Source organism: Microtus pennsylvanicus, chromosome 1 (assembly GCF_037038515.1).
Source record: "Microtus pennsylvanicus isolate mMicPen1 chromosome 1, mMicPen1.hap1, whole genome shotgun sequence".
NCBI classification, from domain to species: Eukaryota; Metazoa; Chordata; class Mammalia; order Rodentia; family Cricetidae; genus Microtus; species Microtus pennsylvanicus.
In genome coordinates this window covers 215212427-215356605 of record NC_134579.1, presented here as the reverse complement: position 1 = coordinate 215356605, position 144179 = coordinate 215212427, and the positions used below count along the sequence as shown (strand labels likewise).

The 144179-nt window shown below is 38.8% G+C and overlaps 1 protein-coding gene across 7 annotated transcripts; it reads right to left on the bottom strand.

Annotated features, from left to right (window-relative positions):
- Positions 1-27137: 27137 nt before the first annotated feature.
- On the bottom strand, positions 27138-134859 carry Qki (QKI, KH domain containing RNA binding). Of its 7 annotated transcripts, none has more exons than XM_075950896.1 (8): positions 134349-134859; positions 104621-104763; positions 88901-89017; positions 60392-60535; positions 38370-38457; positions 36718-37017; positions 33937-34011; positions 27138-30222 (listed from the first exon to the last, which is right to left on the bottom strand). In XM_075950896.1, exons 1-8 carry the CDS (start codon positions 134488-134490, stop codon positions 30206-30208), a joined length of 1026 nt encoding a protein of 341 aa, XP_075807011.1. In that variant the 5' UTR covers positions 134491-134859; the 3' UTR covers positions 27138-30205. The 7 variants fall into 7 exon arrangements, with proteins under 7 accessions (XP_075807011.1, XP_075806982.1, XP_075807020.1 ...); XM_075950867.1 differs by having other exon boundaries at positions 36718-36993; positions 134349-134638; XM_075950923.1 differs by lacking the exons at positions 27138-30222; positions 33937-34011 and adding exons at positions 34375-34773; positions 34833-34836 and having other exon boundaries at positions 36723-37017; positions 134349-134638.
- Positions 134860-144179: the final 9320 nt, after the last annotated feature.

Here is a 144179-nt window from a genome sequence, read left to right as displayed (position 1 = left end):
CAAACACGGGATGCCGCAGCAATAATGTAACCAATGACCTAATGAGCTGAATTAAATCCAAGCCGTATTTCCATTCATCTAAAAGCTGTCCCTTAAAAGTCTGTAAAACTAATTTATTGAAAAAAAATTTCAGCATAGCGCTCCTTGAGAATCTCCTCTGAATAATGATGCCATGGAATTGCAGCTTTTATCCCCATGTGTCTCACCCCTTCTTCATGCAGAAGCGCTGCCAAAGATGAGGCCATTAGCCTCAACACAAGAGGCCTTAGACCTTGACGGTCCGTGGGGATTTCTGAAGAAAAGCATCCCAGGCAGGCCACACAACACGCAGGACGCTGCCCGAGGATAGGTGACATGCCTCTCCTGCTGCGGCTGGAGCCAATGTGAGTACGGGGAGGGGGGGCACTGCCTGGAGTGCAGTCGGTGCGTGTGTGGGGGAGCCACGTGACAGAGCCCTGTTTGTTTATGTGTTGAGGATGCTGTGTCTCAGCCTGCGGTGCTCTAATGTTCAATGGGTACCAACAATAGCTCTGGATTCTGCACACCAGAAATCCAAAGTCGAAACGCTAGCACGCCACACACCCTTTTAAGGCTGCGTTCCCCTTGCAGGGAAGACCCTTCTTTGCATCCTCCAGCACCTGAGGCCACATGGCTCCAGCCTCTGCCTCCACAGTCATGTGACCTTCTGAATGCTTGTGCCAGCTCTCCTGTTTTCCATAAAGACGCTTGTCACTGGACTCAAAGACTGTCTGAATAACCTAGAATACCTTCATCCCAAGAGAGTTAACTAGTAACATCCCTTTCATAGAATCTGAGGGTTAGGGCATGGATGTATCTTCTTGAAGGTCATCAGGGAGAGGCAAATGGCACTTCTGATGGACAAGTTGAGCTGCACATAACAGGATTCAGTTTGAGTTAGATTTAATGACAAAGGAGCTAAAGCGACCCTACGCTAGAGGCTCAGCTGGAAAGGCACGTAGCATGTTGGTTTCATCCTCCCAAGGCAGCAGAGCTACAGTGGCCTTTGAAGCAACAAATATTATTGTGCATGGCTAGGAAGACTAGCAAGAGCGACCCTCTCCCCAAACCACAGGTAAAGCACTTATTGCACTGGGTTAGGCCCCTGAAATGGTAACAGTTCCCAGGATCTATTTACAGTCTCACTTATAGGCCAACATCCTCTCCCCTGGATCTCCAGGTGGGCCGGCTTCCTCCAAACTGGAAGTTTTATGAAGATGGAAAACATCTGCAAATCATTATGAAACAGAAGGAAGGAGGTCGAAAGTGAGTAGACAGACTCTAGGATTGAAGAACAGTGGTCATTACAAGAAGCTGGTCATCAGCTGGAGACCTCTGCTGCAAGCTGGACATACTTGAACCTGTCAGTCTTTCCTAAGAAAATCACCCAAGCAATTGGAGCAAAAATCAAAGAGAAAGAGAAGCCACAGTGATGTCACTTACAGGGAAGAAAGATTGGAAGCTGAGCATTCAAGCAAGAACCTGTCAATAAATCCAACCATCAGAATGGCATGTTTCTCTCCTGCTATGGTGTTTAAAATGGACTAGTCAAGAGTCTGGACAATCAGGCGACAGTACCTGAGCTAACTGAGTTCTATGGGTCCCCAGAAGCCACATAAAAACCCAGGCATGATGGTACTTATCAGTACCTTGGGGCAGGACACATGGCTCCTGGGGTTCATTGGCCAGCCAGCCGAATCAATCAATGAATTCTGTGGTCAATGAGAGATTCTGTCTCCAAAAATGGAGAGCTATAGAGGAAGCCTGTTATTAACCTCTGATATCCACATGAACCTGCACACACACACACACACACACACACACACACACACACACACACACACACACACAAATAGAATGCACCTCTTCAGTTCCAGCAAAGAGTCCTCCCATAATCCTACTGTTAAAACAAGCAAAAAAACACATGAGTTTTCTTCTGGACTCATGTCAACTTTCCTGTCACAAATCTGAAGTGTGTTACCATATTGTCACTAGTCTCTAGGGCACACTCAGCATGAGGAAACTGAGAACCTAGTTTAGCTTTCAACGCTTGAGGCCAACAGCTGGCCTACAGTAGCCTCCCTAAACCCCCGGGCCCGTGCTTCTCACTGTGACACACTCTGTAAGGATCTGCCCCTTGGGCAGCTCATGGGCTGTGTGTGTCATTTGCAGCATTTGGTGTCATGTGACCTTTCTTGGGGAGTTATGAAGAAACATGATGGACCTCAGAAAGATAAGGCAATGACAAACCAGAGAAGAGACTCTGTCCAAGTTCAGCTTGGTGAATAAATTCATTTATTTGGGATTACAGGAGCGTGGGAGATTTACAGGAGACTACACAGCCTAGATCAGGTTCCCGAGATGATTCAGACAGCTACACCAAGAAGTCCTGCCCCAGTTCACCTGTTTACACCTTGTCTAAGCCTGGGGCTGGGAAGAGCCTCATGAGGCTGTGATAACCACCTTTGAATGGGCCTCATGCATCGCCTCACTCCCTCCACCAGGAAGGATCTCTGGTGAATCCCACAAGGTCGTGCCCAGCTCAGAGGAGACAGCTCCACTGTACCTGTCACCAGATGCTGCTTCAGTTCCACACTGTCTGGGAAATAACAAGTCACTCCGTCCTCTTCCTGGGAGCTTCCTCAGCTATGACACAGAGGTAAGGGCTGCTGGCCTATAGAACTGTCACAGGGCTTTGATTGACCACTGGTTTCATGTGTAGTTATCAACTGAGTAACACTACAGGACCTGGGAATTGGTTGAATTGAAAAGCCTATGGCCCCCGATCTAACATTCCAGGCTGAGGATATTTTTCCTGGTGACCAGGGTGGGTCAGCTTTGTGACATGTCAGTGAAGCAATGAGGTGACATGTGGGCACCCAGGTTTGGACAGTGTCTGACATTACTTACCCATCTGTTACTAATGGTCATTATTCTGTTTGTTGTTATCACAGATATAGCTACTATTGATCTCATATTAGCATTCCAGTCTGAAGCCAGCAAAGCTCAGAACATATTTATTCAGTTCCACCTGCCAAATTCACACCCCTCCAGCCCCACAGCTACCTACAAAGGCCTGAAGGGATGGCTGGTTATGTGTGGTGGTTTGGACAAGAATGACCCCCACAGGCTCATATATTTGAATGCTTAGTCACCAAGGAGTGGCACTATTTGAAAGGATTAGGAGGATTAGGAGGTGTGGCCCTGTCAGAGGAAGCTTGTCAATAGAGGCGGGGCCCATGACAGGCCAAGCCTCTCTTCTCTTGGCCCGCAGACCCAGAGGGAGCTCTGAGCTGCTGCTGCAGCAGTACCATGCCCATCACTATGCTCCCTGCCATAACGACAATAGACTAAATCTTCTCTTTAAGAGTTGCCTTGGCCATGGCATCTCTTCACAGCAAAAGACTGGTGACTGGGATGGTATGCATGGCAGAGGAAGGACTATGACAGGCTCGGGCCATCCATAACTTGTAAAGAGGGGGCTGGTAACCTGCGCTGAGCCAAAGGGGCCAACAGTATCAGCAACAGCAGCAGCCTGAGAGCCTGAAGCCAGTCATGGAGGGAGGCTTGGTTATGTTCTTGTTCTTGTGCTGTGTTTAGTTTATTAAAGACCATAAGGGCACGGCGTGTGAAACAGCAGGAAGCTATAGTCCTGCCTGGCCACTTTCCTCTGGGGCAGCACTCTGGCCTTAGATATGGCGTCCACCTGCACCTTGGGTCTAGCACGTCCATGGTCCACATGCATCATGGCTGTCATCTCTTCCCAGACATAAGGAGCTAAGGGTTACATGCTTTAAGGTGCTGACCAAATTGTTGAGAAGTTCACCTTTTCTCAATGTAGACATGATTTGACACCCAGAAACAGACTAAGATTGGAGAGAAAGATTCAGAAAGTTGGGCCTCCCTTTCATCTGCATCCCAGAGAAGGTGCATGGCAACGCATGCTGGGAAGTGGTTGCTTTGGAGTCCAATTTCTCTTTGGTATCGTTGACCTCATCAGTGGTGGCAATAGCCACATCCTCAGAGGGTGCAGAGGAGCCTGTGGGAGGAAGCTGAGCCCTCAGCATGGTTTAAATGGAGGTTATAGGAACCATAGGGTAGCAGTGTGAAGTCCTGAGGTGGCATACACCAAAATCATAACGCTGTAGTGTTTCACAGGGCCATGTCACAGGGAGGATCTGGCCTAAGTAAGTCCCTTGAGCACCTTCCTTCCAACACTCATCCTTCCTGGACTTAAGAAAGAGCCAAATGAGTAGAAGGAAATGGTGCCAAGTTGGCAAGAAATAAGACATAGTCCTTTTGAGGTCGGACATAAAGGCAGTATCATCTACGTGCTTTTAATCAAGTGTGTTTTGTGCAAAGGGCGTGGCTGGCCCCAAGTGGGAATGACTACAAGGCTACTCCCCCAAGAGGCTGTGATCAAGTTAGATGCACTCACTCAGCCTCCTGCCTCATCGTCACTAAATCGTGGAAGCATTTATATGAGCAAAGCAATAAAAAAACGGGAAAGAGATGGAAGAGAAGAGAAACCTATAAAGATGATTAAGCTTGTTAAAATAAGGGCCTTTAATGGAATAAATGACATTAGCACTAAGTGCGAACTGACAACATCTTTCTCAGGTTGAGATGGTTGCTGGAATGGTAATTCCATTATTGATTATATTTAATTATTAACATTTTCCCCCAAATGAAATGCAAACTAGTTTTCTGGATGACAGACTGTTATTAACTAATGCAGCTAAATAATCTTAATGACTATCATGCATGAAAATAGAAAAATTATTTGGCTTTTTATATTAAAACAATACCATTGAGGGGGAAAGCATGGTTTATTGGAACACATTAAAATGTAAGGTTAAAACTTCAGAGAGCAAACTCTACAATTTGAGTGAGAAAACAACCTTGTGTGCAAGGCTGGCGGACTCGCCGTCAAGGCACAAGGTCCACAGGGTGCCCATTTCTGCATCGTTTCTCCCTCAGCTCCACCTTGAGCTCCTGCTGCAGGGAGGGAAAGAATCTGGATTCACAGGAAGAGCAGAGCGGTTAAGAGCTAACAAGCAACCAGCGCCAGGGGAATTTGCATTTTAAGGAACATCTGGAGCCAGAAAGGCACTGGGCACTGACAGAGTGGAGGAGGAGGTAGAGAAAGAGTTTCTCTGCTTCATACAGCAGGCCCTGTACCACTGGGACCTAGGAACAGGAGCCAGTCAGCATCTCTGCCTGTTCAGGCTCAATCTACAAAGTCGTTGCACACATTGACGTTAACTCATTCCACTGCAAAAATGACCCCGATCTCCACAAAGAGCAGACTCAAGGCCAGAACTGAAGAGCAGCTAAATGAAGTCCTATGGTTTCCTTATTCTTTGCCAGACCAAAAACATGTTTTAAAGCTTAAACAGAACATATTTTGAGCTGAGAGACAATCTTGGACCAATCACAAACTATCCAGAGCCTATGTCAAGGGTTAGAGAAACAGCTCAGCATTAAGAGCAGTGGCTAGTATTCCATAGGCCCTGGGTTCAATTCCCAGCAACCCATGTGGTGGCTCCTAGCGGTCTGTAACTCCACTTCCAATAAATCCAATGCCCGGGCACTCTGTGAGCACTATGCACGTGTGCTGCAGAGACATACACGCAGGCAGACAAGTATATACAACAACTTTCTAAAACAAAATAAATAAAAAGGATGCCATGACTTCTAAATAATCAAGGGGAGCTGTGTCATTCATTTTCTTCAGATAGATGTGATAGTGACTCCTGCCAGACCCAGTGACAGCTGCAACCTCTGAGACCATGGCTGGTTTTCTGTTTGACTCAATTTGTTGACTCTAACCTGGCCCTACAGCTGCAGCACGGACGGACAAAATGAGAGCAAGCACCTGATGTCAGTTGCTACAGCCTACCTTGCCTGGCATTTATGCATCAGTTCCTCCCAGCGGGTCACTAGTAACTCTGTGGGGAGTGCTGGGAGCCCAGGTCACCCTCATGATGGGCTAAGACCCTGCAAGGAGAACAAACTGTCGAACTGTCGGTGGGGTCCAGAGGAAAGAGCAGAAGCTGTGTTCTGGCGCCTGTGGAAATGCTAACCCAGTCATGGAGCGGCTAGAACATGGTCCACAAGCCTCAAAGGCCAGGAAGGTCACTGCAGACCATGCCTGTGCGCCTGCGCAGATTCTTCCCAGTCTAAAATGCATCTCTCTCTGGGCTACAAACTGGGCTAGGCCTGACTGCAGCGAGGGAAGAGAACCGTGACGAGTCACAAAGTGCTTTCCTGAGATCAGAAGGACACCGTGCCCTCTGGCACTACAGAGCTTAGACGGCAGTGGGCAGGAGAATCCTAATTTCTCCTTCTCTGTAGGTCTCACGGCTCATGAGAGGGTCAAAGAGGCTCCTTCTTCAGGCAGCCTCATTCAAGGTTCTTGTGTATGTGTGCCCTTTGGAAAGAGTGGTGCAGGTCACATCTAAGACAGCACCGACCCGTCGACTGTGGGGAGATAGGGCTGCACACGCTAGCTGGGGAATCTATGTGGGGTTCTGACTAGGCCCAACCATCCAGCATTCATGAGGAGTTGTGAGCAGAACCACTGGCATCAGGTATGACACACCTAGAGCCATGGCCACCGACACACAGAGGCTGCAGGCAGAGCCAGACACACAAGGGCCAAGATGGCACATAGCTCCTCAGACCCTAAGCTGAGCAGCCCTCTCTCTTGCCCCCAGAACTCGCTCCTCGCCGTTGCATTCCCTCTGGGCAGCAGAGCTCCGCAGAGACCGCCTGCCTACCTCCGCACCAGTGGGTTGGACGACGAACTGACATTTTCTAAGCAGCCTCTGCTCCACCCTTGATTAGAAACTATCTTTAATTAAAACGCCCCATCAGAATTCGGAGCCAATTTCATCCTGGCTCTCCTAAGTGCTCTGCACAAAACATTAACTCTGGAATCTCATTACACACGTTCAAGCCCTATGACAAACATAAATGATAATTCAGTTCTAATGCCTTCTTGAACAAGCCAGATTTTCAGAGGCTCGTGGATAATGGGAACATACCGGGAGAAGCGCACACGTGAATGTTGGATCTTTCTCCTTACTTTCTGAACGAGTTACAGTCGTCTCATCACCGAGGACATGTCTTGCTGGTCCCAGGTGATGCTCTCCTGGCAGCTAGTGAAGTTCCTCACAAGTTTGAATCCTTGGGTGCCAAAAGAATGTTGGTAGGAGACTATCAGTTAGGTCGGTGAAGGAGACTAAGAGATGCTCAACTTTCTTTGCCCAGAGGCACGTCCTCCATTATGCTACTGGAGGCTAGGAAGAGATCCCAACTTTTTGGCCTGCAGACTCGATTAATGGGTCTTAATAGGTCTATGGCTGGGCCTCGCGGTGGTGGCGCACGCCTTTAATCCCAGCACTCAGGAGGCAAAGGCAGGCAGGTCTCTGAGTCCGAGGCCAGCCTGGTCTACAAAGTGAGTTCCAGGACAGGCTCTGAAGCTACACAGAGAAACCCTTTCTCAAAAAAAAAATGCACAGAATGGCTCTAAGGTTGATATCATCATTGAATTCGCGGATCATACTCTAGCTGTTATGTGCTGGGTGTCACTGGTCACACCTGTGACCCATCCTTGTTGATCAGAAAGCTTGTTTCATATGACTTGATCCCATTCTCTCCAGTGTACACTGACTGGAGCAACGTTGAGCCCTTGATTCCACCAGGGGCGTCTCATTCTTGATTCCTTTATAGCCTGGAATCAGATGATGAACTTACACAGGGACCCTCTGTGTTAACCATGCCGAACTAGACAGAAAGTGAGGGGGCTGTAGGCTAAATAATGGGCCAAGGTGAAACCAAACTTGCTGGTGAGGAAGCTCTGAGGAGAGCAAAGGAGGCTGGGGCCCTGCGGAAAGCTGGTATTGTGAGAAACCAACCACACTCCATGTGGGCTACCAAGAAGTAACACAGATTCTTCAGATCCTGACAACCGCTCCTCCAGGTTCAGAAGGCCGGAGCCATTGGGAGATTTTTATCAGATTTCAACATTCTTAGTTCAACTATAGCTTCATCATTCATTCCCTAACTATAGCAAATACACAGGCCTTCCTGGACCTGGCCACAGGAGAAAACTATAGTATTCCAGAACGCTGACCAGTGAGAATATAATTTAATAAAAGTCAAATAGCTATTGGTCTCCACCACACAGCCATTGCTTCATTCTCAGCTCTGTAATATCGTCTCCCGCACGGCTAGAACCATTTCTGAAAACAATCTTAGTGTCCCAGAGCTTCTCATCTCTCCTCTTCACAGCCGGTGCCGGAGGGTCTGGGGCTGAAACTCACGATCTAGCATGAGGATTCCAGGCTATCCAACCTCCAGGCTTTAGCTTCTGCCTATGAGATTAGAAAGAAACGGACTCTCGCCATTTTCGTTCGTGTTGTCTGTGATGCTGTCCTAATTAGCTTCAGCTTTCATCTTGACGCAGCCCAGACTCATTTGACGTCTGAGAAAGCCTCAGTCGATCAGGTGGGTCAGTGGGCAGGGCTGTGAGAGACGGTCTTGATTGATGGTTGGTGTGGGAGGGCTTAGTTTACAGTATGTGGTGATTGGTGGTTGATGTGGGAGGGCTCAGTCACAGCGGGTGGTGATTGGTGGTTGATGTGGGAGGGCTCAGTCCACAGTGGGTGGTGATTGGTGGTTGATGTGGGAGGGCTCAGTTCAGTGGGTGGTGATTGGTGGTTGATGTGGGAGGGCTCAGTTCAGTGGGTGGTGATTGATGGTTGATGTGGGAGGGCTCAGTCCACAATGGGTGGTGATTGGTGGTTGATGTGGGAGGGCTCAGTTCATGGTGGTGTCTTTTCCATATAGGTGGACCTGGAGTGAGCAGAGGACAAACTAGGAAGCGACATTCCTCCACGGTTTTTGCTTCTGACTTTGCAAGCTGAAAATGTAAGCCAAACAAACCCTTTAATCCTTGTGGTGGTTTGACTGAGAATGCTCCTCATACAATTATGTTTGAATACTTGATCTCCAGTTAGTGGAACTGTTTGGGAAGGATTACCAGGTGTGGCCTTCTTGGAGGAGGTGTGTCACTGGGGGGCAGGCGCTAAAATTTTGCAAGACTCATGGGATTGCCAGTCAGCTCTCCTTGCTTTGTGGTTGTGGATCAAGATGTGAGCTATCACATGTTCCTTCACTCTGCCATAATGGATTCTAATTCTCTGGAACCATAAGTCAAATTAAACGATGTCCTTTATAAGTTACTTTGGTCATCATGTTTTATCACAGCAATAGGAAAGTAAGATACTCGGGTTGCTTTTGGTCAGAGTGTTAGTTCAGAGCAACTAGAACAAAGGTCAAATAGGAATATCATTTTTTAAGAACTAGAAAGAGCTACAAAGTGTGATAGATTTCTAAATCTCTGTGGTCTCTGTTGATACCCACAACAAAAACAAAATTTCTAGCCGGGCGATGGTGGCGCACACCTTTAATCCCAGCACTCGGGAGGCAGAGGCAGGCGGATCTCTGTGAGTTCGAGTCCAGCCTGGTCTACGAGAGCTAGTTCCAGGACAGGCTTCAAAGCCACAGAGAAACCCTGTCTCGAAAAACCAAAAAAAAAAAAATTTCTAGTATTATAGAAGGACTGGTACCAACAAGATAGCCTCCAGTAAGTAAATAGCCTGCCTTTCCAGGAATGAAACACAGACCCTTTCCAAAGGAAGACCCCCATCTGCCTGGCATCTGGACCACACTTGTGACACAGCCTTCCCCATGTAAGTGATTGCATCTCCCATACAAACCCTTCTTCTCCACAGTGTTCGCTAGGTATCTGGTCGTGAGGACTTGGAAGCTGCTAATAAAATGTCTTAAGAGCTCATTTTGATCAGACTAAACCAATTCAACTGGTCAGTACCAGATACAATAAAAGGCAGCATGCCTGAACAAGAGTTACAACAGCTCTTTCCTTTTATAAAGTGTGGCTTTATCTGAATGAAGATGGGGTGGCAGCTGTGAGGACTAGGAAGAGGCTGAGCTTTGGAGGTAGACCATCTTCCATATCACCGGAAGCCAAATCCAGTGCTCTAGGCAAGAGACAGCAATGAGACTGTGCCAAGCTGTCCTGTATTAAGGGAACACATTCTCCAGGGCAGGGAGTTGGGGTGCCAGGCCCTGTCAAAGGACTCATGACCTTACTGTAGAACACACCCCTACAGAAAGAACTGCTTCCTTTTCAAACAATCATTGTCTCTCTGATTGGCTCAGGATGAGGGTTTTCCTCTCATTCCAAGGGAAATTGGGACAAAGACAGTATAGTGATATTTCATAAAGTGTGACTGCAGTCTGCATGCCTTTGGGAGTGACCTAACTGGGGTGACATAATGGGAACGAAGAAATGACAGACTAGGATACAGAAAAACTGGGACTAGATGGGCCAAGCCCTCTGATGGAGAGGCACCAACAGTCTGGAAACTAAGCCCGACTATTACGTACAGATGAACGAAGAGGCAGGTTTGCTAATCTTAGTGGGGTCTCTGTAGGGGAGTGGTCTCAGACTGCAGTCATCCTGGAGGAGAAAATCTGAAGTTCATACTTCCTGCACACAGTCAACATCCATACTCAGACCAGAAGGCCTTACTATCCCTTGAGTCTGAGTTGGAGAAAGCCTGCAAGTTCTCATGAATCTGAGACATTGGGGGTCCTTACTTGTTTATGCTCATGTCAAGAATATGACTCATGACTTCATCTGCTCTCCACGAATACCATTTAAAGGCTGAAGCTGGGTCTTTTAAGTCTTTTAAGACTTCTCCTTTATGTTATAGAATTCCCATGTTCTAAGACAGAAGGATTCTCCAAACAGAACAAACGCTAAACTTAGGGAAACAATGGCTGTCCGTTGGAAGAGGTAGGAACCCAAAAACCCCAGGCAACCCTCCATCCTGCGGTGAATTCCAGGGGCCCCTCCCTCATCTTCCAGTTCTTAGCGCCTAACTTATTGGTATGACTCTTGTTTCTTCTGTTGCATGTAGGGTATGTGTGTCCTTCTGTCCTTCCAGTGACAGACAGACAGACAAGGTACGAACCATCTGACCCCACACTTGGTAAGTAGGACAGCAAAAGCACATCTCCCTCTACAACATGGTGCACACCGAATGTTTGGCAAGAACATGAGCAATCCAGCTACTAATAATTTCTTTTTCCCCTTCTGCACATATGCTATGTGTATAACTTACGAAATATTTTCCAGGAAAAGCAAAATTCCTCTTCTGCTCTTTCTTGCTGAAAAAGTTTAGCTCCTCAGCATGCTGTATCTTTCAGATAAAAACATTGTTCTGTAGCAATTTCTTACCTTTAAACATGGGGGGTGTGCATGATTCAACCTAGCTTAAGTCCCCCAGTGATGTCTGGTTTAGTAATTTCTTTCCTTCCTTTATTAAGGCTCCTCTTAGCCTTTTACACATTCCATTTTCCTAATTTACTCATTTTAAAAATAAAGTAATACTAACTTTTTTACTCCCTCCCAATTTTTAAAAACACCAACGAAAAGAACATGGCAGGAGTGGCGGGGGGTGGGGAGGTGGGTGGGTGGGTAGGTGGGGGGGTGGGTAGACAACCCGAGCTTGGTTCCTGGCACCCATGTCAGGCAGCTCTAGCACCAGGGGACCTAGTGTTCTCTACTGGATTCCTAGGGCACCTACATGCATGTGCACAAACCCACACATAGAGATACACGCAATGCACATGTTAAAAAATAAAAAAATCTAAAAGAATACTTGGAAGTGGATCTGAACTTCAAGTTCAGATTCAGTCTGGTTAGCAACATCATGGATTCTTATGTACGAGAGTCATCTGTGTATGTGGGGATTGAACCTTATCCTTGGGCATGCTAGACAAGCTCCCTACCACTGGCCTAAATCCCTGACCACCACCACCATTACCTTCTCCCTTTAACTTTTAACTTTAAAATACATTTACTGTTTCCCAGGCTGCCCTCAAACTCACTCTAGAGGCCAGACTGGCCTTGAGTTTGTAATCCTCCTGTCTCAGCCTTTGAGTGGCTGGGATCCCAGGCCTGTGCTATGAGGCCTGGCTTACATGGTCTTCTCTACTAGGATTGTACAAAGAAAAGAATAAAAATCTGGGTGTGTGCACTCTGTTTGCTCTTCAAAGCCACTCTTAAATAGACGCAGGGCAGGCTTATTGCTAAACAGTGCATTTTCGTAGTGTAAGACCTTATGTCCACAGCCACCAGATCACCTCCTCTCTGTGAAATCCTTGATTCATTCACAGCCCCGGGTCTCTCCTCAATTCCATATATATTTCTGCAACTGAAAACTTTATTTTTCTAAAAACATTCCTTAATTTTGATCCATCCCTTTTCCATGTGTTTCCCAAGAACAGGCTATTCTGGTAGTCTGAAGTCCATCAGTTGTACCACTCCAGGGGTAACTTTGGTATTGTGATAGTCTTATAACAAAAATTACATGAAAGCTGGGGATATTTTTTTGGTTGGGGATATTTTTATTAAGTATTTGCAATGGAACAAAAATGGAGAAGTGGATGTGGATATATTCCTCATGCATTTAGGGACTATGAGTGTGTAGTACATTCCTCGTGCATGTACACACACTTAGGGATTATGGGTATGTATCATATTCCATACACACACACTTAAGGACCATGGGTGTGTAGTATATTCTTCATGCATGCACACACGCTTAGGGACTATGGGTGTATAGTACATTCCTTGTGCATCACAAACACTTAGAGACTGTGGGTGTGGATTATATTCCTTGTGCATGCACACACACTTAGGGACCATGGGTGTGTAGTATATTCTCATGCACACACACTTATGGACTATGGGTGTGGATTATATTCCTGTGCGTTCACACACACTTAGGGACCATGGGTGTGTAGTATATTCTCATGCACACACACTTATGGACTATGGGTGTGGATTATATTCCTTGTGCATGCACACACACTTAGGGACCATGGGTGTGTAGTATATTCTCATGCACACACACTTATGGACTATGGGTGTGGATTATATTCCTTGTGCATGCACACACACTTAGGGACCATGGGTGTGTAGTATATTCTCATGCACACACACTTATGGACTATGGGTGTGGATTATATTCCTGTGCGTTCACACACACTTAGGGACCATGGGTGTGTAGTATATTCTCATGCACACACACTTATGGACTATGGGTGTGGATTATATTCCTTGTGCATACACACACACTTAGGGACCATGGATGTAGATTATATTCCTCGTGTATGCACACACATTTAGGGACTATGGGTGTGTAGTATATTCTCATGCACACACACTTAGGGGCTGTGGGTGTGTAGCATGTTCCTCATACATGCACACACTTAGGGACTATTCAGCTCTCGGAAGGATGAGACAAGCTAGGAAGAGATTCAGACATCGAGTTCATCAAAGATCCAAGGCCACTATAAGGAAATCAAGAGACAGCTTTCAGGAAACCATAAAGAAAATTTGATATATAATTAGGAAGAGAAAATGAATGTGTGGATGAAGATGCTTGCCTTGTGTCACTGGCCAGCACTAGGAAGAAGGGTGGAGATGTGGGCTGTACATGTTCTATTTCCTGCTCTGTGCTTGCAAAGGGGATGAGAGTTGGGCTGGCAGAGAGCCCTGTTTTTCACAGCAGGAGAACCTGCACCTGCTCTGCTTCATTCTGCACACACTCAGCAGAGCAGGCTGTTCCCGAGGCTCCCTGGGAATTCTGACCTAAACCTTTGCTCAGCCCATCAAAATGAGCCGTGTGAATGAGATGGAAAGAGGTTGAAAGAAACTCCGGCCGCTGTCGGTTCCACCAGGCTGACAATTACAGCCTTTGAACCCACGTGGACTGGACATTTGCTTGTTTGCACATCTGTACACACACACATACCTACAATTGCTGACCTCTGAGCAATACCTGGAGCCTTAACCTAAGCAAGCAACAGGACAACTTCCCGAAGACAATTGAGTTTTAGCACTATTGATGGCTGGGACACCATGGAGGCACCGGGCACGGTGGGAGGAGCGTCCTGGAGGCATCTGGGAGGATGTGACTCTAGGGTATCCTATGGTGGCACTCACACGCTGGGATCTACTCAGCAGAGGCCTCCATGAGAACACTTTCCTCAAGCATGAGACGCAAGAACATGTGTCATTCTTAAAACTTCCCCTGTGTTACGAGATGACACTCCAGCTTACAGTCTTCCTCGGACATAGGTTTTTCCACGTTTCCTCTCCACCTATCGCTTTATTTAAAGTTTCTCTTGTTGAGGAAATTATTTTCAGGTGTGTGACTTTTGTTTATGCTGCATTTGTTTAACTCTGTGAAGCTGTGATTCTTTGCCTGTCTAAAACACCTGATGGTTCTAATAAAGAGTTGAGTGGCCAATAGTGAGGCAGGAGCAAGGACAGGCAGGGCTGGCAGGCAGAGAGGATAAATAGAAGGAGACACAAGGAAGAAGAGGAGTAAGAGAGAATAAGGAGAGGAGGACATCAGTGGCCAGCCAGCCAGTCAGCCATGGGGTGGGAGGGAAAGTAAGATACACAGAAGAAAAGGGAAAGCCCAGAGGGAAAAGGTAGTTAGGAAAGCTGGCAAGAAACAAGTCAAGCTAAGGCCAGACATTCATAACTAAGAATAAGCCTCTGTGTGTGATTTATTTGGGAGGTAGTTGGTGGGCCCCCAAAAGACCAAAAAGTCAAAAGAGCCAAAACAACCTGTAGCATGAATAATAAAAACTCAGAGGCAGAAATTGGGGTTCAATCTGAAGGTCAGAAAAGCAAAACAGCCAGCCACTGGCTCTTATCTCTACCTCAGTCTGAAATGGCAATCCTGCCTCCAAGAATCTCAAAATGAGACTGTGTCTGAGAGCTGTCTCTTCCATTGTATAATCCTCCCCAGGGCTGGGATCAAAGATGTGCATCGCCCAGTTTCTACGGCAACTAGTGTGGTGTCTGGGATTAGAGGTGTGTGTCACCACTGCCTGCTCTATAAGGCTAACCAGTGAGGCTGTTTTACTCTCTGATCTTCAGACAAGCTTTATTTATTAAAATACAAATGACATACTACTACAACAACATTCTCTTTTAGAATGGCCTTTGTGTACACACACGTTGTTTTACACAATGTACAAACACTAACCTCCTTCTCCCCTTTTCCTTCCTCTCTTTGTCTCACTAGAAGAGACAGAATAATGTCACCACTCAGAAATGCCCACACCCTGACCCGGGGACTCCTGACTGCCACCTTAGAGGACCAAACAGACTTTACAGATGGGTTACTTTAGGACCTTTGAGCTGCAAGATTATCCAACAACACCCAAAGGACTCAAGGTCATAACCAGGGTCTTAAAAAAGGGAAGCAGGGGCGTCAGAATCTTGTCCTCTTCACAGCCCTTAAAGGATCTCAGCCCTACAGATGCCTTGGCTTCTTATCTCTAGAACAAAAGATTTAAAAAGTCAATTAACTCTAAGCCACTGGATTGATTCATGATTGTTTGTGAAAACAGCCATAAGAAAGGAATGCACGGACTCAAAGATCTGCCCACTCCCCAGTAAACTGTGTCTCCCAGTCAGCTTTAACTGTCCACTGGATGTGGCCCAGAGTCCTCTGAGAAGAGTCTTAATTGAAGAATTGCTCAAACAAATTAGCCTGTGCGTAGGCCTGCTGGGGTTATCTTGATTCGCTAACTAACTGTGGAGGGACTAGCCCAACCGTTGGTGGCGTCATTCCTTGGGCTGGTGGCCCTGGGCTGTATGAGGAAGTCAGCTAAGCCTGAGACTGTGTGGATGTTTGCAAGCCACATTCCTCCTTGATTTCTGTTTCCGGATCCTGCTTAAGTTCCTGTCCTGACTTCTTTCCATGGTGGACTAGAACCAGCAAGCTGAAGTAAATGATCCTTTCCTTCCCGAAGTTGTGTTTGCAGTATTAGCCTTAATTACAGCATGGAACGAGAACACTATGCAAGTGTCTGGGCTACTACTAGCCACTTTACCAAACGCAGCAGCCTAGAGTCTAGGGAGATAGATCAGTCCTGCCTAGCAAGAATGAGCATCTGTGTTTGGATTCCTAGCGTCAAGTCAAATAACCAGGTGTGACTGCACCTGTAATTCCGATGCTCAGGAGTTGGAGACAGGAGCATCCTAGGGTCCAAATCAATGAGCTGGTCTAGGTTCAGTGAGAGACTCATCTCATAAATGAAGGTGGAAAACAGCGAGGAAGGTACTTAATGCCATGTTCCTTTCTGTCTTTACACATAGGCACGTGTATTTGTGCACACACACACATACACACACAAAATAAAACACACCAGCTTGAACATCTCAGTGCAGAGTTGCAGGCAGGCAGGTAGCTATTCTCCTGGTGGAAATTCAGGGTCTCAGGGGCATAGGCTCTGTGATCTGTGGTTTTTAAGTTCTCCACATCTCCATTTGAGCAGGGAAAGGGGGTGGGAATAGAAACCCACAGTCTACTGAGAGCCCACTCCTATAGATGCACTTAAGGCTAAGGCAGGGGCTGTGAAATGCCACCACCCGATTTCCACATCTGCCTTCCAAATGGAGCCAGCCCAAAGCCTCGCTGAAGCACACTGCATGCAGCTTGGCACCTGATGCACATGGATGAGGTAGCCTTCTCGGGTTCAGGTGTCCATCCATCCTCTGGTTCTGGTGACATGTGACTAAGATCATTGTCCCAGTTTGCCTCCTACAGCTGCGGCAAAACACTCTCCAAAAACAACTTAGGGAGGTGTTTATTTTATCTTACGTTTTCACGTCACAGTCTGTCACTGAGTGGCATCAGCGTAGAAACTCGGGCAGGAATCTGGAGACAGGCCCTGAAGCAAAAGCCATGAAGGAACACTGTCTACTGGCTTGCTCCTCTGTGGCTTGCTCAGACTTCTTCCATACATTATCCAGGACCACCTACCCAGGGATGGCACCTCCCACAGTGAGCTGGGTCCTCCCCCATCAATCATTAATCAAGAAGATGCCCCCACAGACTTGCTTGCAGGGCAATGTAATTTTCTCATTTGAGGTTCCTTCTTCCTAAATAACCCTGGCTTCTGTCAAATTGACAACAAAATAAAACAAACAAACAAACAACAATAATACCAATAACAAAACAAACAAAACAAAACCAAAACCCCCTATCTTCTTTTTCCTGGGCATTCCCAGGGACCTTTCTTCTGTATGGATATTAGACTAACTTGACTTCTCTTGGGAAGTTTCTTGCACTGGTTTTAAGGTCTGTCTTAGTCATTATTTCTCCAGGACTAAAACCTGCTCAAACGCGTCTTTGCCTGATTTCATCTGTCCTTTCTCTTTATCCTCTTTTGCCAGTACTTACACTATCCCTTCTTCACAATCCCTAGACTTTCCTCCGTCCTATCTTCTCCTTTAGGATTTTTACTCTTCCTATGTGTCCTATCTTCTCCATTAGGATTCTTACGTTCCCTATCTGTTTCTTTTGTGCACCTTGCAACATGAAATAATTTCATGTTTTTCCTTCAAACTTTTTTTTGAAAATCTGTTTCTATTAACAATTGTAGTTTAGCATATAATTTTTGCATCTCATCTCCAATTATAAATTTGTCCCTTTAATTGACTGTACTTAAAAAAACTTTTCTGTGATGTTTTTTTCAGGGTGGCAATTTCTGTTATTCTGCAGTTTCAGTTTTGAATGCTGTCTGTAACTAATTTGCTCTGTAAATTCTTTGATTTTCTGGGTTTTTTTTGTCATGTGACATTTCACGTTTCTTCTTATATTTCTTTGGATGCAGTTTTGCTGTTAATATTCATATGGTGGAAGACTTTATTACACTGGTTCTAACTAGAATTCAGTGAGGCTAACAGACTTCTGCTGGCCTGTCAGTTAAAACACTTTCATCTGGTGGCTGGAAGCAATTTCTTTAACCTCTCAATCCCTTTTTCATTCTCAGCCTGGCCACAGAATATCCATTCCATTTGGAACATTTGCCTGGTTGAGGTTCCGGGGTGGCTTCAGGATCGAGTTCAATCCATCTGTTCCTGAGTCTTATGGCATGACCAGGATCAGGACTCTATATTTATATGTGAGAATGAGTTTATGTTAAGAGTAAATACTGTTAACCTATGAGTCATCTCTCTACCCCTCCCATATTTTAATTTTGTTTTTGTTTGTGTGTATGTAAGTGATGGCACTCAGAAGATGTCAGATCTCTTGGAGCTGTAGTTATAGGCAGTTGTGAGCCACCTAACTTAGGCACTAGGAACTAAATGTGGATCATTTGTAAGAGCAGAAGGCAGTCTTAACCACTGAGACAGTTCATATATATATATGGTTTTGTTGACACAGGGTTTTCCTGTGTAGCTCTGGTTGTCCTGGAACTCACTTTGTTCTAGGAGGCTGGCCTTGAACTCAGAGATCTACCTGCCTCTGCCTTCTGAGTGCTAGGATTAAAGGTGTGCACCACCACCACCTGGTCCCTTCGGTATTTTTTTTATGTTTCTTTGTGTTTTTTTTGTTTTTTTGATTTTCGAAACAGGGTTTCTCCGTAGCTTTTTGGTTCCTGTCCTGGAGCTAGCTCTTCTAGACCAGGCTGGCCTCGAACTCATAGAGATCCGCCTGCCTCTGCCTCTCGAGTGTTGGGATTAAAGGCGTGCACCACCACCTCCCGTCCCTTCGGTATTTTTTAATCATGTCATTGCAAACAAATTTCTCCACGATCCTGAATATAAGATGAGATCCCAGTTTGACTACACAGCTGACTTTTTATATCATCATCATTATTTAGCCTAGGTTGTCTTTATCTATCGTTGGCTATTAAAATGATAGAGTTCAGCCTCAGCAATTCACCATTTGGACCATTTCTACTGCAGCCTACTGTCTGTATGTTTGTCTTCCACTTATTTAGATTCAGACAGAGGCCAGAAGCTTTCTACAATACACTGCAAGACTCATGGTTTCTGGTGAACTTTCCTAATCTATTCAAAGAAATACACACTTCTAACACTTGTCTAACTGCAAGTATACTATGTGCAATTCGGGAATGTAAGAATTGCTAAGTAGAATTCTCAACACCAGAAGCTTCACATCCTGTTCCCCCTCCTCCAGTGGCCCAGCTAGGAGATTCACTGTATCTACTCATCTTTCAGTCTTTGCCTCCCCTGGGCCCCAACCTCAGCACGGATCTTCTAGTCTCCCTACTACATGATTTTCTGAAATCTTCAAAAGCCTATTCAGTGTTCCAGAGAGTGTTTCTCTTTTTCTGTAGAGTTGTTCAAAGGAGCTAGTCTCCTTGCCAAGCAAAACTGCTCACACAGGCAACACCACAGATCCATCAGAGGTTCTTGCCTGCTTTGTGTATGACTGCCCCGAAACAGGCATATGGCGCTTTCAAAGACTCAGAACTTTTAAGGTCTGCATCCTGGTCTAATACCCATGGAAACACCGAAGCAAGTATTTTCACACAATGAAGTAAAGAGCCACAGGGGAGGAGAGTGCAGATGGGACTGTTTATCCGCTGTTCAAAGCGACAGGAGGACTAACCCAACACTTCACTGTTTCGTACATCTCAGGAGAGGGTCGCCTCTGGGATGCATGCAAAGCTGACTGCAGAAAGTCACAGCCATCATTCTTGACAAATCAAGAATGTGTTCTTATGGGCAAAAAGACAATGAGGTCTTTCTTTGTAGGTAGCCTTCTCTGGATTCAGGGAACATGCTATGAAGATCAGAGACTCCTTCTCTGTCTTCATCTGTTCATTTTATTTTAACCTGGGTTTCTTTAATGTTGGCATTTACAACTTCCAGTTGCCACTGAAGAAGCGTGTTAGGAACCGTGGTGATGGTTTGGAGGCCGTGCCCACAGTCCTCAGCAAGCAAGCAGAGGACTAGCTATGGACGTGGTTCTTCCTTTTGAGATGCACTTCTACAAATGTCCTTGGCTGTTGGCGGGAGGCCAAAGGCAGTAGGCTGCCATTTAGAGTGTAACTACTGGGGGTGATGTCTATCTACGTCTTACTTCGTTTTCATGTTATTTCATGAACAAATGAGAAGATGTAAATATGCTAAATAATCACACTAATTTCTAAGGCAATCACTTTTATATGTGGGAGTTCTGCTAGATTTTACTTGAAAGCTTCAGCTTAGTTGCAGTATGTATCAATGAATTACACACAAAACATGTCATACATTGTTACTTAACCTGTGGGATATGGCTCAGAGCCCCTCTGAATGCTTGCATGTCTTAGGAAGGCATGTTTATTCACAAGTGAAGTGAATGTGGGACATGATCTCCGTCCCCTACAGTGACTCTACTTTAAATGCATGTCTTCAAGACAGCACTAGGAAATAGCAGAACCAAACAGCAAGGGCATATGCTCACAATCAGACCTCGGTGCTGGGCATATCAATGATCTCATGTAATCTACTCTTAGGAGCCCTATAAGGCAGGAATTGCACCTATTTTACAGATGAGACATTTAAGGTTTTTTCCCCATGTACAAATGTGGTGTCTACCCCAATGTGTACACATGCCTCCTGAATGTGAACATGCATACACGCGTATTTTGTGTACATACATGTAGTCGTCTGAGGTTGACATGAGCTGCCTTTGATCTCTACCTTACATGTTGAAGCAGGGTCTCTCATTTGAAACTAGAGCTCACTGATTTGGGTATTCTAGCTAGTCAGCTTGTTCCAGAGACCCATCTCTGCCTCCCAGATGCTAGGGTTGCAGGTCTCACCCACCTGGCATTTACACACTTGGGGGTTAGGGATTTGCATTCTGGTCCCACACTTGTGTGGCAATCACTATACTTACTGAGCTGTCTTCCCCAGCCTTTGTGAAGCTTGAAGTTGTGGTTACATGTCCAGAATCACCAGTTAACAGACTAGTACTTCTAAGTACAGACAAATTAGGACTCTGAAAGTATTCCGAGGGATACCAGTGAACATTGTAAGTATGTACAGTTCGAGCTGCAAATTCTAAGTGACTGACAAGTTTGGAGCTGTAGCTGTGAGCTCTACCAGCACACTCAAGGCCCTAGGTTCTATGTCCGACACTGCAAACAATAAATACATGAACTTGAAAATTACTATCTTGGCTTGGCAGACTCATGACCTCAGTCCTCCAAATAGAAGGGACAATAGCTGTTATTGGACAAGAACCACCTCTTCTTTCTATAGCTCCATGTTTGTCTCTAGACAGAACTGTTGTGAAGCGTAGAATGGGGTAAACAGTGGGGTGTGGTGGCTGTCAACTCGATGGGCTCTGAATCACCCTTGTGGCAAACCTCTGAACATGTGAGGGACTTTCTAGATCAGGTTAACTGAGAAGGACCACTCTTGAGTGCTGGCAGCACCATTACAAGAGCTGGAGTCCTAGACTGATTTAAAAAGAAAGGGTCAGACAGCATCATTCATTCCTGTTTCAGAATGGGGCCTGAATCTAACACTGTGACCAGCTGCTTCACGGTCCTGCTGCAATTCCCAGCCATGCTGGACTGGACCTGAAGCAGAAGCAACAGCAAACAGCAAACCTTTCCTTCTCCAGGTTGCGTTTGCCAGAGTTCTGGAGGCTGCTGTCAGCTCCTGGTTAACCTAAACTCGGACAGTCATCATACAAATCCCTTGTTCATTTAAACCATAGGGGTGAGTGGGTGTTGAGCTAATCCTTAAAACAATACTCACATTACCAAAAAGTGCCAAGTGGAATATATACATGGACAAAGTCCTAAAGGTGGCACTCACTTGTCTTTCTTTAGGTCCAAAGGAGAACAGCAAGCCTCAGACAGGGAAGGTGACAGGGACACACAGACCACAATATTAAGGGTGAGGCAGTCCTTCTGTAAGGCCCAACTCTTCCCGTTTCCTAGTGGACTAGGATTCCTGAGAGCAGCTCAGCAATGCCCCCTCCATGGTCCTTGCATCTGCCCTTTGGGCACCTCATGCTGAGAATACACTTCCAGTCATGCTGTTCATGTCTAGTCATTTGAATACTCTTGTCTAGATTTCCTAATGGCTTCTAATAGAAAGTACGCCGGAATCAAATGATTCTAGTTATTGCAAAAACAGCACAGGACTCTCACTTGGCAACAAAGACATCAGAAAACACACATTTACTATTGAACTTCTGGGCATAGGTTTACCACTCCAAGTCAGCTACTAATGTGTTTTAGGGGATGAGGCATGACTGCCCTAGCCATCATTCGTATAAATGACTTCTGAGCTACCTAAGCCAGGTTTAGGCTGGGACTCCATCTGACTGGGGTGTCAAGTTTCAACAGTAACGTCAGTTCTGTGGAAACTGGACTATTCCGTTTGGAGAAAGTTTGGACAGAAGAGCTTTGTGAGTATGGAAGTTGGTCTGATATACACTGAGGCTTCAACATATAAAGAAATGGCTCTCAAATCAGCTGTCAATGTACATAACACTACCTGATTAGTGGAACTGTGCCCACTGAGTGTGCCACTGAGAAGGCATAAAAGGCATGCCTCTTTGGAGAACAGAATGCAAAACTTAAAAGCAAAAACCTCATTTTCCTCCCCCCCCCCCATACAATGCTGCTTGAATTAGAAACCAAGAACAATGTGGGAGTAATATCTTAAACTACTAAATCTTACTGATGGCAGGGCACTTCTAGATATACTACATTTTATTTTTATTCTTTTTAAAATTGTTCTGATAGTAACAAAAACCTAAAGGCTGACTACTAATTCAGTGAAACTCAGGCTGTTCAACTCACTGATCTAGTTGTTTTTTTTTTTTTCTGAGATACTGGTTCATTTGTGTGTGTGCATGCCACAGCATGCGTGCAGAAATCAAAGGACAGCTTTGGGGGAGTCAAGTACTCTCCTTCTACCATCAGGGGTTACGCCTGGGTGCTGAATGCCTTCCCCTGCTGAGTTATGTATCCGCCAGGGAGACCAGTTTAAATTTCAGCTTCCTATCTTTCATGTTACACTTCACCCACTAATTTCGGGCTCTACCTTTCCCACCTGAAATCCTCAAACTTATTTTAAAATTTGGACATCTGCTTAAAATATGTTCTAATCAACTCTTTCCACTAACCTGTTTTCAGTTTTATAGGCTGCATTACTTAGAATTCTACAGCACAAGAATATCTTGCCAAACGCTTCAAGTATACCCAAAGTTGCTGCATTCATTACCAACATCCACACAAGTTTGAAATGATCCTGAAAACTTTAGGATTAACTCAGTCCTGCAAGAAAACTTAACCTGTGAAAGTTTTCCTCATTTTGTTCCCATTCAGCTCACCTATCGTTTTAATCAGTATCCAATGAAGTAAGCAATATGTAAGCAGGGCATAAATTAGGAAAACATTCTCACCCCAAGAGAACTGATCCACTTAGATGAAATCAGTCTATCCATCCAGTTTCCTAACCAGACTAGTTATTTTAAAACCAGTAATTACAGAAATCCCTAGAGGCCACCCAGCTCCTAGTATACTCTTCACTGTAAGAAATAAAAATTTTATGAACAACAGTGGTTTTTAAAATACTTTATTGTGTGAGCTTTGCATACCATGGCAGACATGCTGAGGTTAGAAGACAGCTTTTGGTTCTCTCAAATCCAGGTTGTAAGGACTGCAGGCCAAGCATTTTACCTGCTGAGTCACCTCCCAGTGGGTAGAGTTTCAACCAATTCACAGATCACATTCATCTGATTTTTCTCTCAGGAGGAAGGCATTAAGATCTGTATAGCATGACCCCCTTTTGGAGAAGGCAGGGTAGTGTCTAAAGATACAAATCTTATTTCTGTACCTGGGCAGACAGTCCGTGTGTCTCTAGGGGCCCTAAGAAGTGGTGGTGGGGTTAACAAAAGATGTGTTTTTGAGATAAGGAAAACAAGGAATATATTTTTAGCTTACCACTACTGTGAAAATATGAACTTTGAAGAGAAGAACTGGTGAAAATCTAATCTTTCGATTTTAATGCCTGCTAAGTCATCAAACCAGCAGGGCTGCCAGTCTATATACCTGGTGCCAAGGCTGCTGACGTCTGAAAAGGATACCATCTCAATGACTGAGCAGATAGAAGGCAAAAGAACTTAAAGGTGTAACAAGAAAAATTGGTTACCTTAAAGTACGGAGACATGCAAAAAGTAGATGTCAAAAGAAAACTTTTAATGGTTTCAAGCTACTGGGAGAAATCTTAGCAATTCTTCCACTTTGTTCAAGATACCTATGATATTAATCCTTTATACACAATAATAGATGACACCAGGATTTGGTAAACAATGCTTTCTTTATGGTGCTAAGCATGCATTTAAGCTGGCAACTTAGATCTACAAACTGAGCTAAGTCCTCAGCCCTCTTCCAAAAAATCCTTACATGTAGAAAACGACCTAGAAACTGTATTAATGTTTACTAAGGACTACCATGGTGTTTTGGAAGCATAGGACCAGCCAAGGAGCACAGAGTAGTTTATAGATTTCCTTCTTTTAAAAAGTGATCTATTAAGAACCTGAACTATGATGTGAGATTCTTGAATTTTCTAAGCACCATTTAAAGGATCAATAAAAACATAAATGTGCTCCCTACGTTGGTATTTCTCTGTGTGGGGGGCGGGAGGAGGAAGGGGATCTGCCACATTTTCAGCTCACCTTTTTTTTTTTTGGCTTGACAAGATGCAACAATGCACGCTGTCCAGTTTTTATTGAACCTCTTGTACAGTTTGCAGTTTCCCATTTAAGTGTGACTTGGGAACGTCTATTCATATATACACACACACAGAGTATGTCTATTAACATATATCTATAGACACATACAATTACAATTTCCAACATAATATACCTCGCAAAAGTTATATTTGACTCAAAACTTTGTAATAATAGAACCTTTAAAGAGATATAAAGTAATGTTTACCCTAAGGGCCTTTCAAGTGTCTCTTCAAGGGGCAGCAAACTTCAAGGAATGTGAACTGCACATTATCCAGTCACTATTCACAGGAACCATTGCCCACAACTATCAACCATGGATTAGCTACTGCTCTCCCAATCCCTGGCAATTAATGCAACAGACACAAAGAAAGGAGTGTATGGTGTTTCAGATCAACCAGTTTGATTCAGCATTGAGCATCAGCTATAGATACTTTTTTCAAGTCCCTTCAAAATAAAGACAACTCAATTTAGGTAATTTTATGGAGAAGAAACCAATCATTAAATATATGTGGTTAAATGATACTATCTATAAAATGGATTAAGCTATTATTCCCACTTTAAATGTATTAAATGCTTTGTAACAAGATATAATATTATCCTATACACTTAAAATGTGGGAGGACCAACAAGTTTTCAGAGAATAAATTTATCTTAATGCATAATTTGGTAACATGTTCCATTCTGACAGGAAAAAAAAAATCAGAGGCCAAGAATGCTGTACCAGTTAGCTGTCATCAAGGATTAGACAGGCATCCCCTTCCAGTCACACAAACAACCCCTCCCTGCAAAACAAACAAACACACACGCACCCTTTCACCAAACACCTCTATTGTGTGCATACAAACATCATTTTTTAGGGGCTTTAACAACTCCCTCACATGGGCACTGCCATACGTGAAGATGGTACACTACAATGATGTGAATGTAATTTTTATGTTTTCCTAGATATTTTACCCAATGAAAAAGAAAAATGCTTTACTAAGAACATTAATATCAACAGCCTTTTGAAAACACATATGTAATAATTTCATCAAATAGCATCAAACAATAAAGTGACTCTAAAAGTTCCCCCACCCCAGCAATACGGCTGTTTAATACTATGCAATAATATAAAAATGTGACTTGCAATGCTATCTGCATCATGTGAGACTGTCTCTGAACAACATTTTCAGTAGGAAAGTGGTAATAAGACACAGCCATACATGAAGTATCCTCACTGCATACTGAGGCTTCAGAGAATATTAACAGCACAGAAGTTCCTCATCGACTGTTGTGCCAAATACCATGAAAATTTGGGCAGCAGCCTGACAGCATATTCAAAATTTCATACAGCACTACACACGTGGTTATGGCAATGCAACCTGCATATCCAATGATACTACAAAGCCTCCTCCTCTAATTAGAGATTATTCCACATGTGGACAGGGTCAAAAGTGATCAATGGTTTTATTAAACTAGTCTTGCTATTCTAAGCTTCACATATGCACAAATATTTTAACAGTATGCTTTCACAAAGTTATCCTATAATTCAGCTCCTAATTTTAAGGCTCTAAAATATAATTTCAAAATGTAAAGCATAATTTATAAAACCCAAACTCATTCTAAGAGTGATTTTTTTTAATGTTAAAGGATTTTTTTCATGCAGGAAATTATAAATCTGTGAACAACATACAGACTGAAATGTTAAAAGAAGTTATACTCAGAGGTCCTTCTACACAGAACAAACCCACGTGGAGCATGGGATAGGGAAATAATCCTAAATGTATGTCTATGCTAGAAATGAACAACACACGTCAGATTACAGTGTTCGCTTCTACTGCACCTCTTGTGTAACTGTCTAGGCTGTTCTAAGAGGAAAGCCGCCTGAGAGAGATCCACAGCACTCAAGGTGGGGGTGGAGGGATGGACAAGACCGGCAGCATTGCCCAGAGAGACAGACTAGCTTTAATAACAGCAGCTGGCTAAACAACACAGGGAAAATACTAAATTATGAAGGGACTGAAAATGACCTGTTCGTAGAAATGGTTCAACAAGGAATCAGACTGGTTTCTCAAGGTGATCATCAAGGTAAACCTTTGTTTACTCTTTGTGTTGTCAGCAGACAGGGATTATTGTGGAGCAGGAAAAATAAAAGTGTGCAATTAGTAATGTAGATGCAGAAAGGCCAGTGCCATAATGAGAATGACTCAAACAGATACCACTTTGTTCCCATCTCCACTGCACCTACCATCCGAGGTAAAAGGCCAGAACACCCAAAAGCTTTTAGCAGTAGTGTGCACAACTGTCAGCTGACAGACAACACAGAAAACAAGTCACCCTATGTTATCTGTGGTCATGTTCTTCAACGTTAGTCCAGGAACTTGAGACTTTATTTATCTGTTTTTTTTTTCATTAAACATGTAAAGGTTAATAAACAGACATAGTCCAGAGTTAGTAGGTTGATATTATAACATTTATTAAAATAATGCTATGGGTTAATAGAAACAGCAAAGAACAAAAGAATTAAAATGCAAGCTATGTAAAATCCCAACTAAAACCCAGAAGTGTCTAATGTATTCATTCATCAGCTAACTAAAAGCCCAAGAAAGACAAGACACCCAATATAATAAAGTACTGCAAAACAATTGGCAATTTTCAGTTATCAAAATTGTGGATTTTGCATTTTGTATCCTTTTCTCAATCAAGAAAAAAATTCTTCTGAATGTTATATAACATACATATAAAACAAGATAGAAAAATACATTATAAACTTGTAACAATGGCTGTAAATACATTATCTTACATGTTTCTCATAGGCAATAGGTTGGTTATGGTACATACATAGCATGAAACTACTAAGATAATAAAGAATAGACAAAAAATACATGTCAGCTGTATGGTAACATACCAGCGACACTCCCATCTACCCACGCTAAAAAATTACATAATACTGTCAGGAAAAAAGTCTTAAAAACTACATATTTTAATAAGAAAAAAATTCAATAGAGTGATAATACTGAGAACCAAGGCATTCAGAGATTCCAAAAGTCATGCTTTTATCAGTTGACACAAAACATTGTCAACTAAGTTTTCAGAAGTTTGTTCAGAGCCAGCGTTACTCATAAACGTCACACGTCTACTGTTTACAGATTTACTTTCTTCCCCATAAAAGACCTTTGATAAACATCTAAAATGTCCAGGTATAACACGGCTGAGATGAGACTGGATCAAATACTGGTACTGTTTTTTTTTTTTAAACTATCACCTCAAGTGTTCTGAGTGTCGCAAATTTATTCAACCAACCAAACAAAATAAAAATCAAAATGGCACAGCATATATTGAAAATAAATCAGAATCACCACGTGTGTAACAGAAAGACAAAGCCGTGGTCATTAAACCAAAGCTAGCTGAGTACAAACAACGACTGTCTATTGCATAGTAAATAAACTGAAAATGGTTCCAAGAGAGACAGAATAAGGGCGAGGTCACCATGAAGGTGCCCAATGAGCTTCCTGCTGACCTTGACTGTGAAGCCAGGAAGGTATGGAAGAGGGCATGAGTTGATGAGCCAGGAGTACACTACCACATGAGATTTGCCACCTCTGGTACTGAGCAATTAAACTTATGAACTCAAGTATTTAGATGCAGGCTTTGCACACAAACTGCTTCAACTAGAGAACTGTTGGAACTTTGTGAGAAACTGAGGATGAAAGGAATGTAGCTGAGTGTTTATATGCACTGTGATGCTAGATTCCCACATTCCTTTAAAGTTAAAGAGAGGACAAAAAGGTGTGTTTAAAAACAGTTACTAAAGCCAGCAGAGATGGACTACACAAGGTATCTGGTATGACATAAAGTCTGATTAAATTTGGGTTACTTAACACTTTTTTCACAATAAAGGATTTTGATGATTTATTTTGGGAAAAAGTTAGTTAGGCATTAAAATTATCTCCAATTATTAAGAAAAAAATTAAACGTATCCCTCTTTTCTGAAAAAAATAAAGCTCTAATGTCATCTGTAAACTAATATTCAGATCTCACATAATTTTTTCTAACCTCAGAATCCTCTGGGCTAACACTGAAGACGGTAATAACCAAAAAAACTCAATTATGATTTGTAAGAGAATGACATTTTAAATTTACTAGTCAGACATTAGAAAAGCTATTACATTTTTTTTCACAGTATCAGATTTGGCAAACTGGCATCAAGATAACGTGACACAAATCATATAATTTAGACCATCAACTCATATGTTTCCCCTCGTATCTCCTTTCACATACTGGGCGATGGAGGACATGCACTAACTTTTACTCTGAGGGAGGAGCTGCTCTTGCAGGACACTTGACTAAATGACCATGAAGGAAAATAAGGCACTTTCTTTTTCTTTAGACTTATTCCAATACTTAAAAAATAAAAAACAAAGACAAAAAGGCTCTTTTGGTCTTTTGTTTCTTGACAACCACCAGAAAAAATCATTTAATGAAATAAAGGGTTTCTTTGTTCTTTTTCTTTTTTTTTATAACACTTGAAAGTATAAAATGCTACATTTCCAAAAATATATATATTTTTTCTGCACCAGCACCCTTGTATAGTAAAAGTATCTACTTTTTGTTCATTTGTTTCAATGCACTACACGTTATCTACAATTTCATTACATGTATACAGCAAATAGGCAAGCATGGCTTTTACATCCTTAATGATATTTTCTATACAGGGAGGTTTAAAAAAAATATTTGAACAGTTTGCCCAGTAATGTGACACATAATGCATGTACCTTGTTCTCGAATAATTTTTAAGGTGGTGTAAAATAAAGATTTGGAAATTAACTAAGATACTCAACTTTTTAAAAATAGTGTTGCAGTTTTGTTCTTTGTATTACTTTTCAAAACTCCTTGTTAAGTTTTTCTCTCATGGCACACTTTGTTCTAATACTTCAAATTTTGGCAGGCAATATAAAAAGGCTGCAATTTCTGCCCTTTGAGGGCACTGTAGTGACTAAACAAACAGCATGTCAAATTTTGAATACTTTTGAAGTCACTTCACCAATGACATCCCTGACCGAAGGTTCATGCATGATGCATTGTCACACAGTACATTCAGAGAGAGCTTTGACTTTGCTATGAGAAGAAAAAGAGTCCTACAAGTCTCTCACAGTAACTGCCTCTGTCATTGAGTAGTTAGGGCCATCTGTCTCCCCTTCTTAAGAGAGGCCTTCTTACCGTTCGCTTGGGGTGGGCATTGAAAGATGATCAGTGCTGTGGGATGAATCGGGCCTTATTGCTTTACTACTATTCAGTGCAGGTTCTAGAACCACTTTCACCCAAACAGGGGGGAAAAGCTGAGTTGGAGGACAATTTCTTTGTCTTTTGTTTGGTTAGATGGTAAGACGAACGGACAAGTGCCTCAGCTCGCTGCACTGACGACAGGCAAGCAAAGGCGATTACCAGTTAACTGATCAGCAGGCAGGCATGGTCAGGTCATCATTGGGTGAAGAGTTCAGAGGTCAGAAGGTCATAGGTTAGTTGCCGGTGGCGGCTGGGTGGTTAGAAACAAAAAAAAAAAACAAAAACAAAAACAAAACAAAACAAAAAAAAGAAAAGAAAAGATAGAGAAGAGATTAGTTTCAGCTAGTGACGGCTTAATGACAACATGAAAACTAATACAACTAATAAAAAAAAAGCATGTTGAATTCTGACAAACTGATTGACACCATCTACAGAATACAATAAAAATCATGACAATTTCATATCATGATTTGAACAAATAAATGAAGAAGAGCCCACTCCCACAAAAATAATTTGAAAAACCCCAACTTGTTAACAGAAAAAATAGAAATAAAATACAGCTAACAACTAATAGTTAGTAGCAGTCAATGAAGGAAACTGGAAAACAATGATGAATAGGTTTGGTATAAAGAACTTTGAACAGTCAGTGCAGTTATGAGTATCTGACTGCTATTAAGCATTAGTATTCTCTCAGATGCAAGCAATAAAGCAACTATTAATGATGGATGTGATTATTAATAACTGATGATTAACAGAAATGAATCTAAAGAAATTTAAATTACTATGAACAATTTGGTTCAACATAAACTCTGGGCCAAACAAGGTTTCTTTTGTTCAATAAATGTTTATTGCTTTTTCAATTATTCTATTTACAAACAACATGGAATTTTCTTGGCCTCATGATACAAAGCAATACTGTAGTCTAGCAGTGTAGGCAACATCATGGGAACCAGAAAAGGCCAGGCCTTTTGCACCAGCCAACACTTTCCAGTTGAAATACTAATTTACACATATAGAACACTTATAAAATGCACTTGCATGTAAACACTGTAAAATCCTGCCATTTAAAACTCTATACCTCAAAGAACTCTAAGTACATAAAAAATAGAAGAAATTTCTAACTGATACCAATAAGGCATTTTAAAACTACAAATAGCTTTCTTTATTCAATTTCAAAGCTAATACTCTGCAAATACAATAAAATCTGACATTTCATATACATTCCTGCTTTATATTTTTATATTTTAAAAGAAGCCACCTGTAAATACTATTTTCTTTTGCAAAGTAACAAAAAAGAACAAAAAAATTAAAAAAATTACAGTAAAACATAAAGTAGTTCTCAAGTGGAAAAGTTATCACTCCAAATGTCCTTGAGTAGCTCCTTCCTGAATCAGCCTGTCACAGTCTACTTCACCAAACTTGGTCCACTTAACAGTAGTATGATTCTTAAGACTCATTCAACAGCTTAATTATTTCTACTCTATTCTGAGGTTTGACAGAACTTTCTGTACTGTTGCTGCCACTGTGACAAAGGCAGGAGAGATGTGAATGAAAAGATGCTCAGTGCAAAGTTAAGATTCTATGCCACTTCATAACTCAGACTTAGCAGGTGTAATGTTCATAGGGTTTAAATGCTCTCTATAATATTTACCTTTGTATGACAAAAATGTTTTCTATAGTTTATCAATTAGGACAGTATATAAATACTACAAAAATACTGTATCTTCAATATAATCAAAACTTCCCTGAATTTCTTAAAAGGAAGTAGAATTTTATTTAAAATTTAAAAATAAAAATGTTGCTCTCCAAAATTTAATTTGTATAAGTAACGGTTTTTATCAAATCATTGCATGGACAGTTTCTAATGACATTTGAGTGTGGAGTATTTAACAAAGCAAACTATCATATCCAGTGCATCTAAAATACATCCTCTGCCATGTCCTGGCTTCCTGCAGTACACACAGCTATGTCAACTGTGCAAAATCACTTACAGTTCATTACAACTATAGTCAGTTGGTCTTTAAGTTTCAAACCAATTTTGAAATAAGCATGGTGGTGGATTTGTTTTCAGTAAGCAACCACTCTAAATGCTCACAAATAGTTACATGGTTGTGTGTCCTTGGGCTGTGTCCTTGCATCAAATGAATGCTAATACTAATCTTCTCCTTGAAAGATTTTTTTAAATTAAAAAAAATAGAACAGTAGTATCATAAAATAATGTAAGTCAAGGACTTCGGTCATCTCCCTTAGACCCAATGAGTAGTACATGTGGTGATAGTAAGTGTAAGCCATCTGTTTCTAGATGAAGAAAAGAGGAAGGGAGGGATGGAGGGAAGGAAAGGCATTTCGGTTTGCTGACATTGCATTTCAAATACAAATATAACTAATCAAAATAAACACAGCTACAAATGAGCCATGTATGGAATGTGTTGCCATTTTCTGAACACAGTAAGATCTTGGTCTAATATTTTCAGCTACCTGAAGGCTCTGGAGTACAAAGTGAAAAAGGACTGTTGTGTTAACAAAATGACAGAAAGTCTCCTAAGACAAAAGAAAAATCTAAAAAGAAAAATTACTTCAAAATCAAAACACTCTGTAAGAGAATTATTTTAGGCTTTAAATGGTATGATACAGCTTCAATTACATATGATAACACCCACACCTAAAGTGACCTTCCCCATCTAACTTCCTCGAATGGTCGATATGCTCACACTTGGCACAGTTGCATGGAGTATTATTATTATGGATGTTCCCCCAGAAAAGGATTCATTTTGTTTAACAAATAAACACCACAGAAAAATGAATACAGCAGCTAAAATTTTCAGGACTCTTTCAGCATATATGATATTAAATAAATATCATTGGTGTCTTTGGAAAGGCATTTTATTTCTAACACACAAAACAACTGTGTCCAATATTTATGGTGGGTATTCAAGAGTAACCACGTCAAGTGGGCTAGGTCCTTTTCTACTTTTCTTGGGGCTCCAATCTTGCAATTAAAAAAACAAAACACCACACAAAAAAGTAAAAAACAATTCAATGTCAAAAAACCGAAACTACCATTTTTCGAATAAGAATAAATAATTTAAAAATGGGTCCAAGGGCATATATAGGGCACAAATTACAAATATGAAAGTGAGAAAAATGAGGACTTGTTTTCCAGTCACAGGTTAGTCAAAAAGGATATCCAAACAGCTGGATCTCACATACCACAGAAGTTCAGGATAGTTTACCTTCAGGTATTGTATTTTAGCAGCAAAAGACAAAAATCAAAGGATCCATTTTGGCAAGAAATAGAGTAAGAGGGAACTCATTTTCTAATTCATTAAAAAGTATCATAAAAGAAATTATTTTCACAGTCCTGACTGTTGATTTTGGCTAAATACTTGACATGTATACCCTCATATTTATACAGTGGCTCAATGTTTTAATATATAGAAAAATGAAAAATAAATCTTCAGTTTTCTCCAAAATTACACAGAAGCAATTCTTTTACTTCTCTCATGAACACATAATCTGTTCAATTCATTTTGCAGTACCAACCCAAATATTCAGAATAATTAAAGGGTAAGTTTTAGCAATAATTATTACTAAAAATTGCTAAGGTAATATAAAAATTTAATAACTTCTCAAATTGACTAATTTATGTTTTAACTGGAATAAATCTTAGGACATGTAACAGAAGATTTAATAAATTAAAATATTAAGGGAAGGGGCGAAAACCCAAACAAAACAAAACAACAACAAAAAAAAAAACCCCAAAAAACAAAAACAACCACCAAAAAAAATCATAAACAAAACCACAAAAACCAACCTTAAATCAATCAATTATTAAATTAATTTAGGGAAGGAAAAAGAAATGTGTGCAGGTAAACAATTACATTTTTCCATCAGGTGTGGTGTTGCAAACTTTATGGACACCCAGCGCATTGTTTATAAACAAGAACTGCAGAACTAAACTAACCTCGGTCTGCGGTCACAATCCTTTGGTAAGGATGGACACGCATATCGTGCCTTCGAACTTTAGTAGCCACCGCACCTAGTTAAATTGCAATTACCAAGACAAAGTTAGAAAACATACATAAGGGAAACATCGACAGCAGGTTTATCAAAATGGATCTCAAATGTTCACTTACTACAAAAAGCTTAAGAAACACGTTAAGGCACAGTAGTTTTAAAATTAACTGTAGTATGTCATGTATATATGCATCTACCAATATTGCATTCGTTTCGAACAGGTTGGCCTTCCACCTACTTCATCCCTTCATGGACAGTCCCCAAGTCACAGTGTCTCACAAGCTCTCTGAGATCAGACGTAGTGGGCTTTACTAGTCACATATTCACTGAAGTGCCTTTCTTGCAGCAGAACTACTTAAATAATGCCACATTTAATACTGACGAGTATTTGCTAACCTTATCTTTCAGAGTTTATTACTTAAAAAGGTTTAAAAAGCAACTCTTAAAGCCTACAGATTGTGGTTTTAAACTTTTGAGTCAATAAGTATGAACTGCAATGAATTAGGTGATTAGTAAAGCAAACAGTACAGTACACTTAGCAGTCAGTATACTACTATACACTCCTTTTATAAATTACCGTTGCTTTGTAGTATAACAGACTAATCCAAATTAATAACATCATTTTACTTTATATCTATGTGCAAAAGTGCAAGTAAGTCACTGACTGCTAGGCTAAGCTTTTCCCCGGAGGCTGCTGAGACTAAGCATTGGTTAAATTCAGATCTGATGAGGGTTCAGTTAAGACCGTTCTTGAATTCTTAGCCTTTCGTTGGGAAAGCCATACCTAAAGATAAAAGGAAGGGAATTAAACATTAGTCATCAATGAAGATTTGATGCTAATACCAATCTCCTCACTACCACCAACACACATGTCTGCATCTGTTTTGAAGGGCACTGCTTATTTTAAAATAATATTGAGACTGGATATATAAGCATGCATGTTATCTGTGTGCAAATTTACTGTAAATGGGAATTTAAAATATTTTTTTCAGTTCTCCAGAAGGCCGATATCATAGTTTTACTGCTTAGGTGGCAAAGCAATAAACGACAATAATCATAAGGGTATTTTTATCACTTAGTACTTATTATTAAGAACCTTGAAAATGCTAATCGGGTATCTGCATATTTTGCTCTTAATTTTCCTAGTTTAATACTCAAGTCTTCATAATTTTAGATTTCCCAACCAAACAAAACATGTTGCTTTACAATGAGAAATTTTACAGCAGTGCCTCTTGCTCTCTCTAAGCAGTAAACTGGTTGAGAATCTATTTTTCATTTTAGATATGCAGATTGCATAGAAATATAATTCTATCTGGCAAAACTAGGGAGCTCTTGTACTAAGAGTAAGGAGCCCCAGACGTGCAGAAAGCCAAGAGTAGTATAGTAACTCCTCAGGAACAGATGCTGTGAGTGCAGCAGAGAGGAGTGCTGGGGAAGGAGCATGCACAGGGCTACAGGACAGAGTATTAATAGAAAGGAAAACTTAAATAAGGTTACAGGTTACATGTTATTTTTAAAAAATGCTTCAAGAAATGTACAACAAAACACAGCTTTGCTCACTAACATTTCTGTGGTATAATTCTGACTTATTTTATACAATGATTCAGACAGAAAACATTACAATAAAATGCATTTGTTTATAAAACAAAAGGCACGTAGGTGCATGCACACACACAGATAACATACAGAACATTGTGGCTTTCTTTAAATGAACAATAAATTTTCAAGTTTAAATCTTTGTGTCCAAGTTCATTAAAGATTTTCCAATTAATATTAAGCTGGGGAAGCCCTTTAAAAGATCAAAGTTCTAAAAAATCAATAGCAAGCACGCAGCACCAAAGGTCATACACAATTCAGGGGAAAAAAAAGTTTCAAAATTCTGTCTGGTAAAACAGTGGGGTTGCACAGAGAGGTTTTTTTTTTCCACATTGACTGGTCGTGCTATAACAGCTGCTGTACTCTAGTCCTTCATCCAGCAAGTCAATGGGCTGAAATATCAGGCATGACTGGCATTTCAATCCACTCTATAAAAAAAAGGCATCAATAATGTCTTTTTCAAGAATATAGCTTTTTGATCATGTAAACCCGTGAGTTTCTATGACTTTAATTTTTGCCTCTAACATGACTGAATTTATTAAGTTGATGTGTGATCATCTAGTTCATAGTGACTATGGAAACTGTAAAATATTGGTCATGTTAACCAGGACTTCAAAAGACAGAAGCTGAAAATTCTTCAAACTGCAACTATTAATTGCATCCTTTAAGTGATCATAAATATTTTAATAATGCACAATAGAAATTTAATAAATCCTCAATGAGCTTTCAAATTCAGCTAGCAAGTAAACCTCCGAGATAAAACAAATATAATTTTGAGTGGTAGAGCTGATGAGGCCATTAGGACAAAGTGGCAAGAATAGCCTTAAATTCAAGAACTTCAATCACCTGAGCAATAAAAGCATTGTCTGGTTGAGAATGTACATGATAAGTATACCTAGTGATTCTGAGACACTACACTAAATGTAAACCAAATTAAGGTATAGCTAGCTACTTAATGGGAGAACTCTTGTGAGGAACTAAAACAAACACAAATTTATTTTTCAACCTTTCCTAATCAAAACTTTTATTGCCTCTCTAGACTTCGATAAACATCATTTCAGAGTCTGGGGGGTGGAGGTGGAGCACCACAGTCAGGAATGCACTAACCATCTAGTAATGGACTCATACTTACCTAACACACCACTGGGTTCAATGGGGTACTCAAGGATTGATGTAGCTGGTGCCAACGTGTAGGGGTATTCATAGGGTGTGTAGATTAACCCAGCTTCAGGCCCCGGAGGGACTATTGCAGCAGTTGGGTGAGGAGTTCCGTTTGGCATGACAGCGGTCTGTATTTGTCTGATCAAAGGCATTATGGTAGGGCCAGCTGGCGTAGGTGTACGCAGAGCAGCTGGTGGGAGGACAGGCGCAGGCCCAGTGATGATCCTTGGAGCAGCCTGGGCAGTTGCTGCAAGAGAAAAGGCAAGGGCTGCTACAGTAAGCAAAGAAATTTAGAAAGAAGTACAGGGATAGCAGTATAAAATATGGGGAAATGAGAGGGAAGTCGGAAAAAGAAAAGAAAAAGCAGGAAAGAAGAAAAATAAAAGGAAATCATTAGTACATGCATTGATCACACAAAAATGCCAAAGCACACCAATCAAATGCAATCAGCTTTCCCTTTACAACATGATTGAAATGCAAAAATTAAAAACCCAGTGTAAAAAATTGACCAAGACCATTAAAATGTTATACTGTTCATTTATTTAGTGATATATTCAGTATAAAACATTGTCAGTCTAAAAGCGCACGCAAAAAAAACCACCCAAAAAGCAAAAAAAAAAAAAAAAAAAAAAAACAAACCAAAAAAACCAAAAAAAAAAAAAACAAAAACAAAAACCAAAAAACATTCAAATTAAAAGGTGCAATTAAAAAATTATAATTGAAGTCCACAGAAACAGATATGGTTTATTTCCAAAGAGCAGTACTGGCTTCAGGCTTAAGGGAAACTACATGGGTTAAGTAAGCACTAAGTGTGTATGTTTCCAGTATGTCTGGAACTAGTGCACAAGAAAAAGAATCCAGAAAGCAGTCCTATCATTAAATTCATGACTATTAAGAGTAAATTAAAGGCAACCATTTAAAAGTAACTATTGTTAAATTCACAGGGTTGCCTACCTTTGGGAATTTAGACTATGCCTTCAAACTTCAATTGCTTAAAATTAATAATGCTCTAAATATGATATGTTTATATAAACCTTACGTTGTCTCAAAACATACATTTTATAAAACACTATTCTTTCAGACAGCTTATAAAATTATGCCATAATCCATGGAAGGGAGAACACTGGCTGAAAACTATTCTCACCCGTTGACCTCTGTGAACTCAAATAGGAATTTAAGTAGAAAAACAACAACAAAACACACGAAAAAAAAAAACTAAACATGAATGCAAACATGCAAGCAAGGGGAAAGGAAAGACTTCAACAGCAGAGTCATTTCATTTAGACACTTAAAATAAGCTCTTTTAAAAAAAACTTTCAAAATTTTGTCTTTTGCATAATATAACAAGTTTAAACTCTCAACCGGACAGTTAACACAACAAGACAGTTTCTGAACCCCTTCACCAGAAAAGTAAATTTACAATCCCAAACCTGATATGCTGGTATAAAATAAAATTGAACAGGCCATCGTTTACAGAAGCATTTTAAAAACAAAACAAAACAAAACGAGGCTCTTGGTTGTATTGTAAATGTTCTCATTACTTCAACTGGCTTTATGCTGTGGTACCAAAAGAAAACGGGCTTGTAGACAAACAGGTGTAATCCTGCCCAGGCTCATTCTTACGTGATTTAATGTTGGCGTCTCTGTAGGTGCCATTCAAAATCGCAAGCTCCATCAGCTGCATCTTCTTCAGGCTGTCTTCTCCTTCGGCCTGCATACGAGAAACAAGAGCAAAACGAATGAGACGGTATATACATATATCACAACTAAAAACTGTATATCAAGTAACTCAGAACTAAAAGTGGAAACTAAAAATAACCACTCAATTTGTAAATGCTTATTTCTGCTTCCTTATGCCACTGTTCTTGGTTTCCTTCAATGTACCTAGCAAGTGCTATCAATTCTATCTTTGGCCCTCTATATTTAGGATAATCATAAAATTTACTACCTACATAGGATATATATATATATACACAAGGGAAAGGGGAACTAAACTAACTAGACTACATAGGCAGAAACCAGGAAGGCTACATCATTTACCATGGCTTTACCCCGTTCCATTAATGAATACTGCTCTCGGGAAGTCATTACTGTTATACTACTCAAACTACTGAATTCAGCTGTCAGTGGTACTTGTCATTTAATACATATACGCAATCTAAACACCAAATCTCGATCCAAGGGCCAGATAAACTTCCCCAAACACAGTTTCTACCTTAATATTTCACAGCATTCTCTTGTCTTAAACCCTACTGTGATTTCTTACTATCTGAAAAAAGATTTTAAACCTTTCTCAAACTACCACCTCAAGGTGTTAACTTGCTTTTTCACACAGATAATTTATTATACAGCAATAGACAAGACTAATGTTAATGTCTTAGTGTTTATTCCCATTTGCCTATCTGCAAATGCTGTTTTACACATTTCTGTATGCTTCCCTTTCCACGCCCTACTTAGTCACACAACTCCAAGAAAAATGCTATCTTCTTCAGAAGCCACCCCTACAATCTATGACTGCAGTATTCAATTACAGCTTGTTGAATGTCACCACTCCTAAAGTAAGTGCCATTAGAATAGTCTTGATTTTGTTATTTATCACTACCTGATCCCTGTGTACTGATCCCCAAAGTATTTGCTAGAACTAATTTTTGTTTGTTTATTGTTTGTTTAGAGACAGGATCTCACTGGCTGTCCTAGAACTCACAGGATGGCTTTAAACTCGAGGAGTTCCTCCTGCTTTAATCCTGCTTTACTGGATTAAAGGCGTGCCACCACTCCTGGCTAAAATTTATTTATTGATTGGTATGAGAAACCTAACTTTACTGACAAAGTTCACGCGTGTGAGTTCTACAGGACATGTTTAAGGTAGCCAAAGCAGAAAAGAAGTGGTAGAAAAAGGACTAGGAAGTTTGTCCTTTAAAGATTATGGTATCAAATGCCCCCCCCCCACTTTAGTGCAAGTCCATTTGAGACATGGGAGTGTAGCATGAGTTCTAATTGGTCTTAATAATAAAAAACTGGAGTCAGATGTTTGGGGGTAAGAGCTCTAGAGTCAAAGATGCGGCAGCCAGTCACTAGTTCTTACCTCTACGAAATTCTCAGACGGAATGGGGTTTCCTGTCTCTACAAATCCTTAGACTGAATGCTGTCTCTACAAAACCTCAGAATGAATCCTAAACTCCTGTCTTCTCCTGCCTTATATTCTGCTCATTGCCCAGCAACATCCTGCCTCCACCTCCCTACTGCTGGATTAAAGGTGTGAACCATCACTGAAAGGCTCTGTTTCCTTTTACACTGATTAGATAGATCTTGTGTAGCCCAGGATGGCCTTGAACTCACAAAGATCTGCCTGCCTTCTCCAAAGTGCTGGGACTAAAGGTGTGTGCCACCTTTTGCCTGGCCTCTCTATAACCAGTGTGGCTAGCTTCTCACTCTGATCTTCAGTTAAGTTTTATCTGTTATAGCACAAACAAAATATCACCACATGGGAGGGATATTTACTAATACATATGCAAGTTTCTCAGTCTTCTATTTCAATTGAAATGAGATCTTTAGAATAGGGATTGACTAATATATTGTAATTTGTAGTAAGTAGAATTGCTAAGTATTTAATAAATCACACAGACTTAAAGAATTAAAAATATCTGATGTGCCACTATAACTGTAAAAGTCTCCTTTGCAGTAAAGGAAGAAGATACTTGATATTTGATAGATTATTATTCCTTGATCTTCATCAGTGTGTATAAAGATGAATAAAATAAATGACTTATTTGGTTAAGTATAAAATACATGAGCTATTATTGGAAAGAAGTACATATTTAATATGATCAAAGTTCCTAAATCTGTTCATTAAAAATATTAATACTGCAAATTAAAATTTATCAACAGTTGGTTCAAATTTAATCTATGTAACAATAAAATATAAAAACTTTCAAAAAGGAAAACAAAAGAAACAGAACTATTTTCAGTCATAATGAAAAAAATGCATAAAAAATATGAAAATATTCCTCGTTTTGTCCTTCATCAAAAACATAAAAGAAATGCTCTGTAAGAGAGCATGTACTTAAAAAGAGGCTTGAGTAGGACTGCTTACTATTATTATTAAGATGTGATCCACGTCAACTGTGGCGATAATGCCAGAGAGGAAGATGGTAGAAGAAATGTATGTGTTCCTATCCGTGTGTGTACATACAAGTGGCCATGCCATTTGTAGGTCCCAGAATACTAAAACCTGGGCAGAAATCACTGCAGTGGGTAAGTAGCAAAGCCTAAAGAAGCAGGGCTGCCCACATAATGATGGTATAAAACATCTCCCAGTGTGACCACTGTGGAAGCCTGAATTAATTAATATGCCTTGACTCCTCCAATTATGTGGCAGATTTAGAATCTAAAAAAAGCTGTCATATTCCAGAAAGAACTTTATTACTTTCATATCCTTACCACCTGTCACACTCTTTATTCAAGGAGAGCTGGATACTGGGTTTATTGCCTCACTAGACTACAATCATTACAGAATTATTTTCATGTGAAAGTGGTTATTTCTGGCCCCATTTTGACAGAAATTTAGTATATTTACTTGCCTAAACTTTTTTCAAATGTAAATTCAGATAAGAAAACTTGCTGGTAAGTGTTATGCTATGATGTAAAGGCTCTCACTTAGTCCTTCTAAGACTTCTCTCACAGACCACCATTGTCTTTGAGAACTCAAGTTATAGACCTAGATAGTATTTTTAAGTCAGCTTATTTATGTCAGGTGTGATAATTACTGGGGGGGGGGGGGACAAAACTGCTCCTAAGAACCTGTATGAGGTCAAAAATTTGTACTTTATACTGTTTATGTTATCACCTTCAATTTCCTTAATGTTTCACTTTTTATTTACTCTACCTAATCATGCTAAAATGAGGCATAATTTACAGGCAACAACATCCCAAGATGCCCAGTGACACACCTGGCCAGTTCTGATGAATGCTATGAAGACAGAGCGTTTCCACCAGCTTCTTGTATTTAAGCACCAACATTAATATGGCTTTCCTCATATCATAGCTCAGTTTTTCAATTCCAGAATTTAAGAGAATACTGCCACACACAATTTCAGTGTTTATGAATACTTATCCACGTTGTTTGTAGCAGCAGATTGTTACTGCCCAGTGGTGTTTTATTCATTCTCTCACTATAGATTTTTGCTTGTTTCTAGTTTGAGAATACATTATGAAAATTCTCACACAGGCATTGTTGTGAATCTAAATTTCAACTTATTTTGGATAAATATATAGAAGTGGTATTGCTGAGTCATAGGATAGATTAATTCCATGGGAAAATAAATGAACCAGAATACTATAAACAGCATAATTAGCTTTAATGTATGAAAGCTAAAAAATATATATTTGCTTGGAACTCGTGGCATCAGAAGAGTCTTGAGATTACAGAGATTTTTAGATTTGCAAAAAGATACTATACCACAGATAACATAGTATCTCTACCAGTGTCCTTACAGCCCGGCTGTGGTGGCGCACGCCTTTAATCCCAGCACTCGGGAGGCAGAGGCAGGCGGATCTCTGTGAGTTTGAGGCCAGCGTGGTCTACAAGAGCTAGTTCCAGGATAGGAACCAAAAGCTACGGAGAAACCCTGTCCCGAAAATCCAAAAAAAGAAAAAAGAAAAACTCTTACAACAATCTGACCTATGACAAAATATATATACACAGAATAAAGAGTTGTAAAGATAATTTTCTTAACTTTTTGGAATTGTGGATGGCAGACTGATGGACATACATAAATATATATATATATATTTAAACGAATGCATATGTTACAATGAGATGTAAGTATGGCATCAGCTTTAACAAGCTATATCAAAGTAACAAACAGGTCAAATACCATTAAACTGAAAGGGTTTTAACATACAGTACAAAAGTTTAAGTGCTGTTTATTTTATCAGAATGAAATATAAAATCTTTATCATCTAAGTACCATACTTCACAATAAAGCTATAGTATGAGCACACATTATCACCAAGACTCAGAAAAATGAATTTTTCTATAAGGTCATAATACAGAACAAACTCCTAAATATGAGCCAAAGCCCTTAGACTTTACCCAATCACATCAGTACACTGGTACTACACACATTCAGCACTACCACAATACCTTTTATGTGGAATTGCCTTCCGAATTCATCAAAGACTGCACTTTATGAAGAAAATCATGTTTACTTATTAATATTGCAATTGATTAAAGTGGAGCTAAAAGGCCAGTAAGATGGCTCAAGAGGTAAGGGTACTTGTTGCCAAGCCTGATAACCTGAGTTCAATTTTAGGATCCACATGGTAGGAGAACTGATTCCTGCAGCCTCATTTCCAAGTTCTATTCAAACAAAATCAAATCTGAAGCCCCTTAGACCAGTCTCAGGACTGAGCAGGCTCCTGTTCAGAAGCACTCACAGCAGCCTTCAGACTGCACTACTTTTCTACAGTGCAGACTCATCTCATGACTCTCACAGTCATACTACTTTCAGAAACCTATGTTGTTTACTTAAGACAGCGTCAGTGATACACAGCCACATGTTGTCGTGCTTTTCTATAACTGGTAAGAATTTCCAAACAACTCTTCCCCATACCACCCTCTGTGTGTGTGTTAGAGAGAGACAGGCAAGACACAGAGAGACGGGGGTGGGGGTGGGGGTGGGGGTGGGGTAGGAAACTAAGTTTGGGAACGTGAGGTCAGTGTGGGCTATTGAGGTGGTTTGAGGGAAGAGACTCCGAATAAAAGATGAACAAATAAATGCATAAAGAAACCACATTTTATAAGTTTGTTCATTTTCACTTTTTATATTAAAAATATAATTATATAATCTTTACTTCCACTCAGTCTCAAACTCATGGTTTCTTTTTAAGTTACAAGGGATTTTAATCACAACACTTTCATTTGCTCTGCTATGCCTACTCCTTTAAGAGGCCAAACAGTTAACACATCAAAGGCTTCATTCTCAAGTCTGCATAAAACTTTCTCCAAGTCTAAGATCGAATAATAGTAAAACCTCTTATGCTTCAACTTCTAGCCCCAGGGTTATAGCTGCTTCCAAATCTGTATTATATTATACTTATCTCCATTCTCCTCCACTTCTCAAGAGCTCTCTCATTCCTTTCTAAGTTCTTTCTCTCTCTCCATCCTTCCCTTCCTCCCCCTCCCCCAAAGACAGGGTTTCTAGAGGTCCTGGAACTCAGTCTGTAGACCAGGCTGTCCTTGAACTCATAAAGATCCACCTGCCTCTGCCTCCCAAGTGCTGGGATTACAGGTGTGTGCTACCAGTGCCCGACCTGGTTCATGTTTTCTCGGCTGACGCAGAAGGCAGTGGTTGCCCAGCACCCTCCACAGACCCTGGATTTCCTAGACTGCTATGTGTGATCATATTAACATCCTTTCTTCTTACATCACCAATCTCAGTCTGTAACAAAGTTCAACTTTGTCAGCCATGTTTTATTATTTCTTCTAGATTATTTAAAGTTTACTTGATTCAATTTCCTTTCTTTCCAACTTTGGTTTTTATTCTCTATTAAGAACTGTAAGTTAAAGCTCTCATTTGTCCTGCCAAACTTTTTCAGAAAGAAGTCTGTGCTAAGCTCATCCCCAAAGATCAATGATAAAACTACGAATTCATCCCAAATGCTTCTGTGAGACCCTGTTTTTTTCATGGCATCTTCGCGAGTCTCCTGATTAAGCTGTTAGGAATGCTTTAGTAAGCACCTACTATGATGCAGTTTCCATGCAGTTTCTCACATCAAAGAACCTCCCAACATTCTGATTGAAATCCAATAGTGAAAAGCTGAACCAATGGCTGAAGAACTCTGTGTGCATGCGGACCTTGTTTATCTTTCAAAAAGTCCTTAGTTCTATGTAAGTTAGACTGCTGTTTCACTAACAAAATCATGAGTCAAAGTGTTTGGGGGGAGGGCAGCAAATTTCTGTATCTTGCCTATGTGGTAAAACCAGACAAGACTGGGCTTTCTGCACTATACTACTTCATTCATTCATTCATTCATTCATTCATTCATTCATTCATTCAGTTTTTCAAGACAGGGTCTCTCTGTATCGCTTTGGAGCCTGTCCTGGAACTCAGAGAATCACCTGCCTCTGCCTCCCAAGTGCTGGGATTAAAGGCGTGCACCACCACCACCCAGCTGCATTGTAGTTCTTGTTCCAGACTGTTGAAACTTTCCTTGGTCAGAGAAAAACCAAAACCACCCAATTAAGTATTTCTTCATACAAAGGACCTTAGTTGTTTATTGTTTAGTTGGGTGCTTCACCCTACCCCCTGGCATCCATTTTTGGAATGCTGGGCAGAAAACTCCATTCCAAGTTCCCTCCCCTGGGAGTCGCCTCAGTCCAAACTCCACCTCTGAGAAAGCCTGCCAAATGGTGACAACCCCCTCCTCCGGGGAAAGCCAAGACTACTCCACGGGCTATTTAAACTGCCCCCAGAGAATAAACACATGGTCTCCCTGTTCCCCGTGGTCTCCCCTTTTACCTCTTTACCTCTTCGTGTTTTCCCGGGGCTACCCGGGAGTATTGCCATCCATTAAACCAGGGCGTCTTTTTGGTCTAATTAGGTTATTTGCGTCAGCAGAGAGGTTTGTCATTTAAGAAAAATACTTAACATTTACATTTTAGAGAGAACTGTACGTTTCTTACTTCATTTCATCTTAATAACTAACTCATGCAGCACACAGCACCAATATTAGTTCTCCACTGATTGCATTATTTTACAGTAAAGTTAGAAGAAAATGTAAGACTGTTTTAATAAAGCATCTACTTTGCTCATGTAGCCAACCAAAGCTAGTTTATTCACAGTTGAAGAATGAAGCAAATTTAATATGAAAAAAAACATTGCTCTATGGATTTCATTTTATGAAATCCAAAATGTCCACTTTTATTTGTTATTATTATTGTTGCTGTTAGTAGTAGTAGTAGTAGTAGTAGTAGTAGTAGTAGTAGCAGCAGCAGCAGCATTAGTCGTGTGTTTGTTTTTGTTGACATACAGTCTCCAAACTGGCCTCAAACTCATAGAAATCTCTGGTTCCCAAGTAATGGGATTAAATGTGTGCTCCACCACACTTGGCTATTCCTCAAATTCTTAAGTGGGAACAAAAAAGTCCATCTTGATAAAAAACATTACACAAATTGGTGAAACATTTAGGTTAGCTGCTAGAATGCAGGTCAAGTCTCGAGCTCAAATTCAGAAGTTTGAGCAAAGTCAGCTGTAAGCAAAATGTCTGCAGCTCTAGAGTCACCATGCTTTAAAGAGGAAGATTACAAGAGGTCATTTTGAATTTGGTTTACAATTTCACACATTGTAGCTATGTCTACTGTGTATTCTTAGACTTTGTAACATTAAAAATTACAACATCAATTAACATGACATCAAATAAACTTTTGAACTTAGTAACATACAATTATTAGCAAAATACAAACAGAAAAGGGACTAAGAGAACGTTAAGTACTAAAAAGCATATCAAGAACTCAAAGAGAACTGTTAAGATGGCTCAATGGATAAAGGTGCTTGCCGCCATGCATGATGACCTAAATTCTGAGCCACAAAGTCAAAAGAGACAACCAATTCCTGCAAGTTCACCTCTGACCTATAAAACTATGTAGGCAAACAAACGAATATAAAAAAAAGAAAAGAACTCAAATACTATTATAGCAAAAGGGCCAATGCAACTTATAAGCCACCGATGACAGTGGCATGGCCTCACAGTCTAGAAGAACGTTTAAATTACTTGTGGGTCCACACCGATACCAGAGGCCAGGCATACCAAGGAATCCCCTGTGGCACTTGAAATCACTAAGGGAGGTAGATTCTCTCAGTTTTACACAAGCAATTCCACTCTCCGCTCCAGGTCCAGCTACAGTGACCATAATTCTATCTAGCAGAACATAATCAGGGCCTTAAAAACATTTTTAACTTACAAATGGAGCTATACTTGGACCTAACAGACTAAAGTATTCCCATTCCAAATCTAGAAGAATCTATATTATATTTTAAAAATTTATTGATAACTTACTCTATAAAAATTGAATAGTTTTACTGCATTCTAGATTTTATGGGTATTTTCTATTAATAGTTGTCATATAATTTTATTTAATTTCAAATATTGATGATTAATTTTTAATTCCTCAAACAAGGCTAGCCTTTAACTGAGGGGGAAAAAATCTACCTGTTAGTATGCCACAATGCTGGGATTAAAGTGTATCCGGCCATACCTAGTTTCGTAACTATATGAAATATATTATCAGACATTTTTCACACTTATAGTCTTTGAAACTTGAAAAAAAACCTGCAAAAACATCATTACAGAACAATTCTTTCAAGTATAACTTTAACAGATCAAATCAGGTTTTGGGGGAACTCATGGGGAAAGAGAAGGTGAAGGAAGAAAAAATTAATATATCTGGTAATTAAGAAAAACTGATGACAAGGACTTTCCAAAAGACAATGCAGGAACACAAGGCAATTCTAGACTGGTGCTGAGTAGAAGTGTGTCACTGGAACGTGACTGTGTGTGTGTGTGTGTGTGTGTGTGTGTGTGTGTGTGTGTGTGTGTGTGTGTGTGACAGCTCTAGCTTCAAGTGAACTGTGACAAAAGAAAGGATGTGGCCACGTGAAAGGAGAATGAGAACCAACGGCACACTAGCTGGGAAAGAATGGGAACGAGGCAATCTCAGATGTGAACGAAGGCAAAATTGTCACTCATACAGAAAACAAGAGACAGGGAGGTGCTCCCCTGATTTTTTAAGAAGCCTGAGCTTGACAACATTACAGCCAGGACAAACAGTGACCGGATCATTAGCAGCTGATGGCTTTAAGAGAACAATGTATAACTCTGATTAAAGTCTTAGAATATAAAGTATATCGCACTTCTTACCCCTTTTGTATGGACTGCTAATAAGAAGTGGAACTCCTTATCACCTAGTTGGAACAAATGTTCTCTCCTTAATGTAGAAGACAACTAAAACAGAAGTGTTATCAAAAGATAACTAATACAGAACTGAATTAAATTTTATTTTAGGAGTCAAAAAATAAACCTCAAGAAAACCAGCCAGTACAGTTTAATTCCTGTAGGTTCTTTTCTGTCTTGAAATGGTTCCAGAAACAGCACAAAGCAGAGGGCCTTACAGACAGCACAAGTAGCCTTATGTCAACTGGAATCTAAGGTACTTGACAGCAATGGTAAGGGCTTCTATGGCTTTTCCTTTACACTGATGTGGGCCTTTAAGAACTTACCTGCCATTGAGTCAAGTTTCACCAATGATTCAAATCAAGTATTAAGAGTACAAGATGCTACTCAGATGATGCTGATGTGAAACTGAACAGCATACACTAAAGACTAATGGCTGATGTGTGTGTGTGTGGGGGGGGGTCTTCTGTTTTGTGTTGACTTCATTGGTTAATAAAGAAACTGCCTTGGCATTTGATAGGCCAGCCCTTAGGTGGGTGGAGTAGACAGAACAGAATGCTGGGAGGAAGAGGGAAGTGAGGCAATCGCCATGCCTCTCCTCTCTGGGCAGATGCCATGGAGCCAGCTGCCAGGTCAGACATGCTGAATCTTTCCGGATAAGCCACCACCTCATAGTGCTACACAGATTATTAGAAATGGATTAATCAAGATGTGAGAATTAGCCGATAAGAGGCTAGAACTAATGGGCCAGGCAGTGTTTAAAAGAATACAGTTTCCGTGTAATTATTTTGGGTAAAGCTAGCCATGCGGGAGCAGGGCGGGATGAAAAGCACACCTGCTCGCCTCCATACTACAAATAACTAAACAAAAAGACATGTATTTCACTTTAAAAATATTTTACTTTGCCATTTACTAATTAATTAACTATTATTTTCCTAACATGACTGCATCACCTTGGTAATAAATTTTGAAAAAATGGAACAATATTTTCAGCCAAATTATAATTATCAAAATAAAACAGCAGCCTAGTGACTTAAAAAGTGTTAACAGGCTTCACAAAATATCTTGTCTATTTTATGAATCAATTAAACAGTCTCACGCATTTAGGGGGTCATTTTCATACACAAAGTTATATTAAAATACAATTCTTTGGAGACAAGGGAAATTTAAAGTTTGTTCTGACATGTACATGAAACCTGAACACCATTTGATTTGAAAATTTTTTAATTTTTTTTATTCCACCATTTGGGTCTAGTAGGTATAAAAATATTTACTATACACACTGTATGAAATTAAAATATTATTTTATTGTTTATAAAAAGCGAAGTATTTTTCATACAACATTCTGCAGTGCTAATACAGGAGGAAAACAGATAAGAGCTGTCACACTTTCCTCTAGAGATCTGGAACAAATCGCCTTTCCTTAAATCATCCATTTGTTTGGGGGTGATGGTAAGGGCACAAACCCTAATAAACTGGCCCTCATGGGAGCAGAAGTCAACTCATTCTCATCAAGGATTTAGGAGACCATTGTCCTCTACAAAAATCTTGTCTATAGGAGGAGGATTGGCTTCTTTTTTCCAAACCTGTAATTTGTAAGTTTATTCAAACCCACCAAATTGCTTTAAGTAAATGCCTCTCACATTTGAAAATTCCCATGGCAACTCATTTAGCTTGGCAGACAGGCAGACCCACATCCAATCCTTTCATCCTCAGCTAAGAATCACAATGGTGATTCTGCTCTGACACCCTGAAGAGACTAACTGCAGCACTTGAAGCCCCATTCAGATGAAAATGGCAGTGAGAACACTCTTCACAAGTTCTCACTGTGGCTCCATCAGGAACCACATGCATTTGTAAGATGTTTTAAACATCTTTTAATTTCTATCTTTTTCTCAATAAAACAAAGCCAAAATGACATACATTTCAGTTAGTAGTACTTGGTCAAGAAGTTAAATTAACCAGATCATTAACAATTTGGGTTAAAAAGATTTTAAGAAGAAACAATTTCAGAGTCAAGATGCCTCTTACTATCATTCATTATTACCTTTGAACTTATTTCCAGGCTATAATTAAAAGTGTACTATGAATCAAATTCATAGGCCACTAAGCAATGGAGAGCCCCTGAGAAACATGAAAACTTTAAAAATAGATACTGTACAATAGTATTCCTCTTATTTTTTCTCAATTGCAATGACAGTGATAACTGGTATTTCTTTTCTTTTTTTTTCCTTTTTGGTTTTTTGAGTCAGGGTTTCTTTCTATCTTTGGAGTATGTCCTAGAACCAGCTCTTCTAGACCACGCTGGCCTCAAACTCACAGATATCCACCTTCCTCTGCCTCCTGAGTGCAGGGATTTAAAGGAGTGTGTCACCACCCCCCAGCTGATAATTGGTATTTCTTAAAAGCAAATTAAAATGATTTTGTTGTGATAAATATTTTCAAATTTCATAATATTTCTTGATTAATCATCACAACTTTAAATTTCAAATTCCTTAAATGGAATTTGTTGTAAGGTGTTAACAGTCAATTATTTAATTAACATTAATTTAGATCACCACGCATGCTAAAGCTTCCAAAAAAAAAATCAACTGTATATTAAAATTCATTCATATTTAAGTTCAATGTACCACTGAGTAAACATGAAAACAGGAGTAGAATTTTACCATAAAGCCATACAGCCCACTGATAAACACTTCATAAACTGTCTGATGGTAATGGCATCTGGTATGTCAGTCTGTTAAAATTATCAGTGTAAATTTCTGTTGTCTCATTAATCTCTCTAGTCAAAGGTTAGCACTGTTCAATTCAACGCTCCAGTTTAGTGCTGGCATCTCATACAGAAACTGTTTTCTTTTAGAAAGATGGCAAAGTACAATGAGATCAAGAGATGAAGGCATGCATCCTTTATCTCCTTTCTCAATCTCCACCTCAGCAACAATACCCTGTTTTCTTCATCTGATATTATTTTTTAATCCTTTCTGAAATTATGATATATGTGTGAAAACATTTATTGTTGCTTTTTTTTTCTTTTTAAAAATTGCATTTAGAGTAGGTACACTACGTAATAGGTAGTTTCATTAGGGCATTTTTACATTTTGTGGATCAGGAAGAGAATTACTTCATTTTATTTATAGTGCCTCCCATTATCAGGAACTGAATCCACAACTGGCTTCACAGATACTGCACTGAGGTACAGGAGGGGTGAAGAGGGACACATGTCTCTCATTCACACCCAGCTAAAATAATGACTCTCACAATGCCCGTCACAAGTTTGTATGGCATGCAGGACACACTGCCTGATACTGTCTGTAGAAAACTGATGCACAAAAGTAACTGGTGCTTAAGGTAAGAGGGAGTAAAGGTCAAGACTATACAACAGGAGGAAAGCTGCTACCATGCAAACAAAACAACAAGCCCTTTCATACAGGTTTTGAGAGTTAGAGACGCATACATGTGTGCACCGAGTTCACCTGCCCTTTTGGTACCATGGAGGAGAATCTTTACAATAAATGAAAAGACTGTAACATTTGTAACCATTTTCATCGAAATGAGACTTATAAACCATAGACCCAAACAAGTATGTTTAAGTAAATAGGAGATGTTCATCAAAACAGACCATATTACTAAATTATGAATAAGTTATAACCAGGGCTGAGAATTCAGTTCAGTGGTAGAGTTCCTGACTAATGTATATGTGAGGCATAGAATCCAAGTCCCAGGTCCACCTAACAAATTAAATAGATAAATAATATAAAGAAAAAGTGTTATAATAAGATTTAAAAAGACAAAAACAGATCAAATATATTCACCAAGAATAAGACTAAGTTAAAAACAAACAAAAGAAATTAGAAAATACTCTGAACTAAATAGTTAAAACTATATAGCATAACCCTATTTGTGGGATACAGCTAAAATTTATATACATAAAAGAAAGGTCTCTGCTCATTGCATTTACCTTTAAAATGCCCAAATAAAGCAGAAGAGATCAGTAAAACAGAAAGAGGGAAAACAGCAAAAGTCAAAACTTGAAAGTTAGAAGATTAATGAATTTGATCAAGAAAAATAAAATCACAAATTATTGACATCATGATGAAAAAGCACTACCACAGCTCCTACATACTAACAAAGATAAGAAGGAATTTATAAATGAACATGCTCATGATAAAAATTTTAACCACTAGGAAGTTATTAGAAAAACAAAAAAAAGTGCTGGGTATCAAAAAGACTTATTACAAAGAGGAAAAAGGGCTTATTTGACGTAACTCAAACCTAAAATATAATAAACTTTGAGAAAGTCATCAGTAAAAGACAGGAAGTTGGGTTGATTTAAATACACACAAAACCACCTGTTTTAAATCTATTACACTTGATACAGAATTACAAAAAGTCCTAATCTGTTTTCTGTCAATGTGGTAAGACAATGACCAAAACAAACTTAAGGAGGAAAGAGTTAACTTGGCTTACAGGTCAGTCCATCACCAGGCAAAGCCAATGCAGGAACACCAGGCAAGAACAGAGCCAAGGATCACGGACGAATGCTGCTTATGGCCTGCTCAGGTACATGCCTAGTACTATCACTTGCCTACAACAATCACAATTATTAAGTACCACCCTGCCAGGTTCTGTAAAAAACTATGAGTAATTTTGCCCTGTTTTTTAGCCCTGTTTGGCCTGGAGCTTGCACTCCCAAGTACTAATTATAGGCTATGCAACAACATCACAACATTGCTTCATTCATGTATTCATTCATTTGTTTTTTTTGAAGTGCATCATACACTACAGCCTTTGGTTTCTTCTTGTTGGGACTATGTTATTTTGCTTATGATAATCATTTAAAGATTAAATTTACGACTAAAGTCCAAAATGGCCTTGTTTCTATTTTGAATTTACTGTCAGTCTTTTCTAGAAAGTTAAGGGATGAAATGTGGAACATTGTCAACATTGTTTGATCTGAGATTTAGTTAAGTTTGTTTGTGTTTTGATGTCTGCTGACCAACGTTGTATCCTCACTTCTTGTGATGCAGTTGTAGCCTATTTAATTTTGGGTATTTAAGTGTAATATTTAGTAAGTCAGTTTAGATGCCTTAGTTCAATCTTTTAAATTAAAAAAATTGTGTGTGCATGTGTGTCAAATGTTCATCTGTTTGACTGGAGACTCAGGTGGTGGAGGTCAGAGACAACCCTTAGATATTGGTCTCCACCTTTTAACCTTGAGATAGGGTCTGTTGTTTCTGCTAAGCATGCTAAACTTCTTGGAGTGTAAGTGCTTAAGGGTTTTTTTTTTTTTTGGACTCTGCCTGCCTCCTTTCTTTGGAGATTGGAAAAGCAAGCTCAGGATCCTCCTGCTTCGGTGTACCGTCCTGTGTTCTGGTATTAAGGCCTGAAACCATCATACTAGACTTCCAAAATATTTCTGTAATATATCTATTCGCTCTGACAGAAACAGTATCCTTGATTCTCATTTTCACTCCTTTGAACTCATTCTCCCAAGTAAGTTAGTAAAAGTGATACAGTTTTAAATCTATGCACATCAAAGAATATCTTCACTTTTGCCATTTTACTTAAGTAAAACTCAAACTGTACCAAATGTACAGTTCCTCTGGAAGAGAAAATGAGCTGTTTGGTTTTAAAGTCTTTGCTGTATAGAACAGGAAGATTCTCTCAGTGTTTAAAGAAATAGTATTAGGATTTGGGGTAGGTTCATGCAACTGCCCTAATTTATCTTCTAAATGGGAGTTGGATATTTGCTGTCTCAAAGCTTCAGAATTATACTAAATGTTCTGTTGCTTCCTGAGGCTAGGACAATCAAGTTTTGAAACTTCCTACATTAAATCTGCAAAAACAAAATAAACCAATGCCTGGCTATATGCAACAGTCAATCCATTAGACTTTAATGAATGAACAACTGTGTAGAATTGGGATCAAGATTTACTACTCTCAGTTGTACTCCACCTCAGAAATCAATTTCTTCCTAACAGCTAGATGGTGAAGATTCCCTGGTTCAGCCTGTATTCTTTCCCCGTTTATCTCAAATTCTATGATGATGTGCTCTCTAATCTTTTGGCTCTAAAAGCTTACAACTTGAGGGCTCTACATTCTTACTTAATTCCCATTTGGTATTAGCCATGTGTAGCTCAACATCTGCTTCCTCGATTTTCACATTTCTTGGTTTCTCTTCAAAATTTGCTATTCGAATAGTAGAAAGGACAGCATCAACTGCCTTAAGTCATCACATATCAGACCATATGGAAGTTTAATCAAAATTCCTGTCAACTTCACCTTCAAAATAATCCCTCCATAAAATACCTCCACACCTGTGACTCTAGTCCCAACACCTTTTGTGTCTCTAGCTAGGACCTACTCTGAATAAGCACTTAAACTTGAAAGCTTTCTACCTGGCATGTGAGCTTTTACCGCTGCCCTCAAAGTCAACAAACCTAGCAGCCAGGAGAATCCTTTGAATGGGTATCAAATCATGCCATCCTTGCTCTCAGCTCCTTCCAAAACCCTATCTCAGAATAAAGACAATCTGCCCCAACCTACTTTCTCAATTATCTCCCACATCTCTCCATCTTGCTCATCCTGTAACACTCCTTGGCCCCATGATATTTTCGAACCATGTCACTGCATTTCTGTTCTATGTATTTCTTGAGAAAACTCCTAAGATATACAAATGGTTGTACCACACATTTTAATTAGGTATTTCTCAAATGTTATCTTTCTAAGAATCATTAAATAAAACAGCCTTTCCCTAACCATGGTACTTTATCCCTTTTATCTTGCCTTGGTTTTCTTTGCACCACTTTATTACAAAACAACATGGCTGATACTTTTGTTTATTGTTAGTAATCAAATTAAGCTTTAAGATGGCAGGCATTTTGTGCTTACCTTCCCCTCTCTTCTGTGACTTTGTGCCTACAGCAAGCATCAGTAAACTGTGCTGCATAAAATGCTCAGAGATGGAAGGAATAAAAAATTCAAGAAATTCAAATACATAAAATATTGGCTCATTCTGTGGGTATGCTGTGCAATGAGTGTGCACCTTAGGGATAACCCGAGTCTGAAAAGTGCACTATGGAATTCTGTGCTCTTTCTTTCTCCCATGGAAAGAAGAACCAAGCAAATAAACAAAACAGTAAAAATGTGTGTGTGTGTGTGTGTGTGTGTGTGTGTGTGTGTGTGTGTGTGTGTGTGTGTGTAATGTAAGGGGTTATAAGAAAACTGTGGGTAGAAGTAGGGCAAGGGAAATATTGTAAAAGAAGGAAAGCACACTAGAACATGTAGGAAAAAAAACAGCCAATGTCAAGAAGACAGAGCATTCACTTCCACATAACAGTTGGTCTCGCAGATCCAGATAGTGGAATAGTGAATGCGGACAGATGTTGGGGAGAGGGAGGGGACAGGGGGGCGTGGCGTGGCATGGACACCAGACTATTTAAGAGCATACAATTAGATTAAGAGCAATAAACTAGTGCTTTATAACACAGCAGAGTGACTATAGTGCGTAACAGTGTTTCTAAAGAGCTAGAAGACTTCTAACACAAACAAACTAGAAAATAATTGAAGTGATTATGAAAAGGGTGAGGCAGGGTGATAAGGGAAGAAATATGGGGAGACAGCTAAAACTAAGTATCATTTGAGAGATAGTATAGAAACTTACTTCATAAAATACATGCATATATGAACGCGATCTAATGGAATCATCAAATAATGGGAAAGAGAAAGCCCCAACTAGACATTTCACCATCAAATGAAACATCCAGTCTCTGGAATGAATTACATCTAACTGAGTTGTTGCCTAAAGGAGCCCTATGGAAACCTCCAACCAGGCTATTGACAAGGCTATTTATTGTTTGTTCTTCACAAGCTGATGGTAAGGCCTTACACCAAGAGATAATACCTATATAACTCATTCAACATGAAGAAGAAGTTACGCTGATGCTTACATAGAGCCTTCATCCCTACTGATTGGTAAACACCAATGGTACTGGAAGAACTCTGCTCTTACCAGAGGAGAAAGGTAAACACCAACCCAACTACATACCACTTGCTCTACAATGGCAGCCTACAGGATACACTGGTGCAACAGTGGCATAAATGTTTTGGAAGTAACCAACCAGTATCTGAAAATTAAGGCCCACTCCATGAAATGCCCAACACTCCTCAGATGGCCAAGAACCTGAGAATAGTTATGCCATAGACCTAGGGGAAATCCAAGCACTACTGTTCTGCTAAAAGAATGCAACAATTAAATGACTCCTAATGACATTCAGCTATACATCTAAATCAGCATCTTGCTCAGTCAGCATCAAAGAAGCTCCCTCCTGCAGTAGAAGAAACAAATACAGAGGCCCAGAACCGAACAAGGTGCAGAGTGAGACCACTTGAGACACTCAGTCATAAATGAGATGTCTCCATTAAATCTCTCCCGTAAGGGCTCAGGGAACTCTGTAAAAGGGGCAGAAATATTCTAACAGCCAGTGGAAATAGAAGACACCAAGGAAACAAGGCCTTCTATAAGATAAAAAGGTAGATTACTGAATCTACTTTTAAAAATCAGCTATTAGTTTTAAGTGTTTTACATTGGATTGGACTTCTGTATACTGTATATGAATTTTGTATATTGATACAAATTTGAGACTAATTTTGTTAATACACACTGTACATACATTTCTAATCTGGTATTGTACCTATACAGTTTATTTAACAATGTAACACAAATATCTAGTCCCTGAAAACTATTATTACCAACTGTTTAGGATAATCAGGAAATGCAGGTTAGTAATTAGTCACATATTATAATCAAACGTGTAGTCACATTAGGTATGTTTTTCAAGGTCAAACAAAGATATATTTTAGATACATAGGCCATCTTCAAACACTTCAGAGATCTACAGAATATGGCATTCAAGATGTTTTAACAATGAGACATGTCTGCTTCTGCCAGCAGCAATCTATTTTTAGAAAATAATGGGCATGCATCAAAGAAACTCCACATGGAGTTTACTTTGTGACAAAAATGCCCCTGCCTCGACTGCTGACAGTATGCTGTCCTAATTAGGACACAAAACAAAGTAATTACTAAACTTTGTCAAGACAAGGAGGGACAGCCCTTCAGAATGTCCTACTTCACATAAGGATGTTAGATATGATAGGCCTGTAGGCCACAGAGGAAATTTGGGTGACCGTCCAGGCAGCCAGCTGTTTCTGTCATTACTCAATTTTTTGGAAGTCTCTTGCTTGTACTTTCTGCTTACTCAGTTAATATTATTTCCTTCTTGGATCTCTGAGGGAGCTGAATACTAGATAGTTATAATTTTTCTTGCTTACCAGACACAGAAAACAAGATATGATAGGAAGTAAATTTTGACTCACCAAGATAAGATAGATATGAAGTATTTTCTCTGAATTTGTGAAATGAAAATGAACTATACATTGCTGATGTATTTATTGCCTATATATTGTATATAATTATCGTTTTTACTTATATAGCTTTTCTTATATTAGTTATAGCCTTCTTTTCTATTTTAGACAAAAAAAGAGTAGTGTAGTGGCATTTTGTATGTATTTTAATAAATAAAACTTGCCTGAATATCAGAGAGTAAAACAGTCCCACTGGTCAGTCTTACAGACCAGGCAGTGATATTTAATTCCAGCAGCCACACTAGCTAGCTATTGAGACCAGGTAGTGGTGGTGCACACCTTTAATCCCAGCCCTAGAGAGGATTATAAAATGGGAGGAAACAACTTAGTCTCACTCTCAGATTCTTGCAGGCAGTATCACCATTTTGGACTGAGATAGAGATAAGAGTCAATGGCTGTTTTGCTTTTATGACCTTCAGGTTGAACCCCAACTTCTCTGAGTTTTTATTAACTGTGCTTTACTTCTAGACAAGCAATCAACACATGAATTCAGAGACTGTGATGCTATGCACAGGGCCTGCACAGGTATAAGCCAGTACTGAGAGAAATAGACACAACCCCTCCCCCACCCCAATTTAGAAGTCATCTTCAATTGATAACCATTTGCAAAGGAAAAAAAAATAGTTTTCTCTAATGGATTCTCACTGGGTATACAAAGGACATTTAAAGGTAGGCTGTATGTCCAGCAGGAGATAGGCAACACAAAATGAAACTAATGATATTTTGGAGTATCTACCTCCCCTTTTTTTTCTCATAATGTTTTGTCTGGGCATTTTAAACTTTATATGTCTTTTGTTTATAGATTATGAACACCATTTTCTTCTTAGCTAAGAAAGATATCATAACACAAGGCCAATCATAACAGAACTGGCCAATTATGGGGAAAATTTCAAACAGTCAATCTGTTTTGTTTCAAGTCTGACTATCTTGGCATAGGCATCAAAAATACACTAAAATTCAGCTTAATTATAATAAATTTTTAATATAATGCCTACATTATAATAAAGACACTAAGTATAGAAATACATCAGAAAATAAAATTATTATGCAGTGTTAAATCAATGCATGGAACTCATGCTTTAAGTTATGTGTTTCTATCCTATTGTAATTCTAAAGTTTCATTTCTTCAATACCAAATAGCACAACTTATAATCAGTTACCTATTTAATAGTGACAGCAACAATCCTAAAAACCTTTTTAAGGAGAGATAGCTACTAAAACTGGCTATTTCGTCATAAAATACTAAATATGCACTTTTTAAAAGTTTCATTCATTTATCTGCTACCACCTTTGTTTCTGGACACAAACCATTCTTATTGAGAGAGTATGGATATGCACATGCTACAGCTCTCATGTGAAAGTCCAAGGACAACTTCAGAAGCTAGCTCTCTCCCACCATGTAGAACCTGGGGATAAACTCTAGTAAGGCTTACCAATCAACGAACAATTACACAAATGACTTTCTCTGTGTAACAAACATTCTGGCTGTCCTGGAAACTCACTTTGAGGCCTCAAACTCAGAGGTATGCCTCTGTCTCCCTTGGGATTAATAGAGTGCACCAACACCGTCAAGCACAACTTTACAAATAAAAGAGTTAGTGCTCTAAGGTGTTTTGTTACCCTAAAGAAAGAGAGGTCAAAATACTCTTAAATTTACTAATAAGCTTCTGAACCAATGCTCTTTTTCAAGATAATATCTTTTATAATAAAAGTAAATTATAGAAAGAATGGCTAGAAAAATCTAGAGTAAATAGGAGTGTGAACTATTATACAATTTTCTTTTTGCTACAGTAACAAACACATGTACTCAGGGTAATGGGAGTTCTGCATTGTTGGATACATAGCATTTCAATAATTTTCTGTTTATAAATCTAGTAACCGTGTTCACAAAAAGACCCTTTTCATTGCTTTTCAAAACAACACAATTAATAAGGAAAAGGAAGAGGACATGATTTAACAGTGTGCAAAGACCTGCATTTACAAACAATTTGTCAGTTCAGGTTCCTTATATATCTATAAACATAGTTCATTTAAAATTCCTTCCTTGCAAGGAATCCAAAGCGAACTGTTAGGGCACTGAAGAACACACTACTGGGATATAAAGAATGACAGATCCCAAGCTCATTTATCTAAGCAAAAAATAGCTCCATTGGCAACTATTTTCCTAGCTTTTTAAAGAGCAGTCAAGGGGAGCTGGACAGATAGCTCAGAGGTTAAGAGCACTGACTGCTCTTACAGAGGTCCTGAGTTCAATTCCCAGCAGTCAGTCACATGGTGGCTCACAGCCATCTACAATGAGATCTGGTGCCCTCTTCTGGCATGCAAGCATACATGGAAGGAAAGTTGTATACATAATAAATAAACAAACAAACAAACAAATAAATCTTTTTTAAAAAGAGCAGTCAATATTTCCATGTTATTAATAAGAAAGAGCTTAATAAATTATGTGAATTCAGATCACCCTGGTCTACATAACAAGTTCGAATACAGCCATGGCTGATACACAGAGAAACCTTATGTATGTGTGTTGCAAGCGTGGGGTGGTTTGTTTGTTGGTTGTAGAGCCTCACTTTGAGTTGGATCCCCAGGATCTACAGTGGTGAGTGAGAACCACTTAAAAAATCACTTTCTTTTCATTTTCCATTAAAAAGAAAAAAAACAGTATGTACCAACACAAAAGAGTGAAGAGTGAGGGAGAAAATGACGGGAAGAGGAAACACAAAAACAGCGATAACTGGATAATTTCCCATGAGACATAAATCTCAAATTTATTTTTAATATCTTAAAGATTCCCAAATATGTTTGTTAGTTTAGATTAGCAAAGTGTGAAAAGCTCAGCTTTCACTAAGAAAACAGTTTTTACAATGTTCTAACAAAGTTTTACTATGCAAATTAACTTTTCTACTGAGGGGAAAAAGCCAGAAGAGAACCTAGTGTACAGGCAATTCAAATAATGAGCTCCCACTAAGTCTACTTTCCCAACACAGTAATAGCTTCACAGACCTCCAACTTATTACCCACCCCCTTCCAAACACGGTTTCTTCACGTAGCCTTGACTGTCCTGGAGCTCACTATGTAAACTAGGTTAATATCAAACTCAAGAGATTTGCCTGCCTCTGACTCTTGAGAACTGGGATTATAAGCATGTGCAAAAATGTTCAACTTACTCAATTTTTAAGAAAAACACAAGCCAAAAAATAAATAAAATCACTAACATATAACAACCCATTCTTTATTAACAAATGTAAATGATAAAAATTACTTACTGCAGGTACCAGTAACTTCTTCACTTCTTCAACTGCTCTCTTCAGCTTGATTTCTGCTCTGTTCTGAGCATCTTCCACAGTGATTAGTACATGTAAATCTTCATTTAGATGCTCCCAATTAGGCTTGCCTCTGTTTTGCTCCTCCTAAAAAATTTTTTTTACAAAGCTCAATGTCACTAATACCGTTTTCCAAAGACAGAATATATATTCTGTAACATGAACCTATTGCTAGTTGCTTAACGCCATGTTTCTATTATTCTACTACAATGATATTACAAAGATTTTCAATTATTTCCCAAACCCAAACCAAAGCCTGGCAATGGGACTAGTCAGTCAAATGAGAACTCAATAAATATCCATGCTGCGCCTACTATGTATCCAGCTGAGGTTGTAAGTGACCAAGACAACCATGAGTGATAGTGCTGCTACTCTAGGAGTCCTGCAGAGCCATTTCTAAAGCATAATGAGTGATTTCTTTACTTATAAGAAAACAAAGTTATCAAGGTTGAACAAGTCATTTACCAATATCACAGCAAACAAGCTGCTAATTTAGGAGATGAATCAAACTTATTCTCCAATTGAGTGTGCTTCCATTCATTACAACACTTTAAATAACACTGGTTCTAGTCAATACTAGGAAAAGTATTTTGAAAAATAGGTTCCATCATGTAAAAGAAATACGTACTGTTTGATGTGACTATTTCAAGTAGTAATTATGGCAAAAATAAACCATAGCCAATGACTGTTGTAATTGTTTAACTGTATTTCTACTGACCTTTACTTTTAAAAATGAACTATTCAGTTGAATGGAGCACTCTTGCTCTTGCCCACACTCCAGTGAAAACCATGCACATGTGGGTAGCACTAAATGGACAGGGTGGGTTTTAAAAAAATAAAACTAAAAAAGACGGACAAGAAGTCTGAAGATCAATGTATGTATGGGAATCCCGGAGGAATTGGACGGGGTTAGATTTGATGTTTTATTGTATACACATACCAAATTTTCAAGTATTAAAGCAAAAATGAAATATACAGTATCAAGTCCTAAACACATGTTTCGTAGGTGACGGACTGTCTCTCAACTTCTGTGATAACTTCTGGTTACCAAGCAAGGAATATATGTACATGTTGAAAGCCTTATCAAACTACTTGCAAGATGAGGGCAGGCAGCCAAATACAGATTTAGGCAACTTATGAATGTACAAAGTCTTAAACTTGAAAAACAATTTAAGATTGTGAGTGTAAATATGACTGGTACACAGACTTAAAACAAATTATCAGAGGTAAAAATAAAAAGATCTTTTTTGTCAGACCTTTCTTGTAAAGAACATTAGTTACTGTGATTGCAGTCAAGGGAAGTAAACTGATATGATAAAACAGGCTTTTCTATTACGTTTCACATTATTGGGGACAAACAATAAAGACAAAAGTAAGATCTACTAGCCGGGCGGTGGTGGCGCACGCCTTTAATCCCAGCACTTGGGAGGCAGAGGCAGGCGGATCTCTGTGAGTTCGAGACCAGCCTGGTCTACAAGAGCTAGTTCCAGGACAGGCTCCAAAACCACAGAGAAACCCTGTCTCGAAAAACTAAAAAAAAAAAAAAAAAAAAAAGTAAGATCTACTAAGTACCAACTTTTATCAACTAGTGACTTTAGTAGGAAAATGTACCTACATAGTCAAGGCTAAATGAATCTCAAGAAAAAGTAGCAACAATCAAACATTATGCAAACTAGTTAGCCTAGAGCCTAACTATTTTCAGTATTACATCACACCACATTCTTTTTAACACATATTGGCAAAGCTAGGTTCCTGGTGGTTACTGCATTTTAAAAGTACTTCCATGAAGACATCAATGTGAAATAAAATGGTGGCAATGCATCATCGGGAAAATCTAAAGAGTACACAAGAAAACAACTACAAAAGCAATCAATAAATATTAACTGTGGCTACTTAAAATATTTTCAATTTTAAGATTATATAAATACCAATTCAGTTACTTGTCAATATTTAATAAATAAAGGGATGGGCTCTTTCTTTTTACCTAGGGTACACCATAAAGAGATGTGAGTGCAAAGAGTCAATGAATTAAGAAATTGGGACCCCAGGCGTCATTTACATGGCAAAGCATACAACACACACATAATATTTCTGTGGCAAGACTCAACTTAAAAATCAAATTTTAATGTTAAAGGATGTTTTTATTTCCCACCAAAGTTTTAATTTATTTGTTTACTCATTTATATACTTATTTATCTATTTATTTGTTTTTTGGGGGACAGGGTTTCTCTGTAGCTTTGGAACTAGTGCTGGACCAGGCTGGACTGAAACTCAGATCTGCCTGCCTCGGCCTCCCAAAAGCTGGGATTAAAGGCACCACCACACTGAAAATTTTATTTATTTTTATCCCCCTGGTATACTTGGGGAAGTTTTCTGTATTATCTTGTAGTCTAAATAAATTACTATCTATCTATTTATCTATCTATCTATCTATCTATCTATCTATCTATCTATCTATCTATCTATCTATCTATCTATCTATCTATCTGGGATTTACATTTCTAGCCAAGACAAAGAAGCAGAAGCAGCAAGACTCACTCCTCACTCTACTGACATAACCAAAGTGTATGAGACAACAATCACAAACTAGAAATTAGAGACTGAAGAAAAGAAATGGCAATGGTGAAGGCGCAGGGACCAACCTGCAACTACCCAACTTCATGGCTTTAGTCTTGGTCCACTCACCTATGAGTCCAGGAGAAGGAAAGCAGGCAAAGCTGAAGAGGGCTGGAGAGCTCTCAAGCACTACAGGCAACAGTTCCCAATGCATGAAGCTAGGGAGAGAATTCTAAAGGCCAGGAAGCAACCAAAGGATTCCACATCACAAAGTACCTAGCTCTCTCACATGGAGCTAGACTGAAACATCTCATGATTCACCAACAGCATACCAAAGGGAAACAATTCAACCTAGTATGAGCTACAGTATTGCCTAATAAATTACAAAACCAAGAACTAAGGGAACCACAAAAAAAAAAAAAAAAAAAAAAAACCTTAAGGGAACTAAACATTTCCAACTACCTCAACCACTTGCCAGGAAAAAAAAAAACAATAAACTAAGTGGCATTTTTAAGAGTAATAGGATATCTTCCCAACAATGTAAAATTCTCTATCTACTGTCTAGTCAGAAATTAACAGTCACCAGGGCTGGGGAGATCACTAGGTCAATAAAATGCTTGCTCTGTATGCACAAGAACTAAGTTCAGATCCCTAACTCTACTAATAATAAGTAAGTAAGTAAGTAAGTAAGTAAGTGAGGGCATAGAGGGCTCACTGGTCAACCAATCTATCTGAAACAGTGGACTTCAGGTTCAGAGAGAAACCTATTTCAAGAAATAAATGGGTACTATACTGAGCAGTGGTTGCTCTTCAAGAGAACCTGGTTCGACTCCAAGAACATGGCAGCTCACGACTACCTTATCTGAAACTTCAGACCCATGACATTTGACTCCCTTTTCTGGCCCCTGTTGGCATTGTACATACATGCTGTATAGACATACATGAAATAAAAAGTGAATGAATGAATGAATGAATGAATGAGGAGAGACCTGGGGAGAAAGATGCTCAACCTCATGCTACTGCCTTTGTGTACACGCACACATGTGAACAAACACATACACAGAATGGTGGTGGTGGTCATTAAAGATTGTATGAGATGAAAAAGGTAATTTAAAACAAATCTACTCATAACAAATGTTATAATAAAGGCTTCAAAAGCTATTATGTCTTTATAATGTATACATACACTAACAGGAGATACAAAAACTAATTCAAAACATATCAGAAAATATTAAAAATAAAACTGAAATCATGACTTACCACGGAAATTTTTATTCACAGAAAACACAAAAGTCAAAGAACTTAAAAAAAAAAAGATATTACCTGCCTTGTAGGAACAAAGAATAGGTTGCAATATAATCTGCCATTATGCTTTAATTTACTGGAGGAATAAATTTGAGTGAATAAAATTTGAGTCTTTAGAATTCTGTTTTGCTATTCTAACCATATTTGAGTGAGATTCTAAGCACATCTTGGGCGGAACACAGACAAAACAGATTAAAAAAGTTTTGTCTTGTTTTTTAAGACTAATTTTTATCTTCTAAGTCATGTCAAATTCCTTTCTCGCAAGCCATTTTCTAGGTTAAGTGAAAAGTATCAAGAATTGGGAGAAAGCACATGGCAAAACAGACATCTACATAAAATACCTTTTCTTCTAAGAGAGGACCATTCATAAATTTCAAGAGGACTGACATATAGTCATTTAGCACAGAGAACTCTTCCCAATTGCAATCATGATGTTTCTTTGTTTTTTTTTTTATGTAGCTTTAAGGCACTTTCAGTGGACAACCATTTCTTTAAATGAAAAATTACCTACTTATTATTTTAAAGCTGCTACATCTAGTGACCTAAAAGTAGGATTTAAAACACCATTCTAAACATTTGAGACACAACTACTGTTTTGATTATGTGGTATCAAGTCTGCCAGTTTTGCAGTTTGAGACTCAGTTCTAATTACAGAACTTGTTTAAATAAAGGAATTCGGTAACATGAACAGCATCAGAGCAAACTGACTGTCCACCCTGGAAAGACTCTTTGAAGTTTTAATCTCCAGTCAGGCAAATCAGAACAAGATATCTGTCCTCTTGTGCTCTTAAAGTGAAAGTTCTCAGGATTAAATCCCTTGGAAAATGATTTTATAAATCTAAATATACTGAAATCAACCAGTTTCTAACAAGTTTTATCTTTAGGTCAAATATCAAAACCCAACAATTTTCAGTTACATATATTATCTTAAGTTAGTTTAAGAAATATGTATTTAATTAGTGAGGAAAAAAAGACACCAAGAATTTAAAGGAGAGCAAGGGAGAAAAAGATGGGAGGGTCTATAAAGTGATGAAAGGAAGAAATGTTATAATCTCAAAAAAAGAAAGCATTTGAGCAGAAAAAACTGGACATAAAGTACATTCCACACTGTACAATTCTTCCAGTCATAAAGCTAACCTAAAATCCTATTTCTTAAATTTGAGTCAAAACAAAAATCCTGCTTTGCAAACAAGAAAAATTTACTCATACATAAATACCAGAATAATTTTTATATTTAGTTTATTGAAACTGTTTTAAGAAAAATATAGGCAGCAAGAATTAAGCAAATCCTCGTTAAATTGAGCTTAAATTGAGTCTAGACAAGAACAACTGTTCATTCAAAGAATTTGTATTATTTAATGTCAATTGTTTTCTTAAGTTTAAAACAGAAGATGCCGGGAGTGGGTGAAGCATGTTCGCAGTCCCAGCACTAGAGAGAAGCAGGTAGGAGAATTCAGTTTGAAGCTAGCTTGATGGTAATAAATCCCACCTTAGTCTGAACTACACAGTAACACCCTGAAACACACACACACACCAACTATGGATATAAGAACTGACCCCAGTGCTGAATCTTTACACAATATACCTAAGAGTGTCTGGTGTACAATGAATAATTTATTACTCTACTCTTCGTTTTCACAGATTTGAATCTTTTATATCTTCGTGAGTGTTCTAGATATTAGTTTCCATTATTTGTTATTAACAGCTCTACATTCAACTGATGAAATATCAAATGTACTAGTTCCTAACATTTACTCTGCTAGCAAATACTAAACCCAGTTTTATCATCATGTACTTTAACTCACTATATTAAGCTAACATATACCATATTTATGCTAGAAATTACTTTCTAAAATATACAGGAAAGTATTTTGCATGTAATAAATACTGAAGAAACATTTGATAATAAATTATTTTACTATAAACTGAAATAGCAAGTAACACAAAATATACTGGATAAACATTAATTTATGCCCCGGACTGTGTGATCTATTCTATTATGAAAATGTTACTCACAGCTGCCCTTGTGGCATTTTGAACCCATCACTACCAAACAATTGCAGAATGACTTGAATTGAGTGCAACAGATCCAAGTGGTGCTGGTTCACATCTTTAATCCCAGTGTTTGGGAGTCACACACTTTTAATCCCAGCACTAATGAGCTAGAAACAGGAGCGATATGGCTGGGTGGAGAGAAGAATATAAAGGGGAAAAGACAGGAACTCCGTGGAGTGTGGAGTCTGAGGATTCGTGGAGACAGGACCTCACTCTTTCAGTCTGAAGACCTGATAAAGGTAAAAAGTTTTTCAAGTGGTTGGCTGCTTTGTTTTTCTGATCTTCAGCTTGAACCCCAATATCTGTCTCTGGGTTTTTATTATTCGTACCACACCGTGGCAAGATAACAGGTACATAATTTATAACTGTTTGGATTCCATGGTGCCAAGCACTCATCACATATTACTAAGATTATATGATTACTGGAGTACTAGGTACACAGAAAATTTTGAAATGTTAAATTTCTTTTCTTGATTGTAGTTTTTTTCCTTAGTATCAAAGTTAGAATCAGTAATTTTTTTTTTAAAGAAGAGTATCAGACCATGGTTAAATAGACTCAGTAAACAAATATTTTGTAACGTTTAAGATTATCTTAAAAGTTATCTGCTTTTGCCTGAAAATTCATAGCTAGGTAACCAACCAAGATCACAGAGGTAATCTACAGCAACATTTTAAAACTCTACAGGTTTTTCTACTGCACAGCTAGGAGACAGAAGGCAGACACAGCAAGGGAACACCTCTATACTTATTTAATAATCTGAAAGAAATACCATCTGGTAGAGGTAAATATATAGAGAGATATAGTTAATTCTGGATTATTCAAATGGCTACTGATTTTATGAGCAGTCCTTTCTCTAACATTTAAAAAAATCTTCACTACAATATTTCACATACCCATATGTAGGCAGAGTTTCTCTATGTCTTGACAGCCACTCCCAAATAACCATTCATATTCTTAATATTAATTATACAAGTTTGACCAAAAGTTTAGGTTTGTCTCCAGCTAGCTCTTACAACATATATTAACCCACTTCTATTAATCTATGTGCTGCTCCGAGGAGCCTCATTTACCTCATCTATGAAATTTCCATGTTGTTTCTACCAAGTCTGGCTTGTGCCCACCCTTCTCCCCAGCATTCTCTCTGTCCCCAAAATTCTGCCTAGCAACTGACCAATCAGGTTTTTATTAACAATGAGAACACATTTTTCACGGTTTTCAGAAGGATTATTCCATGGCACCAATACTTGTGTGTTTTTTTTCTAAAAGATCTATTTTACATAATTTGAAAACTGAAAGATTCTCTGGGCATTTCTCATTTCGTACATCTATTATACAAAACCTAAGACTTTGCTTCTGATATTTCATTTACATTTGGCTAACAAAATAACTACAGAAATTTTTCATATATTTTTTCTGTAATCTGAACAGCAAAGCAAAACCATAACACAGTACAGTTAGTGCAGAAAGGCACAGTGTCACACGCCCATCCATTTCTCTTCAATGTTTTCATTTCCTTTGGGTGTTTTTGCAACATCATCCCTCAGAATCAGACAGGTGCTTATTTTTTAAAATTTAAAGGCATCATTTTAAAAACATTCTTTAATGATGCTGTTAGCAAAGCTCGTGTCAAAAGCATGAACAGTGTAGGGCTAACAGAGGCCATGCCAAAATAAAGTACCAATGTCAACCATCTCACCAACTCCCCATTTTATAAGGTTTACAGGTAAAAAGTTTCATGAATTCTCCTACGTAAGTTATAGTTATGTATTAAAAATTTGTAACTTCCAAGAAACCACTTTTGAAAATGCCAAAAATTACTTGCCATCTAAAAATCCTATTACATTCGCAACTTTTTTACTGGCATAAAACTGAATTTTAGAAAATGTTCTATATATGATCTATGTTATAATATTAATTACTATTAAATGTTAGCCACCACATTAATGATTTCCCTGGTCATGGACAGCTCTACTCCATTTAAGACAAGAATATCTAAATTACATAAATCATAACTTTGCTCAGACCAAAACCTAAATGACCTTCACACTGAATATATTAACATATGAGTTTGAGCTCAACACCAACAAAACCACTAAGAGCTAGGTAGAACACAGGGGCCCGGCTGATCTATATCTTCCAGAAATATCTAACAGCACTATTTCTTAGTCAACAATGAAATTAACCAAAACATGGGGAGCTACTGTTAGAGTGATTATTTGGTGTGGATTCATAAGTTGTGGTTGGTGCCTTAGTTAGGTTAACTCTAGCTGCCAAGTTTCCCATTTAGGCTTACTGTTTAGGGTAGCCCGTAAAATGATTTGTACCTTCTCAAGAGCAGAAAGACAAATGAGTAAAAACATCATGTATGGCTTTCAAATTCCTAGCTCTGAAATCATTCACTGCGTTCTTCCTAATGTTTTCACATCTACACCTAATTCTACTGATCTGCAGCATTTCAGTCATTCTAAGAAATTTTTTTTATAGTTTATCTACTATACATTGTGTGTATGACATAAGAGGGGTGCGGTTGCCCGATCCTGCAAGGGAACAACTTTTGGTTGTTCTTTGATTGTCCTTTCCACTGTGGATCTGCAGGGGTTGAATCAGTGTCAAATCTGCACAGCAAGCATTTGCCCACTCAGTCGTCTCAAGGATAAATTCTAAGTCATGTAAGTGCCACAGCAACATTTTTGAAGCCTGGCATGTCTTACTAATGTTGTGAGGCATCAGTCAAACACTGCTGTTCTTGCACAGCCATTGCTGCTGTGATCCCCATGCTTTAAATCCTCACCAAGATGCCCAGAGAGTAATGCTTAGCCATTTTTCCAAACCAGTTTCTAGTGACAGAGGATATTAAGAAGGCTGCAAAGACAATGAGGTAGGACCATCTTGTCTGCTGCTTGCTTAGAAGGTCCTGGGTTCCTTGGTTAATGCTCCCCTTTACAAATATGGCAGAAGCAGAGGTAACAGCCCTTTGCATCCCTGGTACACACGAGACTCAGCTATAAATATTGTTCCTGCTTTTGTTGTCAACCAGAAAGTCTACTTCCAATCAGGAAGCACTCACTGGTCTTCGATAAATGCCGCACATCGCGGCCCTGGTCTGCCAGCTTCGGGAAAAGGGGCTGGAGGTTGGTTTACAGACGCAGAGACAGATCGACACACTGACCTCCAAATGCTGGTTCAGAAAGCCCCAAGAATGCCCCTTTATTGTGTTCAGGGGCAGATTATATAGAGATAGCCGTGCACCAGCCAAACCCACCAGAAACCACTCTCCTACCATCAGGAACTCCTGAAGGTCTTGTGCTCAGAGCAGCTGTAGGCACTCAGATCAGGGGAAAACAAATTGTTTACAAGAAATCCACAATCTGTGGTCTCACTGCTCCCAACATCTCCCCCCTAAATTTTTTTTTATAAAACAGAAGACCCTCCTGTCCTCACAGCCTTTTGGTCTCTACTGCACCTAGATTCACTTTGGCCAGCACTCTATTGAACCTGTACTTAGGAGAGAGTGACAGCATCTCCTCAGGAGAATACTGGCTTTTGGGAAACACAAGAGAACAACTTAAGCCTGTAAAACAGATAGATTCAAGTATCCCAGAGCCTTTAAATTTGGACTTTCAAATTTAAATTAAGAGACTGCCCTATTGTAGGAGCAGGTAGACTTATGGCTAGTACAACAAATGTCTAGTTCACGTCTGTTAATATTGCTAATGCCTCTTATGTGGTGAAACAACTCAATGGCTACTTGAATAGCCCTTGAAATGTTACAATTAGCACACCAGATTCTAACTGTTTAGCCAAAGGGATGGTTGAATACCATAGCCCAAATGGGAGGCTGGGTCCAGTGGTAATTGGGGACCCTATTGCTGGCAATCTTAATGCCTGTTGCCATGGGTATTCATTTCTGAATTCTGTGTAAGATCAGACAACCCATCAGAGTGCAGCATATGGTCACTTAGCAAGTCCTTCTGAGCCTGTTGGCCAGTAACTTGAACATACTCCATGTTTGGTTGCAAATACTGCTCCCAACAGATAAACATGTGTTGAATTGTGGCAACAAACTAACTTGTTAGTTTAGTTAAGATAAAAACCAGACTTTTCATAGTCCCTGACCGCAACACATATTAAAACTTCATTCTTAAAGTTCCTATATTATCAACACTCATGACAGCACAGACTACTATGACATAAAAAAGCACGATTAAAAATAAAGACACTTCTTCCTTTAATGTGCATCACAGTAAATAATGAAAAGATTAAGCCAACAAAAAGCTATTAAAATGATACGGCTATTAAAGATAATAAATTCATTGTTTTTTCACAAAAATATCATGAGTTCATCTTCAGTATCCTTGTTCAATAAATTTCATACCTATTAGAACATGTTCTTTATTGCTTTCCTTCTCCTAACTTTTCATCTACTTCAGTGCTCTTTATAAAGTGAAAACACATCTCTCTGAGGAACACTCTTAATTTTCTATCTCAAGCTGATTTCTAACTCATACCCTCTACTGTTTAAGAACAGACTGGAAACTTTGAGACTCCTGAATTTAACAAGATTTTCCTTATAGAACAAAACACAGTGAGCATGCCTAGCATCCAACATACACTTCAGTGTTCTCATTGGATCTGCTTCACTGCGAAAATGTGTGCCTTAAAGTATTTCTGGTACTTTCTACTTTACATATTTTTAAGGCATCGTATTTGGTAAACACAGCTTTGTGACCATAATCTTTTATCATATCCTAGAAATTTCTATACAAAGAATTAAGCCCGAAAAAAGTTTTAAATTGTTTTCTGTTCTAAATGCTTTCTTTTATTATAACAAAAACCCAGAGACAGATATTGGGGTTCAAGCTGAAGATCACAAAAGCAAAGCAGTCAACCACTAGAAAGATTTTTCATTTCTACCAAATCTACAGACCAAATGGGCGAGGTCCTGACTCCATGAATCCTCAGGCGTCACACTCCATTTGAGTTCTTGTCTCTTCCCCTTTACATTCCACTCTCCGCCCAGCAATATTAAAATTGCTCCTGTCTCTAGCTCACTAGTGCTGGGATTAAGAGTGAGTGAGTCCTAAATACTGTGATTAAAGGTATGAGCCACCACCACCGGATCTGTTTCTGGATCAATCTTGTGTAGCCCAGTGTAGCCTTGAACTCACAGAGATCTGCCTGCCTCCCTCTCCTGAGTCATGGGATTAAAGGTGTGTGCCACCACTGCCTGGCCTTAGCTTTGCATTTTGATCTTCAGGCAAGCTTTATCTATTCAAATACAAATAAAATATCACTATAATTTCTTACTTTTTATAATAATTTGTTTTTTAGAGAATCTATTCTTATCTAAATTTTTTAATATTTGTCCCAGATTTCCTCATATAGCAAGATATACTCGCACATACCTGAAATTTCAGAGCTAATGATGTACAGATAGGAGGATCAGGAGTTCGAAGTCATACTGGGATACATGAGACTCTGTCTCAAAACAGTTCAATACGTGTATTTCCTCAAAAAGGTCTCTAGGATATATCATGCTCCATTTTTTCAGATACTAGTTATCAGTATTCTCTACCTGTTGTGAATCAACCTAATTAGAAGCTTTACCTCCTGTGCTGACATTTGAAATACAGATATTCAGTTTTGTCACATTTCTTTATTGTCCTTTTTCAATTTCAGTAACTTCCATCTTACAGCTCTTAGTTTCTTTTTAGTTATACTAAGTTTAGATTGCTGGTGTTTGCTGTTTCTAAGCCAGAAAATATTTATAAATAAAATTCTCCTTTAAACAAGTTTTTACCTCATAAATTTTGCTGTCTTGTAATTTTATATTCATTCAACCAAAACTATTTTCTGGTTTCCACCCTATGACTTGACCAATGTCACAGAGTTGTGCTGCTTATTTTCAAAATATTTGGTACTTCATTCCTTGATGGCCAAAGATTACATTACATTATAAAATTCTCATCTTTTCTTACTCCAAGACATAACATAGGTTCCATTCTAGTGCACTTAGAAGAAAATATGAATTTCCCAATGATGAGGTACAATATTTTAGCAATGCCCAGAAGGCCAAGGTAGTAGGGATAAAGTCCATCTCCTCTTCACCCAGTGACTTAAAAACTCCTTCTGACTGTGAAATTACTCTTTCTACTTTTATCTAATTTTGACTCATGTTTTAAAAGTTCTGTATTTAGGCTGTTAAGTTCTGATAAATCATTACAAAGTATTCCCTTTATTTCCTCTTGAAACTACTATATTTTACATCAGAGACACTTACTAGTTTCTAGAAAGACTGTTTCCATTATCTATTTCATCCTCCCTCTATCTTCCTATTCAGTATTCTTTCCTTGTGGCATAGCTCTTGATGTGCTTTCATGAAAGCCTCTGTGCTCTGAGGTGCATTTCTTCCACTGTTACTTAAGCAATTTCTAACAGGGCTGAAGCTGCAGCTCCATTTGAAATTTTCTCCATGTACACCTATTCTGTGGTTCTCGGTTTTCCTTTCCAGACTCTTCTGCACCCTAACCTATGAGATCCATCAGCATTTTCTTATTCATTTATTGTATTTTTAATGGATGTTATGTGTTCCTGGTTGTATGTCTGTGTTACAGGTGTGTGTGCAGGAACTACCACCAGAGGTGAGAAGACATCAGATCCCCTAGAACTAGAGCTACAAGTGATTGTGAGCAACCACGTGGTGCTAGGAGTCCAACCCTAGTCTTCTGCAAGAGCACCAAGTGCTCTTAACCACTACTGGACCATCTCTTCGGCCCCTGTTGGAGTATGTTCCATAACTGCATTGTACTTTTTAACTTTAGTAGCTTTCTAATTATACTTCTTAAAGAGCAGTATTTCTATGGTTGTCATCATGAAAAGAAAAGTTACAAATTAGATTTTTTAAAAATATTTATTTATTTATTATGTTGGTTGTGAGCCACCATATGGTTGCTAGGACCTTTGGAAGAACAGTCAGTGCTCTTAACCTCTGAGCCATCTCTCCAGCCCCCTACCTACTAAAGAATTCTTTATATTAAATTTTCCGGCCGGGCGGTGGTGGCTCACGCCTTTAATCCCAGCACTCGGGAGGCAGAGGCAGGCGGATCTCTGTGAGTTCGAGGCCAGCCTGGTCTAGAAGAGCTAGTTCCAGGACAGGAACCAAATAGCTACAGAGAAACCCTGTCTCAAAAATAGAAAATAAAAAAAAATTAGATTTTAATTTTATATGATCTACATACATTTACTTGTTTGCTATTTCACATAATGTGTAGAAATTTTGTAATCACATAGGTCAACATATATTTTCACATAATTTAAGAAATCTATATTATTAAATAACCATTATCTTTTATAAATAAATTATAATGTATCTGGTAAGGCCTACTTATCAGGATATTTACTATTACTGGTGTTAGCCACTTCCTTCTAAGCAACCAATTTTCAGTTATTATAATTTTTCATTAGTCTAAAGGACACTCATTCACATTTCCTAGTCTAATCAGCATGCTGACCATCAGTTCTTGTATCTTATTTCACTTTCACTTAAGAGTCATTTTTTACTAGTTAGATAATTCAGGTATTTGTGTTCTTTTTAACAGTCTCGTTTTTAGAAGCTATTTTCCTCTTTCCATTTATTTTCTGCTAAATTTCAGTCATTTAATGTTTTGTATATAATTTTCTTTTCTCTCCGCTTTAAAGATTTTTTAAAAATGTAATAGAAACAGAGAAAATGGAGGGCGGGGGAGGCTCTAGAAGAAAAGGTACAGGTTAGTGACTTGGGAAAAGTATATATTCAAAAGCACCAAGGTTTGTTACTAAAGCACTGTCTCCTTATGTACATATACTCTTGAGGGCTTCAGTTCAATCCCCAGAATCTGGGCAAAAACACCAGGCTCAGTGTTATCATAATTCTAGCACTAGTAGGTGGGGACAGGTGGCTTAACATTACACTAATCAGAGATCCTACTCAAAAAATAAGGGACAGTATCTGAGTGATGACAACTAGGGTTGACTTCTGGACTTCACAAGCACACACATGAACACACCCACACACAAAAAAGGGGGAGGGGATACTAAGGGTAGGAAAGTTTCAGCAGGTAAGACAAGTGGCAATAAAATAGCCTGGTAACCCGAGTTTGGTCTCAGTGAAAAGCAACTCATGAAGTTGTCCTCTATCTCCACAAGTGCACCACACAGCACAGATATGCCTCGGCACACAGGCAGGTGTGTGTGTGTGCACACACATACTATGCCTGGCTTCAACTTCATGAGAGTAACTGAAACATCTGTTAATTCCACCTCAACTAACAGTTTAAATAAAAAGATAAGACTTTTTTTCTAAGAATGAGGGAAATTTTTTAAGAACATTAGTGTTCTTAAAAACAAAGTTTAGTAATTCTAAATTTTAGGTTTAGAATAAACTTTTTTCAAGAAACAGGAAAAACTTCTGAAATGAGAAAAAATATAGTTTAAGGTGATAATGGTTTTGTGGTTTTTGTTTTTTGAGTGGGAGGGAGTTTCAGGCATTTCAATAGTCTCCTGGCTCAGCCTAAATCCTTGAATCTTAAAGACATTGGTCTCATGCTGAACCTATGTTTTTCACAGGTACTGAATGACTAAGAAGAACTGGCTTGACAGTAATTGAAACTAAAATATGTTTTAAGCCTTTGTTATATATGTAAATTCAATGTGAAAATATAAAAAGAGCTTTAAGTAGTCTGAAAACCTTGAAATTAATGGCTATAAACTTTCAATGGCATTTAAGGACTTTAAGGATATAACATCTCTCAAATTAATAATATAGTGAAAAGAAAAATCTACAATAACCCAAAGACTCATATTATGGCAAACAGGTTAACCTCAAAGGGCCTTTAAAAACAACAACAACAACATAAAAAAGCTGTCAACTAACAGTTTGGGAGGGGAGGGGGTTCTTCCCATCAGAAAATCAAGTATATTCTAGCAGTAGTTCTAGTTGAGTGAGGTCAGTAGTGTAACCACTGCTCTCCATGTCAAACAAAGCAGGTAACTGACAGTCCTTCTGGCACCATCCCTTAACCAAAACACACAATGGATACACAGCAATGGCTCTCAAAGCTCAGGCTCTGTTACAACAGAGCTCCACTGTGTGTCAGAGTCACATTCACTTCTGTATTACACAAGCACACATTTACTGCTCAGCCAGACACCTATAATTAAGCACAAGACTATAATGCTAATATTCAGGCTAGCTTGCAAGTTTAGAGTTCCCCTCCTCCCCAGAAGGATGATTGCCTTTCATTTTAAAGTTTGAAGTAGCTACAGTTCACTTAGTTTTGATTACATAGCAATTAGATATGCAAATACACAGATCCAGAAAAATACATTTTCAGGCTTCAGATTGTGAGCAATCAGGCCCATTCTCTTCTCTTGTACATACAAGCAAACTCATTAAACAACTATTGTCTCAGGGTATGTCTGCCTCAAGCTCCCCCCTCCACACCCACTCTGGTAATGTCATAAACAACCTGAATACACTGCAGCTGCCATCTATCTTTCTTTTGGTGACTTCCTAAATGTGTACTCGAAAGCACTGCATGGGAAGCATGGAAAATTACCAGAGAAGAATATACATGTTCTAGCCTTAACACCAAGTTACTAAGGTTAGATGATGCAAGACCTGTCATCACAAAACTGACTAAAATTACTTTTTAATATACAATTTTAAAAATTATTGTGTATTAGCTCATGTCTGAAATCTAAACATACTAGGTAAGTTGAGGAAGAACTGTCTTTAGTTTTGAGACTAGTATGAACTATTTAATAAATTCCAGGCTAGCCTGAGCTACAGAATACAATCCTATCATTAAATTTTTTTCTACTAAATGATATCAGTAATTAATAAGCTAAAACAAGTGGGGTCAGCAAGATGGCTCAGCAGGTAAAGGTGCTTGCCACATAAGCCTGGCAACTCAAGTTTGGTACCCAGAACCCAAATAAAGATGGAATAAAAAAAAACAATTCCACAGGTTGTCCATTCACCTACACACACACACACACACACACACACACACACACACACACACACACACACACACACACACTGTACAAACATCATTCACAAAAAATATACACAGCCAATAATAATAAACAAATAAATAAGTATTTAAATACTATAAATACTCAGGGCCCAGACTTAAAACGCATGTATATACATCTGTGATGAGGTGAATGATAAGCATGGGGGAGTTTGTTCCATTTTAAAATTATTTCAAAAAAGCAAGTTAAAAAAAGAGATTACATACTGCTAAGCCTTTATTTTTCCAGATTTACTAAACAGATTTTGCCTGAAAAAGTCATTCCCAAACAACAAAATGTTATCTGTGAAAATAAAACTCACTTTTCCTGTACAAAAGGAGCCATTTGTCACCACTGAGGACTTCAACCGAATCATACAACTGTTCAATTTTTCCTCTCTTATGGTTTCCATTTTTACAACCGTATGAAAGCTGGTGGTGTGTTATGGTCTAGATTTGCTGCCCCAAATTCAGAGTGAGAAAACCCACAATAAAACAATGGCAAGTTGGATCTTTGAGGAGGTAGTCTGGCTTCAAAAGGAGGGAAATAATATCATCTATCTCCCTTTCTGTTCCTTACATCTGTTCAACCATACTTCTCTTTGTGAAGGATAATATCAGTGGAGTCTCCTATGGAGTACAACACTGAGCAAATACTGGATCCTGCTAGTGCCTCGATCTTTGGAATTTTACAGCCTCAAGAAAAGCAACAGCTTCTATTCATTATATACTACCCATTCTCATGTATTAGGTTACAGTGGCACAAATAGACCTCATTATAGATGGTTGTGAGCCACCATGTGGTTGCTGGGAATTGAACTCAGGACCTTTGGAAGAGCAGGCAATGCTCTTACCCTCTGAGCCATCTCTCCAGCCCTCAATAGAAAATCTTTAGATGATTCCTTTCCGTCATTATGCATGCTTCCATGAGTAAATCCAAGTATCACAAATATTTCTGAGTTACAAATAAGTCTTACTAAGTCGGTAAAATTATTAACAGAAAAAATTGCAAATGATGAAGAGCTATGTGTGCCCCCCAAAATAAAATGTTAAAAATTACACCAAACCAATTTTAAAGGAGCACAGAAATTCGCTGTACTTCTAAAAAATAAAACAAAAGCAAACAAAATCCCCCATGTTATTTTATTTCTATGCACATGTGCACACATATGTGCCCACAATCCAGATGTGGCTTTAGATACCCTGGAGCTGGAGTTGTATGCAGTTGTGAGCCACCTGCTTTGGGTGCTGGGAACCAAATTGCAGTCCTTGCAAGCACACTGTATATTCTTAGCAATGGAGCCATCTCTCTAGTGTCCATTGTAATTACTATTCTCACACCTCATCTATGAGTATAATTTTTTATTAAATAAGAATGAAAGGACTTGTACTTTCAGAGCAGTAGAAATGATCCCTTAATTATGCTCGTATCTTTTAATTTCAAAAAGATTCCTGGTTTGAGTATTTTCATTTTCTGATGAAAGAGGATCATTATTTGAAATCGTGGTTGGCTATGTAGACTTGGTTGGTCTTCAACTCTGATATCTACCCTCCTCTGCTTCCCCAATGTTGAGATTAAAGGTATATGCCATCAGATTAACAATGTTTTAATGGATCTAGATTTAATATTAAAGTAAAAAAAAATCACACTATAAATATACATGGTCCCAAAATACACATAAGCATATAAACGATGACTAACTAGACTGGGAAAAGACTGGGATTTTTAAAAACTGAATTCCAATCAGGGTTTTTTTTTTAAATACTAAAGTACATGAAATCCTATTATAATTTTTTAAATTATTTTTTGAAAATGAGCTTAGTTGTGTTTCCTATTTGTGACGTCTTTAAATCTGATGCCATTCAAATCTTACAGCTTTTGAATGAGTTGCTGCTAATGATAGCTGTCCACATTACATGTTTTCAGGCAATTTTTGTTTACTTTTTTGTTTCTTATTACTCAGTGAACTCACAACTTAAAAGAGCAGACAGTACTAGTCAGAAATTCTCTTAGTTTCAAAGATAACAATCATTATTAACAATTAATAAGGTGTCTTGACAGTCCCCATTTTAATCCTGAAAAGGGTAGGCAGTGATATTATCCTAGCTCTAACATATGTTTAGTATACAAAAGACCATAGGTTCTATACACAGCCCCCAAAATATAATAATACATCTTTAAAATAAACAGAATTATCTTAAAAAGTCCATTTCTCTGGTACCTAATTTTATTGCAACTAAGTGTGTTATAAAATTAAAACATTTTAAAATTAAAAAGCAACAAAAATTGTAATAGTATTTCACAGCTGAAGGACTAAATTGAAAAAAATCTGTAACAGAACAGAGTAGCTCACTAGACTCATGAAATTGTCCAATAATGAAGTTCTTCATTACAGAATTATGGAAAAAAACATCAAGCAATACAGAACAATGATACAGACAAATGGCAAAACGCTAACAAAGGCAGTGAACAGGCGCCACTGGAGCTAGTTTACAACCTTGAAAAACCACAAGTTGCCACAAATTACACTGTAGACTGCAAACAAGTAAACCAAGGATGTTTACAAAAACTTGACAGCATTCTGACTGGCTAATTTTTTCTGTTGAAAAGTTTCAAATAAGGATAAATTATCTTAAAAAGTGCCATTTCTCTGGTAGATAATTTCTTACATTTAACAAAGAGATTGTCTCCAGTGAGTTTCCTTTTTCTTACACTGGTCTTTTATCCTAGATGGTTTGAAGAGAAAGGGATTTAGTCTCTTGCAGAAGAACAAATGCTAAGGTTTCAAGCTGAAATATCTCCTATGGGTCCACGTGTCTGAACACTTTCTACCCTCCTGGTTCCACTGTTTGGGGAGGATATGGTGAGGCCTTTAGGAAGTTAGGTACGGCTGGCAGACACAGACTACTGAGGTGAGCTACTTTCCAAAATGAATGCTATGACAAGTCCATATCCCCTGAATGCAGTCTCCCTCCCTAAAGTCAGTTATCTGACTACCGTGATTTCAAAGTAACCAATACACTCGGTTTCCTTCTGCTTTAAAAGTTTAACATATCCCCAACTGACCAAAACTTTAATCCCAGCACTCGGGAGGCAGAGGCAGGCGGATCTCTGTGAGTTCGAGACCAGCCTGGTCTACAAGAGCTAGTTCCAGGAGAGGCTCCAAAGGCGCAGAGAAACCCTGTCTTGAAAAAAAAAAAAAAAAGAAAGGACAAAAAACAACTCGGTGAGGAAAGGGTTTACTTCAAATATAGGTCCTTATAATATTTCATTATTAAAAGCAATGAGGTCAGGAACTCATTAGGGGCAGAAGCCGGAGGGGGAAGTGTATGGCTCACTGGCTTGCTCCTCATGGCTTACAGAGCCTGCTTTCTTAGAGAACCCAGAACCACAATCCCAGGGATAGTACCATCCACAATGGGCTGAACCCTCTTCCATAAATTTCTCATTAAGAAAATAACTTAGGAGCCAGATCTTAGAGACATTTTCTCAACTAAGTTCCTTCCTTTCAGAGAACTAATCTACCTTGTGTCATGCTGACACAAATATAGCCAGCACATAAAAAAAAAAACCAATTACTAGCTGTCAACAACATAGACATCTGGAAGACAATGGCATTGCAGAGCATGGCTCTAAGGCATGGAGATGTGCTATTCATTTAATGTGTTAAGGTCAGGACTGTTAAGATAAATGATCCTGAATGAGTATTCCCCCCCCATTCATTCATTGGGTTTTTCAAGACAGAGTTTCTCTGTGTCGCCCCTAGCTGTCCTGGAATTCACTCTGTAGACCAGACTGGCCTGAACTCAGAGATGGGCCTGCTTCTGCCTCCCCAGTGTTGGGATTAAAGGCATATGCCACCAAAACCCAGCAAACTGTCTTAACACAAAGAAACATGACGCTGACTGGATGGTTATAAATTGTCTAACTATTAAATACCATACTGTTCCCCATAAATTTATCAACTATTTGTAAATTAAAAATAAAAATTTCTATCCACAAAAAGAGCAAAGAACTGGCAATTCAAAGACATTAATCTTACTTTATTACAATAACAAGAATTTCTAGGCGGGTTATCTAAGGCTTCATGATCATTTATGACTTCCCTTCAGACCACCTCTTCCAATGTAGTTATTTTTTAAAAAAAATAATTAACATATTATAATATTAAAAACTGCTTCCAAAGGGAAAATGAATTTCTTTAACACAGCATTCAACTTTGCATTCAATGTCAAACAGCTTCTCCAATTTTACCTCAAACCTTTCACTATGGGAAACCAAGCACCCTCACCTACCCACAGTCAATCTTGTTCCTTGTACAAAATATTCTTTTAAAGAAGTAATCAGTAATGGACTGGAAGGAGGACTGTGATGTGAAGGCAAGAATAAAAGCTCAGAGAGAAAAAACATTCCTTACAAACTACAATCTTTTTCAACTAAGGATTCTCTGAAAAAGTCAAAACTTAATGTTCAGTTTAAGGCGTAACTATATACAATTGGTTTCTCCCCAATACCTCTAAAAGATGCTCAGTCTCCTATATAACACACAGAAATTTAATTCTGTTGGTGATGCAGTGCAAAAATTAGCCAAAAAATGTATTCCAAAATACAATAATTCTGTCCTGAATATAAACAGGTAACTAGTTACAAATAAAGAGAAATACAGAAGACATTCAATATAGTATTTAATAGTATGTATGTGTGTATAATAGCAAAAGATTAGAAATCTTTTCTGATTCACACAAGTCAATGTGTGGCAGTTTAAAAGAAAACTATATAGATATGTTTCTATAAGTGATGTTAAACAAGGGTGTTAAGTAAAAATAGTAATAAAGCAAGGTGCAGAAAATGTTCTGTATATTGCAATCTATGGGACCAGTAAGAAATTATACAAGCGCACAGATACCCCTAAGATGTACTGTTACATAACTGTATAGAGGATAAGGAAGAAGAGATGATGATAAAAAGGGAAGAGGAAACGATTATGCTAGTGAGGTAGCTACAAGTATCTGATGTCAAGCCTGGACCTGGGTTCAATCTCTAGGCTTCACACAGTGGAAGGAGAAACAACGCCCACAACATGTTCTCTGGCCATAACATGAGCATTGTGGCACACACTCAACACCACTACATACAAATATTTGTAATAAAGGCTTTTTACAAGATAAAATTAAAGGAAAAATTAAAATGTTAAAATCTACCCAATGGTAAGAGACTGAATAGGTAAACTGGGATTAAAGCAAAAGTTCTCTGAAAATTTCTCAACCAGGTAAGATTTGATTCGAAAGCACATGAATATTTTAAAAAGCATACATCAAGACAACAGTAGTGGGATATACCCTAAAAGGAATAGCAAGGTAAAATTGCTCTCATTGCCTACATCACCAGCAGTAGTGTTTCCCTGTTACTAAGACTGTTTTACCTTACCAGGGGAAAAGGAATCATCACTTTACATCAGTGAGGGGAAAAAAACGATACAATGAACTGAAACCCATCACAACTGTTAAATGTTAACTGTTAAAGGCAAGGAAAAGAAAAGCACAGCAAGCCTCATGCTGTAACTTAAGAGCATTTCTGGGAATTGAGTCACTATGTACGAGCTAGTGAGTTCTTCAAACTTTTAACATAAATATTAGCATGCTAGTAAGAAACAGGACCTGAGTCGGGTGGTGGTGGCTCACTCCTTTTATACCAGCACTCAGGAGGCAGAGGCAAGGGGAATCTCTGTGAGTTCAAGGTCAGTCTGGTCTACAAAAGCTTTAAAACTACAGAGAAAGCCTGTCTCAAAGAAACAAAAAAAGGCCGGGGGCCAGCCTGGTCTACAAGAGCTAGTTCCAGGAGAGGCTCCAAAACTACAGAGAAACCCTGTCTCTAAAAACCAATAATAATAATAATAATAATAATAAACTAAAAATAAAAACAAAAGCAATTTATGGATTGTGGATGGTTGTATTTTGTTTTGTTCAAGACAGGATCTAACTGTGCAGACCAGGCTGATCTTGAATTAACAGATCTGCCTGCCTCTGGTAATGCTGGGATTAAATGGGAGTGGCTAGATATAATTTAAACATGCATTTTTGAAAGAACATCTATAGGATATGAGAAGAACTGTGAGTATGAACTACACATTTGGTGATACAAAAATTAACATTATTAATTACTTATTATTATTGAGGCTATTTTTAGAGCTACTTAATATTTAAAGTTGAAACTGTATGTCTAGAATTTGCTCCTTGAACACCCTAACACAGAGTGGGGAGGACTAGAAAGGAGATAAGAAAGAACTCCCTTGTGAAAAGACAAGAAGTGGTAATGCTGGGCTGGAGAGATGGCTCAGAGGTTAAGAGCACTGGCTGCTCTTCCAGAGGTCCTGAGTTCAATTCCCAGCAACCACATGGTGGCTCACCACCATCTATACTGAGATCTGGCTCCCTCCTCTGGCATGCGGGCATACATTGAGGCAGAATGTTGTATACGTAATAAATAAATAAATCTTTAAAAGAAAAAAGCAAAGAAAAACCAAAAAGAAAGAAAGAAGAAAAAGAAAAAGAAGAACTAAAAAAAAAAAAGTGGTAATGCTGACTGATGGGCAAGTAACAGCCCAGTAGGCTTCTGGCTGTCTTGCTTCTATTTATTTCCACAGTGGAAAGATGCTTAAAAAAATAAATAAATCATATCAATGCTTAAGGTATTATTCAGGAAGAACACAGTATTAACAAAATTAATAAAATTAAGTTCTTTGGAGCTGTATTTATGCTAGATAATTTTTCCATTAGCTGTCAATAACATTGAGACAAAAGACAAATGTTAATCCATCATGAAAATTTAACTAGCAAAATCCATGGGAATACTTCAGAACAAACAGAAGTGTATACCAACCATAAAACTAATTTTTCTCTTTCAAAATACTTAGACAACAGTAGCCCTCCATTTAAAAAAGAGAGAGAGAGAAAATGTCAATCCTTACACTCCTAAAAATGGAGGAAACTTAGTTTGTGTATTACTTGGAATTCTGTTTGAGTACCTTTTCCTATGAAACCCAATATATGAGCAAGTTCAGCAGAACCTCCATATACAGGCTGCCCATGCATGCTTCAGCACTGCCAGGACATAAATTTCATTTTTTCAATTTCACACCTTTCTATCCCTCAACATATAGCTCAACTACATAGTAAAATGAAAAAGGATTGAACATAATATTGCAGAAGAAATATAAAATTATGAATCAGCATGACCCACTTTTTCTATAAGAAGTGTACATATGAACAATTATTTGAACAACCTCGAAAATATCCCCAAACTGTCTGAAGTAGTTTTAGAATGGACTTGGTTTTTAATCTTTTAATTATATTCTGTGTTTGTTTAATGAATGTGAATATACATACAACTATTAGCAGTCCTAGAATGACCGGCAGATCCCTACCCATCCATTGTCCTTCATAGTGAGAAGGATTTGAACTAAAACTTCCAAGTCTGAGAACTTCTTTAAGACAGATTTGACTGACCTAGCTTCACCAACACCAAACATTTCAATCATGGGTGGATCTGACTAAATAGAATGAGGTGTGAGGCAGGAATTCATAGGCTTGCACACTTTGATCCCTTCTGTTTAGGACAGGGAAGAGCTGTAGACTGTAGCTGTATATCTGTAGACTGGTACTAGAAATCTAAAGTATCCTACAAAGACTTTCTCTATGGAAGTAACTTCCTTTGACACTATAACTATCATCCCACAAAAATGAGCAAGTGCCTATAGGATGTGTTGGGATTGGTGACTATCGCAATTGTCACCAGACCCTTCATCCAGTTAACTGGTAGAGAGCCGCAGCCAAACTAAGGACACACTCAGGAAATCCTGCTGAAGACGGAGAGGAGGGGTTGTATGGACCTGAGAGGTCAAGGACATCAGCCAAGAAAACCCACAGAAACAACTAACCTAGACTCAGGAGTTTACAGAGTCTGAGCCAACAACCAGGGTGCCTGCATGAGTAGAAGGAGACTGTGTCTGTTTCCCAGTCGCCCAGACCCAAATGATCACACAGAAACTTTACTAATTACAACACCGTTCAGAATATTTCTAGCTATCTCCTACATCTTGAATTAACCCATTTTTATTCATCTATGTATCGGCATAAGGCTGTGGCTTACTGGTAAGGATCTGGCATCTGTCTCCTTGAGCAGCTACAGGGTGTTTTGACTCCGCCTACTCTCTCTCTCTCTATATATATATATCTCTGTTTAGTTTTCCCACCTGACTTTGCTCTGCTAAGCCATTGGCCAAAACAGCCTCTTTATTAATCCATGGTAATAAAACATATTCACAGCATACAGAAGGGAATCCCACATCATGCATGGGGCTGAATTAGGCCGTCCACACATGTGTGTGTGTCTTTGACAGTGTATAACTTAGTCTACTTGTGAAACTCCTAACAGTGGGAGCAGGAGCTGTCTCTAACACCTTGGCTAGCTTCTGAGAACCTATTCTTCATACCAGGTTGTCTTGCCCAGCCTTAATACACACACTGCAACTTGATAGCCAGGCTTTGTTGATCCCATGGGAGGCCTGCCCCTTTTTGAAAAGAAACAGAGGGGGTGGAGGGTGGGCAGAGAGGAGCTGGGAGGAAGAAATAGGAACAGAGGAGGGAGGGGAAACTGTGGTCAGAATAAAATAAATAAATTTAATTTAAAAATTAGTAAGTAGTTGTGTACTATGGTATGAATAATAAAATCACAAAATGAGATGTAGGGGTTAAAGCTGAAGATCAGAGAAGCAGAGCAGTAAGCCACTAGAGAGACCTTTTACCTCTACCAATGCTCAGACGGAAGGGGCAATCCTCAGACTGCCTAGACTACAGTGTGTCTCTACCAAATCTCAGGTGCCACACTCTAGCGAGTTCCTATCTCTTCCTCTTTATAATCCTCTCTCCATCCAACCATAACACTCCTGTCTCCACTTATAGGACTACAGGTGTTTGACTGCCAAGCACTGGGATTAAAGGTATAAGCAAAACCACCTGGATCTGTTTCTGGCTTGCTCTCCTGTAGTCCAGGTTAGCCCTGAATTTACAGAGCCATCAGTCTCTTATCTCAGGAATCCTGAGATTAAAGGTATTTCTGGACTCTAGTGGCTTAGCTTTGTACTCTGATTTTCAGGCAAGCTTTATTTATCAGAATACAAATAAAATATCTCTAGTATTCAAAATACAGTGATGCTCTATTACTTTCTTTCCCTAAACCACTTTCTCTAGTATCTGGATTATGTTCAAAATAGTTTCCTATTAGAAAAACTAAGATTAAATCCTTGAAGAATTCTATGCTATGAAGAATTCCTATCAAGGGAATTACTGCCTAATTGAAACTCCCTAGTAAGAAACCATTTATAAAATACTCCAAAACACCTAAATTATTCCTGAGTATTCACGTGTCATACACAGAAAATTCTCTAAATGGCCCCATGTGACAGGTGGAACAACAAAGTACACAGCACCCTTCAACATGTAAGAGAAAGGTATACAAAACATAGCTGAATTTCAGGTCCTACCCCCACTGCATATTGAATATTCTAATTTTTAAGCCCACCATTAGATTTCAAACTAGAAATAATCTGTATGATACTGCTGATTCATTATGTGAGTGTATCTGTTCTTCATTTCTTGGCAATAGAGCTCTCATTTACTCTTTGTATACTAATGAGGTAATAGATGATTAAAGGTTATGGGACAGTCCCAGCCTGTGAGTGGGTTGCCAGGGAAACCAAAATCATTTTAACTAAAAAGGCTGGCACTTTCTAGTTTCCAAAAAGAGAAAAGGATAGGGAACAAATGGCCAATGATGTCACATTTACCATTCCCCAAAGAAGCCTCATAAAAACTCCTAAGGAGAGAAATAGAAAAATTTCTATGCAGTTCAACAACCAGAAAAGCCCAAATGGTGCCTGTCACTCTCAGAAGATGCCATGCAAACTCTACCTTCCCCCATCCATAACTTACTCTAGGCATTCATTTTATAAGGATGTTCATCTGTACCACTTAAATATCCTTTAATAGCAAACTGGCAAACCTAAATGTTATTTTATTCTAGGTAGACCACTCTAGCAAATTAACCAAACCTGAGAGAGGGATTAAAAAAAGGTCTTAGAGCTGAACAGGGACCACAGATGGGGTTGTGCATGGAGTGGAGCTCGCTTCCATAACTTCTGTGATCTGATATAATCTCCAAATAGATAGTGTTGAAATTGAAGCAAATTATATGATGCCATAAATGCTCCCGAGAGACTTGACTGCTAATTACTGTAGTGTACGAAGTCCCTAACCGTCTAATATCAGGAGTACAAAGTGGTCTCAAGGAATAAAAAATAACTTGCTTTCCACTCATCCTTAAGTCAAATAAAATTTAAACATATTATGCCCTATGGAAAAATAAGAAAACATGAAACGAAATACATTAAATTGATTTCCTAAATTCAAATGTTGCAGTATTTCTGCAGCTGTTGGAAACGGCTTACTGGTGGTACATGAAACAAAACACTGCACATGTCGTTTCAACATCTGACTACCACTTTTTTGGAATGTCAACTCTGCCAAGTCACTCAACCTCCCTGACAAGAAATTTCCTTACACACAAAATGTAAACAATAAAACCCAAACTATTTGGAAGATTGTGTCAAATATTGAGAACAGAGCTAATGCACAGAATTAAATCAGAAGAAATGACCTCAAAGTAGCTGATTTTCACTAACACCATATTTTCTAACAATGCTATTACCACAAACATACTCAACCGCAGAGATAGAGAGTACTGAAACACTGCCATATGCTTCCTGGTACAGACAAGACATTCCTAATAGTGTTCCAAATTCTATCAGTTCCTGCCGTCAGATTCTATGTTACCTGCCCCTATTCTGAAAGCTACTTAAATTTTAAAACAAACACAAAAACCAGTCTTGGCAAGCCCACCAATAATAATAAATCATTACCAATGCCAAGAAAACGAAAGCTTAATTGGCAAATTAACTTATGTGGTTAAAATCAGCATCTTAGAATTGCATGATATTATCTATCTTCCAAAAAGAACTAAAAGCAGACAGAGCCTATAATCATCACTGTTTGCCAAGCCTTTGAGGGGAACACCAAGGAGAGGCATCAACATCATCCTTTCACTACCTCAACTACAGGGCCATCTTTTCTAATGCTTATTCAATGCCAAGTATTCACCAAACAGCAAGGTGACAGCGCATCAAAACAAAGTCAAAACACTGGTGAGTCGCTTTCTTCCTATAAACTCCACCAAGTATTTCAACATAAATGACCCCAGACTTATCATCCAATGGATATTTGAAAAACAATAGTTTATAAAAAGAATAAATCACCCTTAAAAACAAATTTTAAAGAAAGTAATATGATATTTAAAATCACATTGTTCTTATTTTTTCCCACAGACAGAAATTTTAATATTCTACCTCATAATATTCTGAATAAAAGCAAACGAGGGGGCTGGAGAGATGGCTCAGCAGTTAAGAGCACTGACTCTTCTTCCAGAGGTCCTGAGTCCAATTCCCAGCAACCACATGGTGGCTCACAACCATCTGTAATGAGATCTGGTGCCCTCTTCAGGGGGGCAGGTACACATGCAGGCAGAATATTGTATTCATAATAAATAAATCTTTTTATAAAAAAAAGCAAACGAGGCAAATAGAATCTCCATAACAACAATATTTAAAGTAAATAGTTGAGCATCAAATACTTAATTCAACTGACAATTCCTCAGAGTTTTCCCTCCTTTTCTTCCCTCTTTCAATCACACACAAAGTAACAGAAGTGGTACTAGGAGCAGGGGTTAAAAATAGAAAGCAGATTTACTTACTAAAGTAAAATGTCTAGAAAACTGCTTTTAGTCAAGAAAAACATAATTGCTGAAACTAACTGTCCCCACTCATCTGGCCAATCTCATTTGGGGTCTATCAAAACAAACACTTTAGGAGCTGAGCACAACAATGTTATGCTTGCAACCCCAGTTATCCAGAAAGGTAAAGTAAGATAACAAGATTAAAGCAAGCCTGGGTTGGCTTATCACAGTATGGTCTTAAACCACAAGAGTGTGGAGGGACTGGGATGTGAGACCTCACCTAAAACTTTAGGACCTGGTGATACAACTTCATGGCACAGCTCAAGGCCTTGGACTCAAAAAAAAAAAATATCCACCTCAGTTTTGTTTTTCAAGTTTTAGTTGCACGTTGTTACATAAAAACTCAGTAGTCAGACTCTTATTGGTGGTTTTTAAATACTAAGTAGAAAAGCAAGTTATCATGCTAGAGTAATGTATACTTAGATACTTCGGTTCTTGAATGAAAATGGTAACGAGGAAATCAGAATGTCTTAAAACAACTCCAAAGCTCTCATTTTGAGGATCATACTCAATGTCTGAAATATGGAAATTGATTATTAATGGGCCTGGAGAACATCCATTTATAAAGGACTTACCTTCTTTTTATCCCTCATTGAGCCTTTGCCTCGGACCATTATTTTACATCCTGTTTCTGCTTCAAGTTGTTTAGCTGTAAGTCCTCTAGGTCCAAGGATTCTCCCAACAAAATTAAACTGTAGGGAAAGATAATATATATTATTCCCTGTTGAAGTTGCATTGAAGTTCTTTAAAAGCATACATATGCATTAACTTACTCAATCTCTTCTGAACATAAACCAGGAAGAAATCAAACCTAGAACTCATTAATTTCTTAATGAATAAGATGTAAATCATTGCCTTATGAAGAATTTCATATGCACTAATGCAAGCTATAGAACAATCTAGCTAAACAAAGGTATCTTTATTGAGTTGTCCATCAACACATAATCCAAGCCAGAGGATAAAGAGCTAACAAAACACGGGTACCACACAGGCGGTGACACTCTACAAAATAAATCCTGTCCTTTAACAAGAATACTTGGGTGAGAGTCCTGCTTTCTTAACAAGAAAAGTTGTCTCCAGAAACAACTGTGTAAGTGACAGTTCCACATTGCTGATAGAATATTAATGTTCAAACTAGGATTCTATCCTGTGCTACGTATAAAACTCTTGAGTATGCTTTTTAAAATTATAATTCTTAAACAATTTTATTATGGATTCTTAATTACCTTTTTCTTTCAATCCCATTTTTAACTTATACTTTTAAAAGTTAATGCAAAGAGCCTAAACTTTCTATAAAAAAAGTCAGTGATGAAAAGTATTGTATAAAGAAAACTTTAGCTTCTTATATTATTCACATTTATACAATTTAAAAGGTCACTGGGAAGTACACACCTCCACTCACCAGGAAAAACAACCAGCCTGCTGTAAACATCATGTAACATTATACTTGTATCAGCCTCGCACAAATTAAATTTAATACATCTGATGGGTGACCAGCCTGTATCACCTAGATCTGTAGTATATTTTATGCTCTCCAAAATACAAATCTGTCAAACAATGCGCTTCTCAGGACTTATCCCATTGCTAAGCTACATACAAGTACACATATTTGGAACTTTCTAGTCCATTATTTATTCTTACTACATCATACTGTATGTACTAACTGGTGGAACTGTACTGAAAAGTATCTTAGCTATTTCCATCCATTTTCCATCACTGCATATATCTCACTAATTGTTTAGATACTCAGTAAAGTGTGCATTGGGATCAACTACTAAAACTTCAAATCATGAATAACGGCCTAATTTCATTTAGTTCAGCCTTCTGTCATCTCTCAAGAACGTAAAAACATTTTTCAATGTGCCTTTAATTATTTTTAAGCTATTTCTAAAAACTTAAGTTTTCCTAATAAGTCTGTAAATATTTTGAAACCTACTTTGTTCTAACATGTGAATACATGATTAGTTTCTAATCAATCTTTACCTGGAAATACATATTCTTGATTACTGATTTTTCTTGGGGGCCTTCCTGGGGGCTGTGTCTGCAAACTGCCATTGTCACGGAGTCGTATCTTTTTCTCTTCCAACTCTATATTTTTATTTACTACTTACATAGTAGCACCCCTTGAGTTCAAAAGCAAATGTGTATCATTCTCTACTTGCTACTAGTTTCAAGAACAAGGTTGATAAAGTTCCAGGTGATCTAAGCATCTTATATACTTCAACAGATCAGAGGGTTACAACTAATTTTTTAAATCAATTTTATATTTCTGAAATAGACTCAAGTTGGATATTATGCATTTACTTTTATGGCCTACTAGGTTCAGTTTCCCAATGTTTTGGTGGCTTATTTTAAAAAGAAAAAAAAAATCATTCACGGAGCTGGAGCACAGGCTCTGCAGTTAGCACTGGCTGTTCTTCTAGAAAACCTGTGTTCAATTCTCAGCTCTTACTCAAGCCAGCTCAAAATCCTCTGTATACCAGTCCCATGGATCCAAAGCCCTCTTCCAGTCTTCCCAAGAGCCAGCCATGCATGTGGTACACAGACATACATGCAGGCAAAAAACAATTCACATGCATAAAATACCTCTAATTTTCTTTTCTCATAATAAGGACCTCAGATTTAGACACTAAGGTTTATTCAGGTCTCCAAACATGTTGAAATGTTTCCAACTATCTGGATGACCTTATATAAAACGAACACTATTTTATCTTCAATACCAATTGGAACTCACTGATGATAGACTCAGTTTCATTAACTGTTATTTTTATACCTTAGTATTATCAATTTTACTGTGGTTGTCTTCCTTATAAATGCACCCATATTCCCTAAATATTCAAATTTATAGAATAAAATTTTATTTAAATATTTGTTAACCTGCAATTTTGCTTTTGCGTATAAGTGAGTATATGCCTCATGTACGTTTGTGCACCATGTTCAGGTCTGGTACCTGGAAAGGCCAAAAGAAGGTGTTGGGTCCCCTGGAACTGTAGTTACAGATGATTGTGAACCACTGTATGGATGCTAGTCTCAAATGCAAGCCACCTCCCCACCCTATAAGGATTTTTCATTACAGGTTATCTATGCTACTACTCTTCCAAGACATAGACTCACTGGAGTTGATCCATTAAAAAGGGGGGGGGGGAGAAGGAGGAGAAGAGGAAGAGGAGGGAGGAGAAGAGGGGCAGGGGAGGAGGAAGGAGGGAGGAGGAGGAGGAGGAGAAGAAGAAGAAGAAGAAGAAGAAGAAGAAGAAGAAGAAGAAGAAGAAGAAGAAGAAGAAGAAGAAGAAGAAGAAGAAGAAGAAGAAGAAGAAGAAGACTTGTTTTGAAAATACAATGTAATAGGTGTTTATCTTAAGAACAATGGCTGCAGACACAAACCACAATTGCTCTAATGAACAAAGGTAAAAGTTCAGTAAATGATTCATTGAAAACTGCCATTTTGGGGTTTGCTTATTACATTGGTACTTTGGCTTATTTTATTTCATATATTCTTCCTTTGATATCTATTCTTAGCTTTTTATTTCCATCTTTTCTTGCTCTAAGGTTTAACCTACTGGTTAGATTTAATCTAAATCTGAAACAGATACTTATTGCATGTTTCCTACATGCTATAAAATATATCATGATTTTTCAAGGATGTAAGAATTTCTCAATTATCTTTGGTTTGATTTCTAGTTTCCTATGCTATACACACACACCTTCTAATGTTTGTTCAGACTTGCTTTTAAACATAGGATGTAGTAATATTTTGTTTTAACAATTAAAGCTTGCCTGAAGATCAGAGTGCAGAGTTAAAGATACTAGAGGCCAGGCAGTGGTGGCTCACACCTTTAATCCCAGCACTAGGGGGATAGCAAAAGGAAGGAATATGGCTGGGTGGAGAGAGGAATAAAAGGCAAGAGGAGACAAAAGCTCTGTGCAGTCTGGAGATGCAGTCTAAAGCAGTCAGAGGACACAATCTGAGGACAGAATCACCCTTTTGATCTGAGGATTTGGTAGAAGTAAAAGGTCTCTCCAGTGGTTGTCTGCACTGTTGCTCTGATCTCTCAGCTTTCAAGTCCTAATACCTGACTCCAGGTTTTTATTAAAAACAAACAGAATTCATGCTACAACAGGATATAGTCAATTAAAAATAAAATAAAAAGTCTGTGTGTGTTTGTATGTATACACGCATACAAAGGGTAGTGTATGCAACTGTATCATGTGTGCATAAAGGTGTCAAATTCAAAAGCCAGAATACAACTGTCAGTGTCAGATGCCTCCACCTTGAGACAGAGTATCTCTTTGCTGTTTGCCACTCTGCATACCAGGAGTCTATGACTGTCAGAAGATTCTGTCCTCTGCCTCCTACCTCCTGCAGAAGTACTGGGATTAAAGATATGAGGTCTTGGCACAACTTTACATAGGTCTGGGGTTTTAAACAGAGATCTTTACACTTGCACAGCAAGTATTTGATCTACCGAGCCATCTGCCCAGCTCCTATGGAAACATCTGAGCATGATAACTAAAACTTAAGTAGGTTTGATCTGTATCATTTATCAAATAAGCTTGTCTACCCTACCACTTGTCCACCAAGAGGGCACACCCTACCCTTCTGACACATTAAATATCTTTTATTGCAATTAGAGTCTTGGGACTACACAGAAAAAAACTAATTCTAACAACTATTAATTACTCTAAAATTGTTTGCAAAGCAGATAAAACAAATATTGAAATCTGTGAGATGAAATTTTCTTAACCTTAAGAACCAATTACTATTGCACCCATGAACCAACAAAGTTCAAGTACGCTAAAGTGTATACCACACAGATTCTAATGCATTGGAATTGTCAAGGTCATCCTTCTCGAGATGCTTTAAGCAGAGAATGAAAAAAATTAATCATAACAGCTGTTTTGTCTATTGCAACCAATTTCCAGGTTAATGTGCTATGCCTTGCATTAAAACTCATTCTGTGTTGATTTATCATGCCCGTTCTTCAGCTTCATTCAATTAAAACAATGTCACAATGCTTTCAAAGAAAATCATTTCAAAGAGCTTGAGCTAAGTGCAACTTGAAAAGCCAACAGAAAAAAAAAAAGAGAAAAAAAAAATAAAAGATAGTCATTAGCCCTACTGTTTAAGTATAGACCTTTTTGCTACAGCTCACCAATTATATTTCTACCAAGTGGTGTGTTAATTTCTAAAAGTTAAACAGTTATATCTACTGCTATTCATTTTGTTCACTACATTTTAAAAACAAACAATGGATTTTTTCCCAGTGACAAATGCAAATTATGAAAACTCCTGGAACCTCCTTAAATAAGCATAATTCAAAACAAAATCTTCTTGTGAGATATTACCAAAAATATGACTGATAGAAACTGTATTTCCAAAAGCATCTCAGAAGCACTTTAAGAATTACTAAACAGTAATCTCTGCTTAAAATTTTGGAATTAAAAATAAAAAGTTATGGGCTGGAGAGATGGCTCAGAGGTTAAGAGCACTGACTGCTCTTCCAGGGGTCCTGAGTTCATTCCCAGCAACCAAATGGTGGCTCACAACAGTCTATAATGAGAGCTGGTGCCCTCTCCTGGTCTGCAGGCAAAAATGCAGACAGAACACTGCATGATAGATTAGATTAGATTAGATTAGATTAGATTAGATTAGATTAGATTAGAATAGATAGAGATAGATAGATAGATAGATAGATAGATAGATAGATAGATAGATAGATAGATAGATAGATAGATATAAAATAACATGCAAGTTTTAGGTTGGTTTTCTGCTGAGGAAGGATTTCTCTATGTAGCCCTAGTAGTTCTGGAAATTGCTCTGTAGACCAGGCTGGCCTTGAACTCACAGACATCTGCATGCTACCACCACCACCCAGCATTGGCTTACTCTTTTGTACAAGAGATAATTTGAGGGCTGGATAGATGCTCAGCGGTTAAGAGCAAATATAGTTCTTGCAGTATCTGTATTTGGTTTTCAGTACCAAGGTCAGGCTGCTCAAAACTATCTCTAAATTCCAGCAACAGGGACTCAAACTCTTCTGTGCTCTAAGGACTATCTTAGCAGGGCTAGAAATTAAACAGAGCTTCTCACACACACAGAGCAAGAACTCTATACTAAACTATATTCCCAATCCCATGTCTACCATTTCTATAATTTAGGTATTTTACAAACTAGGTATTTAAAATAATAACAATAAACAGAGTCGGCATTAAGCCTGCCCAGTTAAAAGGATGGATGGATGGATGGATGGATGGATGGATGGATGGATGGATGGACTTGTTAGTAGAAAACAGAACAGGGTCACCTCTAATTTAGACAACAACTGAGAATTTATTTTGGTTCAATATCTACCAGGGCTAAACATTTTACCTAAAAACCAAGATGTCATGGAGGGAGATGTATTATCCTGTTTATAAATTTATATTAATTATGGATAAGTAGTGAAGGTCTCCTGGAGAAAAGGCTATTTTATACTACATATAGGAACCATTTAATAAACCATTCATATATTTGCCATTTATAAACATTTGTGTTTATGCTCCATGACTTACAAGTGTTATTTAATAAAAGGCTTCTCATAAAACTATTCAAGTAAAGTCACCGACACCAACTGCTACTACAAACAAAAATTGCTAAACAGTTAAGAACAAGACTTTAAATTGGTATATGAATTAAGATACTCTAAGTTAAGACAAATTTTCACTCAGTAAGACAATAAAACCATCCAAAAGAGTTGGGTAAGACTTGTACTTGCCCTTTTCAGAAGATAAATGAATAGGTTAGAAAATAAGAGTGTACAAGGTTTTATGCCACAAGCAGACAGTATCTATGATAGTATGTTTAGTAAAAAGACCCCACGTATCTCTCAAGCTTTACTTTTGCTATTGTTCCTTTTATCAAACCTCTAAGTAACTTCTTACTCTGTTCAAACTCTCAGGTAGTTCTAAAGTTTTTTTTTCTGTTACCCTTGCCTTGCTTCTTCATTCCTATCCAACAAAAGTCCAAATCTTTCCATTCATCCCACAATAATGAACACAGGTCCCTTTCTGTGCCTCCCTCTGAAGGAACCCTGAACCCGAAAGAGAGGTGTTTCCCTCCTCTGAAGAATTTTGCATGTTCCTCTTACACCCCTTATCAAAGTAGTCTTTTGCAGGCCATTCCTGAAGTTAGAAGCCATAATCTAAGTCTGTTAAGCCCACAGTGCTTTACAGAACAAATGCGAGCTTGAATGAATGAATGAATGAATGAATGAATGAATGAATGAATGAATGAATGGTATTTTTAGGCAATGAAAAAAGGGGAAAGTGTCCCTAACTTGAAAACACAAAATCCAAAATATTTTAAGCATCAGTAAATCATTAAAAAAAAAAACCCTCACACTTTACAGCATTTCAGATTAGATAAAGTTAATTGAGTCAAATCTATATAAAAATTCAAAAACATCCCAAACAGTTGAAACTGGAGAAAGGAAAAACTAATTAAGTATTGTCAACAAAGAACTAAGCTGATTTTGTTCTCATGCTCTTCCCCCAAAAAAGTGAGATTTTAAATTTTAAAACAAATAAGTAAGAGATTAATCAGAAACAGGTGCCACAGGTCTAAATATAAGGAAGCAAAGGGCAGAGAAATAGGTAATTAAAGACGATTAAGAAAAGTTACATGTCAAAGGCTTAAATAAACTTGACAAACTTTAAACTAACCAAAAATAGAGAACTCAGACAACAACAAACTTCCAGGAGACAAGTGAAGCAAGAAACAATTAGAAGAAATTAAAAAAGCTACTACAAATAATTCTACCAAAAAACTAGACAAAATAATCTCTGAATTCCTAAGAAGCACAGCACTTACCAAATGACTCAAAGAGTAATCTAAATATGATAAAAAATAAGATTAAAAAGCAATTCAAAACCTCCCAATAAAGGGAAGCCTAATGACCAGATAAAGATAAGTTCCAAACATTTAAAGAATTAAACTATCTCCCCCAAACTCTTTTACAAAACTTTAAAAAAGCACAATTTCAAGCTTTTCCTTCAAGAACATTACCCTCATACCAAAGCTAGATATGAACACATAAGAATGCAAAAAAGGTAGAAGCTAATATCTTTGGTGAAGAAAGATACAAGTCTAAGCAAAATAAAGTTTGCTATTCTAAGATTAGAGACAACTGACTGGTGCCCATCCTCATTACTTGTAAACACAGCACTAGAAGTCCTAGTCAGACCAATTACCAATCAGGCCAAGAAAAAATCTAACGAACTAAAAGGGAGGAGAGAAGAAATGAACGTAGTTAAAATGTCTCTTTTGCACAGGGCACGACCTTCTATATCTAATGGAAACTTTAAAACTTTTCATTTTAAAAAACAAAAAACTTTAGGATAAAATTTTTATTGTTGTTTTTGTTTTTCGGGACAGGGTTTCTCTATAGCTTTGGAGCCTGTCTTGGAACTACCTCTTGTAGACCAAGCTGGCCTCAAACTCACAGAGATCCGCCTGCTTCTGCCTCATAAGTGAGCCACCATCATATGGCTAAAACTTAGGAAAAATTCAATAAAGTTGAAGGATATAAAATTACGTACAAAAAAATCCAGACTTTGTATCTATGCATTAACAACAAATAGCCAAAAGAAAAATTAAAAGGCTGGAGAGATGATGGTTCAATGCTTAAGAGCATTTGCTCCTTCCTCTTCCAGGGGAACAAAGTTCAGTCTTCAGTGATCTGCATGACAACTCCCAACCATCTGTAATGGCATTCTGGGAGAATCTACTCACAACCATCTGTAATGGCATTCTGGGAGAATCTACTCACAACCGTCTGTAATGGCATTCTGGGAGAATCTACTCACAACCGTCTGTAATGGCATTCTGGGAGAATCTACTCACAACCGTCTGTAACAGCATTCTGGGAGAATCTACTCCCAACCATCTGTAACAGCATTCTGGGAGAATCTACTGCTGTTGACCCACATTTGCACAGGCAGGATGTGGTACACAGGCATAGATCAGGCAAAACACATAATAAAATTGGATTAAAAACACACAAAAGAAAAATTAAGAAGGCAATTCCATATATAATAGCATCAAAAAGAATGCTATCACACCCTAGTGAGTTCAAGTAATTAGTACTGGTAAAATGTGCTCACTAACCAGCGTGGTCTACAGAGTCAATGAAATCCCTACACAAAATCCCAACTACATTTTTAATTGAAACAGAAAAAAATACTTTTTAAAATTTGCATGAAACTATAAAAGACCCAAAAAATAGTAATCTTATAATAGAACAAAGTAGGAGCATCACTTATTTAATCAACTATATTATAAAGACAAGTAATGAAAACAGTACAGAATTGATTTTTTTTTTATCACGAAGACTAATGAAGCTCAGAAACAAACACAAGTAGAAACGGCCAAATAATCTATCAAGAATCTCAAGAATCTACACACAACAGATCAAAGAGATCTTCATTAACCATTTTGGGTGCATATACAAATAAACTTGAATTTATATGTTCAGAATAGTGAAACTGGACCTTCACCTTAAACCAGTACAAAAATTAATTTTGAAAATGTAGAACTAGAAAGAAACAAGATATAAAGCTCCTTGAGAGGCTTTGTCCATTCTAAACGACTCGGGTATGAGCACGTATGAGGCCTAGAGTGCGGACTGCCAAATCCTATTCAAAAAGCCAGATGCGTGCGTGTATCAATTCACCTGGAAACCAGCACTTGGGAAGCAGACACAAGGGATCAGATTGTAGCACAAATAATGAAAACCCAGAGACAGATATTGGGATTCAAGCAGATCAGAAAAGCAAAACAGCCAAGCCAATAGAGAAGTCTTACCTCTACCAAGGCTGGGCAACTGCTGAGCCTCTTTCTCCTCCCACTTTATATTCATTCCCCTTTAGTGCCGGGATTAAAGGAGTATGACTCCCTAGTACTGGGATTAAATGTGTGAGCCACCACCACTGCCCAAATCTGTTTCTGCATTGATCTTGTGTAGCCCAGGGTGGCCTTAAACTCACACAAATCTGCCTCTACCTCCCAAATCCTTAGGATTAAAGGTGTGTGCCACCGTGGCCAGGTCTCTAGTGGCTTAGTTTTACCCTTTGATCTTCAGGTAAGCTTTATTTATTAAAAGATAAATAAAATATCACAATATTGGATCCCTTGAACAAGCTCTTACCTATACTAGCAAAATCAGTAACTTCTGGGTTCAAATGAGAAGCCATACCTATATGGTAGCAAACAATCAAGGAAGACAGATACCAACCTCTGTCTCCACATGTCTGTGCACACAATGTACACCTACCCCAACAAACAAATGCAACAATACCATACCTAATAGGGAAGAAAAAAAACAGATAAATAAGCTCCTTAATATTGGCTGTGATTTTTAAACATGGAAAAAACAGGCATCCAAAAGGAAAAACAAATGAAACTATTAACAAGAAAATAAAGCATACACACACACACACACACACCATTAAGAAAAATGAAAAGACAAACCATAGAGTAAGAGACATTATCTACAAGCCATTCATATGTGAGAAACTAATATCCATAACAGGGTAATACTCAACAAAACAAACCATAACAACAAAAGCCTGATTTTAAATAAATACACAAATATAGTCTCCTACAGAAAACAGAGAAATGTCTACTCCAACAGGCACAAGAAAGGATAGCTTACATCACTAGCCAGTATGCAAGATATCATCTCACACCTGTTGTAATGACCGCTATGGATTACATGCTAGCAAAGATATGGTAGAAAACGGAACACTTGTTCCATACAGATGGGGACATACATAAGTACAATTCTGGAAAACATGGAAGTTCTTCAAAACATTAAAAGCAGAACTAGCAAAAATAGTCTAATGAAACTCAGAAACAAACACAAGCAGAAATGAAAAAATCTCTAACAAGAATGTCAAGATTCTACACGTAACACATTAAAAACAAACCAACCAACCAGAACTAGCAATCTCATACCTGGTGAATATACAAACATTAAATCATGTGCTGATAAGTTTTGCACACCCCATTTTCATTGCAGTATTACTTACATTAGCCAAGGTATGAAAATGACTCAACTGTCTACTGACATACGAATGGGTAATAAAAAATGAAATGCTATCTAGCCATAAAAAAAGGAAGATCTTGTCATTTTTCAAAAATACAAACTAATCTGGAAGACAATGCACTGAGAGTCAAGCATGAATCCTGCATAATCTCAACAAAGCTCACAGAACAGAAAACAGAATAGCATTTAGGAGAATAAGTATGATAAGTATAGAGATAATGCTCAAGACACAATGCTCAACAAGAGTTGGCGGCTAAAGAGAAGCAGTTAAGAAGCCTTGCTACTGTCTCAGAGGACCAGAGTTCAGCTCAAAGTATTTACATAATAAATGGCTCACGACCACATGAAATTCCAACTCCAGGGACTCTACATCCATTTCTTGCCTTCCTGCAACCAATATGCGCATTCACACAGTACTATAAAACTGTAACTAAGTGACAGAGTATAAAGTTTTGATTATGCCACATGACTAAATTCTGGTTCCAGATATAACATGATGACTAAGTATTTGTTCTCGTTCTCTCTCTCTCTCTCTCTCTCTCTCTCTCTCTCTCTCTCTCTCTCTCTCTCACACACACACACACACACACACGTACGTGAGGCAATGGATGTGCTCTTCCTTAGCTTGAGTGTGGTATCATTTCACAATGTGTATCAAAAAGTCACATTAGAAGGGGTCCCCATAAACTTCCTCACACATGACCAGCTAGTGCCAAGGCTACTATTCGCTACTCTCTAAAACCTGATTGGTAAGACTTTAATGTTGAAGACACAAAATTACTTATGTCATCAAATACAGAGAAAGATGATGCCCAACTAGGCTTCACCCCTACTGACTAGCATTCATGGTACTTTAGTATTCTGCATCTACCAGAGGAGAAAAATCATTAATATTACCCACTATAACGCTGCAATATACAAGAGCAACCTTCCTGCAAGATATGCTAAATCAATAGTGGCATAAATGTTACGGGAGTAACCAACCACTTTTAACTTGTATTTATGGCCCACTTAATAAGATGAGACCCTTAGCTGACATTGCTAAAGTGGCCAAGAACCTGATATTAGATATGTAATGGGACCTAGGGGAAAACGCACTACTATTGTCTGCTAAAGGAACATAGCAATAAAGTGACTTCTAATGACAGATTTCTAAGTTTCTTCCTACAGAAGTTGGTAGTTAACACAAAGGCCCCATAACTAGACAATGTGCCACAGTGAAAGACTGTCAACACTTTCCCCTCAAGGCTCACAAATCCATGTGCAAGAGGAGGAGGAAAGATTCTAAGATCCAGAGGTGGTTGCTGACTCCAAAAGTATTATCCAGACACAACAGGACTGATATATGTATGTTCACACCCCTAACCAAGAATCTACTTACAAATGATGCCTGCTTTAAAAAAAAAAAAATCCGTTTTCTCCAATGGAGTCCACAGTAGATCCTACGTCCAGATGTAGGAACCAAAAGAAAAAAAAAAAAGAAAAAGAAAAAAAAGGCTAAATTGTTTTCAGTGTGCCTTTTGTTTGGGTATTTTGTTTGTTTTAAGTTGTTTATTTTTAGTGTTTTTTGTTGGATGGACAGGTAAACAGAATATAGGGGGAGTTGGGGCAAGAAGAAAGAATGTGATCAAAATATACTATATGACTTTTTTCAATAAAATTAAAAATTACTCTATTATGTTTCTTAAAAGTATACAATTAGCCAACTATACCTCAATAATGATTAGATAGTAGGTTACAATCAACACAGAACTCACAATCAGAAATTCCTCAATAAAGTTGTCTCATGTCCTCATTTTGTTTCAAAGAACAAAGTAAAAGACACTGTAGGGAAAAAAATCAGTTATTATCTTCACTTTCCACTTCAATAGGGATATAACTAGAGTACAAGGGCTGTACCATGCAACCATTTTTATGTGTTAAAAAAGAGGAGTATTATGTTCAAGACAATAAGCCCAATTCTGTTTTGGGTAAGATGTATATACCGAGTTACTAGATTCTCAAAATAATACCGAAAAATGTATTATTAGTATTATGTACCTTTAAAGCACAAGAGATTACTAAGTAGACAAAAATCCTAAAAGTTCAGAAATTTAATACCATCTTGTATCTCCTTTGTAAGGTAAGTAAACTAACAATCTTGGAATTCTAAATGATTAATATAATTTACATTTAAAAATTCTCTTCAAGCTTTTCAGAATGAATTCAGTTGTTACTTCAATAATTTTTCCCTAACTACACTACGAATGTTTGAGAAAACCATGCCTCAACTTATTAATGTTTTCAGTCTTCTAGCCATTGGGTCACATTTTTTTTTATTCTGTTTTTTAAAACAGAGGGTCTCACTGTATAACTATAGCTGGCTTTAAAGCACACATACATACGTACACACACACACACACACACACAGAGAAAGTCCAAGACCTAAAGACTACAGATGAATCTAGGAAACAAAATATGTTTGTGACCATAGAGAAGAAAGGCTCTTAAAGTCAACATCTTGCTACACAAACATCGTCTGTTAGAAGTTTTATTAATTAAAAGGAGAACTGATCTTTATAACACAAGTTTTCCTTGTATCTAATTTATTGACAACTGTCTTTCACACTGTCCTGTTCAGTATCCTACATTACTGTGAGTGACTGACTGTCTTTCACTCTGTTGTCCTATTCAGTAACTCATTCTGCTGAAAGGCCCTCCTCTTCCTTAATCCCTACACATAACAAAGGCAGAGATCTTCAGATTCTTCACTGCAATTCTATGCCCTCTTCTTTGCTGTGGGATAATGCTCTTGTTCACTATAGTTTGTCAAAGATTGGCCAATAGCCCTGCAGGAAGGTATAGGCAGGGCAACCAGACAAGGAGAATTCTGGGAAGAGGAAAAGCAGAGATGCAGATGCCTATAGCCACAGAAGAAGCACAACAGAGCAACGTGGCAATACACAGATTAGTAGAAATGGGTTAATTTAAGATATAAAAGCTAAGTAATTAGCCTGAGCCATCAGCCAAACAGTTTATAATTAATATAAGCCTCTGTATGTTTATTTGGGACTGAACTGCTGCGGGAGCAGGGACAGAAACTTCCTTCTACAATTCTTCACTTAACAATCACTTCTAAGTTCAGGTTCTCATTATTACACAGCTGGTCACATCTTTAAGCATTCCATGAGAACTAAGATGATGTAGGAGGTCCTTCAGTATGCTATGAAAAGGTGTTTCTCTCATCGGTTAATTGATGTAGGAGGGTCTTCTGTTTTATGTTGGTTTCATTGGTTAATAAAGAAACTGCCTTGCCCATTTGATAGGCCAGCCCTTAGATGGCTTGCAACCAGTTACAACTACACTCCCACGGGATCTAACGGCCTCTTCTGGCAACCAGAATACCCTTACACATAAAAATAAATTAAGAAAGTTTTTAACTGACGAATGAATGCTGGCTAGAAATTGAGACAGGATTTCCAATACTTTATGAAAGGGCCCTAAATTCTTCTCCCATTTTGTACTATGCATTGATATGAAGCAGTATTCTCTGCATTGATGATTATACAATTATCAACTAACCCTGAAAAACACAAGAAGTTCTACATCCTACAAAATAACATTTAGACAAGATTTAATTCTTGTGTATATATGTATGTATACATTCATGCACATTCTTAAAGAGTCCAGAGATTAACTTTGTGTATCTTTTAACAATCTAACAGCAAGGCTCTCCAGTGACAAGCTCCACAAAATCTTGTCACTAATTTTCTACAAGGTCTATAATCATTCAACAAAACCCTCTTTTGGCAAGATTATCCTGAACTCTGGTGTGTGTGTGTGTAACAAAAACTACTTACAAAAATAGAGTAAATGTATAAACTAAAGAAAGGTGTACTAAAAATTGCAAGTTGTAAAATACCAAAACTCCACACACACACCCCCATTTAAGACATTTATACTCCACCTATAAAACTAATATTGTCTGAATAAACTAATGGGTCCAAAAAACATTTTTAAAATCAGTCATTCTTCCATTTGTTTTCCAATAAGTATTCTCAAATACAAGTCATTATTTTTCATTTACATACTCAGTAAGTAATGAATAGCTACTATGTGCTAGTATTACAGTATCAGTAGTAAAAGGCAGTGAATTAACAAATATTAAAAATATTGTACATATTGTTTTATGTACAATAAATTCTGCTAGGACAGCGATTCTTAACCTTCCTGATGCTGCAACCCTTTAATACAGTTCCTCATGTTGTGGTGACTTCCAAATACAAAATTAAATTGCTACTTCAGAATTGTAATTTTGCTACTGCTATGGATCATAAATATCTAATAGGTAAGGTTTTCTGATATGTGACCCCTGTGAAGGGTCATTTGACAGCCCCACACCCCCAGACCTGCTGTGCTAGGGAAAAAGAACACTAAAACACCAGGTAACAGTGCTGTAGAGGTGGAGCATGAGAAGACAGGGTTAGGGGAGGAGTGGAGATAACACTCAACCACACTTAAGGAAAAGCAGCAGCCAGTCACAATGAAAACTCTATCATTATATAAATGACACAATGATCTTGAAGCTAGGAATGGATTTGACTTATCCTAAAAGTTAAAAAAAAAAAAGCCAGTATGATTACACTGGAAAGAAGTGGGAAAAATCATTTAAGATGAGGGCAGAGAAATAGAATTAATTTTATCACATAGGATTTTGTAACAAAAGGCGTACTTCAAAATCAGCCGGTATAGGAGGAGACTATTTCCAAAAGAAAAATACTAGAGACTGGTTGAGCAAATGACTAAAGAAGACTAGGAAAAGGAAGAAGCAGATTGCAAAGAGTGCTTTCCATAAAAACAGAATTGGAAGCACCATGAAGTCTAGGACTCTCATTTTACAGAAAGAATACATGGTCCAAGTTGGGGATTTATGTGGTCAGACTGAAGACCACCAGAGTTGTACTTCATCTTGAACATTCAGGACAAGTCTTCCCACAATTCTTGACCTCAAGTCTGAAATTCCAAAGTCTTCACCGTGAGTGTTTCCCAAAGTGACATAGCCAAAACCAAATGGAAATACACGCTAAAAAGAAAATGTTTAATTAGCCACATAAAATTACTCCCATTTTCAATTTCATACATAGCACTTTTAAAGCAACTAATAAATATAAAAGTGATCTTAATTGCATATTGTGTGATGCAGGAAAAAATGAGCAAAACAACAAATATACTTACATCTGGGTATTCTTTTACAGGCACATAAAGTTTCTCTTGTAACTGAACAATAGGTCCCACAGCATCAGGCAATTCTGCACTCCTTTTCTCCGTACTCCCATTTAATGTGTCATTGTACATGTCTTTCCGTACTCTGCTAATTTCTGTTAAAAGTAAAAATTTCAAATGTGTTAGACAAAAATATGTCCTTGTTAATCCAGGGAAAGGGGATGGGGCTGATACAATATGAACAGCTGGTGCCCTATCTGTCATTCTCTGGATTAAGCCTGTTTACAAGGTGACAGTCTTCATTTCTACCATAAATCAAATTACATCAACCAAATTACACATCATATTAAAACTAACTTCAGAGCAGATACTCTTAATCATAATCACATAAACTTTAGTTTACATAAAATACTCATGCTTCCTTTTCTGTTGTGCGCACGCGTTCTCGTTCTCTCTCTCTCTCTCTCTCTCTCTCTCTCTCTCTCTCTCTCTCTCTCCCTCTCCCCCCCCCCCCCTTTCCCTCAATAAATGCTTTTATGGCTAAAAAAAAAAAAAAATACTCATGCTTAAAAATGAGGCCAGTCATTTTAAATAGCTTTATTTGTCATAAGAACACATAAAAGAAAATACCAAAAACTCTTATTCTTTATAAATAATCTGCCACAGTAAGATTTAAAAAGGACACACCTTGGATATTTTAGATATCTTTAATACACACAAAATGCTCAAAAGACAACACATACCAAGTTTAGACAAAGTCTGGGTGAGGTGTACAAATTTAGCAGTTAAAGCTCTGAAAAGAAAAAGGGAGACTGACAGAACTATATGAACGTTAATAAAGCAACATTCCAGGGAAGAGGAAAACAGTACCTGAATAACAACACAAAAGGAGGTAAGAAGAACTAGGGAAGACAAGTACCAAGGTCATCAAGATGCAGTGAAATACTGGTAAGTCAGAGGATGGTGCCCTGGACTAGACCACTAAGGTAGGAGTTTCCAAGGAAAGACAGTAACAGAAAACAAACCACACTGGGTTAATAGATATAAATTTTGGCAAAGCTAGCCAAAAATCAATGCTCTTTACCCGCCCCCCAAATCTGTATTATAATTCTCAGGTATAAATATATATTTGAAAATTATGAAAGTTTTACTTTAATGAATCAAATCCTATAAAGAAAAATGGAATCTTCCATTAAATACGAAATGTGCTTCAACTATGTATCAATAGATAGGCCCTTCACACTGGAACATACTATCATTACAATATGATACTAAGGCTAGTTTTGTAGCTGGGTGGCTGGCCCCTGATGTCTTCTCCTTATTCTATCTTGCTCCTTTTCTTTTCCTCCAGATTTCTACTTATATTTATACTATCTGCCTCCCAGCACGACCTATCCTTTTTCCTGCCTTGCTATTATTGGCTGTTAAGCTCTTCACTAGACCATTCAATGTTTTAGATAGGCAAAGAATCAGAGCTTCACAGAGTTAAACAAATGCAGCATAAACATAAGCAACACATCTTTACATCATTAAACAAATGTAACATACCTTAAAATATTTTATACAACAGAGTTGTGTATTAGATATCCTGAATACCAGATATTTATATTACGATTCCTAACAATAGCAAAGTTACAGTTATAAAGTAACAATGAAATATTTCATGACTGGGGATCACCACAGCATAAGAAACTCTTGTATTAAAGGGTCACAGCATTAAGAAGGTTGAGAACCACTGGGCTAGATGGTTTAGTGGCTAAGAAATAAAAGCTCTGATACCTACACAGGGGTTCACGACTGTAACCTCCAGTTCTATCCTCTTCTGAGCGCCTCGGGTACCAAGCATACATGTCGTATACTAACATAAATGCAGACAAAACACCCATACACATAATATTTTTTTAAAGATTTATTTATTATGTATACAACTTTCTGCCTCCATTTATACCCACACTCCAGAGGAGGGTGCCAGATCTCTTTACAGATGGTTTGGAGCCACCATGTGGTTGCTGGGAATTGAACTCAGGACCTCTGGAAGAGCAGACAGTGCTCTTAACCACTGAGCCATCTCTCCAGCCCCACACATAATATTTTTAATGGAAAATTTAATCAATTTAAAATACACATGAGGGGGGAGAGGGAGCGCTCAGTGGTTAAGAGCATGTACTCCTACTTATAGAGGACCTGTATTCAGTTCCCAGTATACATACAATCAGGCACTTGAAATACACATGTACCTCCAGCTCCAAGGATATCAAACACCTCTGGCATTCAGGCAGACCTGCATTCAAGTGCACACACTAACACGCAAGTGCATTCACGTAATTAAAACTACATCTTAAAGTATGTATAAAATTTGTATATAAATACAGGTGGGAAAGCTGAAAGTAGGACTGATAATTAAACAAGGGGAAAAAGCAGTCAAAACAAAGTGGGGAGCTGGGGGACACAAGTCAGTAATGTAGGTCCTTGTTTCAACTCTCAGCACTCAGGCAAGAGATAGAGTAGGGAAATGGTGTTTACTGCTATAAATGAAAAAGCGGTTCTAAATAATCTATAAATGCAAAAGCGGTGCTAAATAATCCAAAAACAGACAAACAGCACCAAAAACAAAGGGGAAGACTACAGATGTGGCAGAATCATGTGCAAGGCCCAAGATTCAATCTTAGGGGAGGGGAGCTTGCTACTATAAATGCAAGAATAGGTCAATATTTAAAACAATATTATTTTCAAATAATATTGTATTCTTTGAGAATTTCATACAACTCATTTTGATCATATCCGCACATACCCCCTCCTCCCAGATCCACAAGTTACAATCTAAATTTCCAAAGACCTTGAGTCTAAGGTAAGTGTTGCACCCTGACTTCTCAATCTTAAAGACTTATCACTCTAATAATAGTATATAAATTATTTAGAAGATAGGGCTGTCAGGAATGTAAATAACTGAAACTTGTAGTCCTCCCAATTACAAACTAATTCATAGCTGAATCTGAGCAGATGAATAGCACCTTTCTAGACAGAAAAGCCTCAACAATTTGGGCTATACTATTTGTAAGTTCTAGTTCTAACAGTAACTCTAATTTGGGAGATCTCTGATCTAATCTTTCTGAACTTGTATCTCGTGCTATTACAACTCACTTACTGAATTGCTCAACTCAATCCAATTCTTTTGAATTTTATTTAGTACTTTTTCCAAAACCCCTAGGCTCAAAACTTTTCATTCCTTAAGTCATAGCAATCAGAGATTCTGCTAACACTATCCTAGTAAGTTGGAATGACCACAGCAGATCATCACAGACATATGCAATGGGCTAGTCCTTAAAGCAAATGACTCACAACAACTGTGTTGTACATTTTCATGTGTCAAATACTACATACTAATGCTGAAATGCTCCACATACACACACAACAGTCAACCTACAACAATGGTTCAGAGGGATCAAAGTTTTGAACCATTAGTACTTAAAATTTCTACTACAGTAACTCCTAAATTGGGCATTTATCTTCCAATTAAATATTCCTATGATTAAGAAAGACAGTTTGTTAAAAAAATCTCTGAAGTTCTAAGCATTAAATTTATTGTTGGGTTTTTTGTTGTTGTTGCTGCTTTTTTTTTTTTAGCTAAAACTCTCATTCCTAAAACATCAGCCACTCACTGCAACTTAGGAACCTCATAAATACTCAGGAAAGTTCTATGATATAAATACACTGTAAACTACTCAACATGTTTTCACGCCCTTCAGTTTATTCAGAAACACTCCAATTTGTAAGTTTCTTTAAAAGTATAAAGTCACACATGATTTTTATAACAACAGATGATAGTATGAAGACTAAAGTTGTCCACTCCTTGCAGTAAAGATCACTCTGTCTTAGCAAACTTAACACACTGTGGACATGTTGCTGCTGGAGCTGTGACATGTCTCTGCCATTCCCATTCTCCACAACTACTGTTCATTTAGACAGTAACAAGCAATTTATATTTTTTCTTGTTTATTTTCTACTATTTATACCCCTTCAGACTGTTATTAATCTGCTGACATTCCTTACCACTGACTAATTTCTGAGTCAAAATGACTGTAATTTCATAAACCACACATTTTGAGAGCTTGAATATCAAAATACTGGTATGTCTTACATACCTGATAAAATATCAACACTAGATACATATTCTCTGGTGTGGCACAGGCAATGTGTGCAGTTTTTACACTGTCTCATTCACTAACAGCCCAGGCTGGCATCCAACTCACAAACTATCTCAGCCGAAGTGCTCGGATTACAGATATACTCCATCACATGTAACTCCACCTTCCTCTAGGTCCACCAGGCCACAAGCAATCTGCAATTGTGTCATTAAATTCAGGAATAAAAACTTCATCTTTATAGCATTTAGGCTTTCTCCTATTTTCCACATTTTCAAGTCGACAGTAACCATACCTTTCTTCCTTCAAGTTTCTGCAGGTACAAAACTATTTGTGCCTATGACTAAAAACTGGATTTAGTTATGCCATCTTTTCCCCCCTCACTTACTAAGTTCAACTGTCAGTTAATTCTGTTCCTAACAGAAAACTACCAAGGAAGCTGGACTGTCAAAGACATAAGTATTTTATCTAAGTAGCCATCTGCTTTTTCTATGTGTACCATACTTAAATCCATTCAGGCATACCTCAGCATACTATACCTGGATTTAGAGAAATATACAAAGACATAAAGAGATGACACTTTACTTGATCATGACCACTCAGTTTTTAAGTTAACATTTTCCACTGATTTGAGTAAAATAAGAGCCAATATTTATAAGCATGCTTTAATCACACATAGGTTTAATAAGGAACACTAGCATAAACGTTTTCAGCTCTCAGCACAAGTTTAAATAGACTCTACTATTTGCAACTCAGCTTTTGATGGACATTACAGTAACACACCAGTACAAATGGCAAAGCAGGGGGTTTACTAGCTAAGATTATGCAAGTCAGTTTTTCTTAACATGATGATTACTAAATCTTAGAACAGTAATAGAAATCTATATCTGAAAAACAAGTACCTTCATAAAGAGGTAGCTGTTATGTAGCCATATGTACTCAAGATTAACAGCTCTTTTTTTATGGCCTCCACAAAAGAAAAAAACAAAAATCCAACTCAGAATACCAAATACACAGAAAAGTTATTTTAGCAGAGAAAGACCATAGACTGTATTACTTCCCTACCCTTAAGAACCCAAATACACAAACTGAAGCAAATAAATTTTAAAACAAGTTACTATTCAATACACCACTACTTAGTGGGATATTTTCCTTGCTCTAAATAAATTAAAGCTGGTTTAATTTAGAGGCATTTGCTTTCAAACTAGGAAGGAAAAAATAAATTCAAGCCACTGGTAATTCCCTATGTGGGCTTTATTTAGGGAGTTAAATTTTACTCTATACCTCAAAATTAAAATTAAACTTCTTTCCAAAAAAAAAAAAACTACATTAAAGACAGACTTTAAAAGGCATGATACAGTTGGCAATATACAATGAACAAATATCCCATGAAACACCTAGAATAGAATATTGCAAAACTGCCATCTTACTAAAAATAATTTACAGAGCCAAGTCAGTGCTCATTATAATTCCAATGACATTCTTCACAGAACTAGAAAAAACAATTCTAAAATTATTGTCAGGGCGCACGTGCACACGCACGCGCGCGCACACACCTTAAATAAGTCAAAGCAATCCCAACAAATATAACAATGCTAGAAGTATCTATCAGCACCCAGTTTTTTTACCAGAGTCATGCCAACAGAAACTACATGGCAGTACAAAACCAGACAGCAGGACTAACGGAATACACAGGATCCAGAAATCAACACTGCTAGAAACAAGAATTTAAACAAATGTACTAAAATCATATATTAGAGAAAGAGCACTCTAAATAAAAGGTGTGGGAAAACTGGGTATCTTCACGTAGAATAATGAAGTTAGATCCCTATCTTTCATCCTGTACAAAAACAATTCAAAATGGATCAAAGACCATAATGCAAGACCGGAATGTCTCACATGTTACAGGGAAAGCACATCAAGGTACAGGAATACACAAGAACATTCTGAAATGGGCTCCAGAAGCCCAGGAAATAACAAGAATTAACAAATAGGATTATATAACGTGAAAAGGCCTCTGTAAACAAAGGAAAAAAAATAACAGCAATAGCCTACAGAATGAGAGAATTTTTGTCAGTTATATGCCTCTGACAGAGAATGCTGTGGAAAATAGTTTTACCCTATAAAGATTTGTTTCTTGTACTTGTTTAATAAAATGCTGATTGGTCAGTAGCCAGGCAGGAAGTAGAGGAAGGGCAACGAGAACAGAATTCTGATAAGAGGAAAGATGCAGTCTTCACCCACCCAGAGAAAGCAAGATGAGACTGCCTCACTGATAACAGGTACCTAGCTAACACAGACAAGAATTATGGGCTAATATACATTATAAGAATTAATAAGAAGCCTGAGCCAATAGGCCAACCAGTTTATAATTAATGTAGACCTCTGTGTGTTTCTTTGCGCAGGACAGAAAACTCGGTCAACAAGAGAATTAATAACTAGAATCCATGAATTAAAAAATTAAACATCAAAAAAAATCATTCAAAGGATGAGCAAATGGAATGAGGAGACAGTTCTCAAGAGTAGAAATGGCCAATAAATATATGAAAAACTGTTCAACATCCTTTAACATGAAGGAAAGTCAAAACTACATTGAGATTCTGCCTCCTTTCAGTCAGAATGACTACCCAACAAGAAAACAAAAGCTGCCAAGGATAATGAGGGACAGGAGAAAGCCTCAGCCACCACTAGTGGGAATGGTTCAGTCACGATGGAAATCACTAACGGCTCTTCAAAACACTAGCAACAGAAATGTCATATGATATAGCTATCCCATTCCTAAATATATAGCCCCAAAAAAATTAAAATCGGTAGCTGGAGAGAGATGGCTCAGTGTTAAAAGAACTTGCTACTCTTCCAGAAGACCCGCTCAGCACCCATGTCAGGTGGTTCACAACCATCTCTAACTCCAGCTCCAGGAGACCTGATGTCTCTGGGATCTGCATACACCTTTACTCACATGCATGAATCTGCACACAGATGCACACACCTACGCATAATTAAAAATAATATAAATTAAGAATCAAAGTGAGAATACCACAGAGATTTGCAAGCCCATTTTTATTGTAGCATTAACAATTGCCAAGACACAAAATTAGTCCAGAAGTCCAGCAACAAATTATTTTTATAAAGAAAATGTATTACACTTACACACACACACACACACACACACACACACACACACACACACACACACACTCGAGTTTTATTTAGCTATGAAGGAATTCAAACTGAAACCACATGTTTTCTCCTGCAGGATATAAAGTTAAAAAAAAATCAAGATGTCATGTGTGTGCGTGTGTGTGTGTGTGTATGTGTGTGCATGTGTGTGTATGTGTGTGTGTATGTGTGTGTGGACATGCGCGTGCATACATGTATGTATCATGTCAGTTGCAGGGGAAATCCTAGCAGGGAGAAAGAGAATCTTCAGGAAGAAAGGAAGAGGGAGAGAGTAAAGAGAAGTGAAAATGAGTGGGTTAACATACAAACATTAAAATGAACAGTCATGTTAAAAACTAATTTTAAAAACAATCAAGGGATGGAGAAATGGCTCAACAGTTAAGAGCAGTGTATGCTAAATCAATGAGCAACATAGGATATGGAGTACTATTAATTACAAAGGCGAAAAAAGAACTATATGGTGAAAGAATATCAAATATAACTCACCACAATCAAGCAATTAAAGTCAACACATATACTCACCCTTCCTAGTTTGACACACTGAAGTACTTGTGTGTGAGTTTCCTTGCCAAACTACATAAACTCAATCTAATCATTAAAAAGCAAACTAACTCAATACTTAAAAACTGTTCGAAAGTACTGAAGTCATAGGAGAGGGAGTGAGGAGGGTGTCATAAAAGAACGGAAAAAAGCACCTCCACAGAATTAAAGGCTACTAAAGAGGAGGGAAAAGTCCTTTCATCCCAGCACTCAGGAGCCAGAGGCAGGGAGATCTCTGAGTTTCAGGCCAGCCTGGACTACAAAGTGAGTTCCAGGACAGGCTCCATAGCTACTGGGAAACCCTGTCTTCAGAAAACCAAGAGAAGGGAAAGCGCATGAGTTGGACTTAGTGGTATACTCCTATAATGCCAGGCCATAGGAGGCAGAGGCTGGAAGATGAGCAAGTTTGGGTAGCCCTGGGATACACAGTGAGTTAAAGGCAGGCCTGAGTTGTATGAAACCATGACTCAAACCAAAGGAAAGGGAGAGAAAGAGACAAGTAAAAAGGACTGATTTTAAAAGCTGAGCAAGATTTGAAGAGCAATTAACAATTTTATGTTCCCAAATACAACTTCCTGTGACTTTATTAACTTCCATATTACTTTTTCACTTTTTTACAAATCTAAATTTATTTCAAAATCAAGAATTAAAATGTAAGCAGTCTTAGTTTTGGCTTTTAGATGCATTTATTCCAGTAAGTAGAGGTGAAAATTCATGAGAAATAATGTCATGAAAACATCTTATTACCATAGTAAAACATTTAACTTAGTCAATAAAGGGGGGGGGAGATACTTATTTATCAACTAAACTAAGGAAATAAAAGTCACTCACAACAATTTTTTCTATAGCTTGAATTAAACTTTTAACTATACAGATTATCTTTCTCACAATAAGTACTCTATTTACTAGTCACCCAAAATATTTCAGCTTTTATTGTTTAAATGTTAAGTGCTTAGAATGTTTACTATTTTCTAAAATAAAATCCAGAAACAAAAGCTAATAGTTATTCCAACTGCAGATGTGACTTTCTTTACAAAACACTTGAAATTTTATTAGTCTCCTTCATGTCTGATATTTAGGAAGCTCATACAATCCATGAAGAATTACCTTTTAGTGCAAAGTGAGTTTCCAACTAGTCATTCTGTGTTCCCTCTGTACAAACACCCCAACATAGAAGGGCTAACAATCAACCACAAACTGAACCACATAGAACTCAACCCTTTTCAGGTTAGAACTAAATACTTCAAGCTATGTTATATTACCAGAAGCCAAGATTCTCTTGAAATAATACCCCTGGGAAGCAAAATTACTAGTTAGTAAAAAAAAAAAAATTAACTTACCTAGTCAATTAAAAAAAAAAGTAAAAAACGGGAAACTACTTATTTACCAATATAACTAAGGAAATCAAAATCATCCACAATCATCTTTTCTATGGTTTGAATAACACTACTAAATTTTAAATTATAAAGATTATCTTTCACTTCACCAGGCTCCTGTACACCTATATTTTTAAGTTAATACCTTCTTAAATATCACAAAACACTCAAGGCCATTAAAAAAAATCAGAGTAAAAATTAAAACAAGACATTCCAAGACCTTTGAAGAAGTTAGGTCTGTAGCGGTGAGGAGAAATGGATTGCTTTATCTACATAATTATTTTCTTTTATTTTCCCTTTATATTTGTATTAAACTTCCGTGGGTAAACTTAGGAATTGGACAGAACAAGTTATTCTGAACAGCAAGTATTTGTACAATGCCTAATAAAACAGATGTTCTGTTACTACTGACTACTGTCTATGGGACTAGGAACTTGTCTCTAGAGTTTTCCAGGAGTAAGAATTGGCTTCCATGTTAAAAAGGTTGGAGGGTAATGGTAAAAGAAACAATGCATGGAGCTGGAGAGATGGCTCAGTGGTTAAGAGCGCTGCCTGCTCTTCCAGAGGTCCTGAGTTCAATTCCCAGCAACCACACGGTGGCTCCCAACCATCGGTAGTGAGATCTGGATCTGGAGCCCTCTTCTGGCCTGCTGGCACCAGAACTTTGTATACATAATAAATAAATAAATCTTTAAAAAAAAAGAAGAAACAATGCATGAAGCTTGGGGTTCTGGGATATATCTTAGGGCCTGGACACTAGAGAAAGCCATTTCTAAAAAGAGACAGAGGCTTCATTTGGTTTCTACACTAGGAAAAATACTAAACTCTATAAACACTTAAATTCTCGTGTTACTCATTACAAAGAGATGAAAACAAAAGCAGAAAAAACTGAATTTCTAATCACTCTGATGACACAAAATTAACTTAATAAAATAGTAGCTGAAAAGACATAAAATAAAAGGCATAATTCGGAATACTAGTATATTTTTAAATTTTCTGATTACTAATCCCATTTTGGGAGCCAAGTGGTTCTGTTTTTCTTCCTCTAGGCATTTTCTATTTTACTCAGAGACCTGTCAAAGAGGTCAATAAACAGTTGTGTATTTTACCAGCAGCCACACTAAGACTTAAGACAAGTAAGTTATCATCCAAATTAGGCATTTGTTCCTTGATGTTTCCTTGAAAATATTCAGAACAAACTCAACTTCTACAAACAAACATCTGTCTTCACCAAAGGCCTACCTTGGTAGGGCTAAATTATTCAACAAGAAACAAAAACATAATAGGTCTGTTTAATTATTCCAAACAGTACTTCACTAGAACTGCCACATGGTAAATGGAAAACTAGTGAAGTCTAGTCATTGGAGATGACCATAGGGTGTGAATTAGAAACTAACCTTTACCACACAGTAATTTACAACCCAGCCCCTCTACCATCTTTAGTCGGGTAATATCATAAGCATGGGAAGTATTCGTACACTAGCAATTCCCAATATATTTATTTCTAAGCAAGGGAGTGATAAGAAATGGCAGAATCTCTCAACTCACAGATGCTGGCAGCATCAGTAAGAGGTGCACCAAATATCAAAACATAGGGTGAACACATTTTAAGAAAATCAATACTAGAGATGGCTCAGCAATTAAGAGCACTGGCTGCTCTTCCAAAGGACAAGGGTTCAATTCCCAGCAACCTCACGTCAGCTCACAACTGTCTGTAATTTCAGTCACAAGAGACCAGATGCCATTCCTATCCGTCGTGGGCAGAGCATGCAATGGTACAAAGACATATGCACAGGCAAAACACTCATACACTATATATACATACATGTATATAATTTTTAAAAGGAAAATCATCATTAGTGGGGTAAATAGTGTTGAAAGGAACCTAATGTACATCTTCTAAGTATGATGTGCTGTTTTTTTTTCTTTTGATAAAGAGGAACTAGATCTCAATGTCATACACTAAAGCACACCAAAGCCCATGCAGCTCTGCCTCTGCCAAGTTTTTAAGTAAAAAGAAAGGTACTTTTTCACAGAGTGACACTGTCAAATCAAGCTATTTACAGTCAACATACCCTGAGAGAGGTAATTAGTGGTGAAAGATAATTCAATTCCATATTAGGAAGGACCAGGAAAGATAAGAGAAAAACTGACTCTCCAACTCTGTTTAGAACTAAACAAACTATCAGTTCACAAACTAAGTTTTTTAAAGTGGTACTATATATTTTTAAAGTAGTAATATATATATTTTCCCTTAAAGACAAAGTCTCACTATGTAGCCTTGGCAGGCCTGGAATGCACTATGTGAACCAGACTATTCTCTAACTCAGAGAAATCCACCCACCTCTTCCTCTGAAGTTTGGGGATTAAAGGTGTATAACATCATGCTGGCTTAAAAGACTACTTTCAAAGCATCTAGTACACACTACCTGCACATAAGCCATGAATAGGAAAATGAAGGTGTAATGTAAAGACACAGTCACACATTCATCTAAATACTCAAAATAAATTAAAGCTTGTCATACATCGGTTGTCTGGTCAGACAGAATAGAGTTCACACAACTGGAATATTAATCATGGTTCTGTCTATGTTTGTAAGTTGCCACAGCTTACTAAAATCAAGTGAAACAAATGGCCAACCAATAATGTGTCACTGATAATTGAATGACAGCATTAACTTCTTTTTTCTTTAACTTGTTTTAGTTTTGCTTTTCAAGACAGGATTTCTCTTGTGTAGCCCTGGAACTCAAGAGATCAACCTGCCTCTGCCTCCAAGTGCTGGAATTTAAGGTTTAATTCTGTGCCCTCGGTGCAAATTTCAGTGATGGTAAGATGGGCTATGTTCACTATTACAAGCGAAGGTCTCCTTTCATATAATGTAATATAATTACTCTTCCAAAGACTTATTAGCACTTGAAAATAATTAAATAAAACTACTTTCGGTAAAAAAAAAAAATGCAATTACTGTTTCATATTTTAGTATTTTTAAAAGAAACACTATTCTTGGTTTTCATATTGTTCATCAATCTGTAACCTCAATAAATTGTCTCCTGACTACAGAACATTTATAGGGTCCCTTTTTTCCTTCCTTGTTTTTGATCATCAAATATTAAGTCCCTATGTCTGCTTGAAAAACTGAACTCTCACTCTACACTTGAGAACAAATTTACCACAAACATACTCTCCATACTTATTATACTGTACTGCCCAGAAAATAACCAATTTCATCAGTGGTGTATATTCAAAAAAATCTAATAAATTTAATCTAATAACCTCAAAATAAACTTTATTTCCCTTTAAAATCCCACACTTCTAATATTTTAATTTTAAATTGCCCCCCCCCCATTTTTTGTTGCTGTTTTGTTTTATTTTGGTTTTTTGCCTTTTTGAGGGGGATTATCAAGACAAACTCTCACTATGTAGCCCTAGCTGTCCTGGAATTCACACATAGGCCAGACAAGCCTGGAACTCAAAGATCCACCTTGCATTTCTGCCTTCCAAGTGCTGCGATCAAAGGTGTATACCACTACACCCAGCTTAATAATTTTATGGTTAACAACATTTTAGGTTTTGCATCAGCACGTTCACGGTTAGAACATTTAATATCCTTGGCTGGGTTTCAGTTTTCACTTGTCACAAATAATTCTCTGAATCTAAAATAGCCATCTACTAATGTATATCATGGATGTTTAGGGAAGGTATTTCAAAATGCATGCTACAATGTACCAAACAAGACTCAAGAGTTAAACACTCCAAATACTCTATAGTTTATCAAGGGTTGTGTTATTCCTCAGAAATGACAAGAATTAATCACTTAAAGTAAATAAAAGAAAATGAGCTTAGATTCCCATAATAGAAGTTCCACCATTATGCTCAAATTTTATAGCATAAGCAGGTAAAACACAAAATAGTGCTGACACCTACAGAATGTGAAGGGTTCTTAAAATTTGACACAAAGTTGAGTGGATATTAAATGATCTGAGAAGAGATGGAGGAAGAAAATGAATATTATCAAAATACAATGTACAAAATTCTCAAAGAACTCAAAAAAATTTAAAGTAATGACCAATGGCATTCAATAAGTTTCTTATACAAAGTGTGCAGTTCCTCACATACACAGAAGAAACATGAAATACAAGCATAGTAGTAAAAGGATTTTAATTCATTAGAAATATCAAGTACTGAAACGGCAACCATGTTTAAAATATTTAATAAAAAGCAAGTGTATTCCTAAAGCCTAAGCTTAAGGAACTATAAACTGTCTCTAGCTTAAGTAAAAAGCTCAAATGTCATTCATCTGAACTAAGCAGGCAAACAAAGTATCCTCTGATTCCTGTTCTCCTCAATGTCGAAATGGGTGGATAAATTTAAAAGCCTCTTCTCTCAAGAGTTGCTTTATAGGCAATTTTCTCCCCGTATCAAGGCCTGCAGTTTCCATTTGGCTGCCAGTTTGTGATTAAATTCATCACCTTTATTATAAAAAATGTGCTTTATTCCATGGCCTGCTGCACAGGAACTATAAGAAAAACATTTTTTACTGCTAACAGCAAGATCTTTCTAAGGAAACCATCATATCCATTCACACATTAACTTCCTCAACCAGTTGCAGTACCCTATCACACGGAGAAAATCTGTAACAATTGTTCAACCTAAGGAAACTAAATTCTATGGAAATATCATGCTTTAAGGCTTTTAGAGAAAATGTAACTAAACATTCAGTTTTCAATGATTTAATTTTAATTTTTTAACTTACTTTTCTTACTTTGCCATGATAGAGATAAAAACCACTAGTGTGCTAATAGGTAGGTGCGTTCTACTACAGAGGTATAATTCTCCTTGCTCCCAAACATGAAATTTGTAAAGAACTGCAAAGATGAAGTCAGAGTCTAGAATATTTCCAAAGTCCAATAAAAAGACAAATTAAACGCTTATCTTTTTATTTCATTGTTTACAAGTTCATGGCTTAAGAGTTTAACTTTTACCATCTGGGCACATAGCCAAAAGTCAAAGACAAATGTTTACATAAAGCTCTAACAGTTCCTTTACAAAGAAGATATACTTGGGGGAGAGGAGTCAGAAAAGAAATACTTCTCAAATAGTTACATTTAAACTAGTTAATATATTTAGAAAAACAATCTTACTCATTTGTGAAGTTTAGTATTTTAAAGATTAGCCATGTAACTAGCATTTAAGAAACTTGGCTAGCAAGCCAAAAACTCAAATCTCATATAAACATAGTTGGTATTTTCATTTTAGAATGTAAAGACAAGAAAAAAACTCAATCTCACATTAAGTTTAAACTTTAGAAAGAAGAATTATCAGATTATAAAACATACGTCCCTCAAAGAAATGGTCATGTTCCTGCTAGAAAATAAGATATTTCCTTAAAGTTAGGTGATGCCCTCTGTATATTACCACTGATTAATAAAGAAACTGATTTGGCCTACGGGAGGGCAGAATACAGCTAGATGGGAAATCCAAACAGAGAGACCGGAGAAAGAAGGGAAATGCCAGCAGTTGTCTAAGAAGTAAGATCCAAGAATATTACCAGTAAGTAAGCCACAGGGCATGGGGCAATACGCAGATTATTTTTTTTAAGTGGGTCAATTTATACGTGGAGCTAGCCAGAAGAAGCCTGAGTCACTGGCCAAACAATTATCACTAATATTAAGGCTCTGAACGATCACTTTAAAGCAGCTGCAGGGACCAGCGGGTCAGAGAGAACAGAGGAAAGTTTCTAACTACAATTGGGCATGTTCTGGGAAATTGTCTCCAGATCACTGCATCTCACTCATCGCTATATCCCTAGCATCCAGTAAGATGCCTCAGGCGAACCTTAACCTAAAAACTAACCTGGGTTTTTCAAACTCATATCTTACTTTTGATCTTCCTTAACTACTATTATTCTCCTATCCAACACATTTCACTTTCTATATACTCATCCAACCCAGTACTGGGCTGCACATAGGACCTTGAATATGCAAAGCAATGGATACAGACTCTCAGTCCTCACTTCCCCTTTCTATATTTTTAAGTCAAGAGAAAAAAAAACATATAATGTGCTTTAAGAGACATCTCTCAAGTTATCACACCTTTCAAAATTTAGGGAAGCTTCATCTTGTCTACAAAGTATAGTCAATACAGACCATCAACACAAATGGTACTAATAGTAGTCAGGTGGCAACTGCAACAGAAACTAGAGCATCTTGTCTTTGGTTCAACATTGGTTTAATGATAGTGTGAGTTTGTACACTGGATACTTAATTTTGTTCCTAGTTGGAAAAAGTTAAAAATAATAAGACCCGGGAGATGTGTTAAGTAATAAAATTTAAAATAATTGAGACTTCACATCTGAGGGTAGACCGCTACATAGCATAAATTAACAGTTAAACAAAATTCTCCTTAACGATTAGGCTTACAGGCACTCTTACTTGCTAATAGTATTACTTAGCTACACTCTGCAGAAGAGCCAAACTACCATTCCTGAAAACTGTCTAGAACCAGTGATTCTCAACTTGAGTTGAACTACTCTTTCATAGAGGTCATGTATTAGATATCCTACACATACCAGATATCCAATATATCAAATATTTACATTATAATTCATTACTTAAGAAATCAGTTATGAAGTGGCAACAAAAATAATTTTATAACGGGGGGGGGGGTCACCACAACATGAGGAACTATATGGATTAAAAGGTCACAGCATTAGGAAGGTTGAGAAACCCAGGTCTAGACTATAAAATTTCTTCATACTTTTGTGACTGAGTTGCAAATTTCTTTTCAATTCAAAAACTACAGAATTGTAGTATTTCTGTGGGAAACAAACAAACACACCAATCGTTTGCTTGAGAGCAGATTAAACCCAAAGCCTTAGGTCACCACTCTACCAGATCCTTTAGTTTACACAGTGACTTCAGGGCCAGCCATGAGACCCTGTCTCCCTGAGTCCCTCAAAAGTAAGCTATCCCAGTACCCCAAAGGAGACAAAACCAGAGGGGAAAAAAATCTGAAAGGGAAAAACAGCAGTAGCAAGTACAGCGACTTGTCACATTAAGGCACTGCACTATAACTGAATGCTCATAAAACAGATTCAAAGCAGATATGTGGAGGCAGGTCAAGGGGGAAACAACTAAGCTATGAAAAGAAAACACATTCAACAGCTCTTGTGTTACCTCTTAATCAAAGCATAAACTCCAGGTATTTAAAGTTAAATTCACAGAGAACTATTTATTCTATTTATACTCATAATGTTGTTCCTGGGTTTAGTGCACATCCCATAACTCTTCTCTACTTAAATCCTCTAAGTCCTCTGAGAACACCAAGCCCACCTCTTTTCACTGGAGAACCTCCCAGACTAACGGTGCAATCTTTCTAGCACCAGGCTTTAATTTGTTTTAGTTACCTTAACTACTCAGTAACTACGGAACAATTCTCAAGTTTTCATACATCCCTCATAATTTCCCACACATACTTTTAATACAATAAAGTTTCAGTATGTTAAACACTAAAAATTGGTATGTGAAATAAGGTTCTCTGCAATTCAAAACACTACATCACAATAATCACTTTCTACTTAATGCACCAAAAACACATTAAATGTATTGCACACTATAAATTTGGTATTCACTGGCCCAATCACAATATTTAGTAACTAAAGGTTTTCTGAGACTTAGTAAAAGACTTCTGAAATCATTTACATTATATACAGAAGTATCCTAAAAGCAAAGTGGTATGTCAAAAAAAAAAAAATCACCACTACACCACAAAAAACAAAAAACCCACCAGCTTCAGTAACTAATACACTTTGACAACATCAAATGCCAACAACAACAACGAAAAATGGAGCTAGAAGATACACAGGGGAAAATGTTCACTGTGGGTTTTTTGTTTGTTTTGTTTTAAAGAAACAACACACAGGGATACTATTTCAGCAGGAACTCAATCTTATCACATCCATTATTAAGGGCCAGAAAAAAATTCACCAAAACTCAGTACCTATTAATTATATGTGGTTTTTCACTTTTTAACTGTTATCTAAAATTTTTCTTAAGAGAAGGAATATTTGTTTAGAATATTAATTAAAAGTTCTTTCCAACAACTTTTAATTAGTAAAAGGAAAGAATTCAAGTTCCTCAGAAGTTTACAGAAATATTCAAAATATGCACATCAAACTTACCATTCTTTTGTCTTTGTTGCTGAGACAGGGTTTCTCTACATAGTCCTTGGGCTGTCCTGGAACTCACCAAGTTGAACAGGCTGGCCTTGAATTGAGAGATCCTCCAGCCTATGCCCCCACTCCCCACCCAGAACTGTGCCACAACACACTGCATGGCAAACTGAGCATTCTCATCTACTCTTCTCCCCTTTCAAGATAAATGCAGCACTACTCCTACCAAAACTGAATTGAAAACTTCTGCATTCAATTCTATATATTATAAGAATCACAGAAAAAAAAATCAACATCTAAAATGCAAGTTGGTATAGTTATACCAAAGTTCCTGACAGGTTCTTCCTCCCTAGGTCTCCACATAAAAACAAAGGAATAAAAGACACATTCTCGCCTTATACTGGGAGTTTAATTTCTAGTGACTGAGAAACAATGATATTTTCCAGCTGGAAGAAAACTAATATAACAAACTATAAAAAACAATTTAAATGTATCAACTTAAAAAGGCACATATTTTCCAATCAGTAACAAACAGCATTTTTCAGTAACTGTAAGACACATTTTAAAACAAAATATATAATATTTACTTAAGGGAAAAAAAGACAAGAAATCTTACAATGCTATAAACTCTGACAATAAAGTGAGATAAGATGACGGGTTAACTGCTGATAACTTTTTACAGCTGCAATAAACTATGATCCTGAGAAGAACTTTCTCTTCATATGAAATTTAAGAGTGAGCTATGACTCATTTTTTTCTGACATTACCAAACAACAATCACTTGATCTAAGATCCAGAACTGTATGGATTATGCCCAAATGCTGTGCTTAGTATGTAGCTTAGTTACCCCACCCCAACAACCTTTCAATGATATAAAAACAGAAAGCATTGAAGGGAAAAAATGTGTAATCTATCTGCTAGTTACATTAAATAGCCAACACACAGTCTCTTAAAGATATACCTTAGGCACACTCCACAATGGAAGTTCAAGCAACTGCAACTCATCCTGAGCAACCCTTCCCTTACAAGGTAAAGAATAAAAGGTTCTTTTCTGACAGATCACTTCCCAACACATTTTAGTCACTAAATGCTCTTGTGTGTACTGACATCCCCATCTGCTGGAATGTAAGTTCCTTACTGTTAAGGATTCTTAACGAAAAAAGGTTGCAGTAGAGATTCTACAGCTAGAGAAATACAGCTTCGAAGCTTCATTTCTACCAAGGAGGCTTGTCTACCTCATACAACTTTAAAAGTGTAAATAATTTTCACTACCAATAAAAACTCTTTTCCTGATATTTTCTATTCTGTTCCTAATCTTAGTGATTAAGTTACAAAGCACTGGTTTAAAGAGAAAACTTTCTTTTAAAATATGGTATGGATCATACCTCCATATCTATCTATCTATCTCTCTCTCTCTCTCCCTCACACACACACACACACACACACACGCACACTCGTGCACGCACACACACACTTTTCATTTAAAAGATATTTGTTGTCCTTATCTCCGATGGGTTTGAGTTTAAAGCTACTAAAATTGATACAATAAAAGATCTTACTTACACAGCAAATGTAGGCATCGAAAGGTCAACAGCAAGAGTTAATAAAAAACTAAAAAAATACACATAAAATAAAGCAAAACAAACCAGAAATATGAATCACTAGTTACACATAAAATTTGCAATGTATAAAATAAACAAGAAAATTTTAATTTACTTAGCAGTTTGTTGACTTTGATTTTGAGAGTATCTCCTTTACACAGTAGAAAGAATCAAGTAAGCACTTATGCCACCATCAAGAATATTATTTGGGGGGCCTTCCCTCTTTCTTTCTGTGCCAATATAGCACCCGCCAACATGGTGAACGTTCCTAAGACCCGCCAGACATTCTGCAAGAAATGTGGCATGCACCAACCCCACAAAGTGACCCAGTACAAGAAGGGCAAAGATTCTTTGTATGCCCAGGGAAAGCGGCGTTAAGACAGGAAACAGAGTGGCTATGGTGGGCAGACTAAGCCTATTTTCCGCAAAAAGGCGAAAACTATAAAGAAGATTGTGCTGAGACTGGAATGTGTGGAGCCCAACTGCAGATCTAAGAGGATGCTGGCTAATAAGAGATGAAGCATTTTGAACTCGGAGGTGATAAGAAGAGAAAGGGCCAAGTGATCCAGTTCTAAGCTGATCTTGTTATGAAGACAATAAAATCATGAGCTTTCACGCAACAAAAAAAAAAAAAAAAAGAATATTATTTGGGGGCTGGAGAGATGGCTCAGTGGTTAAGAGCACTGACTGCTCTACCAGGGGACTCAAACCTGATCCCAAGCACCCGTATAGTGGCTTAAGACTGTTTTTCTAGTTCTAAGGGGTCCAATACCCTCTTTCTGGCCTCTGTGGGCATCTGGCACACATGTTGTAAACAGATACACATGAAGATGAGACACCGAAACACATAAAATTAAAAAAAAATATTACTCTGGTGTGGGCAAAAAAAAAGCTAAAACTGCCATGAAACAATCAAAATATGCAAACACAAACTGAATAAAATATTACCTAGCTGCATTCACAAAAAGCCTAAAAATTATCTAACACCAACAATAATACTGTTAGCGCTTAAATATAAGTCTGTAACAACATTCAGAACTGCAAAGAATATTAGTAAAAAGGCTAATTTTATATATGGAGCAGAAAACATACTCGGGGTAGTTGAAGAATACATTGCCCAAAAAAGCAAGAAACACTCCACAAGATAAAGGAGCCAATCTGATTACCCATAACCACAACTTGTATGTATAATGCTGATTATAAAAGGTCACCACAGAGCAGCAAGCAAATCTATATAACTAAATAATAAATCTAAATAGCTTTGCTTAGAATGAGGAAAGCATCATGGTGGAAATTCTAATAAAATGAATTCAGGGAGATTAGCAACCTGTAAGACCACAGCATGAATGGTTCATAAATCATACCTATAGCTGAGTAACATTTTAATCAAAACATCCCACAACAGAGAGATGAATAAAGAAAATGTGGTCTATATGCATGATTCTAAAGAAGACTGACATAACATTTTTGGGAAAACGGATGCAACTGTGTATCAGAAATGCAATGTGTGTTTTCTCTCAAAAAAGAGAAAGAAAGAAGGAAGGAAGGAAGGAAGGAAGGAAGGAAGGAAGGAAGGAAGGAAGGAAGGAAGGAAGGAAGGAAGGAAGGAAGGACGGACGGACAGACAGACAAAAACACTTTGTTTTACTGGCGGATCACCCAGACTCTTATACCTCTTATACTGCACCTCTAGTCATGATTCAGAAAACAATCTAGCTGGGTGGTGGGGCACGCCTTTAATGCCAACACTACAGAGGCAGAGGCAGGCAGATCTCTGAGCTCAAGTCCAGAGTGGTCTACAGGGTGAGTACCAGTGAAACACTGTCTCAAAAACAAAACAAAACCATCTGAGTTTCACTAATAGTGAAACTGACTACTGTCTCTACTCATGTGATACAACTTAAAGAACACAGCAACACCTCTGATATATTCCAAAGATGTACTTCAACCTACTTTATCCTTTAAATCTAACTTCCTAAACCAAGTGCCATGGCATTCTCCATTTCAGAGCCTCAGGCAGGAGGATCATCACAAATCTGAGGCACTACTAAAATTCGGCACTACATGAGTTCAAAGCTAGTCTGATATACAAAGCAAAGACCCTATCTTAAACATATAAAACAAATACCAAACTATAAATAAATATTTAACTACTAAACATACTAAAGCTACAAAGCATAAAGGAACATAGAAGGTAAAGTGAGGCAATTTAACAAAATTCAACGATTTGGTTTGGACACTGCGGGTATAAAGAACATCCTAGATGCAATTACAAAAATCCAAATATTAACTGTTTACCCATTAATCTATTTTGTTACTGTGGTGTCACTACGAGAAAACATTAATTTTGAAAAATACAAAATTTAAGAATGTAATACCAATGTACTTCTACTGTATTTTATTCAATACTGAAAATATAGTTCAGTAGAAGCAGAACTCATTGGCTATAGTAAGATCCTCAGCAAATCTTTACTATGCTTGGTAACACATATTTAACACATCACTTTCACAAACATCTCACCAAGCCAAGTCAATTAATTCCAAAGAGTCAACACAAGCAAGGAGTTTCTTCATTCTTTTCAACTTTCACTTAGAAATAAAAAATAGTTCAATTCTCTCTTCAGTAACCAAAACTGGGTTGAGATCTACGTGCGTTCGTGTTCTCTCTCTCTCTCTCTCCCCCCCCTCTCTCTTTCTGTTCTGCCAAGATAAAACACAAAGCATTGGTCTAAAGAGAAAACTACCTTTGTAGTTTGCAGGAAGGGGCTTATGTACTATGCGGCTCTAGGTTCCCCAGCATCGTGCAGAAAAGGATTGGAATAAGTCAACCATACACAAATGTTTAACTTTTCAACTCGCAGCCAAGTTTCTACATACGCTCATAATCCCGTATGTTTTTCTCAGCTTGCACACAAGTTCACTATGAATCACCCCAAAAGTCCAACAATTCAGCACACCCATAAAGATCACTGAAATAGCCAGGCAGTGTTGGCGCAGGCCTTTAATCCCAGCACTCAGGAGGCAGAGACAGGCAGATCTCTCTGAGTTTGAGGCCAGCCTGGTATAGAAGAGCTAGTTCCAGAACAGACTCCAAAGCTACAGGGAAACCCTGTCTCGGAAGAAGGGAAAAAAAATCTGAAATAAAATTTAATCATGTCGACAGAAATGTCTTGTATAAGCAGTCTTCCGCATATTATATCCTTCTACCTCAGAATATGGATTGTTTGGAAAGGGAGTTGATTCCATTTATAAGAATAAAACAAATGACACAGCATGTGCTGAGTGTCTAAAATGCATGAGGCTCTAGATTCAATTCTTAGCATATAACAGCATCTAAGTAATAAAATTACTGTAACACCACTGGCAAAGAACTGAGCCTTCTACTTCGATTTTCTAAATATAATTAAAAATGAACAGTTACTTATCCTCCATATATTGGCATGGGAATAAGACACAGAATACAGCACACCTACTTCCCAACTCACAATCATCTCCCCTTAGAAAAGTGTGGGTCATAACCCCTTTAAGGTCAAACAACTCTTTCATGGGGGTCAGATATCATGCATATCAAATTTTACACTATGATCCATAAAAGTAGCAAAATTATATTTATGAAGTAGTAACGAAATAATGTTATGGCTGGGGACCACAACAGCATGAGGAACTGTATTAAAGTGTCACAGCATTAGGAAGGTTGAGATCTGTTGTTCTAGAGTGTCATTCTCCAGTTATCTTCCTGATTTAAAACAAACAAGCTTTATGCAGATCAAAAATTGAAGCACACTTAAGTTCCTGGCTTTAAATTCTTAACAATATTAAACCTCTATATTAAATCTTTTAATCAGAAATATTGCTTTCTTTAAATAGTTATTAAAAATAACAATAATAAAAATAGCAGCAGCAGTAAATAAGTAGTAAAAAACAGAATTCATTTGTAGAACATTATTTTAAGAATTGAGGCTCTATCCTTTGGTTACATAAAAGTTCAAGTACATTTAAATCATCTAAGCACTTCGTTAGTTTCTAACTTTTAGAATCTCAATTATCAAAAAAAAAAGGTATTATTTTCAGCTATTTTAGGAAGACTAGGTATTCTAGTTCCAAAATTGACAGTAATCTGTCCAAAATGGGACAGAACTGGCAAAAATTACTGCCGTTTTCTTTCTGTTTACAACTGGAAGCACTAACACTTTTTCAATATGCATGGAAATATGCTGCAACTTTCTTCTCAGAACCCTTACAAGAGTGGCACATCATAAACAAATCAGTGTACAGAATGAAGAACCCTAAGCATCTCTGCTACAGCTTGGCTTACCCTCTCCAGACTGCTGTATCTACATCCTTCTTATCTCAGGCCCTAGAAGTTCTGAAGTAGTATGTTCTCTCCACTAAAACACATCTCAGAAATGCCTTTCTTGCCATTATTCCTATACTCCCTTCCACACTATTTATGAGACCATTTTAAAACTGGGGAAACAGTATAACATGGAAGCTTATGAAACATTTCAATTCTAAAAATCCAGCTCTTTTCCATTTTTACTTATTTTATGTGTGGATTTTTTTGCCTGCACATCTGACTGTGCACTGTGTATCTTGAGTGCCTGGTACTCAGAGAGGCTGGAAGAGGGCATCAGATCTCCCTGGACCTACAGATGGTTTGTGATCCATCGGATAAGTGCTGGGAACTGAATCCAGGTTCTCTGAGAAAAATATTCAGTTCTCAACTGTTGATCATCTCTCTAGCCCCCAAATTTTCTTATTTTCTTAAGTATACTCTTAAGACTGTAATTATTTTTGCTTAATTTTGCCCTATGTATTCTAAATCATAAAATTAGCTCAATTATAACTTACTACTGACCAAGGTGATCATGCCCCTGACTCTGTAATGACCTACTTTGTACTAAGGCAGAACAAAACTTAAAAACTGACTCCCTTTTCAATCCTGACCCAACAAATTAGTCACTACCTCCAAAACCTGATTCCTGCCTTACACTGAAGGTCAGCAGCACTCACCTGCTGTCTTCCTGTAAGATACACAGATTTACACACTCTCAAGCATGCCTTTTCTTTATATCATGACTGCAATATAGAACCAATCTGAGGAGTTAACTGCCTTTTCCTGTTTTTGTGGCACTTTACTCCCTTTGAAGAGGATCCAAAACAACCTGAAATTGACAAATTTTGTTTATAAAAATGGCAGTAATGATGCAAGGCCTATACATATTGACTTTAGGAGTCAATGTCTTTTAAAAAGTTACCTATGTAATTCCAAAAATGTCAACTTTCAAAAATTAAGCACTTATTTGAGATTTTTCTATTTGTGGACTATTTATTTATGCTTTGGGATAAGGAACGGCTAGAAACTTACCCTACTTAAGCAAATGAATCTTATACTTCTAATTCCTGCTCTCATTGACAGTAATAAAGTAAAATCAACATTTCACTTTATTCAAAAATACCACAGATAGTGATAATACAAGGAGGGGTGGATGAGATTTTTAAGAGGAAAAAAAAAAGCATGAGCTATCACTCATTATTACAAAATGGCTTTGTGTTTAAAGTATTAGTGTTTAATTTCACTTATGTATTTTGTTTAAAAGCATTTTTAAAAAACTAGAAAGCAATAGGAGTAAGTTGTGATGTGCTTTTAAATTCAAACATTAGAATGTCTGCTTCCAAGTTCTGACTGGACACAAGCAGTGAATCACTTTTAACAAGGCACACAAAAACAAATCAGATCTAAGTTCCAATAATGGTAACTACATAAAAAGTAGCACCAGACAGAAAATGGTGTGTTTATAGACCCTTTTCCTAATACAGCCACAATAACCTAACAAACTATACTGATTTATAAGTTTAGTGCTTATATTTATTTTGCTTTTATATTTAGTGAAAATAATGCTGTAAGTAATCTCATTTAGACATCAAATAAGCAACGTGAGTCCCCTAAAGCTTAAAAGTCAATTTTTATAAAGGTATATAATTTTCTAAAAGAGTTCATTGCAAGGGGAAAAAAATCCTGCACTGAAAATTCCTATTCTTGTCTTAAAGTCAAATAAAGGAGAGGAAAGGAAATGGTCAAGTCAGCCATGTAAGAAACTGGCACAGAGCTCTCTAATCATGACCTCCTAACATGGGTCCATTTCCCTATCATCCCTCCCTCAGCCTTAAAATAGATTCTTAGCTATTCCCAACAGATGACATACTAAGAGCAGAAAGTTGCTCAGTGCATTATCTTTTGAGCTAACGACAAACAAAACCCAATAATGTCACAGCACATTCCCTTTCAGACAGAGGGTAATTTTTGCTTACAACTGCACCAAACAAACGACATTCACTACACTGAATTCCTCAAATAAAAGTGCAGTTCCACTATGTTTATAAAAAGCTGCCCATAGAATCAAATGGTCTAATTTCTTAATAAAAATAACAGAAAGAAAAATAAAAACCTATCTAAATAAACTAGCTGGGAAAAGTGCCCCCATTTTATTAAGGTCTCAGTAACAGTTATTATACTTGTCTTACTCTGTCACAGGGCTCTATTTCCCTTTGGGATACTAGAAACCACTTGATCTGATAAGAAACTAGTGACACTCCGGCTCCAGGACAGTGGCAGGGCCACAATTAACAAGGACATGTAATGTTCAGAAACCACCTAAAAGGTCAAATGCAGATCTGGGACACAGCTCTGAAGGTCCCTATCATGGCACACATTCACTCTCAATCAAATCGAAATTTGTACCTTGATACCCTCATATTCATTTCAGAAAAGGCACTAATACAATCATATACACTGAGAAACATGGATATCAGAGTTTATAGTTTCTAGTACAAACTCAATTGTGTGTACCTTTAACAGTACAACCTTAATTATGAACCACATAAACCAGATACAGCTTAAAGTCCCAGCCACCCTCCTGCTCTGTAGCAGCCAAGGTTCCTGAGAACAGTGTGAAAGCATAGTAACGACCTAGCAGAGACGTGGATGGTCCGTCTGTCCTTCCCACTGTATCCACAAGAGGAGCACACAGGAGAGAACCGGTGACCAACACCAGCTTGCTACAACTCTTAATGAATTACAAAGCAGTGCTTTAGCTCCCAAAGAACGGGTTAATTACCCCACCTTAAGTAAAATATGTCACAAATAACACCTACAGTCAACATGGCTTGTTTTTTAGACAAAAACTAAAAATTTAACAAACTATATAACCTAATTCCTCTCAATATCTACAGCATGTAAAGTTTTAAGCCATAGCATATATGAACAAACAAGTTTCTCAAAAAAAAAGGAAACTAAAATTTAAAAAAAAAGGTGTAACATGCAACGATGGCCACATCTTCAAAGACAAACATGAATATGGAAAGTAACTAGCAAAGTCAATTTTAATTAAAAATATTCTCACATTTTAAAAGAGTGGGAAATTTTATTATAAAAAGGGATTACCTGGAAATTGAAAACATTTCCAAACCACTAATGCAAAATCTAACATACTTGTTCACGTCTCCTGATAGCTTCCATAAAGACTCAAACTGCCCTTTCCCTCAAACCACACTTCTCATCCTCATGGCAGCAGCTTCTCTCTCATCCGTAAGTCTGCCTAGTGAATTAAAACTGGAAAATGTGATGCGGAAGTATCACATTTCCTTCTCCTCTACTGATATTTTTCTATTATTCACTGTTGCTCATTTTCAACACTAAATTATAAAATGTTTTTTAAAAACATGTTTTGCATTCAACTACTTTAAGATTTTCATTTCCATGGCAAAGAAAAATCTTTATTAAAAATAATTTGTAAATCTTTATTAAAAATAATTTGTAATTGTTCTTTTCTAGGGATAGTATGGGGGGGAGTCAGCTAAAATCTGAAGAGAAAGCAGTTTAAGACACACGTTTTATTTGCAATCCTGGGCTAACCTTTAAGGAAAAGATTCTTTATGTCTTAGAAGTATTAACTTGAGTTTTATCTTTTATTTCAGAACGTACTCGGCCTAAAATATATTTTCAAATTTAAAAAATATCCCTGCTGAACGAAGACACTAGGGAAGACTGACACAACTCACCAAGCGGCATCAAAAGCCAACAAGGCAAGGGCTGACTACCTGGCTAATTATGGATCACAGGCTACTTTATGCTGGCAACAATCAGAGCACTCTTTTTGTATCATTCAAGTTTTAACAAGCAGAAAACAACAGAATCCTTCATTCCTCACTAGCAGACTGAAAATTCTTAAACAGGAACTGTATCAAAAGCTCACTGTTTGAAAAGTGTTTTACAAATAAAATTGCTAGACAGTCTCATTCAAAATTCCTAATTATCAGAGAGCAGACTATCTTAATGTCATTCAACAGTAGAATCCTTAAAGTGAAACTTAGTTTTATCTGAATTTAAAAGTAATTTTTCTGTCAAGCACTACAGACAAAAGAAAGTGTAATCCCTAACCACAAACAGAAGTCATGATTAATTTGTTTTGGACAATGAGCAGGCCATAAGGGGGAAAGCACAAGTTGCCAATTTTCACAATTAAGTCATCTAACAAGAAAATTATGATGGTGCACTTAAGAAACCAGTATCTTCATGTCAAATTAAATTTATAATAAGACTAAGAAGTACAGGAAAACGCCTATAACACATTAAGGACTAGCCCCTTTCCTGCAAGGTTTGTTCTGGTTTAATGAAAACAATCACTTCCTACTCATTCTGCCGTCTACTGTAAACACTGCCTACAGCACTGAAGCTCTCTTTACACTGGCCTGATGCAGAGACTGAGTATAGACAGAGTGAGTTGAGAGCCTGAGAAAAAAGGGGGAAAAAGCATTACTTTGAATACAGTAATGTTACACTAGCTTTCTCCTACAGTTGAAACTCAAAGGGTTACTATTTCTCACCAGAGAGAAATAAACAAGCCTGAGCAGAAATAATGACATAATTGAAATTCCTCCAGCTGGAAGACTTACGCCACCCTCAAACTAAGGCAGTTATTTTTGAGTAGTCTGAAAGACCACATAAGCAGTCTTTTACAACTAACCCAACAAACTCCTACTACTAGTTTTCTGCACAGCATACCCAAACTTTTATAATCTCCACTAGGTCACTTGAGTATACAGAGCATTTTAAGAATGCATTTTAAGTCATTTTAAAAGCTGTCTAGTTGTGTAAGAGATTGCCCATAGACTGTACTTTTAAAAACTCTTTCAAAATAAACTGGACACTAATATCACGAAAATGACCAATCCAGTGTATTAGACGTTTTCTCTGTAATCATATTTATGGATAAAGACATAAAATTGAAGTTTTTACTGAACTCAATATAGGTCAGACTATTAAGTGTGCTACACAATTTTGTTCCAAACATGCCCAACGTTAAAAAAAAATAACTGGCGCCCCTTAGCGCTCACATTTGGAAATACTCAATTTAAGAGTTCCAGCCTTTTTTTTTCGTTTTTTTTTTTTTTTTTGACATTCCAGAAAGTTTTTCTGCCTCCACAATCTTTCAAATGCCAGCACAAATAGGAAAAGCTAAACCCCTTAAAGGGGCAACTCAAGTTTTCTCCGGGGCATCCGAACAGACACGCGGACCCAACAGTGGAAAATGCCCCTTTCGATGCGTTACTGTCGCACGTTTATACGAATCCCCGAGTGTTTTCTCTTTTAAGTCCTGCCTACGGCTCCCGCCCAATAGAAGCTGTGAGGACCAATCTTCAACCATCTTTTAGGTCGGAGATGTTCAGTCTTTTGTTCTTCCCTGACATGCCAGCTCCTTAAGCGTGATTTCTCCAGCTGCATTTGAAAATTTTCGAGATTCTTCTCAAGACCCTAAAATCCATTGTTATCTGCACAACAGCAGTTTCCAGCTTCCTTTAGATAGTCCTCCCGGAGACTTTTAAAAAAACAAAGGAACTCCCCACTCCTCGATTTTCCAAATGGACTTGTTGGTCCCATTCCCCCGCACCCTGCCCAGGGAGTCCAAGGAAACTTCCAGGGCTACTGGAGACCAACACTCCAGGTCGCTGCTGTGAGAAGTTCTTAAAGGTATTCCGGGGCTGACCAGCGTTCATCTTCTAGTCATTCTTGGCTCCCCACAGCGCTCCCAGCACGGCTTCAGCAAACTTTCGCTCTATTTTATTCTCGTCCTTCCAAACTTCCAGCTCCCCGCCCTACAAACGCAGGCAGCGGATACGCCGGGAGCTAAACCCTCCGCCCCAGTTCTTCCGAACTCGGATTCCGTTCAGGTCTGTCATCGCGGTATTTCGTACTCCCCTCTCCCCCCCCCCCAGCACCACCAAAAAAAAAAGTGAAGTTAAACTCCCAAACAGTTCTCGCTTCCCTAAACAAAGGACAAAAGTGCCCTGCTCTGTCATTTTGTCCTCGCCTTCGGCCACATAAGCACTACTTTTCAGTTGTTTCTCAGTCCACTCCTGTACCGCGGGCCACGCAACTCCCCGAAAAGAGCCCACTCGGCCGGGGCTCCGCGGGCGAGGCGCGGCGGAGCTCGGGGACTCGCGTGGCCGGGGCCGGATCGGCCGGGATGGCGGGGCGCCTATCCGCCGCGCCGTCGGGAGCCGGCCGCAGCCCCGCCGCCCCGCGCGCTCCCGGGTCCGCCCTCGGGCCTGGCCCGGCCCCGGGCCGCCGCGAGCCGCCCGCGCTGCCTTTGTGCGCCCGCCCGCCCGCCTGACCTTCCCGCCGCCCCGCCATCCCGGGCCGCCGTGCCCGCCCTGGGTCGGGAGCCTCACCTTCGTCCAGCAGCCGCTCGAGGTGGTTGAAGATCCCGCAGAAGTTGGGCAGGCTGCTCATGAGCTTCTTGTCGTTCATCAGCTGCATCAAGTAATCTGGGGTGGGCTTCGGCTTCTCCTTCGTTTCCATTTCCCCGACCATATTCCAGGCTCCGCAGCTCACTCCGCCCGCCGCCGCCGCCGCCGCCGGAGGAGAGGAGGGAGGGGCGGGGGCGAGCTCCGGCCGCCGGCCGCTCGGGACGCGGCGTCCCGCTCCGCGCCGGCTCCCGCTCCGGCTCCCGCGCCGAGCCCCGGGGCGGCCGGCTCCGCGCGCCCGCCCGCCCCCCGCAGGCACTTTCGCCCGGCCCGACGAGCCGCGGCCGCCGCCGCTTCCCTCAGCCGCCCGGCGCGGCTCCCTCGCGAGGCCGGCGGTGGAGGCGGGTCTCGGGCCGAGCGCGGCGCGGGGGGCCGCTGCGCCGCGAGGAGCCGGAGGGGCCGCTCGTCGGCCGGTCGCGCCGCCTGCGCCGAGGCTCGCGAGTCTGCGGTGCTGTCCGCCGCGGCGCTCCGCGCTGCCGCCGCCGCCGCTGCTGCCGCCGCCGCCGCGCTCCGACTGCGCTCCTCCTCTTCCTCCGCGGCTCTCCTCCTCCTCACTCACTTGGCGGCGGAGTTCGCCTCAGTTCAGGCGGCGCTGCCGGCGGCGGCGGGGGGAGGGGCGCGGGCAGGGCCGGGGGCGGGCGGCGGGCGGGGCCGCGCAGGGCGGCCGTTACGGGGCTGGGCGCGCTCCCGCCCGCCGCCGCCGCCCCTGCCCCTGGCCGCTCGGGTGGGACGCACGGACGGATGGACGGACGGACGAGGGCCGGGCCCGCGGCGGAGGGGATGCGCGCTGGCGGCGGCGGCCTGCGCGGGGCCGGGGTCTCGGCTGAGGGGGGCGCGGGCGGCGGCGCTGGTTCGTCGGCTCGCTGTCGCTGAGGCGGCGGGCGCGGTCGGGCGCGTCGGCTGAGAGGAATTCCGGCGGGACTCTGCTTCGCTCGCCGCCGCCGCCCCGGCCTCGCCGCTGCGCGCGTTACTATAGTTTGGGGATTTTTTTTTTCCTTTTTGTCTTTTTTTAAACCTCTCCGTTCACCTTCCTCGCCACCCCTCAAAAAAAAAAATCTTTTTTTTTTTTTTTAACGTCCTGTTGCTTCACTGGGGGATTCTCGGGTGGGCGTCACGTGGCCCGACACGTAGCCGTGAGGCTGAAAGCGCGTGCGCGCGTCGAGGTCTGTGGCCCCGCCCCTTCCGAGGGTCGCTCCGCCCTATCGGGAGGAGAGCGCGCCGTTGGGGGAGGGGCGGGCCCGGAGCGCGCCTGCGTGGGGGGTTGGGGGGCGGCGCTGGCGTCCGGACCGAGAAGCGGGGCGGAACCGTTCTGGCACGGCGCCCACCTTGCGGGCCGAGGGGTGGCGTGGGGGAGTACCCGGCCGTCGCACCAGGCTCGGGCAAGTCCGAATCCCGCTTGTGATGCTGGCGTGGGCGCCCGCACCGCAGTCTCGCCCGCCGCGGAACTCCAGGGAGGTTTTCCCCAGGAGCCAGACTCCCCCACGCGTGTCGGACCTCGAGTCGCCCGGTGCTGCTAGGCGGCCCCGGACTGTGTTGGAGACAGGACACGCGTGCGCACCCACGGGCGTACAGGCGGGCGGGCTGCGTTCCTCGCGGTCCCGTTATCCTCGGGGCAGAGCGGAGCGGGGACGCAGCCTCCTCGGCCGCCCGCAGAAGAGGAGGGGAGCCGGTGTGAGGAGCACACGTGCGGGGGCTGGGGGAGAAGTAGTCAACATCTATTTCTGCGTCCAGGGGGGCTGGAGAGGGGGAACCAGTGCGCCAGAAAAGGGCTTTCTATGCTGTATGACGGAGTTCTGCCGTTGATATTTGGGGAACTATTTTGTGAATTGCAGCAATGAGGTCCTGTGATTTATAGAAACTGTCAGTCATTAAATCTGCATCATCCATGTTTTGTTGCAAGTTCTTTATAACGTGCTCCATTAAAATGTAGACAAGATTATCAAATTAACCGTATTCAGAGTTGTCCCTGGCTGTGATTTTCTGTGAATCATGTCACTATATTTTAAATGTGAACGTAAGTAGGGAGGTGGTGGTTGTTTTTTTAACTTTGCTTTACACAAATTCTAAAGAGCATTGCTGTGGTACCAAATGTATTTAAAGCAATTTTAAATAGTCCTACATGGCCAGTAGGTTCTGGCAATTTCATTTAAAGACCACGGTTTGAGTTTGGTTTTTGTTTTTAATTAAGTTACTTTGATAGAGCAAATGAAGTTGCCTTGATAGACAAAGTTAAAAACACATAAGTCAATTATTTTTAATTTTTCTATTTTTAATTGAATTTTCCAACAATAACTATAATAGTTCTTAGTACTATAGACTATTCACTTTAATTATCTCTTTAGACAACTTATGTGAAGGCATGAAATAGCAATTTGATCAAAAAGCAGCTTCTACTTTTTCTAAATGTTTCTTCAGAACCTAGATAAATGAGCAGTTTGTATCTTACATATTATTTAAAAATATTTTAAAATATTTTGTTGCTGAATATTCTCTACTGTGCAAGATGAAGTCCCCTTTCCAAGTTGGTTTGTTTGGCTTCCTGGGCCCTAACTGCTGTAGTTCAGTCAATCAGAGCAGTCCTATGTCTTAGGTAATGCTGGCATCCCGTTTTTACAGAAGAGGAAACCCCGAAGAGGAAGAGGTAAACTAAATATTTACACAGCACTACAGCTAATGAGTCCTGTCTGCTGTGCAGGCCAACCAGAGTGCTGTTCCCCCTTTTTACGGACCCGGTCCAGTCCGTTGAACCCATGACAGTGGGCCATCATTTTTGACCCATGGATTCAACCAGTTTTATAATGTAGTTGAAACAAAACAATGCTGTGGGGCATCTCCATTCCCTGTGGAGTAACCCCTGATGGGCCTCTGGTTGGAAACAGTAGAGACTTCAAGTGCATGTGGCTCTCTCCCCATGACGTGCTCCCCTGTCCAGCTGCTTGGCGTCTGTAGGGCTCTGAGCGTGTTGTCCCCACTGGGAAGCTTTCCCACACCAGCTCTTGTGCAACCACTACTTCTTGTTAAATTTTCTGTTCGTTCTCACATGCCCTGTCAGATCTGTGGGTTAGTTTGTTTGCCATCAAAGACTTAATTCTTTTTAGAATTCCTGACCCCCATAACAGCCTTCATATTTGTAGGTATCCAAGCCAAGCACTTCCAAAGAGGAGTGTCTGGTGCTACTTGCATGCTGGAGGTCCAAATTCTCATCTAGCTTCTTTCTTTTGGTGCTCATCCAACATGTCTGGAGGCATGAGCAGCCATATCTGAGAGATGACATGGTTGGCTGCCTCGAAACACTTTATTGGCTGTACAAGAAGCATGTATGCTGTCTTTGGAGCCACTGACCTTCCCCAGGTGTCCATCCATAGGACCCTCCGTTTTCTGTCTTACATTCCTGCTTCTGCGCATTGTGGGCTCATTATAATATTCATCACTCAAAATGAGGAATGCAATGTAGACTGCAGAGCTTCCTGGGATGTGTACCTTTCAAGCGTATGATTCTAACAATTGTTATTGTTCAAATCCTTTAGTTGTGTTATTACAAATATCTTACTACAGTGCCAAAATGAGCAGAATGAATATACATGAAGATACACATACACAGGGATGTGAAGACCCTTGTATTGGCTTATTTCAGTGAAAAAGCGTGTCATCTACTCTGTTGACACTAAAATTGGCTATTCATCCTAACACTGTATTAGGCAGGAGTGGAAATTCACTTTCTGTTCTCTTCATTGGCTTGTAGGCCCATATTTCTATATGGCATGGCAGCCAAGCCATCAAGCCATAAGCCACATGTGAGATGGGTCACATATCCTGCCAGGCAGACTGTCCCTAACCTAACAAAAGGTCAGGATGTTTTGCTCCTTCCTTTGTAATTTGGAGGATGCCTTATAGAGATGCTGATTCAAGCCTACATGACAGCTAGCATACACAGCAGACAGGTAGTTCTGGACATGACAAAAGGCCATTCACCTGGTTACCTAGGAGACAGAATACTAATGTATTTTAGCCTCAGTTAAGTTTTGGTATAAAGACTGCTTGGAGAATAAACGAGAGGAATTCTTCAGGATGTGAACTTAGGACTTCATGAGGGACCACTGAGAATCTCCCTCCCCATAAAGTCATGTGAGTTGTGTCTTTATTACCGCGCCTTCACGCCAGTCCAGAGAGATAATTTATGTTGGGATTTGGTTCAGAGAAATAATTTAGAGTCCGGGCTAGCACTGGACCCCAACATTGGCTCTACCAGCTTACTGCATTTTTTGACATTTAAAATAAAAATTTAGAGTATCCAAGCACATCTGTTTTTTATCACCATGGCATTTTTACAAGAACTAAAACTTATTTTTAAACCTAAGATTTAATGTTTCATAGCTCTTGGTCCCAATATTCTTTTTTTAAAAAATAATTTCAATTTCCATAAAAGGTGATGGGGGAATCTAGGTGTGTTTGTATAATTAACTCTACAGAACTTTTTAGTGTCCTCTTTAATTGTAAAGTGGTTTATCAGATGCTGCTGGAAGCACTGAAAACGATCTAGGGACTCTGGTCAACTTCAGATGTCAGGTGAGAATGTAGATGGAGCCTTGAGGGATGGTGGTGTTTGGGGGGAAGGCGGGGGGGGGGGGGGGGGGGGGGAGTGTCAGCTAGCAGCAGGCCTTCCTTTCATGAGGCTTGCTTGTGTCCTGTCAGATGGGGAGCTCTGCTCCCTTGGCGGCTGTAGAAGGATTTGTGCAGCCTTTAGACCACCAAGGTCTTTCAGATAGCCCTCCAGTATGCAGCTCCAACCCCTGCCCAGCAGTTACATATTAACTACCCGTGTAAGGTTTCTGCTCATTTGACCCTAAACGAAACCATAGAGGTAAAATCACTGAGAGCCAGGATGTGGGCCCTTGTGTCATGTAATCTGACCTTCATTCTGTGTTTGAACAGATCTCCAAGTAAAAAATAACTGTTAATTATAGGACCGCGAGAATGAGCTTCAAATGCGCTCTGTTTTGATCAGTTTCATACTGACTCATGGCGTTAATTCCAGTAGTGCTTCTCTGGATTGGGCTAATTCCATGGTTTTCCCTTCAGGATCTAGGTCCCTTAGACTGAGTCAGTGGTTATTTTAGCATGCTCAATAGATGCCTTTTGGTTCACACTGTGTTAATTTTAAACAGCTAATGTGGGTAAACACTTTATAAGCAAAGGCTATAACTACTCATGTCATCCTCAGACATATGATCAAATGCATTGCCCTTGCTACAACTTAGAGGCAGAATGTATTTTTCTGGTAATTGTGTGGCGTAAGTGACTGAGTTCCCAGAAGGTCAGTGAGAGACCAAAAGGAGTCCTCTGGGGTGTCAGGCACTTTGGTTATTTCAGTGCACTGCAGCCCTGAGTTGATAATTACCTCCATTTTACAGTTGAAGACAGTGAGGTTCAGAGAGTAGTATGACTGGTTGGTTCCACGGTCAGTAAATCCTGGACCTGTGATTCTCATCAGACCTTCAAAGGGAGTGACTGGACAGGTGGCTGGCCCTTCCATACATTAAATCCAGATGCCCGGGAGCTATAGCCTCTTTTTTTTTCCTCTGTATTTTACCTGATCACCATGTGAGATCTTTCACGCATTAAGCTCCCATATCTAATAGTGCCGGTGTCGTACAAAGAAAAGGAATCTTCTCGTGACTGCTGGGGAAAAGAGAGTTGAGTTAGTTGCCCATGCTGCACTAGAGAGCTGCACACACATGAGAATGCAGCAGGGTTGATTGGACTTGATGCATTGTTTTTACAGAGAGAGGGGAGTCAGTAAAGAGTGGAGTGGGGGGGGGGGATAGGATCAAGATACATTGTATCTACATATGAAATTCTGACAAATGTTTCACTGCTTCGCTCTCTCTGTGCATACGTTTTTGGGGTTCTTTCCTAACAAAACCTGAGTGGATAACTCTATATCTGAAGGTTGGACTGGAGGAACACTGAGGAATTTCAAAGTTCCAGAAGTTTCAGGTTCTGGATAGTCTTCACTAAGAAGAGCAGATTCCTATTGTTTGGTCTATGGGGTGGCCCTGTCACCAGATGACAGAAGAGATGCATTTAAAGCCTTCAGCTGTTGGGCTGAGGATGGAACTCAGCAGGAAAGTGAGCACCTTACCTACTGGGCAGGAAGTCCTGGGTCCCATCCCCAGCACTGCAAAAACAAAAGTCTTTAGGTGTCTGATTTTGTACTCCCAAGACTTTTTAAAAATATTTAACTTTTCATTTCCTTTAGATGTGAAGTACGTAAATCTGGAAGCCCTATATTTTCACATTTTCTAAGAACAAATTTCCTACTCAACACATTATAACTCTGCAGTATAACCTGGTAACAGGTGGAACTCTTAAGACCCTTCCTGAAGAGACTTACTGCAGCCTAACAGAAGGAAAGGAAGTGTGCTTTGCTCCTCCTCGTTTTCCTCACAGGTAGCCCATTCCAACAGCTACACTGAGTAAACAAAAGAAGAAGACCGCGTAGATAAACTTGAAATTAGGTGGTGGGGAGCAGCTTCTGGGAGTCCGAAAGGTTCTACTGCCTTCGCTACAGGGAAATAGAAGGTCTGCAAGTTGGCTCCAAGCGTTCAGTTTTTGCAGGGATTTTCACAACTGGGAATCAATTGTTCTACCAATGAACTGGACCCCCAATCATTTTTATTGGGCGAGGAAGGGTGGTGCACTGGTGTACCACGTGTGGAGGAAAGAGTCTCATCGTCTACCTTGCTGAGGTAAGGCCTCCCTCATTCCCCTGCACTGGTTCTGCAGAATAGCACACACCTTGGTAGAAGTAGAGATTGCAGATGCAAACTACACTATCCAGCTGTTTTCATGATTTTAAATCTGGACCAGGAATCGACTCAGGTCAGGTGATTTGCTGGGCATGCTCTTTTACCACACTGTCTTCCTACCCATCCCCCTTTTAAAGGCAGTTTCCTTAGCTCAGTCTTGGTCTTCCAGAGAGGCCACACACTGGCAATCCTCCTGTCCCTCCCTCCCAGTTGCTGGGATGAGAGGTGTGTCTCCCAGGTTAATACTTGCAGAAATGGGTCATCGCTAGACTTCACATTCTCATTAACCACCACAGTGTATGGTTGAGCAGCCTGCAGCCCTGCCTCAGTGGCCCTCACCACCTGCCGAGCTACACTGATGGTGCCAGCGTCACTGCTCCCAAATCATTCTGTCCAGGCCAGTCATCAAGTATGTACCATTATAAAAATAGACTTTAAGGGCCACCAACTTGAATAATTATCACTAATTACACTGGTTTTTTTTTGTTTTGAACAGCCATGGGTAGCATTGTTTTTACATAGAAATAAAATGTGGTATTTTAAAATGAGTAACACATTTTGTCTAACAGTTCCATAGTGTGTGCCCTATATTTACAGTGTGTGTCAGGAATTAAGTAGCAGTGAGAAGCTGCAAGCTCAAACTGTGGCAGACAGTAGGATGGGTGGCAACGCATGCAGTCGGGTGCTGTGTCCAGACACAGCTGTCGGGGACTAGGGAAAGAAACTACTCAGTTGTGAAATCAGGAAAGAGAAGAAGGATCAAGGAGTCTGAAGACAGCCTTGTAACTGTCATCAGCTGATGCGCCAGCAAAAAACCACAGCCTCTAGTTCCCCCTACACGGCTGGGCCACTGCTAGGCAGTGACAGCAGACATTTCCCTGTGCCAGGTTCCCAATGGCCAGACTTAACTTTCTTTCTCCCTCAGCTGACCAGGTTTCAACACTACAGCTGGGCCTGTGCCTAGCTTCATGAAGAGTGTTGGCCCCAGCCAGGCTCTGACACTTCTCCAGCTAGGGGCAGGGTACAGACACTAAGTCTGAGACACAGTCTGTGGCCAAGTTACAGCCACTCGGTAGTGAGCACACAGAGATAGGGAGGGCTTCCATGTCTGAGCAATTCCAGCCTGTACCTCCCTCTGCCCTGGGCGATAACCCTGCAGCCCACAACATCTCCATTTGCCAAGTCACTGCACGACTTGCCCCAGGTGATGTGGGTGTGTTGCCATCTTTCAGTCTTGGTCCATAATCAAAGGCCTGAAATCTCCTTCCCCGAGAGCGAATGTGTCACCCAGCTCAAGGGTCCAAAGATGCAGTAGAGGAGGGCTCAGGTTCAGATCCCAAACTGATGTGTGACAAACGGCAGCATAAAAACATCGGGGTTACATGAATACATGGACCCCAAAAAACTACCAAAATGTCTGGGGTACAATGTGTTAGTTAGCTTTCCCTAAAATACATGACAAAAAGCAACGTAAAGGATTTTTTTCTGCTCACAGTTGGCGGGTACAGGTTGCTGGAAGGCAGTCACAGCTGCAGTGGTGTGGGGCCGCCGGTCCCAGTGCATCACAGTCAGGAAGCAGAGGGAGACTGCCAGGGTTCAGCTGCCTGTCTCCGTTCTATTCATCCAGTGTGAGAGCCCCAGCCCACATTCGTTGGGTCTTCCCACTTCCATTATCTCAATAGAGAAATTCTCTCACCGACAAAGACGTGTGTCCCCTAGGAAGCTCTAAGTCCCATCAAGGTAACAATATTACCACACACTGTAAGTTTTCAATAATTACTACCATTTTATAAATCAAGAGGGACATGAACCTGCATTAGCTCATACTGCTCAGCATATGTGTGCTTTGGAATATTTGTAAATATCTCTTACATACGTAGAAATTGCTTTTCACACAGCTCAAAATGCGTGGTCATCATTTTTCTGTGGCTTCCAATTGCATAAACCACTTCCTACTGCTGATGGCAGGAGGTAAAAGGACCACAGCCTGGCAGGAAGGAGCTTGGACCCCAGCCGGCTGTGCTGTCCGAAGCAACAGCTTCTGAGAAGCTGGCCACGGTTCTTTACCCTCCACTCCTAGATGGGAGAAACCATTTGCAGGAGCCAGGCAGAGGCTTCTGCATGCCCACCACTGCCCCGGAAGCAACTGGCCAGTTCGTCGAGGGGTGTCACTCAGGAGGTAAGTGGACAATCATCATCCTCCAGGCTGTGCTGGGACTCACCACAGCACAGTGTAGATGCCACTGGGGTGCTCCAGCACTGACCCACAGGCCTGGTGACAGGACTGGAAGGTGAAAGAGAGCCACTGGGCATGCTGGCCCAGGCTTGTGGTTCCAGCTGATTGAGAAGCTAACAGGAGGACCAAGAGGGAGTTTAAGGCCAGCTGGGTAACTTCAATCCCATCTTGATCTTTAAAAAGGTGGTGGCGCACACCTTTAATCCCAGCACTTGGGAGGCAGAGGCAGGCGGATCTCTGTGAGTTTGAGGCCAGCCTGGTCTACAAGAGCTAGTTCCAGGACAGGCTCCAAAACTTCAGAGAAACCCTGCCTTGAAAAACCAAAATAAATAAATAAATAAATTTTAAAAAGGTGAAAAGATGACCGACAACCAAGAATGTAACTCAGTAGCAAGTGCTTGCCTAGTGTGCACACGCTGTGTTCAGTCCCCAGTAGAGAAGAGATGGGAGTCAGCTGCCGGATGTCTTGAGCCAGTCCAAGGAGTTTCTGGTCTCAGTCCCTGGGTACCACAATCAAACTGCAGGAGAGTGCCACAGCCCACCTGCCCACTCAGCAAGACTGCTTCCTTCTCACCAGACAAGATGTCAACAAAAGCCACTGCCCACTTAAAAAAAAAAATACCAAGAGGAAAACAGCTCTTGCCCTGAGGAACTTTAACACCTTAGAAGAGCAATGTAGTCGTGGGCGGCTTCTGCAGATGCATTCCTACA

Bases quoted from the DNA above. Each gene is read 5' to 3' on its own strand.
- Qki (XM_075950896.1), bottom strand. From the start codon at position 134,490: ATGGTCGGGGAAATGGAAACGAAGGAGAAGCCGAAGCCCACCCCAGAT. The intron at 60,536-88,900 runs GTAAGTCCTTTA...AAAATTTTTTAG, and splicing joins CAATGAGGGATAAAAAGAAG to GAGGAGCAAAACAGAGGCAA. The intron at 38,458-60,391 runs GTAAGTAATTTT...TCTCGTATGCAG, and splicing joins AGAAGTTACTGGTACCTGCA to GCCGAAGGAGAAGACAGCCT.